The sequence below is a fragment of the Cricetulus griseus genome, chromosome 4 (genome assembly GCF_003668045.3).
Source record: "Cricetulus griseus strain 17A/GY chromosome 4, alternate assembly CriGri-PICRH-1.0, whole genome shotgun sequence".
NCBI lineage: Eukaryota > Metazoa > Chordata > Mammalia > Rodentia > Cricetidae > Cricetulus > Cricetulus griseus.
In genome coordinates, this window is record NC_048597.1 from 128,020,958 (window position 1) to 128,151,382 (window position 130,425).

General features: G+C 46.0%; 1 protein-coding gene across 2 annotated transcripts; it reads right to left on the reverse strand.

The window, feature by feature from the left end:
* Nucleotides 1-19,257: 19,257 nt before the first annotated feature.
* On the reverse strand, nucleotides 19,258-97,670 carry Amotl1 (angiomotin like 1). 2 transcript variants are annotated; one of them, XM_027410822.2, is made up of 13 exons: nucleotides 97,536-97,670; nucleotides 74,636-74,785; nucleotides 70,505-71,435; nucleotides 56,505-56,793; nucleotides 54,490-54,634; nucleotides 53,669-53,758; nucleotides 40,549-40,694; nucleotides 37,452-37,601; nucleotides 33,736-33,926; nucleotides 29,264-29,389; nucleotides 28,159-28,385; nucleotides 25,423-25,698; nucleotides 19,258-24,756 (listed from the first exon to the last, which is right to left on the reverse strand). In XM_027410822.2, exons 3-13 carry the CDS (start codon nucleotides 71,386-71,388, stop codon nucleotides 24,650-24,652), a joined length of 2,631 nt encoding a protein of 876 aa, XP_027266623.1. In that variant the 5' UTR covers nucleotides 71,389-71,435; nucleotides 74,636-74,785; nucleotides 97,536-97,670; the 3' UTR covers nucleotides 19,258-24,649. The 2 variants fall into 2 exon arrangements, with proteins under 2 accessions (XP_027266623.1, XP_027266622.1); XM_027410821.2 differs by lacking the exon at nucleotides 97,536-97,670 and adding an exon at nucleotides 97,072-97,258.
* Between the last annotated feature and the right edge of the window lie 32,755 nt (nucleotides 97,671-130,425).

Below are 130,425 nucleotides of genomic sequence, written 5' to 3' on the forward strand. Positions count from 1 at the left end.
TGCCATTACTTTCCAGCAGCGAGACTTACCAAAGTTCTGTAGGTAAAATGTAATACTGAAGACAATGGGCATTTCCTGAGTCCTCAGCCAGACCCGGCCCTGTCCTGAGAATTCAGGAGCTGTGTGAACAACCCCAGAATCAACTGTCTCCAATCTGACATGAAAGCCGACACACGGCACTAAGTCGTGCAAAAGTTACAGGAGTATCAGTTTCAGGCTCCCTCTGTCCCAGAGTCACAGGTTAAGACCCCAGGGAATATCATAGTTATTCCCCTTGTTGGCCACTAAGGAGTGCCACCTTCAAACCAGCAAGAGCTCTGACAGGCACTCATTTTCAGGTGTTAAGACGTCCTAACACTGTCAAAATATCAAAGGGTGGAGCCGATAGCTAATGTTGTCCCCCTCAGCTGAAGGAATGTTATTAAACACACACATGCTTCTCAAAGTTCATAGTAAAAGTAGCACTTTTGCCGGGCGGTGGTGGTGCATGCCTTTAGTTCCAGTACTCGGGAGGCATGGGTCAGCCTGATCTACAAAGTGAATTCCACAACAGCTAGGGTTGTTATACAGAGAAATCCGTCTCAGAAAATAAAAAAGTAATGCTTTTGACCTAATAATGACTTTATCCACTCTTTTACATTTGGCTCACCATGAGAAGGAAGTTACAAGCATGAAAAATACTCTAACAGCACATATTTATTTGGGTAAGAAATTAACACAAAGAAGCCTGTCAACCTGTGTCATGCGCCACTCATTTTGAGACCAACCACGAGGGTGGGATGGCTTTGCTCTAGCCTCCGGGCACTCAGGAGACACACCTATGAGAATGGCCACTTCTCTCCACAGTGCAGCTGTGGCTGTCTCAGGAAGTGATGCTGACACCTGAACTTGGGGACACCTGTGTCAGCCTTGCCTTTCTTACCTTGTCCTAGTGCAATACCCTGGTACGCCAGTCTCTCCTTTTTGTTTGTTTGCTTGCTTGCTTGCTTTTTAAGATAGGTCTCACTCTGTAGCTCTGACTGTCCTAGACAGGCTGCCCTCGAACTCACAGAGATCCACCTGCTCTGAGATTAAAGGTACGAGCCACCACGCCCAGCACTAGCTTCTCTTGAAGCAGTCTCTCATGACTAGAGCTTCTTGAGGAACTCGGTGTGGTGCTCTCACTTCTGGCTGAGACTGAACATCTGGATCTCATCAGATCACTTATATACTATGTAATGCATCCATGAGCTTCTTTCTGGAAAGCCTATTTTGATTTTTCTTTTTTAAAATTTATTTTATTATTATTATATGTCTATAAGTGTTTTTCTTGCATGTGTGTTTGTGTATCACAGGCACGTACTGCCTGAGGAGGCCAGAAGAGGGCATTGTATCACTTCGAGCTGGAGTTACAGGCTGTTGTGAGCTGCCACATGGACCCTGGGAATTCAACCTAGGTCCTCTGGAAGAGCAACTGTTGCTCTTTCCTGCTGAGCCATCTCTCCAGCCCCCAGATGGTTTGTTTTTAATATTCAGCATATGGGTGTTTGGCCTGAATGCATCTCTGTGCACTTCATGTGCTCAGTGCCCACAGAGGCTGAAACAGGGAGTCAGGTCCCTTAGAACTAGAGGTACAGAGAGTTGTGAACCACCATGTAGGTGCCCAGAATCCAAACAGCATCCTCTGCAAGAACAGCAAGTGCTCTTGAGTCATCTCTTACACCTTACTTTGATTTTTCAAAAACAGCTTGAATTAATAGTGGCTATTAATTTTTGAGTCTGCCTCCACTGAGTTTTAACATCATATTAAGAAAGAGACCTACCAGGTAGAGGCTGATGCCTCTCCTATGTAGAAAATGTCCACGGTCATCCCCAATCTTTCTCATCCTTCTCTCTTTACGGGAGGACAGAAAGAAACTGATGGGAGACTCATGATGAGTTCACTGTTCCTTGTCCTTTAAGCAAGGATTGACATCTTTCTAATCAGAATCAAGCACAACCTGGGAGTTCTTGACCAACAGAGCCCAGTGTGGCCTGGCATGCAGCCCCAATGGGGGAGATTGAGTTTACGTTTATGTCAAGGACTAGGCAGAGACTTTATGTTCATGGCGAGTAGAAACAGGACTTAGGTGGGGAGATAAGAGGTACTTGAAGTAAAAGCTCCCTGAAATAAAGTTATCATCCCAAATCCTATTTCCTTCCAGGCTAGGGTGATGGACAAAGTGCATGATCAGACCCCAAGGAGCGAGCACCCCACTCTTTCTGCTGAGATTGATTTTGATCCTGCACTACACAGGCTGGCATTTAGATCAGAGGGCAAACAGCTGTGCAGACACCTCCAGGACAGCCGGGGTGCAGCCTGAGGTGTGAGGGGCGCTGCTCATGCGGAGTCTCTTTCTCACTTGGTGAGTTTTCTGTTGGTCTGCCGCTGAGTTGTGTATCCTATAACTGAGGAGTTCACCAACAGGGCAGCTCTGCCCCTGCTCTCTCTCTGTCCTTGTGAACTCCACAGAGGAGCTACCGGAATTCTCCTGACAAATTCCTCAATTTATTCATGGTGTGACCCAGAAGTGAAAGCAGAACTGTGAAAAACTTCACAATATAGACATTGTAGACCTAACTCTAAATCCTGAAAAGAACCTAGAATCCTCTATTGACAGGGCGTCAAGAAAATCCTTATGGGATGAAGGCGCTTCTAGGATTCCTTGGATTTCAAAGTCAGCCTTTCAACTTCTTGAAAATGAAGGCTGTTCCTAAAAGTCATGCAAAGCAATGGATCTGCAGGGAAGACCACACAAGCTGCATGCAGAGTAACCGATCTCCAGAGGGAAGACTATATGTACTGAGGTGGGCTTGCAGGCCAATTTGGGGTTCAGATGCTGAGGAAACATTCTTGAGGAAACAAGAACACAGGTTTATCCTAGCACTCAACAGAGCCTGCTTAGTGCTGGTGCCTTGAATATAAATAAACTTGCTCATGTTTCAGGCCTCACTCAAGGATTTTCCATATCTTTTCCTCACACACTTCTCAAGTTCAGTGAGTTGGCTTCATTCTTAGCCTGGTGAGTTGGCCAAATCCCTGTAGCCATAAGGGCTTCTTAACAGGTCAGTAGGAAAGATTTCAATGTCACTTCAGTCTCCATACCCAAACAAGACTATTAGAAACTCCAATTCCGTGGATAGAGCACCTGGGTCCAGGTGGAGGGGATGCAGTGGGAAGAAGCAAAGGCCACATTTGCTAGCCTGGCCCAGTACAGGAGGTCAGCTCTCACAGTGGGGAGGACTGTTGCTCATTTCAGAAGCTTCCAGAAGGCAGACTCCTGCTGGCGGGCTTCTAGATTGCAGTTCTCTGTTTGCAAGCCTTAGCACCAAGGAGTCTTTCCCCAAGGCTAGCACTCGCCGATTAGATTTAGTCCAACCCTAAAACTGTTCAGATGCACATTTCCAAGGAATCAGGAGGCCTAGTCTGTCTGTCATTTTCTGAGAGCAGGTGAGATGAAGAGGAAGGAGGTAGAATAGAAAGAGAACTGAGGCTTATGGAAAGAAGGACTGGGTCTCTGAAGCCAGGCAAGCTCCTCTTCCATTGTGAAAAGAGAAACATGGGAGAATGTAGTGGGTCTCCCTTATCTCTCGTGAAGCTGGTGGCATTGGGAAGGCCGCCTGTCCCACTGGGTCCCCTGTCTCTGGTGTTAAATTTTTTCTTTTTTTCTTTTTTAGTTTTTTATTTTTTATATATTTGAATTACAAACAAGATTGAATTAAATGACTATCCCAGTTCCCTTCTCCCTCCCTTCTTCCTCTACCACTCCCCCAACTAAAATCCTACCTGTCATGTGTCCTTTCTTCTAATCTACACCTGACTCAAAATTTCTGCTTCCTCATGACCTTCCTTTTCTTCCCTTCTCATTCTCATTGCTTCCTCTCCCCTCTTCCCATGTTCTCAATTTGCTCAGGGGATGGTGACCCTTTCCCCTTCTCCAGGGGACAATGTTTGTCTCTTTTAGGGTCCTCCTTGTTTACTAGTATCTCTGGCAGTGTGGATTGTAGGCTGGTAATCCCTTACTCTATGTCTAAAATCCACATATGAGTGAGTACATATCATATTTGTCTTTTTGTGATTGGGTTACCTCGCTCAGAATGGTTTCTTCGAGTTCCATCCATTTTCCTGCAAATTTCAAGATTCCATTGTTTTTTTTTTTTCTTCTGCTGTAAATGTACCACATTTTCTCCATCCATTCTTCGGTTGAGGGGCATCTAGGCTGCTTCCAGTTTCTGGCTATTACAGATAGTGCTGCTATGAACATCGTTGAACAGATGTCTTTGTTGTATGAATGTGCTTCTTTTGAGTATATGCCTAGGGGTGGAATTGCTGGATCTTGTGGTAGACTCATTCCCATTTTCTTGAGGAGTCGCCATACTGATTTCCCAAGTGGCCGTACAAGTTGGCACTCCCACCAGCAGTGAAGGAGTGTTCCTCTTTCTCCACATCCTATCCAGCATAAACTGTCATTGGTGTTTTTGATTTTAGCCATTCTGACAGGAGTAAGATGGTATCTCAGAGTTGTTTTGATTTGCATTTCCCTGATGGCTAAGGATGTTGAACACTTTCTTATGTGTCTTTCAGCCATTTTAGATTCCTCTATTGAGAATTGTCAATTTAGTTCTGTACCCCATTTTTTTAATTGGATTGTTTGGTGTTTTGGAGAATAGCTTCTTGAGTTGTTTGTATAATTTGGAGATCAGCCCTCTGTCAGATGTGGGGTTGATAAATATCTTTTCCCAGTCTGTGGGCTGTCGTTTTGTCTGGCTGACTGTGTCCTTTGCCTTACAGAAGCTGCTCAGTTTCAGGAGGTCCCATTTATTAATTGTTGATCTCAGTGTCTGTGCTACTGGTGTTATGTTCAGGAAGCGGTCTCCTATACCGATTAATTCAAGGGTATTTCCCATTTTATCTTCTAATAGGTTCAGTGTGGCTGGGTTTATGTTGAGGTCTTTGATCCATTTTGACTTAAATTTTTGGATGGTGATAGACTTGTATCTATCTGCAGTCCTCTACATGCCTATATCCAGTTATGCCAGCAACATTTATTGAAGATGTTCTCTTTGTTCCAGCATATAAATTTGGATTGTTTGTCAAAAATCAAGTATTCGTAGGTGTGTGGCTTAATATCATGGTTTTCAACTCTATTCCATTGGTCTACCTGTCTATTTTTGTGCCAATACCAAGCTGTTTTCAGGACTATAACTCTGTAATAGAGCTTGAAGTCAGGGATAGTGATGCCTCCAGAAGTTCCTTTATTGCACAAGATTGTTTTGATTATTCTGGGTGTTTTGTTTCTCCATATAAAGTTGAGAATTTTTCTTTCAAGTTCTGTGAAGAATTGTGTTGGGATTTTGATGGGGATTGCATTGAATCTGTAGATTGCTTTTGGCAAGACTGCCATTTTTACTATGTTGCTCCTACCTATCAAAGAGCATAGGAGATCTTTCCATTTTCTGGTATCTTCTTTAATTTTTTTCTTATGGTGCAGGTCTTTCACTTTTTTGGTTAGTGTTACCCCAAGGTATTTTATGTTGTTTGTGGCAATTTTAAGAGTGATGTTTCTCTGATTTCTTTCTCCACCAATGTGTCATCCATATATAGTAAGGCTATAGACTTTTTTGAGTTAATCTTGTATCCTGCCACTTTGCTGAAGGTGTTTATCAGCTGTAGGAGTTCCCTGGTAGAGTTTTTCGGGTCACTTATGTAGACTATCACATCATCTGCAAGTAGTGAGAGTTTGACTTCTTCCTTTCGGATTTGTATTCCCTCGATCTCCTTTTGTTGTCTTATTGCTCTAGCTAGAACTTCAAGGACAATATTGAAGAGGTATGGAGAGAGTGGACAGCCTTGTCTTGTTGGTGATTTTAGAGGAATTGCATTGAGTTTCTCTCCATTTAATTTGATGTTGGCTGTCTGCTTGCTGTATATTGCTTTTATTATGTTGAGGTATGTTCCTGTTATCCCTGATTTCTCCAGGACCTTTATCATGAAGGGGTGTTGAATTTTGTCAAAGGCTTTTTCGGCATCTAGTGAGATGATCATGTGATTTTTTTGTCCTCAGTCTGTTTATATGGTGGGATGACATTGATGGATTTTCATATGTTAAACTATCCTTGCATCCCTGGAATGAAGTCTACTTGATCGGAATGGGTGATTTCTCTGATGTGTTCTTGGATTCGATTTGCCAATATTTTATTGAGAATTTTTGCATCAATGTTCATGATGGATATTGGTCTGTAGTTCTCTTTCTTAGTTTTGTCATTGTGTGGCTTGGATATCAAGGTTATTGAAGATTCATAAAAAGAGTTTGGTAATGACCCTTCTGCTTCTATTGTGTGGAATACTTTGAGGAGAATTGGTATTATCTGTACTTTGAATTTCTGGTAGAATTCTGCACTGAAGCCATCTGGCCCTGGGCTTTTTTTGGTTGGGAGACTTCTGATGACTGCTTCAATTTCATTAGAGGTTATTGGTCTATGTAAGTTGCTTATCTGTTCTTGATTTAATTTTGGTAAGTGAAATCTGTCCAGAAAATTGTCCATTTCCTTTAGATTTTCAAATTTTGAGGAAAATAGGTTTTCAAAGTATGACCTGATGATTCTCTGGATTTCCTCTGTGTCTGTTGTTATGTCCACCCTTTCATTCCTGATTTTATTAATTTCTATGTTCACTCTTTGTTGTTTGGTAAGTTTGGATAAAGGTTTGTCTATCTGGTTGATTTTCTCCAAGAACCAACTTTTTCTTATATTGATTCTTTGTATTGTTCTCCTAGTTTCCATTTTATTGATTTCAGCCCTCAATTTGATTTTTACCTGGCATCTGCTCCTCTGGGGTGTATTGGCTTCTTTGTGTTCTAAAGCTTTCAGTTGTGCTGTTAATTCTCTAGTGTGATTATTCTCCTGTTTCTTCATGTGGGCATTTAGCACTATGAACTTTCCTCTTAACACTGCTTTCAAAGTATTCCATAGTTTTGGATATGTTGTGTCCACATTCTCATTGAATTCTAGGAAATCTTTAATTTCTTTTTTTATTTCTTCCTGGACCATGAATTGTGCAATTGGGAGTTACTTAATTTCCATGAGTTTGTAGGTTTTCTGTAGTTCCGTGTTGTTGTTGAATTCTAATTTTGAGGCATGGTGGTCTGATAAGACCCAGGGGGGTTATTTCAAATTTTTGTACCTGCTGAGATTTGGTATGTTGCCAAGTATGTGGTCAATTTTAGAGGTTTCATGTAGCGCTGAGAAGAAGGTAAATTGTTTTGTATTTGGGTGGAATGTTCTATAGATATCTGTTAAATCCAATTGTGCCATAACTTCTATTAGTTCTTATGTTTCTTTGTTAAGTTTCTGTCTGGTGTTCCTGTCCAGTGGTGAGAGTGGGGTGTTGAAATCTCCCACTATAAGTGTGTGCGGTTTTATGTGTGATTTGAGTTTTAGTAACGTTTCTTTAACAAACATAGATGCCTTTGCATTTGGGGCATAAATGTTCAGAATTGAGACTTCATCCTGATGGATTTCTCCTGTGATGAGTAGGAAATGACCTTCTTCATCTCTTTTGACTGATTTTAGTTTAAAGTCCAATTTGTTGGATATTAGGATTGCTACCCCCGCTTGTTTCTTGGGTTCATTGATTGGAAAATCTTTTCCCAACCTTTAATTCTTAGGTACTGTCTGTCTTTGAAGTTGAGGTGTGTTTCTTTTATGCAGTAAAAGGATGGATTCCGTCTTCTTATCATTCTGTTAATCTGTGTCTTTTTATAGGCGAGTTAAGACCATTAATGTTGATGGATATTAATGACCATTGATTATTGTTCATTCTTGATTTGGTGATGGTGGTGAGATTATGTGTGGGATTCTGTCCCTTTTTCCTTTTGGCTGTTGGTAAATTGGGATTATCTATTGCCTATGTTTTTCTGGTTGTAGTTAACTTCCTTAGGTTGCAGTTTTCCTTCCAGTACTTTCTGTAGGGCTGGTTTGGTGGATATGTAATGTTTGAATCTGGTTTTGTCATGGGATATCTTGTTTTCCCCATCTATAATAATTGAAAGCTTTGCTGGGTTTAGTAGTCTAGGCTGGCATCCATGGTCTCTTAGTAGGTAGAATAGCTGTCCAGGACCTTCTGGCTTTCAGAGTTTCCATGGAAAAGTCAGGTGTGATTCTGATAGGTTGGCCTTTATAGGTTACTTGACCTTTTTCCTTAGCTGCTCTTAATATTTTCTCTTTGTGGTGTATGTTTGGTGTTTTGATTATTATGTGGCGAGGAGACCTTTTTTAGTTTCAGTCTATTTGGTTTTCTGTAGGCTTCTTGTATTTTCATTGTCATGTCTCTCTTTAGGTTGGGAAAGTTTTCTTCTATGATTTTGTTGAATATGCTTTCTGCACCTTTGAGTTGGATTTCTTCACCTTCTTCTATACCTATTTTTCTTAGGTTTGATCTTTTCACGGTATCCCATATTTCCTGGATATTTTGTGATAGGGATTTGTTGGACTTAAGATTTTCTTTGGTTGATGAATCTATTTCTGCTAGTGTGTCTTCAACTCCTGAGATTCTCTCTTCCATCTCTTGTATTCTGTTGGTTATGCTTACATCTGTAGTTCCTGGTTGTTTACTCAGCGTTTCTATTTCCAGCATTCCCTCAGATTGTGCTTTCTTTATTGTCTCTATTTCAGTTTTTAGGTTTTGAACTGTTTCCTTGAGAGATTTGTTGATATCTTGTATTTTTTGGTTAGTTTTTTCTTCCATTTCTTTAAGGGATTTTCTCATGTCCTCTTTGAGGTCCTCTATCATTTTCATGAAGATGCTTTTAAGGTCTTCTTTAAGGGATTTTCTCATGTCCTCTTTGAGGTCCTCTATCATTTTCATGAAGATGCTTTTAAGGTCATTCTCTTCTGGTTCATCTGCATCTTGATGTTCAGGTCTTGCTGGTGTATGGTTCCTAGTCTCTGGTGGTGTCATATTGGGTTTTCTGTTGTTGGATGTGCTTTTACCTTGTCCTCTTCTCATCCTTTCTTCTGGTGGGTATAGCAAAAGTTTCTTGCTCTCCTGGTGGGTGTGGGACCAAGGTTCTCTTTGGTAGATGCAAACAGATCCAATATTCTGATGTCGGTCCTTTTCTTGTGGATGGAGGTGTCACTGTTTCCCGAGTGTTCGGGTGTGCCGGGTCCCATCAGCCGGCAGTTAGAGGCAGAGTTGTCACCAGGCCTCAGTGTGTTGGCTCCTGCCACCGAACTCAGACAGGCATGCAGGTTGCTTGTGTCAGATGACTGTGAGCAGCGAAGAAGAACAGCTGGTGTTAACATTTTCATTGTTTCTCTCTCAGCAGGAGTAGCTCTTCTCCTGGAACTTGAGTACCATTTCTTTCCTAATTTCTGGTCCAAACCTTGTAAGTAATTGGCTCTGGAGTATGAGGTGGGAGTCATGTGGCGCAGGAGGAAGGCATAAAAGGAAAGAGACGTTGTCTCCATTCTAATGGTACTGTCTCAGAAAGCCCAGTGACTTGCCCAAGATCATGCAGCCGGTAAACAGTCTGGGTGGCGCAGTATGTCATGCGTGGTGGAGCAGGTTACACACTACCCAACTGCAAGTGGTGACATGAACATACCATTTCCCTGGGTGTGTATATGGAAGTTTGCCAATAATGGCAGTCAAGTGTCTTGAAGGAAGAGGGCCCTTGTCTAATTTACAGTAGCTATCAGTAGCTTTGTATTGTTCCAGATGTCCATTGTGTTTAGAAGCAACCTCTACAACACATTTGTACAGGCTAATTCAGAGTCCCCTAAGAACCTCTGACTGAGTCAGGTAGGGAACAGAGGCCAGAGGTCAAAGGACAATAAAGACGAATTCATCTTGGCAAAGAAAATTTTGCCAGAACGAAACTAGACCAGCCAGTCTATAGACCAGAAAGAGTCTTGGCTCCAAGGTCACTGCTGGATGCCAGCCATGAGTTCTCTTGCTTTTCTGACTTCTGTCTCACTTGCAAATGGAAGAGGGTGCAATGTTGGAAATGAAATAACATATTGGCAGAATCTCAGGACGCTTACCCACCATATTTCTCTTGGCTGTCAGAGACTGCATGCAGAGAACTGAGCTGGAGCTTTCTGAGGGAGTGACAGAGCTGCAACAGGGCAGCTTAGTAGCCCAAGACAACCCAGGATCAGTCTAGACACTGCCCCTGCACTCTTACCCGAATGGGTATTGAGTACCTCTGCAGGTTTCCACTGGACACTTCAAGAATGCAAGCTCCCAACCACCCTTTCCTGGGCCATTTCTCAAGGCTGTGTTTGCAACTAGTAACCTTGAGGGATGAGGTAATGTCTCCCTGGGAACAAAAGTCAACTTGTCCCTTCTTACTATAGAGGTAGTGGATTCTGGGCTTGGAGCACTTCATCTGGGACACAAAGTCACCAATTCTGCCTAATCTCTTCATTTCTCTGTGACTTGCAGGGATGGAAAACACTCCTTGTCTTTGGCCCAGGGATGTTGTATCCCTCCCAGCATCCACACAGCCGTAACAGATTAAGCAACTTCCTTACAAGTGAGATTAAAATGTGGACTTTGACACAAGGCTTTTGGGACCTGTTAGTTGAGAGGAGAACCTGTGGGGGTTTGTCCTTTGAAAGATTTTTATTTTGAAGATGTGTCTATCAACACCTTAGGAGAGAAGTAAGAAAAATGAATCCACTGAAATCAGTCAACTGTCCATGCCCAATCTTGTCTGAAATCTTCCAGCTCCTACCAGTGCACTCAAGTCCTTTCAGCATCAATATAGACCAGGTATTGCCATCTTTGCCATACAGGGTCCCACTGGCCTTGGGGAGAGGGAAGGTAGGAGCAATTGCATAGCCAGGCAGATAGCCTGAAGTGTCCCCAGTGGCTCAAATTTCAGGGAATTTCAATTTTGGATTAGTTGTTTTATGTCAGTGGTCAATGTGCTCAGAATCAAATGTCAAAGGTCTTCAGTTTCTGTGTGATTTGTTGTTAGCCACCTCCAACCCTTTCAGAAAAGACCTAAGATTAAAAACAAGCAAACAGTGCCAGGAAGGTAAGAGGCTCATGTTGAAAACCTCTGGGATCAAAGGAGAAGGAAAACAGGTTTTCACAGACTGAAATGATATGCTTCTTGGAAGATCTGTGTCAACATCTTCCAGAAATGCACTGTGGGAAGAAGGGGCCTTCCTGTCACCCAGATCTTGGAGCAAGCATGGCCTTGGGTAGAAGGGCTGGGTTTAAAGTCAGTGCTTTGTTTCGGGTCTACACAGAGTACAGATCCAAAACACCCTTCTGCTGGGAACTTCCATGAGAAGGGGACTGACATTCTCACTTGATAGGTTAGACACTGATACCCTGAAGGGGGAGTGACAGGCCCAAGGTCACACACTCTATCATTGAGGCTGGGGATGCTCCAATCAACAAGAAACAGTTTCTATTCTTGTCTCATGACTTCAGACTTAAAAGCTACAATGGCAGCGCTGGCGTTGGGAATCACCCAAGCCTCCTCTCAGATGATACCCTGTCACATCTGTCCCTTGGTAATCTGCTGAGCCTCTGATTCCCACTGTATTTGTTGTGAGGATTAATATGTTTCAGACAGAGAGACCAGTTCACCCATGACCCTCTGCTTCCTTCAAGATTGCCAAGGTGGTCCGAGTTATCTGCATCCACCCGGGACATGAAACATGCTAGACACAGGATCAATTTCCAGTTTCCTCATGAATGATTCTTGAATTGGCCATTTTACAAGTGACTCCTAAAGATAAATATTTGTAAAACAAAACAACAAAAACTCTAAGAGGCCCTTGTAAAGTGAAAGTAGATACAAGGGAGTGGTCGCTGTGAACCTCTTCTCTGAATGCAACTGGGCTGTCTGAGGGCTGAGTTGAATTATGTTCTGCAGACCAAAGAGTAGGAAATGACATGGAAAATCAGACCTTGAGAGAGCTGTGAGAGGCTTTCTGGGTAGGAATGGCGCTGAACAGGCCATGTTGCAACAGGGAAATCGGGGCTCTGTGGAGTTTGGGGGGTTGCAATGTCAGCAGCATTGGTAGTTGCTCAACAGTTCGTGGATAAGAAAACAACAGTGTTAATATAAGATGGAGGAACCCAGGGGTACCAGCTCTTCAGGCCTGGCTTGCTATTTATTTATTATTAATAAACACTTAGACTATATTTCTAAATAGCTTGGTCAGAGTAACAGCTGGTGTCACGAGGACACCAGTGTTAATGTTCCCCAAGATCAGGGTGAAAAGATATGCAGCTAATTTCTAAAGCAAAGCTACAATTTCTGCAGTTTAAAACATTTCACTGCATATACAGACACAGTGTAAATCATACATTATTTACAAAGAAACTATTTATCCAAGCATTGTGGCATGTGCCTGTGATCCCAGTACTGTGGAGGCAGAGGTAGAAAGATCTCAAGTGAGAACAAGGCCAGCCCAGCCAGGGATACAAAGAGAGACCTTCTCTCAACACTCCCTCCTCCATTGAATAAAAGTTAGGCATTAGGGGCCAGAGAGATAGCTCAGAGATTAAGAGTACTGGCTGCTCTTCCAGAGGTCCCTAGTTCAATTCCCAGCAACCCACATGGTGGCTCACAACCATTTACAATGAGATCTGGTGCCCTCTTCTGGTGGGCAGGAATACATGCAAGCAGAAGATTATACATAATAAATAAATCTTAAAAAAATAAAGCTAGGCATTAAATTGTAAATTTGAAATTTCGAATCTAAGTGTGAAGGAGGACAGTTCACCTCAAAACAAAAGGAAAAGACTCCCATCACCCATCTCAGTAGGTTCTGGGTGTGGATAACCTTCACTTTAGCTGGAGAGTAAGGACCCCTTGATCTCAATGGAGCAGTCAGATTCATCACCTCCTTTGGGATAAACTCCTTAGGAAGCTTCACCCTGTGGGTGTAGGATAGCTATCAGCCAGTGTCTGCAGCAATTACAAGCTCTGTCTTCCTTGCCGAGATTTTGACCTTGTTCTGTCCTCTGCATATTACATAACAGATGCCCAGTGGCCCAGCTTCGGCCACACAGTCTTTCAGGTCCTATCAGCTGTCTCATGGGGCAAAGCAGATCATCTTGCAGGAGACTCTCCCTTACACGGTAAGGAGCCCACCCAACTCCTAAGCCCTGGGAAACTCCACAGAGCTGACACTGGCCATCTTCAACAGCATTCCTTATGCAAACTGCATCCTCTGCCCTTTGGTCCCTCCAGGTAAGCATGCAACCTGTGGGTTCTTGTGCCGTCTCACGGATGCAGCTGTGCTTGCAAAACAAGTCTTCTTCCCCCATCCATCTCCATGCAGATGCACTCTGTCACCCACCATGTTGTCTTAACAGCCCAACAAAAAGGACAGATCTGCATATGCAGTCTGGGAAAGCTGTGATGGGTATTTAATGAAAACCACCTTGTTTGACTAGCATGTTCTACTGTTTCGGGTTACTGTGTGTTCAAACAGAGCCCTACATATGACTACTTGTTTGTTTATATCTTCAGAGAAGTCTAGAAGGAAATCCTCCAAACTGTTAATAATTGCTGCTTACAGGAAGGAATGCGTTTTCTACATTTCTATACTGTTTGTTGTCTTCATAAAAAATATGCACTACTCACATAAACATTCTAAATAAAAAGTCCTCCAGAATGTCCTCTTCCAGTTTCCATGACACAGGTACTGAATACATGGAGTGAGAAGTTTAGGGAACTTTACAGTTAGGCTTAAAACAGCATCTATTTTCTCTGGATCCAACCTAGCATCCCCAGCCCAGAAGAATCAGCTGGCAGATGCTCTGGTAAACAGTTCACAAGAGGCCAGCTGGGGCCAGGGCTGAGCAGCTGCTGTGAAGCAGCACTGGCATCTATGATGGACAGGCAGACTTCTGCACCCTACAACTCATGCCTCATTAGATCCCAGGGGCTGACTCAGGCAGCAGAGCTGCTGCCCTGTGTCAGATCTGCACTGGATACTAGGGCCACAAGAGTGTGAAAATAGACACGGTGTCTGCTCCCTGTCATGCAACCACTTTCTCAAGGTGAGTCAGCTCATGATGCAAGACCAGCAATTGTCTTTGTCCTTGGCAACATGCACACTACAGAATAAGTTAGATGTGGGAAGATGATCAGAGAGCTTTTCAGACAGTGGACCCTGTGGACACAGGCAGAAAAAGGGCACAGTGATATTTCAGGGTGTATTGAGTGCTGGGGGGCTGAGGGTGGGGGCAGCCTGGGTCACACTGTCAGGAATAAGCCTTACCTGGATACAATGTGAGATATTGGCCTGCTGGAATATAGGAACACACACACACACACACACACACACACACACACACACACACACACACACACACCTACCTATAACATCTTTTGGTGACAGAAAGCTCTTTTCATAGCTCCTTATCTATCATGCAAGCTAACTTCTGAGCACAGGCAGTTTAAAAGGCATTGCTATCTCCATAGTGTCCAGCAGGGGTCTTAGCACAGAGACCATGTTTCCTTCAGGGTGCACCACGTACTGCTTGGAAAAGAACTTCTGGAATGAGGACTTTCACCTACACAGTACAAAGGATGGAGAGAAGGGTGAGCATCCCAGGGCTGCCTCATGTGAGCTGCAAGCACTGTGTCAGGAGTCAGGGGAATATAGACATGACTCAGAAGGTGCTCATCCAATTCCACACATGTTCAGGCAGCAATCCTCCTGGACTAGTCCTGAGAGACCTGAGGGGTCTGTCAAGAGCCACCCTTTATGCAGCCATAGACACATGCAGAAATGGAGTTCCCCCTTGCTCTTCTGCTTCCTGGCTGTTGTGAAGCCATTAGTATCCTCGGCCACATGTTCCCACTGCCCTAGCATTTGGCTTTCTTTCAGGTCCACAGTAATGGAGCCTAGTGACCAAGCATAAGCATCCCTGAGGCTGTGAGCAAAGTAAATCTTTCCTCCATTCCATTTTTTGCCTTGGATTATTTTCTTTTCTTCTTTTTTTAAAGATTATTTATTTATTTATTATGTATACAACATTCTGCTTCCATGTATATCTGCACACCAGAAGACAGGCACCAGATCTCATAACGGATGGTTGTGAGCCACCATGTGGTTGCTGGGAATTGAACTCAGGACCTTTGGAAGAGCAGTCAGTGCTCTTAACCTCTGAGCTATCTCTCCAGCCTGGATTATTTTCTTATAGCCATGGAAGGCTAACAGGAAATGGGTTTTAAAAGGCGTGGCCATCACGAGGGCTCCACTGGGAATTGTTCTAGAGGTCATTCATATTACCTTGTGATGAAGAACTCATTGATCTGGTGGAGCAGTCATTCCAATCATTCATGATGTTGTATGGGCATTCTTAGCTACTAGAACACTGGCCAGGTTTATAATGAAAATGGAAAGCAAAGTGCAGAGAGGAAAGATTTGATTTTACAGCTTAGACAGAAAATTGGGGCCAAGGAAGGTGGTGTTGCTGAAGAGATTAGCATAAGTGAAAAGAAACCAGGAACTTTGGGCTAGGACAATGGGGAGCATGCTCTGAGGCCCCTCTGGAATTGGCCAGATGCCACCTGTCAGTCTCAAGGCTTGTGAAAGCACACATTTGTTTGGAAAGGCTTTGCTTTGAGGGGTGAATTCTGAGAACCCAGCTCACGTGGGACTGACCAGGGTTGGCACTGAGTCACTTCAGTCTCAGACACACAGGAACTGAGTGGGCACACTGACTGCTTGAGCTGCTGGCAGACTTTGGTATCACTCAGGACACTAGTTTTATGGATATGCAAAATCCAAGAGCTGATCATAAAAACTTTCACCCAGATGTCACAGGAAGGCTTGGAGGCCATGTGTTGTACGGCAAAGGAGCCTCTGAGAGGACAACAATGGAGCTCTGAGAGAGAAACTGGGGTACAGTGGAGACCCCGGGGAGTTAAGAGATGTGGGAACATGCTGAGGGAAGGTACCAGCCATGAGCAGAGTGAACCTAGGGGTAGCCTGGTGGGTTGAAGCTCCAGGGACATAGTGACAACACCCCCACATTCCTGTGGAGGTACCATCTACCAGCACATGCCTCAGATGCTAGGCCTGGATATTTGTCTTGCTGGGTTTGGTTTTGCTTTGTTCTTCTTCCCTTTGATACACCCCCACTGCCAATGCCCTCCTTTGGAATGGAAACCTTTATTCTATGCCAATTTGTGCTGAAAGTATGCAAATGGATTTTTTGTTGTTGTTTTTGTTTTTCGAGACGGGGTTTCTCTGTGTAGCCCTGGTTATCCTCGCACTTGCTCGGTAGATCATCCTGGCCTCGGACTCACAGAGATCCGCCTGCCTCTGCCTTCCGAGTGCTGGGATCAAAGGTGTGAGTCACCATTGCCTGGATGCAAATGGATTTTTATTTGTATGGACTCAAAGCTGGGAGTCTTGTTTTAGACTCTGGACTTTCCACAGTAACGGAACTGTTAACATGAAGCTTCCTGGACACAGATTATATTATGCCTGAGCCTCTCAGAGCAGGAGTGAGTGAGATGCTATAGTTTGGATATGAAATGTCACCCAAGGCTGTGCTGAAGGCTTGGGTATTTTTGGAGGTGGGGCACCTGTCATGATGTGGGTGGAGCTGGAAGCAGGTCACTGGGAACATGGTTTTGAATGGCGTGTTTTGTTCTTGCCCCTTCCTTCTGTTCTCTTTTGCTGTGCCTGCCTACCAGGAGTTGCCAGCTTTTGTTCCCTGTTTTGCCATAGGCCCGTAGTGATGGTGCCAAGCAATTATACAGCAAAGCCTCCAAAATGATAAATCAAAAGAAATGTTTCCTTCTTTAAGTTGAATTCCTTGGACACTTTAATACAGAAAACTGATTGAGACATTGAATGAGGAAGATGCATGTTACAATCTTCTAACACCAAGGATGCCTACTGTGGTCTGGGAACAGCTGTGTGGAATTCTAGTGGCATTTGCTCAATGTTATAAAGACATTCAGTGTTTACTGTGTTCTTCCTCTGTGCCATTTAATGATCAACTGGGCCATTGAAATGGAAATTGAAACATTTTTAATGGTAGTCAGAAACAGGAGTGAAAAACCACTTTCCTATGAAATAGCCATTTCCCAAACATCTAGCCAGGAGTAATTGTTCTGAATCTGACTGGAAGATTCCATTCCACCACTGATGGACCAATCTTTCTCATCCACTTAGCATCCTTACTTGCCTGCCAGTTTTAGTCCACTCTGGCCCACACCCAGAAGTTCATTTCTTGCTCTCCTTAGTTTGGTTTTGTTTGTATGGAAGGTACTGAGGTGTTCATGGCTCCAGCTAGGGAGCCATTATTTACCCATAGGCTGTGATAGTCCCTTTTGTTTCTGGTCCTTCCTACCTAGGTCCTAAGCACCCTCATGGTTCACTAGCTCCAGAAGCATCCCTTGGAAGAGACATGATATGTCCCAAACCTCTATTCCCTGGAGCCAGAGTTAAAGGACATTGTGAGCCCCCACTATGGGTGCTGGGAACTGAACTCAGGTCCTCTGGAAAAGCGGCACACACTTTAATCACCGAGTAGTCTCTCCACTCTCCATGTTTTCTTTACACATAAAAAGCACTTGTTTCTTCATGTAAATGGGTCCATAAAGAGTAATTGCTGAAGGGCCTAGTTTCATAGTAACACAGACAAAGAGACAATGTGTCAGAAGTAAGGATATTGTTCTGGATTGACCTTTTCCATGACCTTGTCTACACCCACCTAGTCACAAGTGTAATGCCCATAGAGAAGCTATCTAGAGGGTCTGGTGGGTTCATGCTGGGCTTCAGCTCTGGCTTGAGGAATGTACCTGTTGGACCCTCTGTCCCAGCACTGGGCTTCCAACTCCAGAGTCCTGGAGAGATTGAACCCAGCAGTCTCAGAGATGCCCTAACCCAGTTCCCACATGCAGCGTCCGTGTGCCAGCACAGCAGTGCCTGGCCTTCTGGTTCCCAGATTGTGGCTAACCTTAGAACCCTTTCCTGGTGCACCTGCACTAGAGACACTGGATACTGTCTGTTGTTGAATGTGCCAGACTTTTAATTGTATTCTTAATGTGCTCTGTCCAAAATTCTATTTTTAGAATTGCTACACTCTCTTTGCTATCATTTAACAACTTATAAAATCGAACACCTAACCCAACAGGTGCAATTCTCTTAAATAATTGTTTGTCCCATTTATGTGACTAAATTCCTAATAAGTATGTGAAGATTACCCCTGAAAAGAAACAGTTTCTCACAGCATATATCTGGGTAGAAGATGGGATATACAAGAAGCAAGGCAGACAGTTATAGTGGGAAATTACCAATACGGAGTTGCCATGGGGCGGGGCTAGGGTGTCTCCCTACAGACAGTGGCTTGAGCTCTGTGCCTTTAGGGGTACACATGTGGTTTGTAAGCAAGTTTGCCACCTGTGTCAGAAGACCAGAGTGGAAATCTCTGCCCTGTTACCTTTTGCTTTTGTTTGAGCCTTAGTTTCCTGGTCTTTACAGACAGACAATGACTACTGTCTGTGAGAATTGAAGGGGACCACACATGTTTGTAGGGGTTGGGAACTGCCTCCTATATCCCCTCCCATGCTGGGACCTGGGATGGAGACAGAACTCTACTCCAGGAGACATGGCCAGAGATAAACAGAGGGCATGGCCCTTTCTCAGTTCATGGCTTTCTGGGCATCAATCCCACCAGAAGAGCCTTTGCCTGCCGTGTAGCCTCTTGTGGGATTTATTCTGTTCAGAGTTAGGCACTGAGGCTCCTTGTCAGAATTCTAGTTTATCACGTGACTCACTGCTCTCAGCCCCCCCACCCCCACCCCACCAATTCTCTTGTGTCAAAGCAGCTACCATCTTCTTTGTGCATCTTGAGGCACAGAGCATGTCTAACTGTGGTCTGCTCTCTGGCATCCAGGCTTCTTGGGTGAATCCCCGATGCTGAGCTGTTTCCCACAGTCACAGGCCAGCATCCATGAGTTCTAAAGAGGATGTCTGTATGTGCGCAGAGAGGACACCCCCACCCCCAGCCTAGCCTCCCATACTTCTTCCCTGTGAACTCCAGCCGTGGTGCCATGATTCAATGCCTCCTTCAAGAGCCTGTGTCTGTGTGGGCTGAGGGCCCCTGAGGCAGCCGTAAGGCTTTGGGGTTAGCACCAAGAGGTGTTCCCATGTGCACGGTGTCAGCATGAGACATCTGTGCTTCATTTACATCCTCTGGAGAAAAGCAGTACAAGGAGGGGAAAGAAGAGCCACTTTGCTGTTGACCCATTTATTATTTACAATATTAAGGCACAAAGTTTAAGCAGCAAAGGACAGGAAAATCTTTGGCTGACCAACTGTATTCACATTCACTGTGCAGGACTCCCCCTCCCCGCACACTCATCTGTACAGATCTGTACACCACCTCTCAATACAGCGCAGTGACACCAAGATGCCAAAGATTACACATGGATGCCAGAGCATGCTGGGCAGTGCAGCACATACCCCCAGCAAAGGGACACACACACACACAACCACAACCACACACACACAAGGCAAGTGGAAAGGGCAGTGGCCCCAGGGCACTCAGTCAGGCTGAAGCTGGGCCAGTGCTGGCCCTGTTTCACAGAATTTGACAGAGTCTGTCAGTGCCTCACTGAGGAGAAGGCACCACCGTCCCTCCTAGAAAACATTCAAATACCAGTACTGTGGCTAAGCCTGTCTCTGTCCTGCTTTGCAATAAATACTCACAGGTATGTACGTGAGAGCAGACTCCCAGGCAAAGTCACGAGCAAACACAACACAGGCAGTAAAACTGGAGAAGCTGAGTCTAGAAACTGCTGTATACGCACTACCTTGGAGGGAGGGCAGAGGACACACCTCAGTCACTACATACAGGGCAACAACATGCACGTAAGTATAGTTCCGTTTTACAGAGTACCTACTGGGTGTTCACACAATGAATATGTACTTAGGTCTATAGCATATGCAGAGGGTGAAAGCATATGAGGCCTGGCAAGAGAAATGGGCTTGAAAATGAGGCCCCAGAGGTCACATGTACTAATAACTTTTCCAACATGTCTTAGATACTCTTCTAAAAAGAATGTGTGCATGTGTGTATGTGTCTGGGCGCGTGCGTGCGTGCATGCGTGTGTGTGTGTGTGTGTGTGTGTGTGTGTGTGTGTGTGTGTGTAGGTCAAAGGACCATTTGCAGGAGCTGGATCCCTCCTCCTACCATGTGAGTCCTGAGGATCAAACTCAGGTCTTGGCTTTGGTGGCAATGCCTTTTCCACTGAGGCATCTTAATGGTCCTGGGACTCTTATTCTGATTAATTACCTTCTGTGTTCATCCACTTTCGATGTGAACAATTTGGGATTATTCCCCAACTTAAATCCATCTTCAATAGACAAGGACCTCTCACCTCCCGGGGAATCAGAGGAATGTGCCAGACCCTGGAGGCCATTCTGCTGCAGGAGTCAACAACAGATTTAGCTGGGGACCTCTGTGGTCCTCCCAAGCAGAAAGCTCATGGCAAACAGTAGGATCTTCTGGATAGTAAGAAATTCCACTCATCTATGCACTTACATATACACATTGTAATATACCATTAAATTATTAAACAAGAAAGGGCTATACTACTGAAAAGAGGAAAACTATTACTGGCTGATTGGTTGGCTTCTGAGGTTATTATTACACAGACCATCTCCCAGGGAGCCACCCAACAAGCAAATGCCTTAAACAATCCTCATATCAACTAGAGACATTTGGAACACGTTAATTAATTAGAAAGAGTAGAAGAAAGCCAACATTTATACTTAGAGACTGGCTGACTCAGCTTTTAGGGAAGTTACTGGTTTTTTTTTTTTTTTTCTGGCTTCACCATTTAAGAACATTTGTCAGATCTTGCTTCCAATATCCACAAGACTCCTTTGCTTAAAGGGGCATGTGATCACGGGAGAACGCAGAGAAACGCAGCACTCACTGCAGTGCCACAGGAAGAGGCCCTGCACTTGGAGCACACACCCTCCCACACAGCACAGCTCTGCAGCCTACACGAGTGGCCTGCCCAGAAACCCCTTATGTATCACTATCATCTTCTTTGTCTCTGGGACTTAGCCTTATCTGACTGCTCACATAAGTCTCTGGGACTCGCAGGTTACAAGGAGGGGAGGACTCAGCTCACCAGCTTGTGGGAGGAGGGGTTTCAGCCACTATGTTTAGTATGTGCAGGTGGCTGACACCCAGCATGAGAGAGCCAACAGGACACACATCTTGCCTCTCTGCAGGGGACACCAGAGCTTCTTTTCTAGGTGTAGAACCACTGCATTCTCTGTTCTGAGGCCAGAACTCACTTGGAGCAACTTTCTTGAAATCCACTCAAAGCAAAGGTCCAAAGAGAGACCTTTGCAGGACTGAACAAGACCTGTCCCACCAATCCTTGTCCCCACCCTCAAGGAAAGCTGGGGGTAGATCAGGGAAGCCCCACTCTGGAGGCACAGCAGGGACATGCTGGACACTCTACAGTTGTTGGCCACCAGCTTCTGGGACACAGAAAGAACAATGTCACATGTTCAGCACACACACTTAATTCTTTGGAAATTAATGTGTTTTTCCTGGCAGCTTTGAGCTATGAACCTCCAGACAGGAAGAGTTCTTACACAGAGACTCTACTTAATGAAACCACAGTGGCAGAGACCTGACCAACACCTCTCATGTGATACCTGGAGGCACACAGACATCACTGCACGGCCCACTCAAGGACAAAGTGGGATGCTGGTGAAGTCATCACTGAAAGCCACTGCCTTTACCCTATACCCTGACACAAGAGCCTCAGGTTCTATGAGCAAATGCCCTGGGAGTCCTGAAGACTAGACCTCTGCTCTGTGAGGAAGTTTGTTTTTGTTTTGTTTTGTTTTTTAAAATCTGCTTTGTAGTTGTGCCTTTAACAGAACATGAAGACTTCCATCCCCAACTGAGGATGTAGTAGTGGTTTGGTAGTGACAGGTTTGGGTTTAGTCCTGTTCTCAGGCCCCAAGAGGTGTGACAGCTTCCCTGTATGCACACAAGTATCACAAATGGGGCCATAGAGCACCAGACACAGCTCTGCACATCATGTTCAAGGCTGTGTAGCCTGTGGCTGAGACACCTCTTCTGAGTCTGTGAGTTCTAGCATTAGCTTTGGGTTCAGTGTCTGCATCTGTGTGTGCAACTTTAGTTCTTGCACGCCGTCAATACTAAAATACTCTTGTAGTGCTCTTGTTCTCCTTGTCAGTCAAGAGCAGATCCTGTGAGCTCACAGAGCTCAGAATGGCTGCTGACTGCTATAGCCCCTTTGCCCTGTATGTTTCAAGAGAATTACATGAGGGAAGATTGAGGGCCTTAGCCTTAAAGCCATAGCCTTGTTCTCAACATGGAGTCTTGGACAGAAGCCACAGTACACATTTAGTTAAAGCTGCGTAACTGTCCACGTCCCCTTTGTGTTTTGACAACTGAAATGCTGGCAGTGCAGGAGGGCTGGAGCAGGGGACCTTCCACCCAAGTGTTCAATGTGTCTGGGACATGCAGACTAGACTTTGAGTAAACTGGGCAGTGCTTTACCCCTATGTTGGAAGACAGCCTAAGTTTGGGGGTGGGGGGGAGGACTCAAACATGGCACAGGGCTGGAAGACCTCACTAATTTCCCACCTCTATACACTTTCCTCTCTGGTTTGTCCCCAACATTAATTGAAGACAATATGCTCTTAAGAGAGTTAGTTGCCATCAACTGAACTCCATGATCTATCAAAAATGGTCCCCACCCCTCCTGCATCCATCCTCCAGCCCTTCTCAGCTGGCAAGATCTCCTATGCTGTCTTCTCACCCCTCCCCCACAGGACACAGGGCAAGCTCAGTACTCAGGCTGCCAGATGTGAGAAAAGGTAAGGAGCCTGTGGGATCTCCAAGCCCAGTGCCCACTGCCAAGTGGAGCTTGGGGAGGCCAGTCCCATCACCCTGTCAGATGGCCCTCTCCTCTCCGCTCCTCCTCTCCTCTCCTCTCCTCTTCTCTCTTTTCTCTTCTGTTCTGGTCTCCAGGCTACCCCTCTTACAATCCATGGACCACCTCAACTTGGGAGGCTGAAATTTCACCCAGGATTTACCTTGGGGACAAGTCCTAGAACAAGTGACTCTAGTAGAGGTCCCCAAGCAGCGCCATCTTCAGTGTTATATTTAAGAGGGACTCTAAAAAGTTGCAGACTTACTCCTTTTCTTTTTTCCCTTGAGGGACAGGTGGTAATGTGGAAAGGGACTTGGAAAACAAATCCTACTGAGCTGGGGATAGTTCAGGAGCCTGAAGGGCCTGGACAGCTTCTCCTGTGCTCTGTAGGAAGCCAGTGTCCACAGCAAGGTACATGAGACCTTGCTGTGGCAGCAGCCTCACAGCCCTGCCCCTTGCTCAAGGTAGTTCACTGCCAGGACATTGCTGCCTCACTTTGGGTAAGCTATATGCCTTGTGAGACACTGGTCACACTGTGTATCTACCAATCTTGGGTTACAAAGCAAGTTCACAGGAAAGAAAAAGTGATCGGGGAAGCTTTCCTGCTTACCAACAGCAACCAGGGTAGGATGGGACAGGGAAGAACAATGAAAAAACCCAAAAGCCTCAAATATGGAAGTGGCCCAGGAGGCCTGGTGAGATCTTGGATGCTACCTGGAGAGCTGTGTGTAAACCACCATTGATTACCTGCAGCACCTGTTTATACTGAAGTCTTCCTAACAGGGCAATGGGGGTGTAATTGTTAAGTTCCTCGTGAGAGAGTGGATGGGAGTGAAAATCAAATCAGTGACTCACAGACTCCTGCTCCTCATCCAGATTTCTCTGGCTCACAGTGAAATTGACAGCTGCAGTTCAGCTAAGCAAGGGGTGGGTGCAGCCAGGGTGCCAGCATGAGGCTCTCCTCTCACTGGACACACAGCAAAGATGGCAGCTCCTAAGTTCCTATGTCTCAGTAAACAGAAAAAAAAAATACAACAACAAAATAAAGTAACTAGAGCAGAGACAGCTCCAGGAGCTTAGGGTGGGTAAAGAATACACTCACCACACTCCCATTCTGTCAGAAAATACCACTCAATCCAGACAAGCAAAGCTTCACACTGAGACAAACCAAACAGCCAAGTAGGTGACAAAGCTTGCCTGTGGAATTCCCCATTACCCTGGATGTATCTTGGAAGGGCAGGTGTGTGGGTACACACACAGACACACACACACACACACACCAGTTCATGCACAACCCCACGATGGCACAGAAATACTATATTATGCCAAGATAGGTTTTGAGGATTTCTAGCAGATTCTTCTTAAACCAAACCTGCTAAGAGGCAAAGGGAATGGGGTGATTCCAAGGAAGGCCCAGCTCTTCTTCATCTGTTTATAAACCAAGAATAGGGGAAGTATGGGGCCTCCCCAGACATACTATTTCTCTACAATGGACAATCCCTCCTATTCTCAACTCTGCTTCCAAGTCTGTATACATCTTCTCTCCCTCCCTCTGCAGTCCTGTGAGCCGGCTGTTTTGGTAACATTATGAAGCGTCCACACCTGCTCTGGCTTTGTAGTTGCTACCATCTAGACCTTCTTCCAACCCCTTTTCTTGTCAGCATGTTGGTGTGAAAATCCACAGGACGAGGCTAGATGAGCACTTCCATCATCTCCCCATCCGGGAACTCGGGCTTGTGCAACAAGCTGCTCACGCGGCTTCTGTGGTCTGCCGACTTCCCATGACCAGGAGAGTTCTCTGCCAAACAGAGGGCAAACATCAGCAACCTTGTGCCTGGGTTTTCCATGCACTCTCTATCATAGAAGCATTTTTAATGTCCTGGCCTGCCCAAGAGTCTCATGCATCTTGGTGTGCTCATGGGAGCCTGAGAATATCGCAGTGGGAGATGTAGAGGGACTGGTGGGTGGCTCTCAGAGAAGACAGTGTCTTAGGGTTCTAGACTGAGTAAAAATTAAAAAAGGAGAAAGCTGACAAAGACCCAAATTCCTGTCTCCTGTCTGCCTAGATGTGAATGAGCAGGCTCACACTTCACAGTCCTACCATGCTGTATCTACCATGATGGACTGTCCCCTCAAACCATGAGCCCACAGTAAATCCCTCCTCAGTTACTTCTACCAAGTGTTTGTTCTACCTCCCCCTAGGGAAGGGTAGAACACACATGTCACCAAGTCACTCGGGCTGGGTGCTCCCCTTCTTCAATAATGAATTAAGCTTATCTGGCCACACTTTAGTCCCATGGCAACAAAGAGCACCCCCAGTCTGAAAGTAACTGTGATGATCACTACTGAAACACAGGAACAGACTGGGCTTCCTGATCTCTCTACAGCTCTGCACTAGATTCCCCGCCTCAAGTCACACAGTCTCATGGGGTCTCCAAGCATGGTAGACGTAGGGGCCACATACCCAGTTTCTCCATGGTCCCTTTGGCAGCTGGATGTTTCAGAATGGGGCTGTTGGATGGGGCAGTGCTCAGCCTGCCTCTGCTGGAGAGGGAAGCCATGCTGGGCCAGAAGAGCTCAGTGCTCTTGTCCGTCTGTGTGCTGCTGTCCTTGCTGCCTGTCTTGGCATGGGTGCTGCTGGCCAACGTGGTGGAAGCAGGAGGGGACAGTGCAGAGGCAGGTGTGGTTGGCAGCAGAGGGGCAGATGCCTGTCCCTGATGCTCCTTCCCCAGCAGGAACCCTGAAGGGAAAAAGAAGTGGCTTTTCAAGGAAACTTATCTTTTTCTTTCTGGACTGGAGATGACTTCATTTATTCGATGATTTATTCACTAAACCCTAAATAAGCACTTGGGTGCATGCCTGATGAAGTGAGAAACAGTCCTACATTATGTCCTGAGTCCCATGCAATTAAATTCTTTACAGACTTGGTATTTGTATTCTAAATTCAAACAACTGAAAACCACAGTTGGACTGTTGGGGTAGTTCAGAAGGTAAAAAGACCCTTGCCAACCCGAATGCCATCTCATCACTGCCCAGACTCAGACACAGTGATCTGCAGTTGAGATGAATAAATCTCTCTCCTGGGAGCTGCTCAACATTAGGAAGGTGGATACTGCTATCTCCATCACCTCTTCAAGTCCGTCATGCACAAGATGGAAAAACCTGAGGTCCTGTGTAGGAGCCTGTGAAGTTAAACTCCACCCAAACCTCGGAGCTTCCCCCCAACCCCTGTTTCTGTGACTGACATGTGGGCACTAATTACACTGACAAGGAGGTACACTGGTGCACACAACATGGCCAGTCTTCCTTAGGCCAGGGTGTCCAACTCTCAGGCCTTATGCTGACCTGGTAACATTGAGACATAAGCCCAGGCACCGACAATGTGTACCTGGGTGAATGCCACACAGATTTCTCTTAGGGACGTCTCCATAAGAACTGAACAATTTCAGACTCCTGAGACAGACCCACTTCTTTTTTTTTTTTTTTTTTTTTTTTTATTAGTTCTAGTTAGGGAACAAGCTTATTTCAAGTCCCTTCTCCCTCTCCCTCCCCTCACCCCCAAACTTTCTCCCCCACCCCCAGCCCATCCCCCCAACCCCATCCACCCACTACTCCCCAGGCAGGGTAGGGCCCTCAACGGGAGCTCAGCAAAGTCCACCAAGTCTTCCTATGCTGATCCTGGGCCCTTCCCCATGTGTCCAGGGCCAGAGTGTAACCCTTCATATGGGATGGGCTCTCAAAGTCCCTTCTTGCACCAGGGAAAAATACTAATCCACTACCAGAGGCTCCCTGGAGTGCAGAGGCCTCCTTATTGACATCCATGTTCTGGGGGACAGACCCACTTCTTACTGGGTTAGGAGCTAAGTGTCCCTGGGATGGCCTTTATCATAATTGCTGTCCCCATGAATCCTCTAGGATGAGCTGAGGTTATAGAGGCCACCTGTAGAGGAACTTCAAACAGACGTGCTGTTTGAGGCTTTGACCCCCCCCCCCCGCCGCCCCAGCCCTGTGGATTCATATGGAAGCTCTCATACACTGCAGGACAAATCAGCACATGAGAAAACTGACTCTTGGCAGAGCAGAGAAATGATGTGCCGAGCCAGAGACAGATGTCAAAGAAAGGCCAGCCTCCTGGAGTCACAGCAAGCAGAGGAAGGGAGAGAAGACTTGGAAGCTTCCTCTCCAAGCTCACTGGCCCAGCCTGTCTACCCTAGGGTACCACTCAGCTAAGACGCACTCCTGGATAATTCTCAACATCCTGCCTATAAAATACAGGAAGGCTCCTGTCCCTGATGGAGATTCTCTGGGCACACTTTCCCCATTATTTGCTTGAGCTTTTTAACGTCCCACAGGTGTAGACACACTGTGGAGCAGTTGCAGACATGGCCCACAATGGAGTGGTATTCTGAGGGTGTGGTAGTTTGAATGTATTTGGTCCTCATAATCTCAGGGAATGGCACTATTAGGAGATGTGGCTTTGTTGGAATGGGTGTGGCCTTGTTGAAGGAAGTGTGTCCCTGTGGGGTGGGCTTTGAGATTTCTTATACTCAGGAATCTGCTCAGTGCCTCAGTCAACTTCCTATTGCCTGCAAGATGTAGCCCTCTCAGGTCCAGCCCATCTGCCTGCATGCCACCATGCATGCTGATAATGGACTGAACCTGAAACTGTAAGTGAGCCACCCTTATAAGAACTGCCTTGGTCAGTCATGCTGTCTCTTCACAGCAATAGAAACCTAACTAAGACAGAGGGGCTCTAGGTTTGTCCTCCTAAGACATTTCATGTTCTTCCTGTCAATAATACTAACAAGAATCAACACAAGCCCAAGAGCTCACAAACCTTTAGAATCTACAGTCCTTTCATAGATCTCATCTAACTCTCACAATCCAACATGATTGGCTATCCTCTCCATTGAAGAACATTTAAATTGAGATGAGGTGGGGGACTGGAGAGATGGCTCAGAGGTTAAGAGCACTGGCTGCCCTTCCAGAGGTCCTGAGTTCAATTCCCAGCAACCACATGGTAACTCACAACTATCTGTAATGAGATCTGGTGCCCTCTTCTGGCATGCAGACCGAACACTGTATACATAATAAGTATTTTTTTAAAACTTCAGATGAGGCTATATCCTGAGTCCCAACAGGGATAGGAAGGCCACTGGCCAGGGCTTCTGTAGCCCTGCTCTCTGGATCCTCATCTCACCTATACTCCCCTTCCACGTCTTCTCTTCCTTCTTCTCTTCCATCAGCTGGCTGCTGGTAAGTGAAGTCTGGCGGGAATGTGTCCCCGTGGCTGCAGCAATGGAAGGGACAGAGCGGGCGGGCCGCAGGCTGGAAGAGTCCGTCTTCCCAGCATCCTTACGGGATCGTTGCTGAAGGACCTTTATCATGGCATCCTTCTCTATGATTTTAGCATGGAGGTTTTTAATACTGTAAAACCAAACCAAAGAAGAAATAAGTATCATTAAAAATGCCATTTAGCTAGAAAACTCTGGAGCACTTGTCTCAGGGACTTTCACAATAATTGTGGTATTCAGGGTCGGGTGGAGCAGAAGCTGTGCCCTCCACAGGAGATCAAAACAGTGGGAGACTGGGGGACTCCAAGGGGCACTGTGAGAATGCCTGTAGCCATCTGCTAGGGACTCCGAGGCTAAGCTCTTGTGGATGGCATTTAGGGGGAAAGAATGGGACACCAGGGGAGCACAGAAGCTCTGGCCTGAGACAAGGCAGGCTGTAACTGCCAGGACATTTGTACAGGGCTAGGTTCTTGGAGGAAAGACAGCTTTCCCCACTAATGACTGACGATGATAAGCAGTAAACTTTGAGCCTATTTCTGCCTCCATTAGGAAGCCCTGTTTTCACATCAGCACATGGAGACTCAGGACTGGGATCCACAGGGGCCTTGGTGACATCACAACTCCTGCTGGAAACTGTGTGACCACCAGAGGAGCGCACACTGGCTGCTTAAAGTTTTAGTGGGAATAGGTCATTCTGGCTCCAAATCTCTGGACCTTGGGGTGGAATTTCTTTCTCATTCTCAGCTCACAGTGTTGTGGAGATTATAGAAACAAATGACTAGAACTAACAGGGACATCAAAAGTCTTCTGGCATTAGAGAGCCCTCGTCTTCACTTGTCTCCCTAAAGAATTGTTGTGTGGAGCCACTTGCTTAAGCGTGAGACACCTCCTCCTCTCCAGGACAAGAGTCTCTGGGGTCCTTCGGCTCATGCCAGTTAGAACAGAGAACAGTGTGTCTGGGTGGAAGTCCCACAGTAGCTGCTGTCTCCACCTGAATCTGGCTGTCCTTACGTGTATTCCATGTCCTGACACTTCCTGTTAGCCTGTACCACCTCCTCTTCTTCCGGCCAGATGTGGGCCTCCAGTGAGCTCTCACCATAGCTGCCATTTCTCGAGTGGTTGATGATGGTGGTGTCCCTAGGAACACAAGACATGCTTTGACTCTCAAGCCTTTTTCCTTGGTCTTCTACACAAACACACTCAGAATAGAGAAAGATTTACTTCGTAACAGATGTGTGCTTCACCTTCTAGAGTGCACCAAAGGCCCTCTACCTCCACTATCCCACCCTGGGGGTCAGTCTCCATAGAGGCCAGAATGGGGCATGCTGCAAACACTTCAAGAGAAGGGAGTAAAGGGACAGTGTCCTGGAAAAGCCCTCTGCCAGACTGTCCTAAAGAATTAAGACATGATCTAAGGGTTGTGCTCACGGACCTTGACTACTGCACTTTTAGCCCTCATCAAAAACCCTGCTGTCGACAGCAGGAAGATTATTACAGAGTCCCCAATGGGCCAAAGTAAGGCAAACAAGTGACTGACCGCAGAGAGCTCATCTCTGAATGGGATACGCCCTACTCCCAGGGATCAAGGAAAGAGGCAGGAAGACAGAAAGAGCTAAAGGACTTGGAGTACTGCTCTGAAATAGAGACTTCTGGATGTCAGGGAAGTGACACCCATGAACTCTCAATAGCTATGGCTGCCTGCACAAGTCCAGCCAGTCAACATTATTTCAGCATGGATGGGGACGAGTCAATGGCTGTGAGAGTCCATTTTCTTTAGGGAAAAACTTCCTGCTGGGCTGTCTATGTCCTAGTGGCCATCCCTATACTATATGTGCATACAGGAAATACTAATTGGTCCTGTGTGTGTGTGTGTGTGTGTGTGTGTGTGTGTGTGTGTGTGTGTGTGTGTGTGTGTACACAAAGAAGAAGAGGACTTGAATTCAAGAGAGGCATATGGAGAGGGTCCTGGGAGGAGGTGGGGAGGCTGAGGGATGGATAAAATTAAAATGCATTATACTTAAGCCAGACAGTGGTGGTGTATGCCTTTAATTCTAGCACTTGGAAGGCAGAGGTAAGAGTTATACAAAGAAACCCTATCTTGAAAAAAATAAAGCATTCTACTCACATGAAATCATGTTATATAAACAAACAAAAGAGACAATATCTCAGGAAAGCAATATTCAGTAATAAAAATCGCCTGCTTCTTCTATTATCAAGGCTGCTTGCTAAGCTAAGTTGATGTTAGGGGTATGTGGAAAGGTGTCTATAGATTTGGTCTGCTGACACATGGAGGCTATCACTACTACATTTGCTGCTGGCCTTGAACTCACTCTTCACTTTCATCTTAGCTCACTCTGCTAATCACAGCTAAAGTTCTGCCTCTATGTATCATCACCCATGTGTTTTGCATGGGGGTTCGGTGGTTACTCAATACGTAGGCCTTTTACCCTTCCTAATGACAGCTGCCAGTGAGCGAGCAATTGCCTCATGAGGGGAACAGCAGAGAAAAGTACACGTGGTGTCCATTCTTAGTGTGCTCAAAGGTGGTGAAACTAGGATTGGGTGACTGCAGAGCCCTTAACCATGCCCAGTATGCTTCCAAGTTTCTTTTGTCTTTGGGAAGAAGGTCCCAGCAAAGATGCACCGTGATAAAACAAACACACTGAAGGGCTGGGGTGAGAACATGGCCCAGAAAAGTAAACAAGGATAGCTGTGAATGGATCAGAAAAGCAAACCATGAAGAAAGCAGGCAGAACGCTTTGTACCACTACACAGAATTCTAAATACCCCAGGGTTCACACAAACAGCTGCACAGGGCCTAGTAGCTAGAACGATTCCCGTCAAGTTACTTTGAAAAACATTCTTGTGGCACCAGAGGCAAATTTAAAAATTCATGTTTATGTTGCAGAGCAAGCCAGCAGGCATGGTGGTCAAAAAAACAACACCGATAACAAGTGTTCATAAACTCTGAAGGAATACTACTTTGCTTTGAAATTTCTGAAGTTTTAAAACCTTGATCACATGTTAAAACAAAGCAAAACCAAAAGACATCATCTCCAAAATTCTAGCCAATGCTATCAAGATGAATAAAGACCTGTGTAGAGCAACGGCCATTTTCACAAGGCCAGCTGTGTCTACTTGTAAAAGCTCACCCACCTCCCATGTCAGCTAGGCTTGTTGATAGTTCCTGATAGAAAAAGGGGGTGGGGAAGGTCATGAGATTTGCACCCAAATGCCACTCTTCCTAAACCATTGTCTGCAATTCTGCCCTGACCACACATGGCCCAGGGCCTTGGGAAGGGCTGGAGGATATAAGATGAGGCAAACCAGGGGAGGGGGGATTTTTCTGTGCACCCTCTGGGGAAGCCATCATCCAGACTGGGTGAAGATTTTCCAGTGTGGCTGCTTTGGGGTCCCCTAAGCCCTTGCCAGTAATGCCCCTACCTCAGTGTAAGTGAGCCCAATAAACTCATAGGCTCTCCAGGGTACCCTTGGTGGGTGAAAGGTTCAGGCATTATGCTGGCCTGCCCCTGTCACCTGGTGGAACAGGCAGTGCCCTGGTCAGCCCAAGGTTCCATGGGAACTAAGTCTGCACGCAGGTGCAAAGGACCCCTTTAAAAGATAGGCCCCTGCCCATTTACTCTCTCTGTGCGCTTAAAAGATAAGTCTCTGCCCCTTTACGCTCTCTGTTCCTCTGTTCCCGCTCTCTGTCCCCTCTCTCTGTTTCCCCGCTCTGTCACTCTATGGCGACCGGCCGTGGCGGTCAGCCATTTACCCTGTTCCTCTTCTTAGTCTCCCCATTCTTCTGGGCCTTATAATAAACTTATAGTCTTATGTCTCATGTCTCAGCATTTCTCTTTTCTTCTTTTTAAACAAAAGAATAACAGTGGGGTGCTCTGGTTTGCCCATGGAACCTTCTGAGGAGGGGTAGATGCTGCTCACACTTCCCCCAGGGAAAGAATTTGAGTTCCAGACAGTAAAACCAGTTGGTGTATAAAGACCATATTGTTTGTCTAAAAATCGGTACTTACCAATGTAACACACACACCTGACTGAAAAGTCAGGACTTAATGGCTGTAAACAGTCACTTTTGCCCATTATCTGCAGCCAGTCAGCATGTAGATGGGCACTCAAGATTTCAATCTTTCTCAAAGTAGGTTGTGTTGTCCTTTCCCCTTGTATCATCAGGAAAGCCATGGTGGAATGACCAAATCAGTTTTTTGTTTGTTTTTTGTCTTGCTTTTACGGGATTTATTTTGTTTCCATTTGTGTGTGTGTGTGCTCCCTTGCATGTGTGCGCACACACAGACATATGATCATAGGTATCCACAGATGCCAAAAGAGGGCGTAGGTTGCCCTGGAGCTGAAGTTTTGGGCAGGTGGAGTGGAACTCAGTTTCTATCTACCAGAACTTTTGTGTCTTCAAGTAGTATCGCAGCTTTAAAATTTACTATGGGTTGGGCAGATGCCTAAGTGATTGCCATGCAAGCATGACCTGAATTGAAATCCCTAGAACCCATGCTAGTCTCAGGCTTGTAGCACATGTCTGTGATCCCAGCAGGTCCCCACTGGGAGGTAAGAGGCAGAGATGGGAGACTTCCAGAAAGCTCCCAGGCCAGCTACACCAGTGTATTTCATGGAAAAGTGTGGAGAGAGCCGGGCGTTGGTAGCACACACCTTTAATCCCAGTACTTGGGAAGCAGAGGCAGGCAGATCTCTGTGAGTTGGAGGCCAGCCTGGTCTACAGAGCAAGTTCCAGTATAGGCTCCAAAGCTACACAGAGAAACCCTGTCTCGGAAAAAAAAAAAAAAAAAAAAAAAAAAAAAAGAGAGAGAGAGAGAAGAAAAGTGTGCAGAGACCCTGTGTCAATCAAGGCAGAAGGTGAACACCAATGCTGTTCTCTGACAGCCCCTCCTACGTGTTCCATGCCATATGTGTGAGCACACTTACATACACACACATACAAGTGTTTAAGAAAAATGGACATGAATTGGGAAAGAGGATATAAGCTAAGAGCTTTTCTATCTTTAATTCTGTCATGGAATTTTTTTGGTTTGGGTGGTGGATATGTATATAAAATATATTTGATACTGAAAGTGTAAAATCTAGTATCAAGCTCCACAGCTGTCCATCCTGAAAACCAATTCTAATTGTACAAAAGTTCACTGAGTTGGATGGAATTTGTGTCTGGTTAATTGTTCTGTGTGATATTTTTATTTGCAAGTATTTTTTTAAATAATAAAGTTTATAAAATTTTTTAAAATGGCAGATCTTGCTCTCTGCAAGGCCTCTCTGGACCTCCTTGGGATCCCTGAAGTTTTTATTTGCTTTTGAGACCAAGTTTAACTTTAGCCCAGGCTGTCCTAGAATTCCTCATCCTTCAGGCCCAGCCTTCTGAATGCTGGGATTCATTGTCAGCTCTGTTCCCAGGCCATTGTGTCTGCAGTCCTGAATGGCGGGGGGCGGGGGGGGGGGGCTCTCACCTCTCAGCCGTGGCGGCAGCAGCAGCACTCATGGCAAAGTGCCGGATGGTGCTTTCTTCCAGGTACTTCTGCTCCCACTTGGTCATGTCTGCCTCCAAGGCTAGGATCCGCTCCTCCTTCTCCCGTACGAGTTCCATGAGGGCAGGGGCGTTATATTCTGGTAGACTGGCTGGCTGGCCATTTCCATGTTTCTGCAGAAGTAAAACAACATCATGATGCTCCAAATGGGCCATAAGATGCGTCACACCAACCTGGCCTGTCACTATCTGAAGAGAGATACTGGGTTATCCAATCCTGCATTGTCTACACAACAACATCAGCCATGCCCATGTGCCGTCTCTCCAACATGAACCACCTCAGTTCAGTGGGTCCTAGCCCCATGCCTCCTCTATTTTACCTAATGTCCACCTAATAGATCAGGTACTACTCCAGTTTCACATGCAAGGACTAAGTCCCTGAGAGAACATATTCGTGACTTGATGTCTCTAGCTAATGCATAGCAGACTCGGGTTTCAAATCCAGGTCTAGCTCCATGTCTCCATGTAAACCATGAAGTTAATACATACAAATTCTAGAACAAGGTGTAGCCCTATACTCATGCCTCTTCTTTCAGAATTCCAAGGAGTGACTCCAGACTGCCTCCTCAGACATTAGAAGAGAAAAACAGAAAGGCACAGGGAGTAGAGTGATAGAGGCAGAATCAACTCCTCAACAGAGAGAGACGCCCAAACATTTAAGGTTCTAGCTGCCAGACTGTCACCTGGGAATAAGGCATCAGGACTGGAGGCCTGCGACACGGGGTGACACATGAGAAGGTGGGTGATCTTTAGGGTGGGGCATACCCATTCCCCTCTCAGTAACAGGAAATAAGGTGCATGCTATCTGGACATCTCTGGGACTGAGAAGGGTCACATTTAGGCTTCCTTCTTAACTAATTTTGTGAACCTAGCCCATCTTTCCCTCTTCCTCTCCTCATTCCAGGACGCTGTGATCTGTTTGGGGTAAATGAACTTGAGCGAGAGTAGCAGGAATGTCTTGTGAGCTCACCTGCCCTAGGTAAGTGTTCAACCACTGAGCTACAGCCTGAGCCCTGTGCAGTTTTTCCCAATTGCAGTTGTTAAGGACAGGACAAGCCCAATTGTCTGATGGGAGAGGAGACAAGAGTTCTATCCTGTGGATCTAACGCTGGAGCCCGTGCCCCAAACCAACAAATGATCCTTGGCACCCTGGCCATCTCCTGCCCCCATGCTTCTGGAATCTTCCAGGACACCCCAAAGGAACAAGTGAACTGTGTGGAGGGGTGGAGACTCCACTGTACCCAACATCACTGCTTACGGTGGAACTTCTTTCCATGTGGCAGATTGACACTAAGCCACTCCAAAGTCAGGTGGCCTGTCTTGTCCTTCACTAGGGTGTTGTTGGCTCTGAACTTTGTCACACTATGACCTCAACATGAATCCTAAAGACACCAGACACGAGTCTTGTTGCCACAAAGCATAAAAAGCAAGGTGTTGTATGGGCTGCTTTGGAAGTTGTCCCTAGGCTGTCCATGTGTGTATGAGGTTGAGTATGTGCAGGGATGTGTGTAGGGTGAGCATACGTATGATCACAGCATGTCTGTATGATTCCAGACTCACATTTCTTCGTTATTTTCAATTGAGTGTTGTGGAATATACCTCTACACTGTGTGAATATATGTCACTGTGATTGGTTTAATAAAAAGCTAAATGGCCAATAGCTAGGCATGATTTTCAGGGCAGAGAGAATGCTGGGAAGAAGAAGGGCAGAGCTTCTAGGAGTTGCCAGCAGATGCAGAGGAAGCAGGACATGCAGGAGAGGCAACAAACCATGAGCCACATGGCACCATGTAAATTAATAGACATGGCTGATTTAAGTTACAGAAGCTAGTTAGAAACAAGCCTAAGCTATTGAACCAGTTTTCACAATTAATAAGTTTCCATGGTTTTTTTTTTTTTTGTGAGCTGGTGGCCCAAAGAAAAATCTGTCTACAGTTGAGTCTGGTCTCACAGCACCTAGAGTACAAGATCCACAGATAGGCCATCTACCACCTAGGGGTGGACAACACATTGACTGGAAAAGAACATTCTTTCTGGCTCTAGTTGAGTTCGCTTTGTCTGCCAGAGATCTTAAGGTACCAGCTTTGCCCTCAGTGTGAAGATGGAGGTCTCAGCAGCTAGCAACAGAGAATGGCTGACAGAGAACAGCCCTGTCCTGTGCCACAGTGAGTCCCCAGTATAAGCACTTGGAGCCCAGAGGAAGACAGGCTTTTCCTTACAAACCAAGCCTGCTATGGAGACAAGATGGGCAGGCCAGGGAGGAATTCCTCACCTTCTAGAACGTTGGCAGCACTGTCCTCTTCAGCCAAGGTCACACTTCCAGAGGGAACTGCATGGACCTGCCACACACTGTCACTAAGCAGACCCAAGGAAATGCTTTCAAGTGTAGCCACAACCACTTGGCCCTATCCAGTAAATAATTCTACAGAGCCTGCCTTGTTTATATCCCAGGAAGCTGCAGAGAGAGTGTCCCCACATTCCTAGAAAGCCAGGTGTCTTAGTTAGGGTTTCAGTTGCTGCACTGAAACACCAGACAAAAAAGCAAGTTGGAGAGGAAAGGGTTTATTTGCCTTACACTTCCACATTGCTCTTCATCATCAAAGGAACCCGGAGGCAAGAGCTGGTACAGAGGCCACGGGTGGGTTCTGTTTAATGGCTTGCTTTCCAAGGCTTGCCCAGTCTGCTTTCTTATAGAACCCAGGAACACCAGCTCAGGGATGGCACCACCCACTATGGGCTGGGTCCTCCCCCATCAAACACTAATTGAGAAAATGCCTTACAGCTGCATCTTGTGGGGGCATTTTCTCAACTGAGGATCCTTTCTCTCTGATGACTCTAGCTTGTGTCAAGTTGACACAAACCAGCCAGTATACCAGGCAAGCTCCAGCACATCTGAGGCAGGAGCTTCCGGCTTGCCTCAATTGGCATTTCCTGCAGGAATTCTCTTTGCTGAGACATGTGTGAACCCTGGGCTGGCATGTTCCTCTCTGTTTCCTCACAGCTGAGCTTCATGACCGCCTTTTAGCAGCAGGGCAGATGCAGGAAGAACTGTAGTTTATGGCCAGTCTCACGACAGGGAGTCCTGAGCTCCTTTCTCTACTGAACTCAGTGATAATGTGACTTCCACTCACCTTTACCTGCAGCTCCTCCAGAGTCACCACTCAGACTTCAGGGAAGCCCCTGACTTTTACCACTAGCCCCATTAGGGGCTCTTCTCTGACCACCGCAGGTGCCCCTAACATGAACTTCTCCCAAGTGTTGGCTCTCCACTGGCTACAGGAAAAAGCCACTCTTCCCATCTGGACAATCGCCTTCCACAGTTGGACATCACCTCATCAGAAGTCACCTCACAGATACTCCCTCCAGAGCTACATCCACTGTCCTGGCCTTGCAACACTTTCAAGGCCCTGTCCTTTACATGCCCACCTCCTCTGCCTCTGCATCTTGTCCTGCACGCCCATCAAATCAACATCCCTATGTAAGGTCACCTAAAGTGCAGTCCCCTCTTTCTAGGCTCAGTTCACAGAGCCCAGTCTCTCTGGAGGCTGTGGAGGTGCACGGAGTCCACAAGGGGCTACTAGGTGAATCTGAAAGCAATTCTGTCTGTTTCGCCAGCCCCTCAGCCAGCCTGTCACTCACCTGCTGTGTCCTCAGAGCATCCAGCTCCCTCTCCAGCCAGGTCCGTAACCTGCGTTCCATCTGCTCTCGCTTCTCACATGCAGACTGCAGCTGGGTCAGGGCCTGCTGCAGCTTCTCAACCTTCTCCACGTAGGCTTGCTTCTCTCGTAACTGAGGGAGACAGTAAAACAGTGCAGGATGGACACCAGTGAGTACTGCAGCTGGGCTGGAAGACAGCTGGAGACCCCAGCTAAACTGCAGGTGCGTGCACTGCCCCACTCTGTCCCTCAGGAGCTTGTGGCAGGTACAGCAAGGTGGCCAGGAGGTGCCTGCTGTGGGCCTTTGGACAGCTCTATACTGTGTCTCATTACTGTTTTTTTTTTTTTTTAAGTTTATTTATTCATTATGTATACAGTGTTCTGCCTGCATATATGCCTGCACACCAGAAGAGGGCACAAGATCTCATTATAGATGGTTGTCAGCCATCTTATGGTTGCTGGGAAATGAACTCAGAACCTCTGGAAGAGCAGTCAGTGCTCTTATTTAACCTCTGAGTCAAGTCTCCAGCCCACCATTACTGGTTTTTAATCATAGCATTGGCAGCCATTGGAAATGAGATCAATAAAAAGGTTTTAGTGTATAGGAATGCTTAGTCTCTAAAGTTAAATGAAAAATCATACCAGAAGTTATTTACATTATCACAACTGTTTCTGTCTACCTATATATAGATCCGTGCAATAAAGCCCAGGAAAGAACCTTGAAATATTTGTTGTATTTATCTGTACGGCGGAAAGGCCATTTCTGCAAGAACAATAAGAAACTTATTACTTTCTAATTTTTCTCTAATAAAAAATTACTTCTAAAATACATAAATATATTAATAAAACAATACAATATGCAATAAACATGATATTATTATTTCTATAATGGAGGAATCATGTATATACGTATGATCTGTATGTATAAACATGCTACGATTATTTCTATAATAGAGGAATTATATATACACACGTATGATCTGTATGTATGCATACACACAATGTGCCCATTAGTATGTTTGCTAGTGAATAGATAAATGTCTCACTTGGGCAGTTTATGGAGTAACTTTCTCCTGTGCAGCTGAATAGCTTCCTACAGGGACAGGAAGGACACGGTGAACACCTGAGCCAGTGACTGAGGAAGTAGAAAGAAATGTCAAATGATTACATAAACATACCATCAGGTATGGATTTAGTGTCATGACCCACAGTGCCAAACCCTAATCCTCAGTACTTGGCGCTCTGTCTGCTCTGGGAGTCTGGCTCACATTCATAAATCCAGATGTTTTCTATCTTCCTAGGAATCAGCTTGGGCCAAGAAATCATGCCAAAACGTTTCCTGGATCCGAAGCTCTGCAAGAAGACAGCAGTGCTGTTTTCCTGTCTCTTTATGAGTGACTCAGCCCTGCACCGAAGCACAATCACACAGGCAGGCTGCAACGGGCCAGGTCTGGCAGCCTGTTGCTGAGGGAGGCCTCTTGCTGTGCCGCAGCTTTGCCATGAGCCATGCCTCTTCTGCTCAACCCTATCAGAGCCACTGGAGTGATACACAGCCCTTCCGATTGTGCCAGGAGGGAACAGCTACAACTGACTTCAGGATAATTTTTTCATGGTGCTTTTGGTTGTTCACATTAGCAGGCTTCCGAGAGTCTGCTAGGCAGGTTTCTGGGCTTCGTGGTCTCGCTGGAGCAAATGCTTTGGCTGTACCACCATACATACTTACTGAGTATGCAGCCAGGGTGAGGTTTGTTTGTCTAGGTGTCTGTTGAGCAGTCTGTCTCCAATGCCTGGGACAGGCCAGCACCCAGGAAGCACTCAATGTGTAATGTTAAGTGAAAGAGTATCATCCCTGAGCATCTGCAAGATCCTTGAACGTGTGGATCCGTCCCTGTATCTGTTTCATCATGAAGGGTGGCAAGGGGTATTTCCCAATGAGGATGATTTATGACAGCCATTCTGCTAGCTGCAATTTTCTGAGCACTACTGCACCAGGCAACGTGCTTTGTAAGCTATATCTCATTTAATCCTCCGGGGACAATAAGAAGCAACATTCTATGCTACCTCCACTTGGGGGATGAGAAAGTTGAAGGCAAACAGGCCAAATGACTTGATTGTAGTCACACAGCTGATATGGTCCATTTTCAGCAGCCTGGCTCTACAGCCCTCTTGTAACAGCCATGGTTAAGCAGTACAGAGTAACTAGTAGGTATAAGACACTGGGATGAATCAAAATCTTTCTAGAGAAACCTGCTGAAGAACAGGCAGTGGGAATGAAAACCAAGACCTAAGCCACTTTAGAGGGGCTTCCTGACCAATTTTAGAGGGGTTTCACTCAGCTGAAAACAAACATATAAAAGTAAGGCCAAGAAAAGATCATGACAGTGCTTAGGAATTAGTGATAGGAGCCATGACAGTGACCAGTCACATCTTCAATGGCCCAAAGATGACTTTCACTTCTATAAGGAATATAAAACCTAAATGAAAGGGCTGACAAGATGACTCAGTAGGTGCTTGCTGTACAAGTATGCCAGGTTGTTACAGGTTGGCTTTCTGTGCCAAGTACCAGGCTAAGCATTGGTGTGCTCTCTGGCTGTCCTCCAGACTTCCTGGCATCTACTTGCCAAGATGATATCTGCTTAGGATGCTCCATCACGGAAGTGCTAGCCACCTGGCTAAGCTAAAGAGTTGGTTTCATCACAATTGCTAAACCAGCATTTCCTGGGTTCAGGGAGTGGGGTCCAGCAGGGCCAACCTAGAAACGGAAGTGGGTCAGCCCAACCCCACCCAACCAATCCTTTGCCTTAGAATTGGGAGCACAAAGACACAACCACAGCAACCCCTTTTGCAGAAGTCCCTTTCTTCTTTCAGGCACCAGTGGCTTCTGCTCCTGCCAATCATTTGCAGCCCTGGACACCTGCCTACCGACAGGGCAGGCTGGGGGCTCTTGAACCATCTTACTACCACCTATCTCTCAGATTCTGCCTGGTTTCATGATGGATAAACCTTTTATTCACTTACATCTGGGTGGTTTATCACAACTCTCCTGTCTCTCCTCTGTCCCCTCCCCATGATGCTCTCACCTCTTCCTCCAGCTTGATCACTCTGGCCTGGGCATTGCTCAAAGCCTGGTCTAGGATCTCAATGTGCCTCCGATGCTCCTCGCTTGCATTCCGCACTGCTGCCAACTCCATTTCCAACTTTTCCTTTTCCTTCAAGAATTCTTTGTCTGGAAGGGAGAGAAAACCAGAACAAGCTCCATCAGAAAGCACTCGGCCTCAGGCTCATTGCCAGGCTACATCTGGCAAGGATTGCAAATAAAAACATGCAAATGGCAGTGAGTTACCATTGCTGCTGCTTGGCAGGAATGGAGGGTGAATGAAATGAGGACTTCCTTAAAGCCACCCTTAACTCTACTTGGGATGTGCTTCCAGTGTTGAGGTACTGGACCACATCTCAGTGGGATGGTACATCCCAAGCATGCACAAGGTCCTAGGTTTGATCCTAGCATAGCAAGAAGGAAGAGGAAAGTACGCAAGAACCACCAGCCCCAAATTCTCCTGGACTCACTTCTCTACAACACCGACTGTAATACTCCCATCCTGCACCTGTGACTTCACCGCATGCTTCCAACCTCCCTTGCTTGCACCTTTCAAGCCTCAGGTCAAAGGGCATGTTTGCAATATTGCAAACCACTTGCAATAATATTAAAATCCCCATTCACAGAACAATAAACCAAGGTCTCTAGAGAGGGGCTGTTTCATTGCAACAGGACAATGAGGGAGCTCTTGCCTCCAGTCTGACCCCCTTCTCCTATGAAGGACCCCAAACAACCCCCTAGATAGACCTGTCAAAAGGGTATAGGAATTTCATATTTGGGAAAACCATTCTTCAGTTCAACAAAAGATGATGACCATATGCCTTTGCAAGCAGGAGCTGTGACCTAGTCACCTTTCTGGATCAACCTTCCAATGAACAGGAAAGACCACAGTCATGGAAAATATGTTTCTTGCTACAAAGCAGTGGGTTTTGTTTTTTGTTTTTTCATTTTAAAATACATTATGTAGTATGCTTCCTACAGTATGAAAATGCTTGAAAGAACTTAACATGTGATCAAGGAGCCAGGCTGGGTGGTGCAGGCCTGTAATCCCAGATACTCAGGAAGCTGAGGCAGGAGGATGACAAGTTCAAGGCCTGACTGGGTAACAGTGACTTCAACTGTAACCTGGGCAACTTAGTGAAACACTGCCTCAAAAGAAAAATTTAAAGAAGTAAAGCCAAGCTCAATTGTAGGGAGTAATCCTGTTTAGAGGTACTTAACATGCTTGGGCGTGGTCAGCAGGTCCTCTAAACAGGATTACTCCCTACAAAGGAGGGCTGGAGGCATGGCTCAAAGGGCTGGAGGTTTGGCTCAGGGGTGGAATACTTGCCTAGAATAGTCATGCCTATTCCATCTCCATTATAAGCGGAAAAAAAAAAAAGAATAAGGGTTGGTTAAAATATTAAATTCCCCAAGAGAACCCCATGCAGCCATTTGTACTAGAAAAACCATCATGACTGATGTGCTTGCTGCTTAGTGTTTCATCAACTTTACACAAAGCTAGGCTCATCTGGGAAGGCGGAATTCATTTGAGAAAATGCCTCCATTAGATTGGCCAGTAAGCAAGTTTGTGGGACATTTGCTTAATTAATGATTGATGTGGGAGGGCCCAGCCCATTGTAGGTAGTGCCATCCCTGAGCAGGTCCCATGTTGTATAAGAAAGCAAACTGAACAATCCAGGGGGAGCAAGGCAGTAAGCAGCACTCCTCCACCGTCTCTGCTTCAGTTCCTGCCTCCATGCTCCTGCCTAGAGTTACAGTCCTGGCTTCCCTGATGATTGTAACCAGTAAGCTAAATAGAACCTTTCTTTCCCTGAGGTACTGTTGGTCATGGTGTTTATTACAGCAACAGAAAGCAAACCATAACTATTGATAAAAGGTAATTAACAAAACAATACACACGATATTCACATTTATAGAACAGAGACATCTAACCCCAACAGCAGCTACAGTTGTTGATTTTCTATATCACACCACCTGAACACTCTTATCAACCTTCCCAGCCACACACCGGAAGCTGCACCAGCGTGCTGCAGTGGGTGCATTCATTCATTGAACATTTCCTCCCATGGGCAATTCCTCATGGATGTAAACGAGCAACTCTGAGCACTGAGAACCAGCACCTGGAGCTGAGAAAGCAACCAAAAGAGTGTTCCTCCAAAGTTACAGAAAGGGTGGGTTTGGATATGGGGCATGATGACAAAAAAAGGCCAAGGATGTACTTATTAGTCCACAAAAAAAAAGTCACCAGGGAAAGTCAGCAGGGCACAGGAGAACCTAGAACACCTAGTGCTGTGGGTAAGGAGAGGCAAGGCCAGGAGCAAAGGCCTGTGTCCGAGGCCCATTGCCAGCTGAGGCAGAGTGGGAACCTGGGATGCCTGGCACCCACGGGGTGTCCTTCTCACTTAAATGAGCTACACTTGCAATAGCAAGTTATGTCAGTGGGGCCAGAGGGCAAATGCTTCAGGGAGACAGGCGGTGCAGCTGGGGACACGGTGTGCTTGCTTCCTAGAAACGAACAGGACCCAGGTTACCAAACCTGCTCCCAGAGCAGAACTAGACTTTGGGGTTTCTTCTGTCCCACTGCAGTGAACAACTACTGTCCTTCCTTCGCTTTCTGTGAGGTTTCCATCTGTATGCACAGAAAACAGGCACAAAAGCCTTAAGCAAGTAGGTCATTGTCCACACTTGCAGAGTCAGCCCAGGTGCCCATCAAAAGTAAATGAACTTTTTTCTTTCTTTCTTTCTTTCTTTCTTTCTTTCTTTCTTTCTTTCTTTCTTTCTTTCTTTTCTTCCTTCCTTTCTTTCTTTCTTCCTTTCTTTCTATCACTATCTATATCTGTATACACATCTATCTCTATATCTCTATATATCTATCTCTCCCTATCACTATCTCTATATTTGTATCTATTGCTCTATCATCTATCTGTCTATCTATCTATTTATCTACCCATCTGTTCATGGAGTCCACTGTCAAGTACCAAGCATTTTGTTGGTTTTTGTGCTTTGGGTTCTTTGCAGGAAGATGGAGCTGGAGACATGACCACCAAGATAAGCCAATCCCACAAAGATACACTTTGTATGTTTTCTCTCATCTATGGACTTGAGATCAAAGGGGAGCCTGAGAACAGACAGAAGGGACTAGTAGATGAGCAGGAGGTGTGAACAAGGGCAAGAGAGTAACAGAGGGCTTGTGTGTCAATATATATACATAAGAAAATGCATGATGAAACCCATTATTTTACACAATTAGTGCATGCTAATAAAAGTAAATTTCAAAATATCAGGGCTGGAAAGATGGCTCCAAAGGTAAGGAAGCCTGCCACCAAGTTCGATGACCTGAGTTGATTCCTAAGACCCTTACAATGGAATGAGAGAACCAACTCCTACAAGGTGTCCTCTGACCGCTACAAGTGCATGATGCCACACAGCACTGCCACACACAATAAAAATATTGCAAAATGAAAAAAAAATTAAGGGATAAAGTAAAAAGGGAGCTTTGTGTGATGCCTCAAACTGAGAAACTGAGGCAAGAAAATCACCATGAATTCACATGCTGTTACCTCTCTGATACTCCATTCCACCCAGGAAACTAACAAGATGTATTTTTCAGGACCATTTTGAAGACTAAAACAACCATTAAAGATGCTCGTTTGGGGATGTGATGCTTACTAGACTTTTGACTAATTATAACAAAGCTAATAAGTATTCCTGGCAGCTTACCACATCCCAGGCACCAAGCCAGGAGCTTCACAACATAGGCTCCTTATCTTCCCATCAGCATACTGAGAAATGAGAAAACTGCAGCAAATAGCTTAACTATGGGGAATGGTCCAAAGTCTCTACCAGCGCCACAGACACTCTTGCCCCAGGAAAGAGAATTGTATGGAAACTAGAACTTACTTACTTACTTATTTATTTATTTCTTACTACTTATCTCTTAATTTTTTGTTTTTTGAGACAGGGTTTCTCTGTGTATTCCTGGCTGTCCTGGAACCCACTTTATAGACCAGGCTGGCCTTGAATCCAAAGATCTGCCTGCCTCTGCCTCTTAAGTGCTGGGACTAAAGGTGTGTGCCACCACACCTGACTTATGGTCATGTTTTAAAAAGTCCCCCTTGAGGGGAAGAGGGTGAACCAGAGCCAGGCATGAAGATTAGAAGGTGCAGCTTGGGAGAGCCTTAATTTGGGGGAGAAAGCACCCCACGCTGGGGCTGATTAGGGAGAAAGAATGATGTGCTCTCTCCTTATAATTTCTGGAACTCTCCCAGTCATCTATGTAGCTTCCTTTGAACAGGTCCTTTAATTGTTGTCTTTTCCTTTGTAAGTAAGAACACCACCAGTGGCAGATGCATATTTGTTTTTAATGGAAAACACAGGTTTTCCGAACTTAAAATCTTTTGCCTCTCCAGAGTTCTCTGGTTCCACTGAGATATAACTGCGGCTCTCACTGTAATTCATGAACTAAAAATATTTCCAAAAGCCAACTGGAAGGAATGAGATATGAAGTTTCTCTTCCCATATTGTATCTGATTTCTGTTATTGGGCGGCAGGGGTAGGGGGGCAATTTGCTTTCACAAACATTTTGAGAAAACATTTTTTTTAAAGCATCTGAACTCTATTCTGGTATTTTTTACTAGGAATATCTGAAGAGGATGTGTTGTTGTCACTGAATCTGAATGGAAAAATCAATGAATTGAGAGCACAGCATGTGGATTCCACCAGAAGTCACTTAGGGTGATCCGAGTCTCTCACTGTTCGTTCACCACAGTGGGACAAATCACTTCCATCACATCAAGACTTCCAATGCAAGGACTTTGTGTTCACTCCCCAGGATGCATCTCGGGGTAAAATGTGGAAGTGTCAGGGCCCCAGTACTAAGAGTTGACCTTTGGGAAAGGTGGAAGACAAGGAAAAGCAAATCCCAATCCTAGCCTTAACATTGGCAGGGATTCAGCAAAGTACTCAAGTTGCTGTGCATTACAGGCTTTCTCTCTCTCACACCCTTCCTCCCTCCCTTCTTCCCTCCCTCCTTCCTTCCTTCCCTTCCTTCTTTCTTTCCTTCCCTCCTCTCTACTTCCTCTCCTCCCTCCTTTCTTCCTTCTCTCTTTCCTTCCCTCCTCTCTTTCCTTCCTTCTCTTCTTCCTTCCTTTCCTCCTTCTCTTTCCTTCCTTCCTTTCCTTCCCTCCTCTCTTTCCTTCCTCCTTCCCTTCCTTCCTTCCTTCTTTCCTTCCTTCCTTCTCTCTTTCCTTCATTCCCTCCTCTCTACTTCCTTCCCTCCCTCCTTTCTTCCTTCTCTCCTTCCTTCCTTTCCTCCTTCTCTTCTTCCTTCTTCCTTTCTTTTTCTTTTCACATGTGTATGACAGTATCTCATGTACTCCAGGCTAGCCTTGAACATGAGATGTAGCTGAAGACCACCCTGAACTTTGGATCCTCCTGTTTATACATCATGGATGCTGGGATTTCACATGTGTACTACCACACCTGAGTTATGTGGCGCTAGGAATGGAACCAGGCCTCTGTGCACACTGTGCTTTACCAACTTAACTGCACCCCAGCCCCTGCAATTGCTGCTGATGTTTCTAACACTACCTCCTACCTCCCTTCTCCCCTGCTTCCTCTTTCACTACCAGCCGTGGGCAGTGGGGCCAGTAAACTTTGGTCTACAGGTCAAGTGCAGTCCATGGCCTGTTTTTTGGAAAACAAGCTTTTCTGGAATGTGGCTCTACCCATGTTTAGGACTCACCTATGGGTGCTCCGGGCTATAGCCGCAGAGCTGAGTGCTTGATGCTTCAAAAAGCCCAAGCTTCAAACCATCCATCCCTCAACAGAAGGAGTGTGCTTGTTATGGCCCAGAACAAGAGAGTTCATTACTAGTTTAAATAAAAGATCACGGTGGCCATTCCATTAGACACTGAGTAAATATTTACCAAATGCCTCTAAGTTCCTGGAAACACAACCAAGCAGGAGTATAATGGTAGGGATGGCAGGTCAGATGCCCATTGTTACAGAGTGGACAGGGCAGAGGGGGAGACTGAAATGATTATCTAAGCCATTATTGATCCGTAGTTGTGGTGAGTGTGCGCAGAGGGAAGGATGCAGGACATACATGGAGTGTGTAGGTAGAATATCTCACACCCCTCAGAAGGCTTCCCTAAGCAGCTGCCATTTGCCTGGCTTATTGAACAGCTTCCTGTTTCTGTGACGGTTCCCTGAGGCCAGATGAAGCCCAAACAGTGATGTGCTTCCTCCATCCATCTAGCTCATTACATAGAGGAAGGAATATGGCCCATAAAAGTAGCCCAATTTTTAACTCTGTCACTACAATGCAAGCAAAACAACTACCAATGTGAAAAGCATGACGCGCTTCTTGGAGGCAGCCAGACGGTAACACATGACTAGCAGCCTTCTTTAATCAACTCTGTCCATTAGATGTGGACAATCAGAGCCTAAATTGACCACCATTCATCTTTACACCAGGGAGAAGATTCCCTTGAATATAAAATAACCACCCCACAGACCGCTCTTCTAGTTCCTATAAAGGCCTGAGTTTCTCAGGGGCGCCTGCCAGAGTTAAACCAAATGGATGAAGCACTGGAATGTTCTGCCTTTACACAACATTGCCAAGCAAGCCTTTAAAGCATTCCTGGGGAGTTCCCCCCCCCCCGAAAGTTGACAAGGTGTGGAGACCAGACCCTTATTTAGGCCTCACATCACTATTACATCTTGGAATAGCACACATGCTCAGCAAGGCAGGTCTGCCTCATCCAAACATGTCACAACGTTTGACATAAGCATTTAAAAACTCCATAAAATGAAGCTTCTATCTCCAAACCTAGCTTCCCCATGTCTAATATATTTTTTTTTACCTCCCTAGCCTGAAACAGATAGAAATCTGCAGTCACTAATTTTCATAAAGAAATGGCAACGGGGGTGGGGGTGGGCAATGACTGAGAAGTTACAGCTAAGCTTGATAGATATTCCCAGGGGTTTGCTTTTGTGGTAATCTGCCTAGGGGGAGGAGGGAAGGACAGAGGAAGGAAGAAAGGGATGGAGGGAGGGAGGTATGGAAAGGAAGAAGGAGAAGAAGAGGAGGAGGAGGAGGAGGAAGAAAGGGAAAATAGGAAAGTGGGGACCTCAGTTAAGCTAAAGCCCCAAAGAAGCCAGACCAAACAGGCGATGCTCTACAGTCTTATTCTTCAGTAATGATTTAGCTTTGGCATCATCATCCTACAATCTGTAAAACTTTGGAAAAATACACAGGTAACCATAAAAGCTTTTAATTCCTCTGGTGACAATGTTCCATCATCATGAGGGAACAGGAAGGGGACTTCATCAAGACCCTCAAACTCTCATGCACTGAACATGGAAGATTGTTCGCACTGGCAAGCCTCATGATTGAGTGGAGCCCAGAAGACCTGCATAGTCACCACCTTGGCCTTTAGAACTCAGTGGCAACTGTGCAGAATAGAATTCAGTTTTTATTACTATCTGTAAGTGTGTGTGTGTGTGTGTGTGTGTGTGTGTGTGTGTGTGTGTGTGTGTATGTCTATATGTTCCTTTGAACTTACATGTTTACATCAGGGTGAACATCAAGCAAAAAAGGAAAACTACTTACCATATACCTTCTCTTTGCCTCTCTTTTGCATCAGCCAAGGTGGTTGTCAACCCCATACCCCAACTCTTATCTTCAGCACATGTGTCCATGTGTCATTACTAATGTTAAGCTGTCTTGCCCTTCTCTGAACAAACTGCTACAGTCCCAAAGAACTGGCTTGAAAAGGATGCTGTACCCTGAATGAGTGATATTGAAATTATGACAACCTTTGTTCTCCTTTGTTCTAATATTAGGGTTTCTAGAAGAATATCATGTAACAGAACGTATTAATGAGTAGGCAGAGATGTGGTAATTCATGCCTGTAGTTCTTTTTTTTTTTTTTTTTTTTTTTTTTGTTTTTCAAGACAGGGTTTCTCTGTGTAGCTTTGGAGCCTATCCTGGCACTCTCTCTGGAGACCAGGCTGGCCTCGAACTCACAGAGATCCACCTGCCTCTGCCTCCCAAGTGCTGGGATTAAAGGCGTGTGCCACCAACGCCCCATGCCTGTAGTTCTGTATCCACATGCTGAAGGAAAGCCTGGAGGAGTGCACCTCCCATCCAGCCTTCTGCACATCTCTGCATCTTTACACCACAGCAGTTCACGAGACTACAGATGGAAGGGAAGACTCCACAGCTCAACTTTAACTCATAATCTGACCCAAACTCCTACTTCCTACATCTTATTAGTAGGGTGACCATCCATTGTGGTTTGAGCAGGAATTGAACACTGGACACTTGGTTGTGTTATTTGAGGACACTGTAGAACCTTCAGGAGACAGGACCTCACTGGAGAAAGTAAAGACACTCAGGGGTGGGCCTTGAAGTTTATATCCACTTCCTGCCCTTTCCCTGTTTCCTGACTGCCTCCTTGATGCAAGCAGCCACTGCATGTTCTTGCCACCACGGCTTACTGGCCATAAAGTACTTTACTCTCTCAAACCTGAGCCAAAAATAAACCTTTGTCAGGTATTTGGCCACATCAATGAGGAAAGTAACTAATACATCATCCATCTAGTTGCTTTGGTCATATCTACTCCATTCTGCCATTACCTGATTGGCTACCAATCCCTACTCACATGTCATTTGCTTCTCTGCCCCAGTCTTAATTACTCACTCTGCTGTCTCAGTAGAAGACATTAAAGTGCCCCCATGTTAAAGTGTCTATTCTCCCTGGTCAAGGTTAGCCCCTTCTCAGTTTGTTATCTACTCTGCCCACCTAGCTGGCCTTCAAAACATTACACATGAACGGAGGAATCACACTCATCTTTTAAGAATACACTGTTGAATAGTATTTTGAACTTAGACTTATGTCTAATATGGCAGAAAACTAAAAACAAGTCTAACCACGACACAAAACCTACAAGGTCTTAAGTGCAGTTACTTGAAAAATCTGTAAGATAACAGATGTCATAATCAATCACCACCTACTGTAAGGAGACGCTTCTCTGATGAGGGATGGGTGATACACTGATCTATGGGTACAATAAGATGACATTAGGAACCATTTTATTGCATTGTTCTTCTAGCATGCCCTCTGCTAGATTCTGTTACCTGTCTCACCATATGTTCTTGGCCTCGTTAACAGTGTCAGGTATGGATTAATCTTGTGGGGTGGGCCCTAAATCTAAAGTTTTAAGAGTGGTTGGTTGCTCCCACAACATTTATGCCACTATTGCACTTGTGGGCATATTTTGACAGGCAGGTTGTTACTGTAGCTTGCAGGTTCACAGCTGGGTGAGACAGATTACTTTTACTCCAGTAATATGCTGTGTTAGTTACTTTGATGTTGCTGTGATAAACACTAACAAGGCAACTTATAGGAGAGTCTACTATGGTTCCAAAGGGTTACAAATCCATCGTAGCAGGAATTGTGGCAGCAGGAGGGAGGCATGGCATCAGGAACAGTTGAGAGCTCACATCTCAAACAACAAGCAGGAAGTTGAGAAAGCTAATTCAAAATGATGAAAGTCTTTAAACTCTCAAAACCTTCTTCTAGTGACATACTTCCTCCAAAAGGCCACACACCTCCTAAGTCTCCCAAACAGTTGGGGACCAAGTACTCAAATTCCTGAGACTGGGGGACATCTCATTCAAGCCACCATGTATGCATGGTACTCTCCAGCACTATGAATGCTTGCAAGTACAAACCCTAGGGAATATCTGTACTGTAACTGGGGGATGTGTGCTAATTTTCTCAGTATTCAAAAGGTCCTCAGGGTTCACTAAGGAAAAAGTCCTACGTAAATATGGAATAACATCCTGGGTCCATTCCTTAGCCACACCAGAAGAACAAAACCTTTTAAATCCTGATAACACTGAAGGAAGGGGAAAGGTGTGCTGTGAACATTACATGTGGGTAGACTGGTTATGGAGCACCATTACCAAGCCTGTCTGAAATGCCCTGCCCACAAAATTATCTAACACATCAACCTTGGAATACCTCTAAGCAGTTGGAAAATGCCTATGTTGTCTATTCTATGCCTTTGAAGGCCAGCAAAGCATGTTTGTGCAGAACAAGTCATCCCCTGTAAGTTCATAAGGGTCTCTATGCCTGATTGCTAATGTTTGAGCTTTGAGCCAGAGGTGAAGGTCTTCAGAAAGTAAGCTCACACCAGAATGTGAGCACCAGCCTTGGCTGGGACACCAAACAGACACTCATTACATAATACAAACTACGTGATGGACTTACACCCTGGCAGCACAGCCGGCATGCCTCCCTCTGTCAAGGCACACGGTCACCCAAAAGGAAGGTACTAACACTGTCCATGCAAATAAGAGGCCCTGGCTTTGGTCTTAGTTAGGGTTTCTATTGCTGAGATGAAACACCATTACCAAAAGCAAACTGTGGAGGAAAGGGCTTATCTGGCTTACATTTCCACTTTGTAGTCCATCACTGAAGGAAGTCAGGACAAGAACTTAAATAGAGCAGAAACCTGGAGGCAGAGCTGATGCAGAGAAAGGGTGTTTCTTACTGGCTTGCTCCCTCTGGCTCGTTCAGCCTGCTCGCTCTTTCTTTCTTTCTTTCTTTCTTTCTTTCTTTCTTTCTTTCTTTCTTTCTGTCTGTCTTTCTTTTTCTTTTTCCTTTTTTTTTTTGAGACAGGGTTTCTCTGTAGTTTTGGAGCCTGTCCTGGAACTCACTTTGTAGACCAGGCTGGCCTCAAACTCACAGAGATCTGCCTTCCTCTGACTCCCAGGTGCTGGAATTAAAGGTGTGCAGTACCACCACCCAGCTAGCCTGCTTTCTTACAGCACCCAGTAAGCCGGCCCAGGAGTATCAAAACATACAATGAGCTAAGCCCTTCCACATCCATCACTGATTAAGAAAATGTCCTACAGGCTAGTCTACAGATCTTATGGAGGCATTTTCTCAGTTGAGGCTCCTGCCTCTCCAATGATACTTGTGTCAAGTTGACATAAAGCCAGTCAGCACAACTTTCCTACGTAAGCTCAGATGAGACAGCAAATACGAGTCATCAGTATGAACAGACACACTCTTTGTAAAGCAAGAGTTACAGGGTCAAAGAGTCACAGCTATTTCTGTGACTCTGAAGTGCACGGCAATCATCTCCTGCAAGACTGCAAAGCAATGTGAGGCAAAAGCCTGGCTAGCATTAGTGATCCTTGCCAAGATGGGATTTAAACAAGGGTGGGGCTTGAAGCTGGATCCAATCATGAGTCAGTTTGGGAGCTGGAAAGGAAATTAAGCCAAACTACCAAAAATTACAAAATTATTTCTCAGTCTTAAGACTTGAGGGCTTTGACAAACCCATATATCAGGGTACTATTATGAGAAGACAAATGGCTACTTCTTGAAGATGCTAATTTTTGTTGTTTTGCATTGTCTTTAAGCTTCGAGTGCTTACTCATGATGTTGCTAAGAATTATGACATACATGGTCCACCGGAGAAGGGGAAAGGAACAAGATCTCCTAAGCTAATGGGGAGCATAAGGGAGAGGAGTTAGAAGAAAAAGAAGAGGAGAAGGTAGAGGAGGACATGAGGGAACAGGAAGATAGTCAGGGGAAGAATAGAGGAGAGCAAGAAAAGAGATATCATCATAGAGGGAGCCATTATAGGTTTAAAGAGAATTCTGGCACTAGGGAAATGTCCAGAGATCTACAAGGTTGACCCCAACTAACAATCTAAGCAATAGTTGAGAGGCTACCTTAAATGCCCTTCCCTGATAATGAGATTGATGACTACCTTATATGACATCCTAGTGCCTTCATCCAGTAGCTGATGGAAGCAGAAGCAGACACCCACAGCTAAACACTGAGCTGAACTCTGGAATCCAGTTGCAGAGAGGGAGGAGTGATGAGCAAAGTGGTTAAGACCAGACTGGAGAATCCCATAGAAACAGCTGACCTGAACAAGGGGTTGCTCATGGACCCCAGACTGATAGCTAGGAAACCAGCATAGGATTGTTCCAGACCCCCTGAAGGAGGAAGTCAGTTTGGAGGTCTGGACAATCTATGAGGCCACTGGCAGTAGATCAGTATTTACCCCTAGTACACAAATAAATTTTGGGAGTCCTCTCCACATAGAGGGATACTCTCTTAGCCTAGACACATCGGGGAGGGCCTAGGCCCTGCTCCAAATGATATGACAGACTTTGAAGGTCCCCTCCCCATGGAAGGCCTCACCCTCTCTAGGGAGCAGAAATGGGATAGGGGGTCAGTGGGGGGCAGGGGAGGAGGAAAGGGAGAGGGAACTGGGATGACATGTAAATGAAGCTTGTTTGTAATTTAAATTAAAAAGGGGGGAACAGTAAACAGCTGAATCCACAGTCACAGACTCCTGACCTGTCCAGAACACCACCTGAGAGGTGATACTGAGAGGGCCACCACCAAGTAGCCTGTCCTTTCTTGGAGAAAAGGGTTATGACTTATTTGAAATAGTGAGTCCAGGAAGCACCATGCTTCCTGGGAGTGTGTGGTGGGGGGTGGGGGGAGGACACAGGTGATAGACAAGCAGGAAGCTGGAGGTCAGCGCCAAAGAATTAAGAAACACTTTGGGCACTTCCAGAGAGAAAAAACTGAGGAGGGTAGCCCCCTGTGAATGTGTACTGGGGTGCTAAGTTGAATGAAAAGACAAAAAGGAGGAGGCCAGCTGAGTACCAGAGTTCTCTTCTCTGCTTCCTGATCTACCCTATTATGAACTCGCAGCCTCACACACCCACGGCCATGCCTTTCCCAACATAATAGGCTGTATTCTCAAACCATGAGCCAAAAAGAACCTTTCCTCCAATGCGGTGCTTTTGGTCAAGTCGTGGTCACAGCCACAAGAAGACTAGCTAACACACAGACAGGCTCAACATTACTGAGCTGAGGTCTGTCAGCCTTGGCTTTGCCCCTGACTGACTGAGGAGACTCTCATCTGAAGACTGTCAGTCACAGGTTAAATTAACTCACAGAAAGGACACACCACAAAACCTAACAGGAGCCAGTACGACCCTTGCCTCAGTATCCTGTATATCAAAGATAAAATCTTTAGACACACAGACTCACTCTGGGACATGTAATGGCCCTCTGCAGCTTTGTCTTCATGACCATCGTAGTCCCTGCTGGATAGCTGCCTGTTGGCTGTCTCCAGTCGGTCTACAAACAAAGAATAAATGAGCCTGAGTCATCACACAACAATCACACAACAGAGAAATACGGTCAGTGCTAAGAGCTGCATCTGGAGAGAGAGACAATCAGGCAAGGGCCCAGACTGAGCAGTTTGGAGGTATGCTCCAAGCTATCATCAGAAAACCCTTGTGGGTCTGGGAATGGGCTCAGTCAGTAAAGTTCATTCTGCACAACATAATGACTGATGAGTCTGATGCTAGCACTCATGTAAAAGCTGCATCCGGTAGCATTCATCTGTCATCCAGCTCTGGGGAATGGAGACAGGAGGGTCCCTAGGGCTTGATGGTCAGCCAGCCTAGTTATAGCAGCCAGCTCCCCATTCAGGGAGACACACAGTCTCAAAAAGAAAAAAAAAAAAGGCAGGGTGAGGCTCAGTAGGTAAACAGGCTAACCATGGAGGCCAGACTACCTGAACTCAATTCCCAGACCCACAAAAAAGCCAGATGCAGTGATTTGCATCTACAACCCCAGTCCTCTTATAGAAAGACAGGAGAACCCGTAAGTTCATCAGCCTGCTACCCCGGAGCATGAAGCGAGAGAGACCATGCCTCAACAATGTAGAAAAAAACAACTCTCAAACGTTCTCTCAAGTACACACACACACACACACACACACACACACACACACACACACACACACACGTGGAGAATGACCATGAAAGATATCTGACATTGACAGCATAGAGACCAGGTCGCACCTCGGAGATCTCTGTTGAAGTCGTGAAGTCTCCGGATCTCGCCTTCCAGCTTGTTTCTCATTGCTTTGTCTAGAGACTCACGCTTGGTGGTGGACTTAACCAGGCTCTCATAGGCTTCTGAAATCCTCTGCAACTCTTTTTCAAACTGTAAGAAAGACCTAGAATTAAAGTGCGTTTGTGACAGGGCCTCTGTGACACTGGCTGTGGCCGAATCTTCACGGACACCTCTCTGTGCCTCGTTTCACGTCTGCTCCATTTTGCTCCTACTCCTGACCTGTAAGAGCTACAGTAATCCTGTAGAGACAGTCTCTCAAATCTGGTCACATGGTCTAACATCACCCAGTAAAGTCTCGGTACTGACAGGAGTCAGGGGTGAATAACCAAAACATCCCCTTTAAAAGATTTAGTTTATTTGATTATGATTTATTATTATTATTATTATTATTATTATTATTATTATTATTGTTGTGTGTGTGTTTGTGTGTGTGTCCAAGGGGTCCAGAAGAGGGTGTTGGATCATCTGGAGCTCAAGTCCCAGGCAGATGTGAACCACGCAATATGGGTACTGGGAACTCAGATCCTCTGCAAGAGCAGCAAGCACTCTTAACCACTGAGCCATCTCTCCAGCCCCCTAAGTATCTTATTTTTGTATTATCATTTATAATGATTAATGAAGTTCCAATTTCACATAAGGAAGATATTAGATTGGGGGAAAACTCAAGTATTGTGACCAAACTCAGACTTGCAGACATTGTTCCTTTCAGAGACCCCACTCCTGTTTCTACGCTAAGCTGGGCTTCAAACTGAGTGTTGTCTGTGAAACAGCTCATGGAGAAGGATTGTACTTGAGCCTAAGTATGAACAGCTGTGAGTAGAAATCTCTTCATATGGAAGGGTGGGATTGAAACTGCAGGCGTGAGTTTATTTGTTCATATTTTACCAGGTCAAGAATGCTATCCACCGAGCCTTTAACCTACTGTGAAGACAGATCCAACAAGGAACTGTCACTGTCACAATGGCAGCCTAGTGTTTCCAAGTGGAATCCAACAGCTTCCAGCACATTGTTGTGTAGCATGAAGCAAACTAGATGAGATGACAGCCAAGACATGGGCCCAGCCTAGATGCCTATCCAACAGACAAATGGATAAAGAAAATGGGATTTAATACACAGTACAGCTTTATTCAGCTATAAAGGAAAATGAAATTATGTCATTTGCAGGGAAATGGTGTAAGTGAAGTAAGCCATACTCAGAACCACACATAATGTGTTTTATTCTCATAACTTATTTTAGTCTTGTTTTGTTTTTTTAAATATATGTGTACAGAGAATGAAATTTGAAGGGGCTGTTTGGGGTAAGAAAGAAACTCATAGGAGGTAGACAAGAATGTGAGACAGGGTAAAAGCACTATATAAAGCATGTCAAGGCACAGTGTGTAAAAATGGTAGGGTGGAACCCACTACTTTGTAAGCTAAACACACGCACAAAAAGGACTGTCTAAGAGACCCGCACACATGATACATGGAAACTCAGGTAAGCACTGAAGGCAGAACCTTAAGCCATGGGGTAGAAAAGTGCTTGTGCCATCACCCTTGTCACCAGAAGACCAGAGCCATGTTTTCAGTCCCTCCATGGAACAGACATGTTATCTAAGGAGGGTGGAGCTAAGAGAGCAAGGTTCCTTTGATACCATGAGATTCTCCATTAGGCCTCCTTATATAGGAGTTGGCTGTTTGTCTCACTCTTCAACAATGACTTTTTGCTTCTTCCAGAGCTACCATGAGTGGCTGATGTGTCCTGAACTGTGTTCACAGTATGGCTGCCAAGGATACTCCTTCCTTTGAATTTCATTCAAAACAGGATGTGCCAAGACAGGTCCTCAGACTCCTAAGATCTCTACGAACATCCTTGTTCTCAGAATGAAACCCAGGCATCCCAGGGTGTCCTGCCAATGACAGCCCATTATTTACCCGCTCCTTCCCACGGCCCCTCAAATTACTTCAGCATGTCACAAACCTTGTGAAGCTTGTCGGCGTTGTCATAGCAGCCCTGAAGCTCCTGGTGAAGCACACGGTTCTCCTCTGTGAGGATCTCCACCATTTGCTGGGCTCGCTCCACGATCGCAAAGGCGTCTGGTCCAAGCTGCTGGCTGGGGGAGGCTGGTGGAAGCTGTGGAGCCGCCAGGCTCATGGGAAGTGGAAGAGGCAGGGAGACGGAGTGCAGAGGCCCACTGATGGAGGAAGTCTGAGAGGACATGGGGCTATGCTGCTGCACCGTGGATGGAAAAGGAAGCTGGCATGGCCGGCTGTGAGGAAAGAGAGGACCAGTCATCAGACTCCAGAGGAAGTATGGGAGAGGAAGGAAGGTCACTAGCACAGGCATCAACAGTGGCTTCCTCGGGCAGGGGTCACCCATGCACTTTCCCACACTCAGCTAAGCAGTAGGTTCAGGCTCAGAGGCATTTATCATATTCTTCTCTCTAGCATTGGCTACTGGGAAGAGAGTGGACAAGCCAGCACAGGTCTCTGCTCTCTAGGAGAGACAGCCAAGCCATGCTAGAATTAGACAAAGCTGAGAGTAGAGTCCTAGCCTCCAAAGAATGGAATTCTGGAGAAGCCATTTCTATGTGCGAGGTCAGGGAGAGAGTCTGATAGGCAGAAGTTTGGGATGAAGTCTGTAAGGCAGCCAGGAGGGAGCAGTGGCTTGGATGGGAGGGTGAAGCTTTCACTATTCTGTTACCCTGCTTCATGAAAATCATGGAGCTTTCTCTCAAGCAAGCCAACAGTTTATCACAGCAAACTCACAGGTACACAACAAATGGCACAAAAGTCTTGTTCAGTTCTCCCATCCCTGTTGTCTCTCTCCTGCAGGGACAGGAGTTTAACCTTCTTGTTAGTCTCTACTTCCAGGTCTTGGCACTGAGGAGAGGTGACGAGACTTGACAGAGAGCCAGCTCTGTGTACTGGCACAGGCCTGTAATCTCAGCACATGGGAGGCAGAGGCAGGAAGATGACCACAAGTTCAAGGATAGCCTGGGCTACAGAGTAAGACCCTATCTCACAAAACATAAATAAATAAATCTGAAAGAGTCCAAAAATACCTAGCATTGCTGCCAAAGGGTGAGCCTCCAGAGAGTGCCACTTAATGTGCCACTCACAGCCAAAGATCACAGTACTTATTATTCCAATTTTACCCTAAGAGGTTACTCTCACTCACATATTTTCCCTTTAAGTACATTTTCTAGAGTATCTTAGAGCCTGCCAACTGTCATGGTCCCCATTCACAAGCGTGTCTCCCAGCTCTGATGCCTCAGAATGCCAGCGACTTGCAGGTATGTCAAATACTAGAAGTGTAAGGATCACAACAGCTATGCACCCTTCCTGACCATGGATGGACCCAGGCATATCACACCAGAGTGAATAACCTTGGGTCTTAACATCAGACCTTTCCGCACAGCCTCAGGAGATGCTCCAAACTAAATCTCCTTCCATGTTAAATTTAGGACTTCCTTCTCCAGTCATGCTAATCTAGCAGGGTCTAACTTTCCTGACAAAGGTCAAAAGTCATGGAGCACAACCCAGCCGTTTACTCCATAGGTTAGAATCCCCTTCCTCCTGTCTTCCATTCAGAAAAAAAAAAAAAAGTCACTGGGAGCTGTGCAGCATCTTCTCCTCTCTACAAACACTGCAGAGCTACACAGCTTTCCCTTTAGGCTGAGAGGTTTGAGGCATCTGTGCCCATTCCACATGTTGTCCTGCACAGAAGGTACAAACCCACCACAAACTAGACAGACTCTAAGTCCTGTTCACACTGTCTAGTGTTTCTGCAGGCCACAGGAACTCCTGTCAGGAGTGGAGCCCAGGAAGTCACAGCTGCACTGCTGACTTCAAATACTGATGGTCCTTCTCACCTCTGATGCAGCCCCTCACAAGACAAGAGGTAATGAAACTGTTGTCCTTGAAGCCAGGGGTGGTCAGCTCTGCTCTTGGACGGACTGGAGATGGAAGTGGAGGTGTTACCTCTGAGATTTACTTAAATTTGGGTTTGAATCCACTTAGTTAATGCACACCACCTCCTCCTTTCTCCTTAAGGTGAAAGACAGAATCTGATGACCATATCCTGATGCCTGCTGAATTCCTTCGAGAGGGTGTGAGGCTTCAGGGGGAAAAACATGCTTGCCAAGCTTAAAACAAGAGGTGAGATGATTCCAGACCAGGGGTCTTCTACCAAGCAGCAAGCACTGTCCCTATCGATCACCCAGGAGCACTTTTCAGAGAATAATGCCTGTAGTAGGATGGATGATGGTCAGGCAGGAGAGGAAACCTCTGCTTCTCAGGTCCACTGCTCAGGCAGCCAGAGAGGGAAAGAGGGCATGGAAGACAACATTTATTGAGAAACATAGTGAATATGTTTCTATGCTGTAACTGACAACTTGTGAGTCACTTTCCCCTATTGGATAGTGGTAGAGCATCCAACCTGACACACGGCTCTGGAGAGTGCCAGCTGTGTTCCATCACTGTAACCTCATACAGAGCTCGGCATGGACCACTCATGAGCACGTTTCAAAGCTTTACTATGACTATGGCTACATCTACTGAGCACTTCTTACGTCCAGCCACTGTGGTTAGCCTACACTGCAGTCATCATCTCATTTTGACTTTATAAAATATGTATCAGGCTGTTGGGGTGGCTCAGTGGGTACAGGTGCCTGCCACCAAGGCTGATGACCTGAGTTCGTACCCAGGTCCCATATGGCGGAAGGAGAGAAGCAACTCCCACAAGTTGTCTTCTGTCCCTCATACATTTACACCGTGGCATGTGTGCCCTTGCACACACATGTATGCATAACACACACACACACACACACACACACACACAGGATATCACTATTTGTCTATTTAGAAAAAAAAAAAAAAAACAGAGCACAGAAGGTACCCTGCAAAATACAAGAGATAGAACAGAGGCAAGAGAGTCTAATGTGGTTTTTGTTGTCTGTAGAAAGTGCACACACCACATCCACAAAGGGGCCACCCTATCTGCCAGGTAGACACTTCACTGCCTTACTAAGCTCTCACAAGAATAAAGGAAGGCTCCACTGGCCTGTTCCTATAAGACATCGGTTTAGGAGGTCAGCTGGTCAAATGACCAAATGAGCCTGGAAACACCAAAGGTGTGAACTGTTCCCATCTAGAGAACTGGTTTTTCTTAATATAGCTGCATAAGAATTAGAATTAAAAGCCCTCTCCTCCCCAAGGCCAAGGTCAGGTAAGACAAACAGGAACAGCATGATCTGGAGAATAGTGTCCTGAGAGACACAGAGGTACAGAGCTGGCTCTGTCAGAGATGGCCTGGGCCATTCTTTTGGAGACTGGCTTCCAGGATGTGTAGTTAATTCTCCCTCTCAACTTCCACCATTGTCTTCGTCCCTCTCCCCCTCCACACACACACAACCTGCTACTGCCTGCCTTCTGCTATTTCTATTCTCAAATTTATACTTTAACAGTACTTAATATTCCATGTGCACGCCTTTTCTTCTACCAAATTATTAGTGTACAGTTTTTCCAAGGATAGAAGCTTATGACTCATAGTGATTTGACACAAAGTCACATCTGTTAATTGATTTAATCCCCAACTCTGAGACCAAGTTGGTTCCTATTTGCTTGATTGCTTTTCAAAGAAGAAACAAACCTTCAACACTGTGATGAAGGGGCTAGGCCCTGCCAATCACAATTACTTAGACTGTGGAATCATGAAGATCCCCACACTCTGTCCTTCTCTAATAGTGTTTACTCCGCCTGGAGAAATGGGCTGTAGTAACATGTTCTTCCTCTCCCCACAGAACAGTCTTCATAAGCATATTAAACAAGGTTTTAAATTCTACCAGCAAACAGCTGTCATGAATAGCACTAACTTAATCTGCTCCTCACCAACCTGGGCATCCACTGTTCCCACACCAGGTGCAGCATCATTCTATTTCATAAGTATGCAAATTAAGGCTCCCAGGATTTACAGAACCACAAGAGCTGACATTCTGTCTAAAGTGAAAAACACTTCCCAAAGCATACACTCCCACCACACCAGGCCCCTCTGTCAGCACCACGGAACGGAGGCAAAGAACCAGAGCAGCTTCAGGGCACTGCCAGACACATCAGGACATGTCACCCAGCCTCAGCTCTCACTCCAGCTTGTCCAAAACAGAAACAGAGGCAGCTGAACACTTACTCTTGCTCTGGGTGAAGGACTCAGAATGTAAAGACTTGAAATTAGAAGGAAAACATCTCAATGGTTTTTATACTAATTACTTCCTGAAAGACAATATTTTAGATACCTGGATTAACTGCGTGTGGGAACTCTTGATTGGACTTTGTTACGTCTATGTGCTGTGTACATATGTAGGGGAAGCTGTAGCCACGCCTTCTTAGGGGCTGGCTACAGGTGTGCCTGACCACGCCCTCACAAGCGTGGTCAGGCACACCTGTAGCCAGCCCCTAAGAAGGCGTGGCTACAGCTTTCCCTACACACATATTTGTTTGTGTGGATGTGTGCAGGAAGATTTAGGCACACATGTATCTGGAGGCCAGAGGTCAATGTCTGGTGTCTCTCCTAAATCACTCTCTGCCTTCATTTTTTTGAGACAGGGTCTCTCACTGAACCTGAAATACATTGATTCAGCTGGGCAGGCTGGCTGCTTGAAGAATCCTCCATGGTTGGGGTTACAGGCAGGCATCAGCATGCCAGGTTCTAGGGATAGAACTCAACTTTTCAAGTTGCAAGTTGTGTAGCAGTCATTTGATTGGTTCATCCCCTTAGCACAAAAATGTCTTTTAAATCTTTTAAGTGAATCAACAAATAGACTCTTGAATAAATCTCATCTGTATTTAATATTTTAAAAGGGGCAGGAGAGATGGTTCATGGTTAAGAGCACTGTCTGTTCTTGTAGAGGTCCAGAGTTCCTAGCACCCATACTGGGTGGCTCACAACTGCATGTAACTCCAGCTCCAGGGGATCTGGTGCCATCTTCTAGTCTCTGTGGGCAACCGCCACATGTCACACACACACACACACACACACACACACATACACACACGCACATGCACGCACGCACGCACACACGCACAATTTAAAAACTAGAAAGGTGTTGAAATAATTGTCCAAAGCAGAATTATGAGACTTCCAACTGAAGAGATGACCAATTTCCAAATTACAAATACTAGTTTCTCAAGATTGATTAGCTCCATTAAATAGTACCTCTTAATCATGAGAAGAAATTGGATGAGTTCTCTCAAGTTGTAGATATTCAGTATGTCATATCACAAACTAGTATAAGTTCAAATTAGTAGAGTTTTAAAATAAAAAAGTCTATTATGAAAGAGTTGCCAGAAAGTTTTACATTACATACATGCCCATACAGCATTTCTATCACATTTTTATTATGGGCACATGCATATGTATAGGTTTGCGTGTACATGCATGTATGTGTTATACATGTGTATAAATATACGTGTGTATGTACATTTGTGGGCATACAAATGCATGTATGTGTATGCCCATCAGAGCATGTATGTATATACCCATCAAATCACATGTGCAGAAGTCGGGAGGATAACTTGAAGATACAGCTCTGAACTTCCTTCAAGTGGTTCCTTGGGATCAAATTCAGGTTAGTAGGCTTGGTGGCTAGTACCTGTCCCTGCCAAGCTATTTCACTGGTCTTGCCCAGTACTTTACAGGACCAAACTGCACATGTACCAATCAGTCTCTCCTTGGAAGCCAATTCCAGAATTCACTGATATCCGAGAACTTAGGTAAATGCCCTGCTGTCCCCATGTGGTCACAGACCATGAACGGGCAGAAAGGGAAGTGCATGCTATATTCTACACACTAAACTCCATAAGTATCTACATACAGGTCAGTGGTTGCAAAAAGTGGTTTGTCTGACTGACAAACTTTGTGAACTACAACAGGAAATAAAAATTAGTGGGTAAACAGATGAAGAATATGGTTAAATAATTTACAAAAGAGAAACATCCAAATATGTAATTTCTAACATAAACATTAACAGAAATAAACTAAAACAAGTTTTGAATGTATCTATTAAGTCTGTGCAAGCTTTTATGCAACTTTTAAAAAAATTTTCAAGAGTACTCTTGGGACTCTTATTCGGTTTTGTTTGTTACAAGACAGAATCTTACTGCATAGCCCAACAGACAATAAAAGTGATTGTCTAGCTTGACCCCAACTAACAATGTAAGCAATAGTCGAGAGGCTACCTTAAACGCCCTTCTCTGATAATGAGATTGATGACTACCTTATATGACATCCTAGAGCCTTCATCTAGTAGCTGATGGAAACAGATGCAGACACCCACAGCTAAACACTGAGCTGAACTCTGGAATCCAGTTGCAGAGAGGGAGGAGTGATGAGCAAAGGGGTTAAGACCAGGCTGGAGAAACCCACAGAAACAGCTGACCTGAACAAGGGGTTGCTCATGGACCCCAGACTGATAGCTGGGAAACCAGCATAGGATTGTTCCAGACCCCCTGAAGGAGGAAGTCAGTTTGGAGGTCTGGACAATCTATGAGGCCACTGGTAGTAGATCAGTATTTACCCAAGTACACAAATAAACTTTGGGAGTCCTCTCCACATAGAGGGATACTCTCTTAGCCTAGACACACTGGGGAGGGTCTAGGCCCTGCTCCAAATATGACAGACTTTGAAGGTCCCCTATGGAAGGCCTCATCCTCCCTGAGGAGCAGAAAGGGGTTGGGTTAGGGGATCAGTGGAGGGCAAGGGAGGAGGGAAGGGAGAGAGAACTAGGATTGACATGTAAAAGAAACTTGTTTCTAATTTAAATTACAAAAAAAGTGATTGTCTCCAGTTAGTGGAACTATGGCTCTTTGTTTCTTTCTTTTATTTTTTTCTATTCTTTTTCATTGGATATATGTAGCTAGTTTTTAAATTTTTCATATTATAGTCCATCTTCACTATCAACCTGACTGGATTTAGAGTCACCTATGAGACACACCTTTGCATGTGTCTATGAGGATGTTCCCATAGTAGTCTAACTAAGAAGAGATCCACTGTGCACATGGGCAGCACTGAGGACAGACTAAGGGCCCAGACCTGTGGTTCTCTGCTCTCTGCTTCCTGACTGCAGACACCAAGTTACCACCCACACATTCTGGAAGCCACGCCTCCCCCACCATGTAGACCTTCCTAAACCAGGAGCCAAAAATAAACCCCTCCTTCCCTTGGTCTCTTTTTTCTCAGCTTCTGGTCAGCGAGGAGAAAATAACTGATTCAGTTATTACCTAAGCAATACATGTGTATGATATAAAAATTAATATAAACAAAATTACCAGTGTTGTTATTTTAGTAATTAAGAAAAACAATGATATAAAATAATAAAAAGCCACAAAAAAGGAAAAAATTCACACTTTGAAAGAGTCTTGCAGCTCACAGTATTTTCTCAAAACTTAAACTTTCTGACCCTTAAAGCAACATAGTGAATAATGTTTAACATAGGCTGTATTTGAATAGGAAAATATAGAAGATCAGTATTTTCTTTCTTTGGGGGATAAACTAGCAGGAAAGACATATATACATGTATATATAATTTCTACAATAAAAATTATGCTTATGTAAGGAAGCAACTCAGTTGTAAGAAAATTCTTCATAACATTATCCAGATGAGGACGACAGGCATGACTTACACCCCTTAACCAGCTTATTGGGGCATGACTGGTTGAGCCTAGGAGTTCAAGGCCAAGCTGGGCAATAATGACAAGACTCTCAAAAACACAAACAAGTAAGGAGGAAGCTGAGACTCTGCAAGGTGAAGGAGCAAAAGTCCCTCACCTGTAGCTGCTGGTCCTGCAGACAACCATGGGTCTCCTAAGTGCTCAGTTTAAGGCTTGACTCTCTTCGTTTAACTAAACTCAGAATCCCTGCTATGTGGGTGGGTTCAACAGCCCTTCTGTTTAAAGATGGTGCCCCTGTTATGCATTACAGCTGGGGTTGTGTCAGGTTTCCTGGGAAAGTGACCTGAAATTGACCCTGGCTTCTTTAAATTCCCACACCACAGAGTTATTTCTCAGGATGCATGAGGCACTCACTATACTTGGCTTATCCAGCTAGAATTCAGCCTAAACGCTGTAGGCATTACTGAATTCTTTTTTTTTTTTTTTTAAAGACAGGGTCTAATGTAACCCTGGCTAACCTCAAACTTGCAAGTAGCCAAGAATGACCTTGGCTTAATTACTGACCTTCCTGCCTCCACCTCGTAAGTGCTAGAATTACAGATGTGCACCACCAAGTCTGGCTGACACTCCTGACAGTAAATTTGACCTACAATTTAAATGAAGGTACATGGCCTCATTTTCACTGAGGGAAATGTAAAGTTTTCACTGAGCAGCCAAGGGGTCTGGTTTACCTGTAGATGCTAGGCATTGGCCAACACAATGACCCTGTACATTACACCAGGACATCTCTAGGGAAGAAATGCTCAGTGCATCTTGATAGAGAATATAGCTGGTATACGATTTGGTCAAACGACAGCTTTCCCCAGCTGCAGCACAGGACATTCACCTCCCATTCGCTGAACTGAATGAGGAGGAAGGTGATGACAATGCCATGTTTCTGACAAGAAGTAAGAAGCCAGCCCTATGCAAGGAAAGTCACAGCCCCGCCCCGACTTCTTGGAGCTTTCCACAGCCTAGGAAAGAGGGCTGGAGTCAAGCCCCACCATTCCCTGCCTTATAGCTATCTACCTGCCAAAAATCAAGTCACTGCATTCACAGATGAGCAGAAGATGAGCTAGCACTCAAAGCCCCTCTGTTGAACAGACATGACAGAACCATGCCAACAAAGGGCAGAGACACGCCCAGGCTCAGCAGGCAGGAAGAAAGGTTTCAGGGACACCTGCCAACAGCTGCTCACCTCTTCCTAAGTGGTCCTTACTAAAACAGACTTTAGTCTAAAGTCAGTGCTGACCATATTCCACAACATATCTGCCTCAAATGGGAGCAAGCCACAGCCACTGCTACAGGTGTTCACTCAACCTGGGTCCAATGGGCAGACCAACACAAAATTATAAGCTTATTCAGAGCACTGAGACTTTTGCTTTCTTCTCTTTCTTTCTTTTCCCCATAATGTGACTGTATAGTTCCTGAGTGTAAATTTTGTAGTCAACGCCACAGCCCGAAGCTCTCAGCAAGGTTAAGTTTGCACCTATTATATTCCAGGATATCTGGAGAGGGAGAGTTTGGTGAGATTCAATAAACTAATTACAAATTCTCCTGGTATGTCAGCTCAAGTGGCAGTTCAGTGTGGTTCCATTGCATGTACAGTCACTGAGTGTTTGCTCGGGGGAACTGCGGTAAGGGGCACTGGGCTTGATATGGCTCCTGCACCACGGGGCTGCTGGCCATGACCTGATACCAGAACCTCTGACTCCAAGTCAGGTTTTACTTACCTAAGAATGGGCTTTTTAATCGTACCTCTCTTTTCATAAGATTTAATTATTATTTATGTGTTTTGCCTTCAAGTGAGTCTGTGGACCATGTGCATACAGTGCCCATGAGGCCAAAAAAGGTGCTAGGTCCCCTGGGACTGGAGTTACAGACAGTTGTGAGCCACCAGGAGGGTGCTGGTAATTGAATCGGGGTCCTCTAAGAGCTGCCAGTGCTCTTGAGCACTGAGCCATCTCCCCCACTGTTTCCTATTTCTTAAAATTGCTGTAAAGGTTAAGGAATATAAGCCATACTAAGTGCACACAGTAAGCCCTTGGGAAAAGTCGCCTTCCTGCCATAGTGCTCCATGGTCCACTGAGCGCTTCACAGACGTGACAGAGTGCCACATATTTGTAGTGGAAAATTGAAACAGATATTAGAGAAAACAGGTTTTGTCTTATTTCATGCATGATCGTGACTAAAGTATATAAATCATAGGAGCAAAAAACATTCAAGATTGATCACATCTAGTTTGTAAATCCTGTGTTTTACAATGTTAGTGGTTTGTTGGGAAATTCAAGATTAATAGGTAATTTTTTAGCAGTTCTAGTTTTCTGTTCTTTCTTTTCTTTTTTGCATAGACAGCTTTCTTAGATACATCCTGACTAATACACTTCAAACTGCTCTGGCAGAGAAATCCAACCATGCCTGGAATTCATTCATGCCTTCATTTCCATTAACAGCACACACTATGTAAGCCAAGTCTCCACGAGTGAGTCAGAATTAATAGCCAATGTTTGCTTTGGGGGTGGAGGCCATCACCATCCTCACAAGAACAGCCCTAGTCTCAGCTTGTCCTCATGGTGACCCACTTTCATTTCCAGGTGAAGGAAAGCAAACTGGAGCCTGAGGAAGAACAGAGCAGCATCTTTGGAGCGGCCCCTGGTCCTAGCACTCCTGTTCTTAGCTCTTTCTTCCCCACAGCCACTTGAGCTCATTCACAGAAGGGGCCACGACGATGCAGGTCCACTATGTTTGGGCCGTGTAGCAGTTTTCGAGGGACTTGAAGGGGATGACATCAACCACCAGGAGAGCTCCGCCTTTAGTGTACCCGAGCAGGCAAAAGCTCTATGAGTGACTGGGAGTCACACTCTTCTCCCAAGTTCTAGCATGCACTCTTTAGATCTGTCTGGAGGCAAGAAAGAGCCAAGTCTTAAAACATAATGGGTTGGGCCAAATTGCTGGGTATCCATTAGGGCCTCTTGCAACATCAGGCAGGAAGATGGCCCAAGAATCTGTCAGGTTCCATTCTGGTCCAGAAGTCTATGCTGCCATGTACCATATATACATGTATATATGTACCTAAGTCATCACCATTAGTGACAAACATACAGCCCCCTTAAGCACCAGAAAAGGGAATGGCCCTGTGAGATTCCTAGGAGCAGAGTGTTGCTTGTTTCTTGGGTCATTCATAATGCCACACACCAGGTTCAAACCCTAGAGTTCAGGCTCTGCTGAACAAGTCTGGAGCAGGCTGTGTGAAGACAAGTTTGTTTACCTAGCTTGCCAAAGGCTGCCCTGCTGGAACCAGGCTGGCTCACTGTGGCTGTGCTCACAGAGTGGCCTTTATAGCCTTGGGGCCCATCTCAATGGCCAGTCTATTACATCTCCTCAGAATTCTGATGTGACATATGATGAGGCATATGAATTCCAGTGCCAAACTTAGCAGGGAACTCTAATCCCTCAGATGTTCCTTGTTTCTGACCTCAGAACTTCAAGACACATGGTGATCTCCACAAGTCAGGGGCGCCTCCAGGAAGCACCTCGCTCCCCACTGACCCACCTTGCAATATGGTTTATTGACAAGAAACAAAGAGGGTCCAGGTTATGTGCTGCCAGAGATGGCTCTGCTAGAGCACTAGCTGCTCTTGTAGAGGACCAGGGTTCAATTCCAGCCACCCACATGGTGGCTCACAACTGTCCGTAACTCCTATTCCAGATAATCAGACACTCTCTCTGGCCCCCAGGAGCATCAGACACTCAAGCAGTGCTCAAACAAAACAACATACAGATAAACAAAACAAAAGCATAAAAACTGTAGGCCAGCAAGGAAGAAGGAAACTTCATTTGGAAAGATTTCACATCATTATCAAGACCTTCCAGAGGCTGAGAGAAATGTTTGAGGTGATCTATGAAATGACAATGTGACACAAACAGCAGAGAAGTGACAGCTTTTGAGGGAAAGTTATCCTTTTAGTATAAAGAGGAGAGAACTCATGGGCTCCATTACAGTCAGGCTAAGCCCATGCTAGGATGAATACAATGTGCTCTGCTGCTCATGAGGGCTCAGGGCTGGCTGGGCCACTTCACACTGTGATGGCTCATTTTCATTTAGACTGGATTTAGACTCACCTAAGAGACACACAGCCCTGGGCATGTCTGTGTGGATGTTTCCAGAGATGCTTAACTCAAGTGGGAAGACACACCGAATATGAGTGGCACCACATTCCAGACGGAATTAAAAAAGGGATTTAAGTTCTGGCATCCCTCCCCCAGGGTCTCTGCACCCTGGTAACACAGAAATATAAGGAGTTACAGGTCAAGTCATGCCCCACCCCAACTCCATTACACTTTCCGGGCCATGACAGATACCACGCTCTCAAACCATTGGCCAAAATAAATTGTTCCTCCTACATGTTGCTGTTTGCCAGGTTACAGCAACAGAAAGATGACAATCAAATTCACCTAGAGTCAAATGTGTCAGAGCTGGGGGGTAGGTAGCCAGCACCCAGCTCCCTCCCAGAAAATGTACAGCCAGGTGGACCTGTACCCAGCTCTGGGGTCACATCAAGAGCTTCAGCTTATTCAATTTAGACCCAGACAAACCCTCTATGATGATGACACATCCAATTATAGCAGGTGACACCTGTCTTCTCAGGGGCTGTGCTCTTCTCCCACCAGCCCAGCTCCCTCCAAGGATGGCCACTCCCACTCTCTCCCCAGAGGCTCATGGCCAACTGCCTCAAACACATGCCCTGCTCCTCTGAGGTCCCACCAATCACAGTCCTTTCAGTTCTAATTCCCTGACTCACTTGGCAGATGCTGCTCCTCTACCTCTGGTGTCTCTGTTCCTCTACTCCTGTCTCCTCTCTTCCTGCTGTCTCCTCTCCTCTCTTCCTGCTGTCTCCTCTCTTCCTGCTGTCTCCTCTCCTCTCCTCCTGCTGTCTCCTCTCCTCTCCTCCTGCTGTCTCCTCTCCTCTCCTCCTGCTGTCTCCTCTCCTCTCCTCCTGCTGTCTCCTCTCCTCTCCTCCTGCTGTCTCCTCTCCTCTACCCCTGCTGTCTCCTCTCCTCTACCCCTGCTGTCTCCTCTCCTCTACTCCTGCTGTCCCTCCCCAGTTCTCTGAACTCTGACTTTCCCGAAAAGGCCCTGTCTCTCACTGTAACCATCCTGCACCACCACTGAAGCTAGTCACTAAACACTAACACACAATCTCTGCTTGAAAACACCACACTTCTCACTGCTTACAGACTAACACTAAACTCCTTAGCATAACGTCCAGAGATCTATAGCATTGTCCACAACTTCCCTGTCCAAACACCCTCTGTCACATCTTCCTACCCCTATCTGCCAGGCTCCACACCACTCCTGGGGCTTTCCTGCATCTGGAGATGGCCTCTCTACCTCTACCTACAACTTGTATTGACCCTGTGAGTCCCCAGTCAATGGCACCTTCTATGGGAAGCTCCCTTAACCCTCAGGCCTCGAGCCTATCTATCCCATCCCATCGCCTGTGCTTTCTGCGTATTTCCCCACCAAACATCACACTGAATGGCAGTGGTGGTTCCGATACTGGTTTCCCCAAAGACAATGCTTCAAGGACCTTTGGGGAAGAGGCCATGTTTGTATCTGAGGACCAAGGCTGCACAGAGGGTCACACAAGGAAGAAATGCTGAACCTGACCATCAATCTGAAGGCAAGAAGCTGGATACTGGATAAAAGCACTTTGTGGCTGGAAAGATGGCTTCATCTGTGAAGTACTTGCCTTACACGCACAGGGACACCAGTCCCTGTGCCCAGAACCCACATCAAGAGAGCTACACGTGATGGCACGAGGCAGAGGCAGGTAGATCCCCGGATGCCTCAGCCAGCCAGCCTAGCCTAATTGCTTAATTTTGGATAGATGGATAGACCGTCTTTAAAAAAAAAAAAAAAAGTGGATGGAACCAGAACAACACTCAACACTCAGGACAGCCAACCTTTTCCTGTGGTCTCCACATGCACCTATATGTACATGTATAACTACACACACACACACACACACACAGAGAGAGAGAGAGAGAGAGAGAGAGAGAGAGAGAGAGAGAGAGAGAGAGAGAGAAAGTCAACACTCTCACTCATCCTCAGCTGCCCTCTGCTAAGAAAGGAAGAAGTCTATAGCCTCCACCTTCCATGTATCTGAACCCCCAATTGGACAAGACAAAAGTTCTAATAAAAAGCTAAGATACCTCACAAGGACTACACTACAAACACATGGCTGAGATTTACAAAGCTGAGCTGACAGTTACCTGGTGACCCCGTACTCTGGGGGTGGCTGATACCTCAGGACGGCCACTTCTGTTCTCACGGGCTGAGGTGCAGGGTAAGGTTTGACCATCTCATGGAGTACTCCAGGGTGCTGGTCACTGTAGTAAAGTCCGTGATCTTGGTTCTTGCTGACCGGGGACATCATTGGCTTGGTCTTGAAGGGGTATTCAGGTGGAGGGCCACGAGGGTCCAGTGCTTTACAGGCAGGCTGGGCAGGGGATGGCCCTCCTCCAGCTTTGACACCCTTCCCGTTTCCTGAGCTGGGGAGGTGTTGCTTAGCCCCGTTCCTCTCCAGCGACAGCTGCATGATCCTCTCACTGAGGGATCGGACGTGGCCCTGCTTTAGCTCTTTCAGGGCCTCATCCTTGTGTGCCTGCCCGCTGTTGGCCCGGTTCACTGTGGGCCTCCCCTCCGTGCGGGACTTCTGACTGGTCCCTCCGGCCATGTAGTAAGTGTGGCCCAGGGGCCCCTGTCCCTGCTGCTGCTGTTGCTGTTGCTGCTGCTGCTGCTGCTGTCCCCTGAAGAACTGAGACTGGGCCTTGGCCTCCTCATATGTGGGCAGCTCCTCGTTGTTTTGTTGAGGCTGAGTGGCGCGAACCTGCTTCTCCATCACCGTATTGTCCCCCTGGTGCTCTTGACCTTGCGGCTCCTGGCGGGCTGACTGGAAGACCATTTGTGGGTCTTCTTGAGTAAGGGTCTCCGTGGAAGAAAAGTTGGTGGTGGTGTGGACTGGCCCTGCACTCCCTGTGGCCTGGTGCTGAATGGCCAGCAGGTTCATGTTCTCAGTCGGGGTGCCATAGCGCAGCTGTTCCTGGATCAGCCGCTGCAACACTGTTCCAGCAGCCGCGTCCTCAGAACCTCTCATTTCCACCTCCGGGGTCCTCAGGAAGCTTGGGGAGAGAGGGTCCTCCACTGAAACACAAACAGGAGTCAAGCTAACAGGCTGTCCCCAGGAGACACCAACTGACACTCTAGTCGGTGTCATTTAAAAACAGTACCCTGCGATGCCTCAAAGGAGTGTTTCTCAGATTTCCTGAGACTCCGCTGCCCCCACCCCCATCCCTTTTCTGTCTCCTTTGTGATGGGATCTCCCTTTCCACATCTCTCTTTCCTAACTGTGGCAGAAACTGACTTAAGTCTTCCCATTATAAATATAACGAACAATCACAAAGATACTGCCCACAGCCCTCTGCCAGGTCTCTAGTGATGGTCTTCCATCACTGCTTTCTTTCTCTCAGGGCTGTCCTCAGAAGGCAACCACATTGGCTGTCCCCGTGCTCCAAACACTGCACACACTCTGCTCTGATTAGTAACCAAATCCAACCTCAGTTTTGGGACTCTGGTGTTACTCACGTAACCTTTCTAGAACATTTAACCTGGTTGTTAACCCTGTTTAAAATGTTCTTCTGATTTAGCATCCAAGCCACCATCTCCTTCCTGGTTCCATTTACACTATCTGCCTCTTCTAGTCTGTGTTTTCCCCAAGCTCTTTCTAAGTCCCATTTTTGCCTCCACTGAACAAAATGTACACTCCTGTCTTTGACTCCTGAGTCACACCCTGCCTCTGCAATGGTAGCTGATGTCGCTTAACAGCAAAATACTTCCAACACATCCTCCTTCCTCCCCATCTCCTGTAGCCTGTGTCTTATTCATATCTTGATTATTAAGAAATTTCATACCGAGTGACAGGAAGAAAGCAGAAGCAAACCCTAGTTTCTGTCCCAATCTGCTCTCTGTCCAACTCTATTCCCTCACCAGGTGTAGGCTCTGCTAACCAGTTGTGGGGAGATTCCAAACAGCCCCTAAAGCCTCTTGCTTCTGACCTCCTCTGCCTCTGATCCACAAAATCTTCATTGTTTCCCTCCCTGTACCAGAGACCACTATGGTCTATACAGTCATTTCCAAGCTAACCAGGGCTACACAGAGAGACCTGCAAAGAAACCAAACTAATAATTGTAACAAACAATGAACATCCCAAAGAAAGACAGCCGTGTGGTTTTACTTGCCCCCCATTCACCTAACAAGCATGTGCTGTGACCCTTCTCCTGTCGAGGACACTATTAAGTGTTGGAGTTAGGGGTCTAAAGGGAACAAAGCGTTTATGCCCAAAGTCACAGATCCAGAAGACTTAAGGGAACAAGTATCTTTAAATAAGAATTTAAAAGTTTAGATAAAACAAATAAAAAACAGAATTGCAATAGGAAAATGATTCATGTAGATGGATAATAAAAGGAATGGGTCTCAACAGGCAGGAAAACTAACTTCTTCTTACTCTGGAAGGGGAGCACATTTGTCAAGAGCCCTGGGATCCTTCCAGAAACGACTTCACCGCTCTCCACCCCCTGAGACATCGCTGCTAAAAAGATGTTTGAAAGGAGGAGGTTGCTGGGCAGTGGTGGCGCACGCCTTTAATCCCAGCACTCGGGAGGCAGAGGCAGGCGGATCTCTGTGAGTTCAAAACGAGCCTGGTCTACAAAAGCTAGTTCCAGGACAGCCTCGAAAGCCACAGAGAAACCCTGTCTCAAAAAAACCAAAAAGAAAAGAGAAGAAAGGAGGAGGACCCTTATCTACTAAGGTTTTGAATTTATTTTGAAGTACTGACTTATTTGCAAAAACAAAAAATGAAAGCAGAGGACGAAAAGAGGCAAAGGATTCGAGAACAGGCAGGAGAAAGTATGTAGACTCTGAGCAGACAATAACGGGGTCTGGATGATGTTATTCTGAAGTCCAATGTATGAAGGCATTAAGAATCCCTTGGAGGGTGTCACATAGAAAACCATCTTTATGGTGTGTGTGTGGGTAAATATGCATGTTTGTTTGGGTGCACCTGTGTGTGGAGTCACAATGTCACGTGTTGTTCCTCAGGAGCCATCTACCTTATTTTTCTTAATTGGATACCCTTTATTTGTTCTTTGACAATTCCATATGTGTAAATGATGAATCTCAATCCTACCCACTACCCACCCCAGGCACCACCCCTTCACACCCACCCTGGGCACCACCCCTTCACACCCACCCTGGGCACCATCCCTTCACATCCACCCCAGGCACCACCCCTTCACACCCACCCCAGGCACCACCCCTTCACACCCACCCTGGGCACCCAGGCACCACCCCTTCACACCGTCCTCACCATTGTCTCCTTTTCTTTTTTTCTTTTAACTTTTTGTAGCCCACTGAACTCAGCTCTGCCAGCTAGGATATTTGTGATCTAGTTGGGTTGGCCTTGTGCAGGTCCCACAGCTGCTGTGAGTTCAAGTTATGCCACAGCCGTGTCATGAAACAGCACTTCACAGCACTCCTCCCATTCTCCAGCTCTTACGTTATTTCTGTCCTCTCTTCCACAATATTCTCTGAGCCTTGGGGGTAGGGGAGGAGTTCACTGGTCTTTGGGATAGTCTCTCACTGGAGGATCAATAACTAAACCAGTGAGTCTATGGAGCGGTCTCTCTCCACCTCACCAGAGCTGACAAGCATGTCCTATCACGACCAGCTTCTTTACATTCTGGGATCTAACTCAGGTCCCAGTGCTTGGATGACATGCACTTACCAACTGAACTAATTATCCCAACCCCAAATGGTCTTGTTAACATCATGGTACAACATGAATTAAATAAACCTCCTAGCCTGAGACAACTCTTAATTCAGGATGGCAACTTGAGGCTAGAGAATAAAGAAATGTCTGAAAGACATGTCTTTCACCCTCAAGAATACATTCCAAGACCCTCAGGAGAATCCTGAAACCAAGGACAGTGTCAAATCCAGGAAATGTCACATCCCCTGTGTGTGTGTGTGTGTGTGTGTGTGTGTGTGTGTGTGTGTGTGTGTGTGTACATGAATTTAACACAAATTACAAATAACAAGAGATTATCAGTAATAGCCAATAGGAAATAGATGTTATGACAATGTTCTGCCAAAAGAGTATTTAAGACTTACGAACTATTTACTTCTAGCATTTTTTCAGTTATTATTTTCAGACTGTCATTGACCTTGGGTAAACAAAGTCGTGGAAAGGGAAGCCACAGGCACAGGGTTTACTTATTGCAGAAGAGCTAAGAATGAGAAAGTCTGATCCTCCGAGCTCTCAACACACCGACAGCAAGAAGACTTACCGCCTTTCCCCCTCAGGCCTCCACTTGCCTCCACTGTCAAAGTAGATGCCTCATGCCTTCCAGAATAGAGCTGCAAGTCTGGGTAGAAGTAGGCAGGCTCTTCTAGAATCTGCACAGGACTGCTGGGGCTGTAGCAGACACGGGGAGGAGCTGGGAAAAAGAAAATGATGTGTGTGTTACTGCCAATCACGTGCCCCTCCTTCCTGTGTGACTCATGTCCCCCCACATGGCAACTTGCAGTGAGTCTGCCTGTTTCATTCATAAAATTCCAAAGCTACTTCTCACAACTGTCACAAATTCAGCCACCCACCAGGCTGAGCCACAGTCCTCAAGACCTGGTGAGTACAGGCGCAAAACTGTCACCCGGTAGCAGTGCCCACCATCCTCTGTGCAACTACAAGAGGCATGGGCTTTGAAATGGTCAAGGTAGAAGACAGAAAGGAGTGAGTGGAGCCGACCAGAAAAAGAAAGGTGAGGAGAGCAGCTGTCTCTCCAAAAATATGACAAAAGAAGAGGTGGCCACTCTGCCAGGCCATGTGTCAGCAAGAGAATGTCCCAGGCTGAGGCACAGTGTGCCCTGACTCCCTGTGAAGTTTCTGAGTCTCACGTTGCAGAAGAACCAAGGGCTTGGGCCTCTGCCAAGCAATGGCCGTTCAGCTAGCTCCTTTATCTGACACACACACACACACACCCCACATACACACGTTCAGTTAAACTCAATGCTGCACTTGGGCCCACGAGCTACTAAACATGAGCCCCCACTTCAGGGTTACTGACAGCACAGTTGCCAACTGTGGGACTCTGGCAATTGGGCCACTTTCCCTTCCTGCTCTGCTATGTCTACATGGACACCAAGACTAAAGCTCTGCAATTTTTTTCCACTTTACTATGGAGACTCGTTATTATTTATCAAAATTAAAATTGCTGCCTGCTTACCTGAAAGATAACTCCATTTTGGAAAAAAAAATGCTTTCAGCAATGGTTTTAAACTAGGTATCTGAAATTTACCCTGTGTTTTGCACAAGATGGGAGCTACTAGTGACTCATGACACCAAGGACCAAAGACAGGAATACAGCTCCCTGTCACTGAGTCATCATACTTTACAGGTAAAATAGCATTTGTAAGTGTGCTCACCATATCATAGGCACTTCTGGACCAGAAAGATAAAATTATGATTTCCATAGCTGAAATACTTATCTTGTAAATTTAAAATAAATCTATCAGGGTGGTGGTGGCAAATACCTTTAATCCCAGCACTTGAGAGGCAGAGGCAGATAGATCTCTGTGAGTTCCAGACCAGCCTGGTCTATAAGAGCTAGTTCCAGGACAGCCTTCAAAGCTACACAGAGAAACCATATTTCAAAAAACAAAATCAATCATTCTAGTTGGGGCTCTCACCTCAGAGATGATCATACACTAAGCATGAAAGACATATTGTACCAAGATCAGTCTAAAATTGCAGTCCTAATGCCTGAGGCATCTCCTGCTGGCAGCACACAGTGACTGCCCTGAAAAGAAGAAGTGAGGCCCCTTCCTGGGCCTCATCTGTTATACTTATAAATCTGAAAGCCTAGGACTAAAATTGGAGTTCTATATGGCTTTGCTCTAAAGTCCAACCCTGACCTAGTTCCTACCTGCAGATGAGGGGAACAAGGCACAGGCTTGGCTGCATATTGGAAGCCTAAGGTAGTTTTCAAATCCCAGTACAGGGTAGAGTGTCAAGCCCAGGCAAGTGTGTGTGTGTGTGTGTGTGTGTGTGTGTGTGTGTGTGTGTGTAGGATTGAATCCAGTGTCTTGAGCATACCAGGAAGCATTCTACCACTGACTGAGATATATTTCTTGCTTCTCACAATATTTTTTTATTTTGATAGAGGATACTAAGTTGCCTGGGCTGGTCTTAACATCAACTCAACTGTGTAGTTTAGAAAACCCTTAACATGCAATGCCCCTGCCTCTGCCTCCAGAGTACCTGGGGTTGCAGGCATGTATCACTAGGCTGAGCCAGGCTGTCTTTTAAAAAACTGTCAAAAAGACTCCAATTTTCAATGAATGTTGGGGGCCCCAAAGCTAGAGGAAAGTGGGGCACATCAAGGAAAAAATAAACTACAAAACACCACTGCCCACCCCTATCCTGCAAGCTCACCCTGTGTAGGGGTTAGGGTCAAGAGCTCATGTGCTCCAATCAAAGGATGGTGTTTCTTAAAATCATGCTGGGTCAGGAGTGGTGTGGGGCAGCATGCCATGTGGCAACTTTACAAGCTATTGTTTATATTGTCTAGTCATGTGACTAAAAGACTGAGCTTTGAATACAATGAAAGCAAGAGTGTATATACAAATGCATGTAAGGGTAGAGAAAGAATGTGTGTGCTTTTAATATAGCGCTCACAATGGACCCTGTACTTAGCCATATGGCCACAAGAGTGTTCATATCAATCAAGTTTCTCCATTTTTTCCATGGCTAGCCAAGTAGAAGGGTATGCCAAACTACGGAACAACAGTCTTTAAAGGAACCTGTGCTTGGAGGACCCCAAAGACACACTGCATTTTACTACATGGTCTTCAATGAAAGAACCAGTGCACATGCACGAGCGCATACACACACACACACACACACACACACACACACACACACACTTAGGACACTGTGTCCAGCTATGACCAGATGGCTATGGTCACTCAAGACATCTTTCACATACACTTGGGGCTCATACATTCACAGACACACATTCTTGCAGCCACCAGGGTTCTGGGTACTGACAAAGGGCAAGGGGGTCCACAGATGAGAGAACAGGCCCCGGTAGTTCTATTCCACTCAAGCAATAGACAGTGGGGCTATCCCAGCACTGATCCTGCCCAAGAAATCAGAGTCAACATAGCACCAGGAAAATTGGCAGTGGTGTGTGTCTCAAAGTCTGGATGGGATTCCAGGGTCAGACAGCAAATGTCTACAAGCTCTTGGGATTCTATCACATGTGTTCCTAGTCCTTCTTGCCCATTTTAGTTCATTGTCTTGCACAAGGAACTTCTCTAGCAAAAACCCATTCTATTTTCTTAAGCAAATGCCAGACCAGGGATATTTGAAATGAGAACTTGGAAGCAGATGCATGGCCTGAGCAGAATGCTGTTTGCTTTGCTGGAACTTCCTTAGAGGGAGCAGGAGCTGCAAGAAGCCACAAAAGCCTTCCAGATGCCACTACCACCCAGAAGGCCCCAGTAAGGCCTGGCTCAGACCCAGGGACCCACAACCCTGCCAGAGTAGGGAGATCAAGGTCCTCTCATGGTTTGCTAGCTCAGCAGTATATCTGCACAGCATGGCTGTGTGGAGGAGCATGCTAAGGACTTCTACACAAGGCCCCCTTGGGCTAAGAGGGTGACTTACAGTCACCTAACCTCTTGTAAACCAGACCCTTTGCTGAAGGTTTTGGAGATGGGGCCAAAACACTGGACAGGAAGCCAAAGTCAGCATAGGGCACCAGGTATCTGGGTAGGTGGTCTAGGGAGGCCCATGAAACTCCCTGTGCCCCTGACTGGGAGGAAGGCAATGGTCTTCTCTATTGTGTTCAATAAAGGCTGATGCTCTGAAATCCTATGGAGTTGAATGTTTCCCCACACCCTCAAGACCCATTTCATGAAGAGCCATTCCACAAGCCACAGAATCCTGCACCGCCCCTCCCCCCCCACACACACACACATACACTGCAGAGCTCCCAGTGCTTCTGGCTTGCTTTGGAGGCACTGGAAACATATGTTCCTCCACAGTTCTACACTGTCTCTTTCTTTGAGACTGTCTTCCAGGCCTGCTGGTGGTGTGACCTTTCTCTCACTAACAGTAGGATAAAGAGTCTCGGTGTTGAAGAAAAATGAATTAGGGTTAAAATAAAACCAGTTTTCTAGGGGAGGAAAGAGGCAGGGCAAGGGGCTGTAAGCAGCATCACAACTCTGTTCCCATGGAAACTGGTAGCCTCCTGAAAGGCAGATTCAGCATCTATCACCATGCCAACTGAGCAGGCTCAGAAGTCCCCTTGAGGTTTAAACTCTAGGTATCAGCCATGCTGTCACCCAAAACACACACACACACAGAGGGAGAGGGAGAGAGGGAGAGGGGAGAGGGGGAGAGAGGGAGAGGAGGAGGGGAGAGAGGGGAGAGATGGGAGAGAGGGGAGAGGGGGAGAGAGGGAGAGGAGGAGGAGGGGAGAGAGGGGAGAGAGGGAGAGAGGGAGAGGGGAGAGAGGGGAGAGGGGGGAAAAGGGGGGAGAGAGGGAAAGAGAGGGGAAAGGGGAGAGAGAGGAGAGGGGGAGAGGGGGGAAGAGGGGGAGAGACGGGAGAGGACAGGGGGAGACGGGGGAGACAGGGGGGAGAGGGGGGAGAGATGGGGGAGATGGGGGGAGAGGGGGAGGAGGGAGGGCAGGGGAGAGGGAGGCAGGGGAGAGGGGAGGGCAGGGGAGAGGGGAGGGAGAGGGAGAGGGAGGAGAGGGGAGAGGGGAGGAGAGGGAGAAGAGGAGAGGGGAGAGGAGAGGAGAGGGGAGAGGGGGAGAGGGGAGGAGAGGGGAGAAGGGGAGAGGGGAGAGGGGAGAGGGAAGAGAGAGGGAGAGGGAGGAGAGGGAGAGGGGGAGAGGGGAGGAGAGGGGGAGAGGGGAGGAGAGGGGGAGAAGGGAGGAGAGGGGGAGAGGGAGAGGGGGAAGAGAGGGGAGGAGAGGGGGAGGGGAGGAGAGGGGGAGAGGCAGGAGGGGGAGAGGGGGAGGAGGAGAGGAGGGGGGAAGAGAGGGAGGAGAGGGGGGAGAGGGAGGAGAGGGGGGAGAGGGGAGGAGAGAGGGGAGGAGGAGAGGGAGGAGGAGAGGGGAGGAGGAGAGGGAGAGGAGAGAAAGGAGAGGGGAGGGAGGGAGGAGAGGGAGGGAGGGAGGGAGGGGAGAGAGGGAGGGAGGGAGGGAGGAGGCGGGGCGCTGGGAAACCCCTCTCCTTCGGTTCCTTTTCATATGCCACTCTCTTATATATAACCTTCTGGTCTATCACTCTGAGGTTAGACTTGGTTTGGTTTCCAAGGCTGTCTATCATTAGGCTCCTCCTCTGGCTGTCAGTAGTCTTATTGTTTCCTTCAGCATCCCTGCATTCTGTGAACATGTCACCTTCATCCTCCCTGTACTACCCCCTAGATCACACACACCTCCAACTGCTTTAAGTTCTCAGTAAACTCACTTCTACTTAGGCTTACCTCCTCTGTAGTGCCTCCCCTCCCCTGCACACAGCCTTCCATCAGCCACCATAGCAGTCTTTGCTTGGAGGACACAAAACTTAGCACTTAACTTCACAGTCCAGGACTCAGAGACAGCCGTCGCTTAAGGTGGGACACTGCTACCACCCTCATTAGATGGCCAAGCTTTGAAATCAGGCTGTGGACTTGTGGATTTCTGCTATCTGCTCACAGTTAAGCATATTCTCTAACTACACAGAGAATACAGCAGGGTTCTCTGGGACACTCTCGGCACCACACAGTTGAAAGAAAAATGTTAATTCCTTGCACCCTTGGACTCCCTAAAATACAGGGATGCTTTCTGTCCCCTCTGCAGCTAATGGTGGAGCTTTGGGGTCTGCAGGCCACAGGCCCATTCCTCAAAGATGTGACAGCAAGACAATTCCCAGATATCACCAACATGTCAAACTTCCAGTTACATATCATCTAAAGTTTCCCATGCACCTAAAAACTGCTTCACCACCATTGTATCCTAACTCCTCTAACTTTGTAAGAGACACTTCAACCACCACAACCAACTCCGTAGCTTCTATCTCACCTTCTGAAGGGCTAAGGAATTTGCTGAGTGTGTCAAATGCTCACAGCTGAACCTAGTGACCTGTCACCTGGTTCATGCAGGAATGGAGGTTTCCTGAGGTGTGGAATACACTAGTCAAGGAGATGCATGCCTAGAAACACTGGCTGAAAGAGAACTGGAAAGGCTAAGAACGCAGTCAGAAAATAAGGGATGAGCCAAGTCATATGGCAGGCACCTGAGACACGGTGAGACATGCAAAGGCAGCCTCCTCATTCTTACACATGTGACACAACACACACCTGGATGCCAACACACACTTGTCCAAGCAACCTGCTCACAACACAGACCTATGCACAGCACACCTGCAAACAATACACACCTGTGCACAGCACACATCTGTGCACAACATACACCTGCACACAACACACCTGCTCAAATCACAGACCTATGCATAGCACACCTGCAAACAATACACACCTGTGCACACCACACACCTACAGACAACACACCTGCTCAAATCACAGACCTATGCACAGCACACCTGCAAACAATACACACCTGTGCACAACACACATCTGTGCACAACATACACCTGCACACAACATACCTGTTCAAATCACTGACCTATGCACAGCACACCTGCAAACAATACACACCTGTGCACAACATACACCAGCACACAACACACACCTGTATACAACACATACCTGTGCACAACACACACCTGCACACAACACACCTGCATGCAACACACCTGCTCAAACATACATCTGTGCACACACACCTGTGAACAACACACCTGTAGATAATATACAACCTTCTCACAATATACTGTAGGGGGCCGTTTCCTGCATGCTCCATTACAATAATGGTGCCTAAAGACACCAAGATGTAAATTACTTCACAGGCGCTGGGTAATCTCCATTCCTTTGATCTCTGCCTATCCCGTGGCTCATTTGGCCTGAGGAGCTGAAGCCATTCATAGGGTAACACGTCCCAGGCGGCTGGCCAGCCTTTATTAGGGATGGTTTTCTTGGTTCAGAGTCTCCGCTCTGGTAAGCTTATGCATTAAAGCTTGTCTGCAGAAGGATCCGAGTGTCCTGCGTGTATTTCTTGCCGGCCGAGAAAATACAGCGCGCGCGGGACATATGGTGCCGAAACCCGGGAACATATGAACATCACTGGCACCGCGGAGACCCCTCTAACGGGGCGGATTCAGAACTGCAGGGTGGTAAATTCGGAGAGGTATGTTTTTTCTGGACTTTGGCTTGGGAATGTTGCTATTTTGGGAGGTTAATATAGAGGCTTCTGTGCTTTTACTAGGAGCTATTTTGACTTTTCTCACTGTTGTAACAATCTTAAAGAAGTCCAGAATTACATATCAGAAACCGAATGTAGTGAGAGATGGGGCGCGCCTAACAATAAAATATAAGAAAAAAGGACCTCCCGGGATGTCTACTGACAAGGGAGTGTATAAGGAAAAAGGACCTCCCGGGATGTCTAGTGACAAGGGAGTGAATAATTTGTTAAGAACAACAACAAATAAGAAAAAAGGACCTCCCGGGATGTCTACTGACAAGGGAGTGAATAATTTGTTAGATAATTCTGTAAATAAGTTTAAAGCTTTAAATCTTGATAGCTCTGATGACTCTGAAAGCTCAAGAGATAAAGTTTTAGAGGAAACAGCTCAGCTAGGTGAAAAAGAAACAAAAAAGGAGGGAGAGAAAATAGGAGATAACCGGTCACACCCCGGTAAATTTAAGAGAAATAAAGACTCAAAACCTAGCCTCTGCCCTACAATGAAACTAGAGGCCTTGGAGCTGAGCAGCTCAGACTCTGAGATTTTAGACTCTAGCAAGGAAGCAGAGCTAGAGGAGGAGGCAGCACGATACCACCCCAATAGATATCGGCTGCCAAAAGTGCCAGCGGGTGTACTTCCATCATCACATCCATTATTTGGTACCGACTCCTTTTTACCATCAGAGGAGCGGAGAAAATTACAGATGGCTTTCCCAGTCTTTGATAGGGGAAAAGGCCGTGCCTGCTATTCAACACTTCTTAAAGGCCTGGAATGCCTGGGGCTTTAAAGCCTCATAAACATTGACGCTCGGGCCAAGCGTCTCACCTCAAAACCTAAAAGGCCAAAAGGAAATGGTAAAATGGAAAGATATCTTAACTGATCTTTGGAGAGGCCCGGATCCTATTCTCATAAGATCCAGGGGAGCTATGTGTTTTTCCACAGGATGAAGAAAATCCTCTGTGGATCCCAAAAAGACTCACCCGAAGAGCCCCTTCGGACCTTCAAAAGTTGAAACTCCACCCTCTCCCCGGGAGTTGAGAGCCGCTATTGTTATCCAGATTAACTCCTGTCCTTGGCGGAGAGATTGTATCGCTAAAGGGGTGGGGGTGGGATTGTTTGATGCAGCCGTTTGCGGATTGCTGTTTACTTCTGGCTGGTCTATGAGAAAGGGATGGGGGTGGGATTGTTTGATGCAGCCGTTTGCGGATTGGTGTTACTCCTCTGGCTGGTCTGTAAGCTCGAGGGCTCAAACAAAGAGAGATCGCCCAAGCGCTTATATTTTGGCTAACAATGCTTAAGCAATAGGCCGCCGACCAGACAGCTCTTGCACACCGGAGCCTAGGCTCATTGCACAGGGTAGAGTGTCTGGTTTGAGCAGCCCCAATGAGGGATGCTGAGCAAAGGCATCGCACAGAGTTGCCTAATATGCAGGCTTCTCTGAGAGGTACGTTGACCTGCATAAGGGTTACCTGCCCGAGCCTCCCTTTCCCAGAAAAACGGCAGAGGACAGGTCGAGAGTACTTCGGGTCAAGCTAACAGCCTGATGGCGACTCTCGTACACAGTCTTAATGTTTGATTTTGGGAAGGTACAACCTCTACCTCTATCCCTCAACATATGGGTGACCTATTTGCTTGTAAAAATATAAAGCCTTTTCATTAATTAATAAAGAAGGGGGGATATGTAGGGGGCCGTTTCCTGCATGCTCCATTACAATAATGGTGCCTAAAGACACCAAGATGTAAATTACTTCACAGGCGCTGGGTAATCTCCATTCCTTTGATCTCTGCCTATCCCGTGGCTCATTTGGCCTGAGGAGCTGAAGCCATTCATAGGGTAACACGTCCCAGGCGGCTGGCCAGCCTTTATTAGGGATGGTTTTCTTGGTTCAGAGTCTCCGCTCTGGTAAGCTTATGCATTAAAGCTTGTCTGCAGAAGGATCCGAGTGTCCTGCGTGTATTTCTTGCCGGCCGAGAAAATACAGCGCGCGCGCGGGACAATATACACTTTTCTAAGAGGAATTACATGGTGGAATAAATAGGCCTTTTCACTCTGTCCCTGAAAAACATGACTTAAAACACAGATTTTGTATGGGAAGTAATGAAGGAAGCTTCCAAGACTCTCAGCCCCATACATGATGATCTTCCAAAACCCACATCAAATTTGATGGACCAAGCCACCTACTCCAGACCAGAAAACATGTGAAACCAGTATACTGATGCCTATTTAATTTAGACTCCCTCAAAGTGAAATGTGTGATAAACAACTTTAAACTTGTCTAAAGTTTAACTTAGCTGTGCTTACTTAGAAATGTCTCTGAGCTTTTATCAGTGTGAACCAAACTGCTGAACATGCTCGAGAACAGTGTGACAGACCCTTTAAATACAAAGAAATAAGCAAGCCTGTCCTTGCCCTTAAGATACCAGGGTTCGCTTCTAGAGAACACCCCCAACAGTTGCCCAGATTCTGCGGAGAGCCAGGGCTCTGATAAAAAAGTGGAAGGCTTTGGAGGTCCAGGAGTAATCAGTGTGTACAGTCAGATGGCTGCCATATGGAGCCCCAGGGATCAATGGAATAGAGGAAACTGGTGGGAGATCTGTTTAGCATGGGAAATGCAGAGCGTGGGACTGGGTCATGCCGGTGTTTCTTCTTATGTCAACAACAGATAATCCAGGGTAGCTTGTCTTGGGGTCAGGCAGAAGGGGAAACCACAGCAGCAAACCTTACACTGAGCATCTATGGGCGTGTTTTTAAAGTACTAGGACATTATTTTCACAACATAACAGAACTGGGAGACTACTACTGCAGCCTGCATCTGTGAGAAGCTTTCAGAGCTGGAGGGATGGCTCAGTAGTTAAGAGCACCTCGCTCTTGAGAGGACCTGGGTTTAATTCTCAGCACCCACATGGCAATCCACAAGAGTCTGCAACTCCAGCTCCAGAGGATTAGACTCCCTCTTCTGGCATTTGTGGGTACTGCACACACACGGTATACTTAACATATATGCAGACAAACACTCATGGGCATACAATAAATGCATATTGGATTTTAAGAACTTTCCCTTTGAAAGCAGCTCATCAAATGTCCTTCATCTCAGGTGCATAAGTACTTTCTTCCACCTCCCACAGAGGCAGTTCCACCTGGACATGGGACACTAAATGGTACTCAAATTTGACATCTGACTGTGTTAATCATCTGCACAGCTTCACCTAGAGTGTTTGTAAGTGAAATAGGCCTTTAAATTTCATTTTCTGTTGTGTGCAAAGAATAAACTGACCCCTGGCACAGTCAAGTGCAGCATTCTGACTTCTGCAGTACCACTGCGGTATTGCTTCTGCACCCAGGACAAATGTCAACATGCAGTAAAAAGTGCATGTGCATTGTATTACTAGGACAGAGGCTTTTAGGATGCAGGAATCTCCTGGGATTCCATGGAGAACTCTTGTAGAAACACTGTTCTGTATCACACACTTTACCCATCCTTCTATGTGGTACATCTGCAAGATGTGAAATGTAAGAGGATTTTACGACAAAAATGCTAAAACTAGGTTCTAATTATAAAACAAGTTACCTCCCAGCCCAGGCAAAGGGGGAGGCCTAGCACCTCCAGATTAACACTAAGGAAGGCAGGCTGAGAACTGCTTAACTCTGTCGGATGAGTGGAACCCTGTGGATTCAGGGCAGTCCAGCCCAAGACAGACAGCCTTCCAGCTGACCCTGTGGGAAGGCTTGTGAGCAGGAATGTAAGCCAACAAAGATTACTTCACAGGGTGAAGGAGGGGCTCCATGACACACTCCGCTCTTAGGAAGTGGGAAAGACACTGTGGTGACTCATCCAACAGGAAGCCAGGACAGTCTCCGACAAAAGGAAGGACACTAGAACAGAGTGACTGAAGAGGTAACAGAATGACCCTGCCACACAAAACACCAGTATTAGAAAGATGAAGACAGAGGCGAAAACAGTCAAGGGGTATGCATGCTTTGGGTTTTGTTTTAGCAAGTTTGTTTAGTGTCAGAATCCAGGCCTACACTTCATTGGCAATGACTACTGGAATCACATCAGACTGAAGCAAATGCAAATAGTCACAACTACTAAATGAGACAAGGGCTATGCAGTGCTCCTGTACAGAGTAAGTGCTCAGTGAAACGTTACATCTATTTCATGAAAATAGGGAAATTTAACAATGAAATTCATGTTTACAAGTGGATCACAGGGAGCTGGGGAGAAGGTTCAGCTAGGTGAATGCCTACCACACAAGTGTGAGGACCTTAGTTAGGATAGCAGCTCCCAGGGGAAGAACCAGATGTGGTTCTAAAACCCCAGCACTGACTGGGGAACAGAGGTAGGTAAATCCCTGGAGCTCTTGATGGATAGGCAGCCTGACAAATTCATGACCCCCAGGTTCAGTGAGAAACCCTGTCTCAAAAAATACAATGGAGAGTTATTAACATAAATTCTATGTCAACCTATGGTCTGTATATGCACAACCACACATGCATGCATGCACACCTGCACACCACACACACACACACACACACACACACACACACACAGAGAGAGAGAGAGAGAGAGAGAGAGAGAGAGAGATGAGTAATCAGTTAGGTCTGTAAGAACCGTGGAAAGCAGCTCAGCATATCAAGGCTTTCAGGGTTGCACTGAGGTCACAGTTTTCAACTAGCTGACAATTCACACTGAAACTGGATTCACTCCTCCGCTTAGGACTAGGGAAGGCTACGCTGACAATTTCCCTGGAACCACGTTGCTGTAGCCCTGTTGGTAAAGACCAAAATAAAGGAATATCTGATTCTCCAAAGACTCTTCCAAGCCCCCAAATTATTCGGCTGCTGTGTCATGCAAGTCCAGAGCAGAGGGTTCTGCAGGGGTATTTAGAAGTCCCTCAAGCTTGGCAAAAACAGGATGCTAGATGGGGTGGGACAGATCTGCCTCTTGCATTGAAAACAAACAAACAACCCCCCACCCTGAACCTTTGCTCCATAGTTTTTCAGTTCACAAGCGGTCTACTGTGGTAAAGGTCAAGGTCAAATCTGTCCTCTGCACCCCCTAAAAGAGGGGACTCGGTACTTCTCACTGACAAGGTAGAGGAAACTAAGTGTGTAATGTTGATAATGGGTTTTCCAGAATCGTTAACACTTATGGCGATTAATGTTCAGCCCCCCACCCCAAACAGTGAGTTTTATAATGGTCTATCCAAGATGACAAATAAGACCCAAAAATTGCTCTTACTTTGAGTTGGGGACACAGCTCAGTCTACTTTCCCAGGCAGCCATGTGCAAACTAGGTGTAGTGGTGCACACATATACTGGAGAAGCAACCAGAAGCCTCCAGGGGCTCCTGGCCAGGGAGTTCAGCCTAACACTACTCTGATAGGTCCAGGTTTAGTGAGAGACCTTGTCTCAAAACATACACAGAGAAAATGGGGTGCTATAGCTCAGTGGCAGAACACTTGGCCAGCATGCTTGGTTCAATCCCTGGTGGCAGAAAAACATAAATAAATAATGAGGTGGAGAACAATTAAGGATGGCATCTGACAGTTTGCTTTTAGCCTCCACATGCACATGTATACATAAGAGTGAATGTCATCATACATGCAAGCACACAAATGCACACAAAAACATATAAACATAAAAAATAATTTAAAAATGTAGGTTCCACTGGGGTGGAGGACATATAGTTGGTACTTATCCAGTATTTGGTTCAGGGAGACCCCAAATATGGAAAAGATACTCTGTTTCTGCAGTACCTGTTCTTGTTTCATTTCTGTTGTTACCATAACAATATCCCTACAACAAACACCTTGGAGGAGGAAGGGATTTATTGGATTACAATTCTAGGTTATAGTCTGTAATTGGAGGGAAGTCACAGTGGCAGGACCCTGAGTCCACTGGTCACACCGTATCTGTAGTCAAGAGCATGGGACAACAAAACAAATACACCAAGGCTGGCTGCTAACTTTGCTTTCTTGACTCACTCTTATACAAGGCAGGACTCGGACTAGAGGATGGGGCTGCCCACAGTGGACTGGGTCAGTCAGCAATAAGAACAGTGTCCCAGAGGCAACCTGGTCCAGATAATTCTTTATTGTGAGTCTAGGTTGTGTCACACTGATAGCTCACAGTGATCATCACAGTGCCCTCCTCAGCAAGTTGTCCACTTGAGTCTCTATCTACTTCATGTTTGGTGTGGTAACAGTCTGTTCACTCATCCAGCACATACCATTAGAGTGAATGCTTCTTAAATTAGTTATGTTTTTATTGTCATAACAAAATATCTGACAAAAAAAAAAGAATGTAAGGAAGGAAGGGCTTATTCTAGCTTACAGTTTGGAGGCCTAACCTCTATTATGGTGGGGAATGGTTGATGGCAGAAGCATGGAGGCACTAACAATGTGTCCACAATTAGGAAGTGCACAAAGCAGGCTGAGCTATGACACCCAAGGCCCACCCACTTCCAGTGACTCACTTTCTCTAGTGAGGCTCCACCTCCTAAACATTCCTGGCCTTTGAAAACATCACCACCATGTGGGAACCAAGTGTTCACACACCTATGGGGACATTTCACATTCAAACTTCTGTATCCTTTTTGCTTAGTCTAAAAACAAGAAATATCACCTCAGTAACGCTCAGCAGATAGCTTCCTTCATAAAACAAAGTGAAAATACTCCAAGTAAATCCCAGGAACATATTTGTAATTATCAACTTAGGGGTGGAGAGATGGCTCAGTCAGTAAGGTTTGTCATATATAGGGACCAGAATTTAGATCCGTACCATCCACATAAAAACCTGACCCAGGGGAGAGGGCCTGCAATCCCTGTTCCAGAAGAAGCAGAACCAGGCAGATCTCTGGAGCTCATTGGCCAGCCATCCCAGCCAATCCACATTCAGTGGGAGACTGAAAACAGGGTGAGGGCACCCACATCCAGCACTCACGTCCACGAGGGGCTGTGCACACATGTAAACCACCTCAATACTGCAAACCCTGGTCCTTTTATAAGCAGCCTTCCTTAAAATTCCTGTTTTGTGCTCCTAAACTAATAAAATGATCTAAGTCACTGTGTAAATGTCACTAGAATATAAATATGTGTATTCGTTTCATTTTTTTCACCTCCAAACTCCTGGAATTTACTTTGGAGAAAATGCAAAATAAAAAGTCACAATTTTGGAAAATCTCTTTTTTAAAAACTCAAAACTAAGAAAATATGTATTTCAGGGTAGATCATTCAGACCTGCTTTTACTCTCCAGCTCTATACTTCCCAGAACCACTTGTAAATCTACTTATGTAACTCTGAAACAGCACAGCCCCCGAAATGCCTACCCTTATTTCTCCAGTGCCCATAATTCCCCATAGTAATACAAAAGTACATTCTGTCTGTCGTTAAATCTTTCAACTTTCCCCTACATCTCCAGAATGTGCAATGAAAACATTATCAGAGGGACTGAGGAGGGGGGCGGGGGAAACACAGGGAAACAGACCTAATCAGAGAAGTACTCTTCCCACAAGGCCAGACAGAGGAGACTGACTAACAAGAAACATGGCTCTAAAGCCCTTCAGGAAGGAAGAGGCTTGCCTCTCACCTGAATTCCTGCACCCATTCCTGAGCCATAGTACCCAAGGCTGCCCTGACTGTAGAGGAGCAGCAGCAGCCGGGTGGGAGATGCCTCCTTCCTCACTGGCTCCTGGCAAAGCAAGCCTATAAAACAAACTTTCTACCATCCTTGTTTTGCTGGGCTAGTTCCGCAGAGAAGATGGAGGAAAAGAGGGGGGAGAAAAACAGAGAAAGGACAACACAGCCCTCGAAGACCTGGGAGACAAGAGCAGAATCCTGTCATGTGGTGCCTGTGGTAAACGAGCCAGGAAGACTAGTGAGGAAAGGAAAGGAAGAGAAAGTATTTTAAAAGTACTTGGTTTCAGAGGTCATCTGCAAAGAACTGGGGATCCGAGGCTGGTTAGAACAGGAACTCAACAGTTTACAGAACACTTTCAAATGACATAACACTTAGGATGACACAATGTGGGAGGGATGGGAGCAAGCCCAAACATTGCAGGGAGGAACTGGACTAGCCCCCAACTCTTGATGACCAAAGCTGGTTTGACAATGAGGCTGACCAAGGTGGGGTGGCCAAACTGGCTTTGTCAACCTTGCTAAGAAGGGCCTCTATACTGATTCTACCCAGCCCTTCTGTGTATCTGTCTTGAGGAGCAGCCGCTAGGATAATCCATGAGCTGGGCATCCCTAGAAATAGATGGGACCTTTTGACCACAGCCTGGGAGCTATACTCTGGCTTATCACAGATGTTATGAAGATCTGCCTTCCAGACAGAGAGGAGCAGCCTGGGCAGCATCTACCCGCAGAGCACTCACCCTGGGGGACGTCTCTCCATCTGAGTACAGCTGACTTCCAAGGGGGTGCTCACCCTTTCCTCCATGAATGTGCCCCTGTCTGTCAACTGACAGCTAACCCCACTGTGAACCAGCACTAGACAGACATTCCTGTAACAGTGGAAATAATTACTAAAGTCTGTATTGTGGCCAGCAGAGCTGACGACCTGGACTTTCAGCTTTTCATTGATTTAAGTAGCCATTGATTTAAGGGTGGTGTCTATGAACACTGGAGGTCTACATCTTTAAAAAAGAAAAAGATTAACAGATATGGTACAGATCTCATTTGTCCTAAACTAACAGGGAGGGGGCGGTGACGAGAAGAGGAAAACACGGAATCCTGTTTCTATCCTGCAAGGAAACCGGAATGTCTCACTACTTGAGCCTCCATGCCCATCTCTGGTTGCTGCTGTAGCCATCTGTCAATGTGTCTCCACAAATCTTGGTTTAGAAGCTCCAAAACACCCAAGCCAACTGCTCATTTCCTGCTGGAACCTTCTCCATATGTCTATGCAACAGTCCTTAGCATGTTCAGAGGCTGTTGGTGGCCTTCTTAGCATCTGGAGAGATGACCCACCCCAAGTCCAAAGATACTGCTCCAAAGACATATTAAGGATGCATGAGACCATTTTTAAAAGGGTCTGCAGAGATGAGCAAACAGTTAGGAGCACTCATTGCTCTTCTAGAGAACCCAAGTTCAGTTCTCAGCACCCACACATCAGGATGTTCACAACCCCTATAACTCGAGCCCCAGAAGATGCAGGGGCAATGGCCTCCATGGACATCTGTCTTCACATGCACAGTCTCTCACAGACACACGAGTGTACACGTAATTAAAAATAAAATGGATTTTAAACCTGGTTCATGGTACCTTCATCTCCTCTGTACAGCTTTTATACTCATTGCCCCACTTAAACTCCATGTTAACTTTAGAATATAAATATTTAGCAAATCCACTTATTTTACAAAGGTCAATTGACTTTTGTCAGGCAATATGACCTGTCTACAGTGGCACACACCCAGATCTAGCATGTCTTCTGAGTGACAAGAGACAGGAGGGGAAGAGGGTATGGGACAGAGTATGACCTGAGAGAGCTGAGGAGAAAGTACAGTGACATCCACCACTCACCTCAGAAACCAACCCATTCTGAATGTAACCTTTCAGACAGAGACAAACTCCGTTCCAAAGGTTCCAAAGCAGGCTGCTTCAGGCCAGGCCCAACCTAAAGGGCCTGCTCTGTGGCAGGCTTCTCCATGTGTGGTCCTAGAGCACAGCTCATGCGTGTTAGAAACTCAAAGTCCTAGACCTCTCTCTGTGACCTACTGAGACAGAACAACTCCTGGAGCTGCCTCAGGACCCTGTGTTGTGACAAGCCTTCCAATGGATTCTTGTGAACCTGCAGGGTGAGAACTATTGTCTTCCCCCCTCTGGAAACAAAATTATGAGGTCACTGAGGAAAAGGAAGCACAGCTAGGGGTCAGGAGGTTCAGATGACATCCTGGTGGACTCCAGCCTTGGGGAGCAGCCATACATCCTGCCACCTGCTGAGGTCAGCACAGAAAGGATATCTTTCTCTACTTCCTCATTGTTTTAAAAAAGGAAAAGGCCTGTTCTACAGTTGGAGCTAGTCTGTGAATACAGCATCCTTGCTTCCAATACTACAATCTTGTGAAGCTTGAAGGAGGGACCCAAGATGAAGAAGGGTGAGTTTCTGTAAGGTACATATGAGAACATACTTAATGTTATGAAGCAGTTTGCTCACTTACTGTTTCTGTACATTTTTTATTATATTTTTTATTTTTTTTATTTATTTATTTTATTTGGGGGGTGGGGGTGAGGCACATGCCGCCACATCCGTGTGGAGGTCAAAGGACACCTTTAGGGAACTTGTTCCTTCCTCCCACCCTGTGTGTCCCCAGGATTGAACTTGGGTCATCAGGCATGGTGGTAGTGTGCTTACCCAGTGAGCTACCTCATCAGCACTTCCGGCTGTTTTAAGAAAAATAGTAGCACACACTTATCACAGGCCTCCCATGTGTCTGCACTGTGCTGAGAAGGACCTACGTCTTATTTCGTTTTGCCTTCATGCAACTCTGAGTTAAGGGAGCTGTCTTTATCCCTCTCTACCTCTCAGAGGCTTCAGCAGGCCCAATTCCATGTGGACACACATTAAGGGGGCAGCAGAGGTTAAGATGGTTCTTAAGCAATCTCTTCTTGTTTTAAATATTCCTAACTCATCCTATTTAGTGTTTTCACATTCTTCGTGCTTCAGAATTATAAGCTTTCCACCTGTGTTTTAAAGCCATCGTTTCATGTGCTGTCCAGAAAGCCCTCAGCCAGCTGGCCCTGGGGCATGTGACCGAGTACTTGGGACTAGACTTGGAGATTGCTGTGAGTCAGAGGCCAGATCCCACACTTCAGCCTTTACATATGGGAGGTTCTGGTCATGAAACCAGAAAAGGGACCACCAAGTTCGGAAAGAGGTCTTAAGGAAGGGAGAAGAAACATTATAATGGGATATGTGTGGAGCTTTTCTGGGGAGGGAGTGGACGGGAGGCAAGAGTGTGGGACAGGAGGGCCAGCAAAACAAAGTGTGTGAAAGCCAGAACAAAATCACATTTTCATGTTAGTTTACTTAAAAATGGGGCTCAGTGGGCTAACAGTGCCTGCTGCCAATGTGACAAACTGAATTTGATTCCCCAGAACTCACATAGTAAAGGAGTGGACCAACTCCTGTAAATTGTCCTCTGACCTCCACATGCACTCGAGCGCACGCGCACACACACACATACACACATATACACATACCCAATAAATTAATAATTTTTTTCTACAAATGTAAGAATGAGCAAAGTCAACACTAAGACTCAATTCTAAAGACATGATTTACAATTCAAACATAAATGTAAACATTTTAGAAAACAGCATAGGCAGTCTGTGGGACACAAGCCTAGGCAAGACATCTTTAAGAGGGATGGTCACCAAGAGCTCAATGCATAAAGAGAAAAAAATCAGTTGATTGGACTTTACCAAAATTACAGACTTAGTTCTTCAAAATGTTTCCAGAAAGAGAAGGAAAGGACAAAACCCCATTGTGGGAAGATGCATGCCACAGCCATGCACACTAAGGATGCTCAGAGCCCAGTGTGTGTGATTGGGGGTGGGGGGAAGGATATAACCTACCCAGTTAAGAAAGAAGCAGAAGAAAGTGAAGCAATGGACTTTTCCTCAAAGAGGGTAGGCAGACAGTGCATATGCAGAGAGGATGTGCAAGCCTGCGGGTCTTAGAGGAGTACAAACTAAAATCACAATGAGCTTGCAGCACCTGGTAAAACACCTATTGGAACAGCTAACAGGAAAATCAGTGCTATGGGATGCTGGTGAGGATGCAGAAAAGCCAAGTGCTCACACTGCAGGGAGGAATTTACAATGAAATGGCTACTCTGGAGAAGAGTGTAGCAATTATTTTAACAACACCCATAGAATCTAGTCTCCTGGGTACTTATCTGAAATACTGAAGAAATATATCCACACAAAACTGTTTGTGAACATCCATAGGAACCTTATTGGTACTAGACAAACACTGAAAGCAACCCGGGGGCACTTTAACAGTTATGTGGCCAAACCACAGTGCATCTAGACCTTGGAATACACTCGGTGATGAAAATGAACAAACCACTGGTACAAGCAAAACTTTTTGTGGATCTCATGGAAACAGCACAGAGTAAAGAGCCAATTTTAAAGGTTCCACGTTTCAAGGATTTGTTTACTTAAAACATGACAGAATTATGGAGAATTATGAGTACGGGGGTATCAGAGACAGAGGAATAGGAGGACAGAGTAGGTGCCACCATAACCAGGGAACAAGGAAGAACCTCAAGAATCAGAATAGCTCTGCATCTTGACTGTGGAACTAGATTCACAGTGCATGGGAGGTGCACACATAGCACACACATGTCACACATGTGCATGCAATCTGAAGACCCCTGTCTATGTTCTGAGGATTACACTCATGTCACCTCTGTCCTGCTTAGGGTTCCATGACAATGTAATGGTCACCAGCAGAGGAGAAAGAGCACCCTACATCTCACTATTATTCTTGTGGCATCCTCTGAAGCTATGATAATTTCAAATGGAAAGTGCATGCTGAGTAAACTACAGACACACTAAAAAGATAACAAACAGAATCGGAGACAACAAAGCTGCAGCACTGTCCAGTGAGACCCCAAACACACAGTCAAACATGCTCAACAGTGGAACATTTAAAAAGCTGCACCCAGAAACCTAACAGAGTCATGTACCTAACACTTACTTCTCTCCTTCCTCCTAAAAAGAAAGGAGAAAAATAAAACAAAACAAACAAAAAAAATCCTGCTGTTGAGCCCCTTGGGGAAGCGGGAGTTCTGCCCAGAGCCTGGGGTGAAATCACCCTAGGGTTTCACAAGTGACAGCACAACATCCAAGAGCACCAAAGACTTCCTTCCAGAAAAAGTAGTGCACTGACCTGCCCACCATGGCAGCTGTACACAGAACCACTCCTCCAAGACAAAGCAAAGTCAAACCAACAGGACTTTAAAAAAATCTCTAGGCAAACAAACATAAAAACCTCAATAACCTCAGACGATTCCTAGCAAACTTTGTAATCAAATACATCCTCTGGCCTGACCTCCTCCCTCACCTCTTGCTTTTCAAGGATTCTCTCCCCTACAGAATTCTGGGTGATGAGAACCCTCCGATGGTAACAAAAAACATTCAAATTACTACAAAATTACTGGACTGCGTTTCCATATGCACAGGCATACACAGAACCCAGTCAAGGAGTGTTACTTGAGAAAACTTTGGTAAATGTTAGAAATGTTAACAGTTCTTATAAAGTTCACCTAATTGGTGTGAAAAGCAAAACTTCACAGTGTCCCTAGCATTTCCGCTGATCTGTGGCTGGGTCTTTTAAGTCCTGTGTGCTGTAGTGCTTTACCATCTCCAAAGCACTTCCAGAGCACCCAGAAGACACAGCACACCTGGAGGATGCGCTCTGTTCCCTCAGCAGAGCCCCTGCCTCACATCTGGGTGGGGTTGGACATCAGAAAGAACATAGTGCCACCCAGTGAAGCTCCAGATAGACAAGCTGGTTGGAAGCAGGCCTTCTCCGCTCTCATCAGCAGAGTGCCTTCCCAGAAAACCGTTCACATCTGCACTCATGTGCTGCTGTTGACGAAAGATGTGCTCTTAAATGCTGCAATCTCCACATGTCCTCAGAACACTCTGGCCCACACCTTCTGAACAGAACCTGAAACACCTAGACATGAGTGCACTTTCAAAAGGGGAAGAGGAGGGGAGCTGCAGGGACAGCACCTTCTTACTTGCCTGTCACCTCTAAATGGACCAAAGTTCTCCTCATCAGGAAAAAATGCGGCATGCAAGACCAAACAAAAACCAGCTCACCTAAAATCTAATCACCTCCCCCCACACACACACACACACCACGAATCCCACTGAGTAAAAAGAGGTTTTTAGAACATTCTATTCTATACCCTGCTCTCTTTCTTTCTGCATTCTGGTCCTTTGCTTTCCTTCCACGCAGTTCAACTTAAGTACTGTTCCCTCGTTATTTTCATAAAAAGCCATCTTAGAGGAAAAACCATGTAATGTTGAGAGCATTACTAGCAAGCGCTTTTTCTGCTCCCCTGACATCATCAAGATCTTGAACCTCAGAGATCATCCTTAAGCACCAATGTTGGACTGGGCAATGCCAACCTGGGCCCCATATGGTCGGCTGCCAGGGAGAGAATCTTATGCAGTCTGGCAGGATCCACTGCCTAGTTTTGGAAGCAGGAAGCCAGGAGTGTTCCATCTTTAAACCCTGATTTTTCATTCCTTGAAAAGGAGTCTTCTGGAATTGTAGCTGTTTAATATTCCCCTAGTCTGCTTGTGTTCTCTTCTAGTGAACAAGTTGGCACTGTTTTGAGACATCACACTCTCTACCACCACCAAGGACTTTTATAAGCAAAACCCGCCAAACTTTTAATAGTCTTCAGAGGAGAGAGATAGAACCATGTGGACAGAAACAGGAAGCAGAGGGCCTCAAATTCCATCCAAAATGTAAGCATCAAGGCACTTGGGATCAAGACCTGTGTCCTGAAGCTGCAGTCCAGATTATAGAGACAATACTCCCACGACAAAGGCAGAAAGGCAAACATTACCCAAAAACAAAAAGGATGGCGGGGGGGGGGAGGGGGCAGGCCTAGGATTCGCGACCAGGGTACCTCATCCCCCTGCATGGATCCCTAGGAGGCAGTACCAGCGGGTCCTTTGGGCTGTCAAGGGCCCTCGTGGGCCGACATGCCACTCTCTAGCCTGCCACAAATGTCACGTTCCAAGAAAGTTCAACCAACTCCCCCTTGGAAAGTTTACGTTTCCTCCCGGAAACCAGATTCTTTTCAAGGCAGTGCCAACAGGCCAGGGAAAGCCGGATCCACACACCCCCTCCCATTTGTGCAAGAAACTTGTTTGGGGAGAACAAAGAAGGCGCAGGGGCGGAGGGGCCCGAGCCTACTGGCCAGGGCGCGTCCTGGGGTTCGGGCTGGGCGCCCCATGTGCCTTTGTCTGTGCCGGAGCAGCAACACCCGCCAACCCTCCCGCCCCTCCGGCAACTGGGACCCGCCAGCCACACGGGAAGGGCCAATCCCGGGCCAGGGGCCCGCGCGCGTGGATGCCAGTCCCCGGACTCCCATGGGGATCCGCCCCGTAGGTACTGGGCACTCGGATGGTGGCACGGCACCGGATTCGACTTTTTGTCTTATTGAACATTCTGGATCCCTGACGGGACACTCAGGCCCCAGCGCCGACCTGGCTGCCTAAGTCCTCACATCTGGAGCTGAACCGATGTCAGCCTGGGCTCCCGGGAAGAACCATGGAGACCTCTCGGCCCAGTCCCGGGAAGCCCTCCCTGAGCCCCGGGCTTGATCTGGTTACCTCTCAGCACAGGCTCGCAAGGTCCCCGGCGCGACTTTGCCCTCCGCATGGGGCGATCATGGGGCGATCCTGGCTTGGGCAGCGCGGCGGCAGGGGAATGGCGGCAGGGGGGTGGCGGCTGGGCGGCGCGGCGAGGGGCGCCCCTAAGCTCAGGAAGTAGAGAGATGCCCAGTTCCCCCTCCAGTCCCACCCTCCCCACCCCGCTGCCGGGTCCCTGAGCGCCCTGCGCTCCCGGCCGCCCGCCCGAGCTGCCCCGGAGGGTCGCTAGTCCGGTCCCTGTAACCTTACACTCCACCCCGCCCCGGCCCCGGCCGCGGGGCCCTAGAGCCCGTCCCCAGTTCCCGTCGCCCCTCCCGGGACCTCAGAAACTGCCGGGGCTCAGGCTGACGTGTCTCCCTTAGACTAAAGAGGGAGACGGCTTCTCTTGTTTTGTCCCCTGCCGCGTTTGAATTCCTGGCACTCACCATTTCTGTCTGAATGCCTTAGACTCCTTTGCTGGGATCTGCCTCCGAACTCCTGGCTACGTAACGTTTAGGGTCAACTTTTCTCCTACGTGGAATTTTCAGATGAAAGCGGTCATGTTTCTCTCAGAGTTCCCTAGGCCCAAGTGCTTCCATCAGGTTAGGAGGGACTATGATATGCTCGAATGAGGAGCAGAAGGGCCTAAACACACACAGCCTTAAATGACCAATAGGTTCCTAGGACCGTATATCCTGCGGGCCACAACCCCAAGGCCCTTATCTATTCAAGCAGAAGCAAAGAATTTTAAGTGTTAGGACATTGTTTCTGACTCTGTCCCACCTCTGAAATTAGGCTCTCGTACCTAAGCAATGTCCCTTACCCAGTCTGCTCTGTCTTTTGAAGGCATGTTCTGGTACCTTTCTGGTCTTTGGAGAGGAGAAACTGCAACCTACGCCCTTAGTCGGGAAGATTAGGGAGTATCAGGGCTTCTAGCCTCTCTCCCTTCTTACAGGCCAACTCCCTAACTCCGCTGCTCATGGCTTTACCCTCTTACTTCATCAGAGCCCATGACAGCCTTCTGACTTGGTGACCTCAGCTCACCAGACAGAGGGCCCAGATGTAACTGCTGAAGTTGTTTCTGAAGCAGAGGCTCCACTCAAAGTCACCTGCCCTTGTACGACACACAAAGCCAATATATGTGCACAGAAAAGACAGGGCAGTGGGTCCTCACTTGTTAGAGGGCTGGACAGGTGACAGGAAACCAGTCTTGTGCAGAAAGAGCGCAGGGGGTAGGAGTGGAGATCAGATGAGCAGGAAAAGGAGGCACTGGCAGGGCAGTGGAGCCCAGAGGAAGTTGGCAAGGTTTGGGAGCTTGACGAGAGAGAAAATGGGGGAAAGAGTTTTTACCACAAAGGAAGAGACAACATAGCTAAGGAAGACAAACAAAGTCACAAAAGTGTAGGCCTGGGAAGAAATGAAGAGACAGTACCACACCTTTCCTTGGCTGGTGAGGAAACTTCTGTCAGGCTGTGGAATGACTTCTCTAATGTCACAGAACAAGTTCAGTAGCAAAGCCGGGGGTGGAACCCCACGTGTGCTTCCTACCACACGGTGCCAATGCTGAGTGGCAGCTTAGGAGCTGAGACTGTGTCCTGTAGTCAGTGAGGGAACAAGTGCACCAGTGATTTTTCTGGGCCTTGACACGCTTAGTATAGACATGGAGAAGAGTCAGTGAACAGAAATGGAGGGGTAACAGGCTGGTCTACATATTCTAATTCCCCTATTGGGTTCCATCCTGTTCCATCCTAGGAGGGTGCAAAATTGACCAGTTCTAAGACCCAGCTTTAGAATACAAACAAGCATGAGTGACATCACAGCCCTGCTGTGTGGTGTCCTAAAAACCTTGGACAAGTCACCTAATGTCTGCCTCTTTTTTAATATGTAATTAATTTTTATTTTGTGTTCATTGGTGTTTTGTCTGCATGTATGTCTGTGTGAGGATGTCAAGATCCCTGGAACTGGAGTTACAGACAGTTGTGAGCTGCCTGTGGGTACTGGGAATTGAACCAGATCAGTGCTCTTAACTGCTGAGTCGTCACCTCAATACCCTCCTAGGCAAAGGGACCAAACTAGCACCAAGTCATGCAACAAAGCTGTAACTGACAGCTTGATGCAGCCTAGAGTCACCTGAGTGTCTCAGCAGAGGGTTGGCCGGATCAGACTGGCCTGTGGGCATGTCTGTGGGGACTGTCTTTGTAAGAGGGATCTTGGCCCACTGTGGGCAGCACCATTCCCTGGGCAAGTAGTTCCCATCTGTGTTGTAAAGTTAGCTAAGCATGGCCTGTGGGCCAGCTAGCAGGCAGCATCCTCCATGGTTCCTGCCATTCTTCTCTGACTGTGAAGTGAGTTCCTTGGCAGGGATAAATGCTGTTTGGAACAGCAAGCAGCCTGACTTCAGGTTCCTGCTTGAGTTCCTGCCTTGATGTCCCTCACTGGCTGTTATCTGTAAGATGAAATAAACCCTTTTCTCATCTATGCTGCTTTTGGTCATGCTATTTGACACAGCAACAGAAAAGAAACTGAAGCATATGTATTAAGTAAATTTATATTACAAATATAAAGTAGACTGCATCTAAGTATGTATTTGCTGATGCTTCAGCTAGCCTTCCAAAAGCCCTGTGAGATGGGGATGATTTTGGATAACTGAAGGAAGCAATGAGGTGTGAGTCTGCAGTGAGGGCAGGGTATATCGAATAAGGAAGATCTCAAAGCTTTGAAGTGAGATTCTACTCTTTTCACAGATGAGATGGCTATCGTGGGGGACAGCCTAAACACTTAACAGATTTGGAGCCCTAGGCACAGGAAAGCACAGTGGAAAGGCTGGCCTGAGGACAACATTAAGTGACTTACTGCCTTCTGGGGGAAACTCTGGCATCAGGAGTGTGAAGAAAAGAGAAGATGGAAGCATGTACACCAGTTCACACGAAAGGCACGCTTCCAAATGAAACAGGCGGAGGAAGAGGCTGAAGAAAGGGCTGGGAAGTTCTAAGGCTGCTCCTTCAGCCCAGTGCTACAGCTCTCTAGGGCACAGCTTCCAAGATGGAGTTCATCAGGTCTTACCCTAAGTCTGTAGTGGCATCAACTCAGCCTCCCACCCCTGCCAGTATCCTATTGACAATATTTAATATCCATCCTGTTTGGTCCCAAAGGGCACTCAAATGGCCCCATCACCTTCCCTAGCAATTAGCACTCTGCATGCCTTGACTGACTCCAAGTAGCCGAATACATGGCAACCTAGACAGAAAGTCCTGCTAGAGACCACCTCCCTAACTCCATGTCTTAGCCCTCTCAACTGCTAGTGAACTTGTACCTTGAATGTAGAAAATGGGTGACCTTCTACACACAATGTATCAGAATCTATTATGGGCTGAAAGGAAAAGCTCCAGCTCCAGAGAGGCTTTCTCTGTGACGTTTCAAAGAAAATTTATTTGCAGATTCCAGTGCCTCACTTGAGCCAAATAGAAACAAGATACGATAATAATGATAATGATAATAATAATAATAATAATAATAATAATAATAATAAATGGTGGTGCACGCCAATAATTCCAGTTTTACAGTGGCATTGCAAGAGGATCGCAGCGAGTTCTGGTCGGACATAGAGAATGCCAGGCCAGCCATGATGACTAGTAAGACTTTGCCTAGAATAATTGACTTAACTAACAAGCGAAGTAATGGTTCATACCTGTGCTTCTGGAGGGAATCTATATACTCACACTAAATGTCAACATCCATTCTTGAGTGACTCAATCTTTCACTTACTAATTGCTAGGGAAGGTGATGGGGCCACTTGAGTGCCCTTTGAGACCAAACAGGATAGCTATTACATATTGCCAGTAGGATACTGGCAGGGGTGGGAGGGTGAGTTGATGCCACTACAGACTTAGGGTAAGACCTGAGCAGTAGACTGTTCTACCTCCTTCCAGATTGGGAGGGTAACACCACAAACCACAGTTCCCTCTGCAACATGGCCTCCTAGGCTTGCTTTGAGGGCAGAGATAACATATCAATGTCCTTTTTCCTCCACAATTTCAAAATAACAAGGATGTCCAATACTTTATTAGCATGCAAAAGTCATCCATGGACACGCACTCAACTCCCATCTGAACACACACTCTAAGTCTTTATTGGCCTGTGCCTTGCTAAATGGATACCAAGTAGCTAAAAAGGAAGGCCAAACTTGCTGGGAAAGAGAAAAATGATGGCAAAAAGAGGTGGCCACAGACATGACCATAAAGGGAATCACAGAGCCTCCTCTAAGATGGTCACTACTACCTGTAGGTCACAATTAACAACTATTCAAAGAACAAACCATTGGAAGGTTTCAATTAGGCAGCCTTGATTAAAATGACTTGTTTTGCTTCTAGAAAGATCATTTTACAGTTCTACGGTACTTTCAAAATGTGATTTCTGAACCACGGCATGTAGGAATTTGAATTCCCCACATCCTATCTCCAAATTCAGAACATCTCAACCTAGATGTTGGAGCTCGCTGTGAGTTCCTCAGATGTTTACTGGGGTGGTGAGACTCTCAAAAGTCTTTCAGAAGTAATGGCCACACCAGAACTCAGTTAGCTAAATGTAGAGGATGGTGCCTGACACGGAAGTCACAAACAAGGTTGAGGCACAGAGTGGAAGTGAACAAAGGACTGAAAGGGACTCAAGGACTGATCAGGGGGTTTCTGTTGTTGCTGTTGTTTGAGGGTAGGTTTGGTTTGGTTTTAGGCAGGGTCCTTGCTGGTCAGCTCTGGACATCCTGGTGTTCAGTACTTAGCATAGGCTAATGCTGAACTAATTCATAGTAGTACTGCCCTAGCCTGTCAAGTGTTGGGATTACAGGCCTGCCCCCTCACCGAGACTGAAAAGAGAGTATTCCAGACAAAGCAAAACACACACCAACCTGCCCCTCAGTGTTACCCCTTTTCTTCTTTTCATAATCATGCAATGGCCACATGAACATTGGATTTGATGAACCCATGCACAACAGCAGTTTCCTATTTGCTCTTTGTTGTTGTTTTTGTTTTTCAAGACAGGGTTTCTCTTTGTAGCCCTGGTTGTCTCATCACTCACTCTGTAGACCAGTCTGCCTGGAACTCACAGAGATCTGACTGCCTCTGTCTTCCAAGTGCTAGGATCGAAGGTCACCGCTTCCTGGCTACATTCTGTTACCTGTAATGTCATTTTCTGTAGTTTCAGTTTACTGAGTCAACTTCAATACAAAACTATTACATGGCAAATTCCAGAAAAAATTTTCATAAGCTTTGAGCACCCTTGTGAGTACTATGATGTGTCACTGTCCTCCGCTGTCCAGAGTATACATACAGCATGCATTACCCTCCCAATAATACTTACAGTATAATGTGAACAATATATTATATATATTCAGTTATTGTTAATTTCTTAATGGGCTTATTATATAATTTAAATTTATCATATGTATATATGTATAGAAGAAAACATAGGAAGTATAGACATGAATTACTTTTCTCATTTTTATAACCAAAGATCTGACAAGACACAATTAAAAATAGAAAGTATTTAATTTAGGTCACACCATTGCTCGTGGGGAAGGTATGGTGGCAGGATTGTAGGGCTGCTTGGTCGCATCTGGGTAGATCAGGAAGGAAAGAAGGGGGGAGGGGAATTCCAGCTTTTACCTGGTTTTGTCTTTTCCTGTTTTAATTAATGAGAAGGCTAGTCCATGGGATGGCGTCGCCCACATTCCAGTGGGTCCTCCACCTTCAGTTGCTGGGGGTGAGGAGGAATCCCTGATAAACAAAGGTACGCTTCATTGATGACATGCATGTTTCTTAAACCAATCAAGTTGACAATGTAAATTAAATGTTACACTAGGGGGTGGGCACCCACAGGCTTGGCGCATGCCTTCTTTTTTTCAAGCTTCTCATTTATTTGTGCATTTTATAAAGACAGTAGTGTGCCTACCCCTCCCCAGCTTGTTTACAAATATAAAATCACTCTTGAGTAAGTCTTACATCATGCATGCCTCCTCTCAAGAAAGAGCCAGGCATATGCCCTGCCCCCTACAGGGTACTGGGTGCTGAGAGGGGAAGAAGAGGGAAGAGAAGGTCCCTTGCCAGGGCCAGATTCATTACTGTGGAAGAGTGAAAAGCAGTAGGGGAAGGAGCATGGTGAGGAAAAGTGGACAGATATCCAGAGTGAGATACCTCAGGAGCTCTGGAAACTGTGCCCAAGGATGAGGAAGCTGCTCCTAAAAAACTGTTACATAACATAACCTAGAATCTAGTCCTAGTTTGCTTTCTATTGCTGTAGTGAACACAATGAGAAAAAGAAGCCTAGAGAAAGAAGAAAGGGTTGATTTCACCTTGTAGCTTACAGTCCATCATGAATGGAAGTCAGGAAAGGAACTCAGGGCGGGAACCTGGAGTCAGGAACTGACTGATGCAGAGGCCATGGAGGTTGCTGTTTACTGACTTGCCCCCCAAGGCTTGTTCAGCCTACTTTCTTATAGAACCAAGAATCACCTGCCTAGGGGTGACACCACCCACAGTGGGCTCAGCCTCCTACATCAATCTTTATCAAGAAAATATTCCACAGACATGCTCACAGGCCCCTTTGATGCAGACAAGCTCCTGAGGATCCTACTTCCCAGATGACTGGAATGCCAATGCCAAGTTGACAGAAAATCAAGCATCACAGAACCATCAGCTGGAAGTCTGCTCCATTTAAAATCCACTGAAAGATGTTAGGACAGATGAAAGGCCAGGATCTGAGCTACTACCACCACAAGGGAGCTTGATTGGCTCAGTGACTAAGTTATGGGTCTGAGGCCTGTTCGTCTGGATGCTTTCAGATTCACACCCTCAGTGACACACTGAGGTCTCTTGCCTCATCAGTTCCTCCTGGGGGTGTTATTATCTAATATGCACTAAGCCTGTAATTGGATCCATTAAAATGTGAGAAACAGAAAAGATAAGACCATGACCAGAAAAAAAATCTATCTACAACAAAAAAGTTGTGTGAAGGAGTAGAGGGTGTTTCATTCTGAAAACTGGCTACAAACCAACCATGGGGGATGCTGAACAGCACAGGTGGCTGTGAGTATGAGCTTGGCACATAGTAACTATTTAGATGATCAGCACTGGAATTACAAACTATTCTGGTTGTTATTGAGACTATCACTACAGAAACCTCAGGACTAATGGGAACTCATGATAGTTCTCTCTGATTTATGGCTTAATTTCTCTGATTCAGGGTTTCTCAGCTTAGGCACTTGACTGACACTAGACTGATAGTTTTCATTGTGAGATACTGCTTTGCATATTGTAGTTAGTGTCAGTAGCAACCACCTCTTGACGCCTGGTTAAGAAAACAGGACTGGAGAGATGAGTAGCATTTAAGAGTACTGGCTGCTCTTGCAGAGACCAAGGTTCAGTTCCCAGCACTCACATAGTGGCTTACAACCATCTGTAACTCCAGATCCAGGAGATCTACCCTCTTCTGGCTTCTGCAGGCCCTGAACACCCATGGTGCACATACATACATGCAAGCAAAACCCTCACACAATACAGTAAAATCTTTAAAAATAAAAAAGAGCTGGGCGGAAGCTGCACAACTTTAATCCTAGCACTCGGGAGTCAGAAGCAGGAGGATTTCTGTGAATTTGAGACCAGCCTGATTTACAAGAGCTAGTTCTAGGACAGCCTCCAAAGCCACAGAGAAACCTTGCCTCAAAAAAACAAAATAAATAAATAAATAAAAATAAAAAAAGAAAGAAGGGAGGAAAGGAGAAAAGAAGGAAAGGAAGAAGAGAGGGAGAGAGAGAAAAGAAAGAACAAAAAAAGGAAAAGAAAACAGCTCTCTAGACACTGCTACTGTACCTTAGGCCACTAAATTGCCATTGGCTGAGAATTACTGAGTTGGTTAACTAATTAAAATTTCTTAATAGAGAATGAGGCCCCTGGCCTTCAATCTATATTGATCCTTCCTTTATGGAAAAGCAACCTCAGTTGTGTTCACCCTAAGATTATATCACATGTGAAACAGTTTATTTTGTATTCCTAGTGACACTGCACATTTTTGTGTATAAAATAGAAAACACACCGAGTTTCTAAAAACATTAAGCCACTGTTAAAAGCAAGGAGTTGAACCTTCCATGGGGATACACATCTCTAATCCCAGGAATGAAAATTCTAGGCCAAGGCTATCCAAACACAAGCAACAAGAGTTTTCACAATGAGAGACAACTTGGATCACAATGTTCATGCTGAGGGCTTACAAGGGATTAGGCTCCATTTGGGTGTTTCATTCTGAAAACCTAGCTTTTTAACCTAGAGCTAAGGAACAATGGAATAAACCAGCCTCTCCATGACCTGTACAATTTATCTTCCTCTTTGAGGAATACTGGAGGCCATCAATTCTTTAAAAACCAACAGGAAAGTAGGGAACGAAAGTCCTATTGTTCCTAATGGCTCCAGACACTAGGAATAGTTCAGTTTAGAAGGAGGCAGCTCACTTTAAGCATAAATCTGGAGGAAGTGTTAAAGTTGATGTGATAAATGTTCTAAATTACCTATCCAGAAATCAGCAAGTATGTGTGTCTGAGATGGAGCCAGCGTCATTCTAAGAGCAAGAGGCTCTAGAACACACACGGTAGAGAGAGGAGCAACTAGACATAGCTCAAGAAAATGAATCGCTGCTCAGAGAAAGTCACAAAATGGGCAAGGAAGTCTGGAAGACAGCTAGGTGAGAACAAGCAGATTCTGTTGAAAGATCAGTGATGCTGTGGGCTGGGAAGTGCCTAGTGGACTTCAGTGACCTGGGAACCATCTATAAGGTTTGCATATGCAGATTGCTGGGGCTGCCCCAGCTTTGACTCTGTAGGGCTGTGCAGGGCCTCAAATTTGCATTTCTGACAAATTTCTCAATGGTATTGAGGCTACTGTCAAGATATCACACAAGCTGAGAACACTGGCTCAGGACACTGGGGACCCCTCCTGTCACACTCTCAGAATCCCAGTCTAAATGAGGATTCAGACAAGCAATGTTGCAGGAACAAAATGATCAAATCCAAATTTCTTCCTTGGGCTAGCATACACACTACACTGTCTCCTCCGTGCTGTGTGATTTCACACATGGTGGTTTTATCAATGCAAGGCTGGTTATCTGTGAGGACTACCCAGACAGAAAAGAGGCGGGAAAACTCTCCTGGTTAGCATGGGACAGAGCAGGTTTCCTCAGGATTACATGCCTTCCCAGATCACCTCTCCAAGACAGTCTCCAGGACTCCAGATCTCAATACCTAGGGCAAAGCCCTCTGTAACAGCTCCCCAGAGAGTAAGTGAAGAGTCCCAGTGATCATCACAGCCTCTTGCTCTTTGTTCCAGGAAGGAGCAAGATCTTTGGAGACCTCTTGTTCTCAGGACACTACCATGTCACACACGCTATACCTCCAAAACACCAGAGATGTTCTCCTCTGCTGGAAGCAGTTGCATATCTTTTGTTTATTTTGGTTTTTCGAGACAGGGTCTCTCTGTGCAGCTTTGAAGCCTGTCCTGGAACTCACTCTATAGACCAGGCTAGCCTCGAACTCACATAGATCCTCTGCCTCTGTCTCGGGAGTGCTGGGATTAAAGGTGACACAGTTGCATATTCTGAAACACAGACTTCACACTCAGATGGTCCTGAAATAGACTCCTTCATCCCTCACTTATTAGTTACTTGATGAAGCCCTTTAGTTACATAAAATTCAGGTTTTCTATCTATATTGATCCTTCCCTGATGGGAAAGCAACCTCAGTTGTGTTCACCCCATGATTGTATTACACGTGAAGAAAACAGTTTATGATTTTATTCCTAGTTTTCCTTTTTCTTTCTTTCTCTCTCTCTCTTTTTTTTAAAGTAGTGATGGCCTGCGTATCTGCCTGGAGGGGCTTTGAGAGATTCTGCTATCACACATACAAAGCTGTTCACACAGATGGTTCACAGCTTGTGCTCCACAGTTACTGACTGTTGCTATTAACCTGTTCTTTATCAAGTAGTGTCATTTTACAGGTGTTTTAATTGTTGCCAGGGCAGACTGTGGTAGAAACAGCTTTCTTTTTATACTTCTTCAATTTGGGGTATTTGTAAGAAATATGAAGATGGCCATGTTGATTTGAGATATTCACTGCCCCATCCCCATAAGTAAGGAAAACACCCTAAGATATGCTAAAAGACAAACCTGGGGACTGATGGGCTAGGTTAGCTATTTTACGTGAACTAATAAATCAGAATTAATTTGTGGGCTAATAGCAACCCACACAGGAGGTTGAGACAAAAGGGTTTGATGACCCATTAACTGTGCTACAATAAGTCTAACTATGCATGAGGCCGTGTAGTCAGTGTAGAGGTCAGGTTTTCAGTGGAACATTCCTAAGTACAAGACACAGAAGACGCTGAGCAGGATGGGAGTGGACAGAACACTCCTAGCTTGAAGAAGAGAGATTGGGACATGCTATGGTGCCTGTGTGGGGCCAAATGGAAAATGTATCCTTATGCTAGGATACAAACATCTCTCTCTCTCTCTCTCTCTCTCTCTCTCTCTCTCTCTCACACACACACACACACACATACACACACACACACACACACACACACACACACACATATATGAAATAGGTGGACAACTGGGATAAGGAGACAGGAAATCAAGTTTTAACCCTGTAAGACATTGTTACTAACCATCACCATACAACAGCAGACCAGGTTTTCTCTGGAGGCAGAAACCCATTCCCTGTTCACATGACATCCTGTCAGATGTTCTGATGATGCTGAGTGTGAAGTAAGGAGGATGTCCTGGGGCTCACTCCCATGGGGACACTAAGATGCTCCAACTTCTCCAAAATGGAGCAGCTCAGCCTTGGGTTTTGTTAAAAGAATAGGGAAAAATTAAAATCTTAATATCTAAGAAGACATATAACTAGTTCAGAGAATTTGTTCATCTTTCCTGTCAACTTGACCAGATTGAGAACCACTTAGAAGGCACTTCTGGGATGATGTGGGAGGTGCTCCCAGAGAGGATTAACTGAGGAGCTCCATCCCACAGGGGTCTCAAACTGGATAAAGGGGGAAAGAGGAAGCTGTCTGTCTGAGCATCACATTCACCATTCTGCCCCGACTGTAGACATAACATGTATGTATGTATGTATGTATGTATGTATGTATGTATGTATGTATGTATTTGTTTTAGGTATGGTAAGCCCCCCGAATATTTGGGACATGCTGTGTGAACACTTCCGTTGCTTTTCTGGAATTCAAGCCCCAATGGTCACCTCCCACATCATCCCAGAAGTGCCTTCTAAGCGGTTCTCAATCTGGTCAAGTTGACAGGAAAGATGAACAAATTCTCTGAACTAGTTATATGTCTTCTTAGATATTAAGATTTTAATTTTTCCCTATTCTTTTAACAAACCCCAAGGCTGAGCTGCTTCATTTTGGAGAAGTTGGAGCATCTTAGTGTCCCCATGGGAGTGAGCCCCAGGACATCCTCCTTACTTCACACTCAGCATACATACATACATACATACATACATACACATTCCCCTGTCACCTTGCCTGGTCACCATGATGGCCAGCTGCCTCATTCTCTGTCGCTGTGGCTCCCACCATGATGGACTGTACCTAGAACTATAAGCCAAAATAGGCTCTTCCCTCAATCGCTTTGCCAGGTATTTCATCACAGCAGTTGGAAAAGTCCCTATTACAGAATTCTCCTGTATTTACACAAAATGTGGCCCATGTCAACCCCTGGACTAGTCCACGGTTTCTACAGGAAGAGTTGATTTCTAGCTTCAATTTTCTTATTGAGGTAACAAATACCCCATTGAAAGTCAAATTTGATTACTGTAGGCCCCTAAACTGAGTCAGCTGGCCATCTAATCCTGAGACAAGGCACTGAATAGTCATTTCTGCCATATCTACTAACAAAAAGAAAATCCAATTCAAGGAGTAGAGCAGCCCCAGAGGGGTTCCCATAGCCAAGGCTGCTGGGTAAAGGTGAAGACTACTGGGGCTTGAATTCCAGAAAAGCAACACAAGTGTTTACACAGCATGCCCCAAATATTCAGGGGGCTTACATACACGCTGTCCTTTTATTCTCAAGTCTATCCTCAAACCTTACAAAGGGTCAGGATAAAGAGTTGTTGGCAGCCTACTCATAGGCTATGAACTCAAGTTAACATAACCAGCATTATAAATAAATGAACAAAGACATCATAGAAAAGACAAGTAGAGGATTACCTCTTAGTAAGCAGTAGACTGTCAGCCACAAGAAGCTGGAAACTGGAAACCAGTAGTAATGTTTGGAACAAGGGAAAAGAGTGAACCAATCAGTTGTAAACATGATGATGGCTTTGTCCCACAGAACCTAGCTGAGCAAACTTGAGTGCCTTTTGAGAGGGTGGCAAACAGACTCTGTCAGGCATCAAGACACAGCAGCATTTAGGGAGGCACACAATGGGGTCACTATTTAGTTCCCTGCTGATCTGGGTTTGTATGTGGAAAAAAATTCAACCATATTGATCCCACCTTCATGACTCTGAATTCATTCCTTGGACTATGGTGAGAAAGCTCAAAGAGGGTGTATTAGCGGCTCTAAGACAGACATGCTTTTCACATCCTCTGCCTCACTTCACACCACTCACACTTAAAGGAGGGTCTCATCTGAGAAACCTAGTGTCCCCTTCACCTCCGGGACTGAGTTTGGTTCCTCTTTCCCAGAGTTCTGAGAGCCATTATGCACCTTGCAGAATAAAAAGAGCAACCATACTCACTAAGAAGTGCAAACTGTACAGTAATCACTCAGCACTCATCGCCCTGATTAATCCCTCCCAGCAGTCCTATGGAGTCGGCACAGTCATGCATCTCAGAAAAGTGGCATTCACTCCCAGAAGTATCTTGTTGAATAGTTTCAACATTCCATCAGCATGTGACAGACACCAGAGGCAGCTGCACAGACACACACCCAGACTACCTGGCAAGGCCTACTGTTTACAGATTAGACCCCTCTACAGTTACCATACAGAACACTCTTGGCAAGTATAAACACCCTTTTCAGTATTGGGGGATGTAAATGTAACACAGGAACATCACTTATGCTCTCATTCTGCATGGAATGGAGGCCTCTTTCTTTTGCTACATGGTCTGTGTTTGGGTGCGGTGGTTGTGTTTCCCCTGCTTCCTGTCCATTTCTCTCCATCTGGTATCACTGGGTGAATAGAATAGGAGAAAGGAAACAGCATGGACTCCAAAGAAGGAAGAGATGGGAAAGTGGAAAAAAATAAATAAATAAAAGGCAATGGTGGGACAGGCCTGACGACTCAGCACTCAGAGGCAGAGGCCTCCGTAAGTTCAAAGCCAGCCTTATCTACATAGCAAGTTCTAGGCCAGCCAGAACTATGCAGACTTTGTCTCAAAAATAGATTCATACATAGATAGATAGATGATAAAATATTTAAATTGATCAAACTGTTTAATTTAATCCAAAAGCAGTGGACTGAGAAGATGAGAACAGTGCTTATCAAATGTGGGCTATGCTGTATATGTGCTCATTCATCCAAACTTACTGATGCTCCTGGGCTGGGGAAAACACAGAGAAACCCTCCCTCAGCTTGGGCACCTGTGGTTAACCCACACAAGGGTCTGTCTGACAAGGACCTGGAGCTGCCTGCCTCCTTCTGTCTCTATCAGTTAGCAGCCTCCTTTTGTGTTTGGGCAGGGGTGGGGTGGATGGGAGGGCAGCTTGCAGAGTTCAAGGGGTGGGAGGGACTTGTGTTTAAGAAGAAAGGTTGGCTGGGGATGTCACTTAGTTGGAAGAGTGCTCCCTGAGCATGCAAGAACATGTGTGTTGGGTCTGCAACACCAAATAAAAGCAGCATGGTCGCACACACCTGCAATCCCAGAACCCAGAAGAAAAGAGGCACAAGGTGGGGATTTCAGAGTCACCCTCAGTGTCCCCTCCATGGTCTCTGCTTCAGCTCCTACCTTGAGTTTCTGCCCTCATCTCCCTCAGTGATTGAGTGTGACCTGAGAGTTGTGAGCTGAAATAAGCCCTTGTCTCCCCAAAGTTGCTTTCTGTCATGGTATTTTCTCACAGCAGTAGAAACTCTAACTAAAAAACTTAGTTTTCATAGTTAGTTTGAAGCCAGACTTGGCTACATGAGATCCTATTTCAGAAAAAGAGCATAAGTAAGCTGACCAGCTAATAGTAGACCTTTCTCATTTCCTGAGTCTTGAAGACAAGACCAGAGCAATCCTGGCAGATACGTGTGTGTGTGTGTGTGTGTGTGTGTGTGTGTGTGTGTGTGTGTGTGTGTGTGTGTACAGGCACAGTAGTGCACACTTGAAATCTCAGCACTTGGAGGCCGACACAGGAAGATCAATGTCATGCTTAACTACATAGCTGATTTGAGACTAGACTCTCTTGTCTCAAACAAATACCAGTTCTCAGCAGCAGAACATATGAAAGCCTCCACTAGCCCCAAACCAAACCAGTATTTCTCCTCAGTTCCCCACAGCAGCCCGGGTTCTACTCCAGATCCTTCCTCTGCTGTACCAAGAACCAGAAGCTACCATAAATTATTTCCCTTTAAGGAGCAGCTTGGGGCCACTCTGTCCAGCATTAAAATGCTTTAAAAGAAATAGAAACTGTATTTCTGTCAGGTGGCCAGTAATCCTGGCCTCAGTAGATTGAGGGCTCAAAGGTTACAGGGAGAAGGAAATTAAGAAGAAATAAATATTCAGATACATTTGGTGTTGAAATAAACACATGTCTGTGCTCTGGGGATGGATGCTCACCTCCAGAAATCCTGGAAGGGGTGTGTTGCAGCAGACTGTGAGAGACAGCATGCCAACCCTGAACATCTGCTTCCTCCATTTGCCAAGGAACCTTTTTTTTTTATCCCCTTTTATAATTTGACCTGCTCTACTTTCTGGCACAGGGCCCTAGGAAGGCATCCAACTTAGGATGGAAAAGGGAAAGGAGTAAGAGGAAGGGAGAGGACACTGGCCTGAGCAGACAGAGGCTAAGCACAGCCACTTAGGGGAAGGGGAATGAGGGAAGGAAAGAGATAGAGGAAAAGGGGGCTGAAGGGGGAGGGAGAGAGGGAGGGAGGGGAAGGGAAGGGAAGGGAAGGGAAGGGAAGGGAAGGGAAGGGAAGGGAATGTGGGGGAGGGAGGGAAAGGGAAAGCACGTGACCGCAAGTCAGCTTAATATGTCTACCTGGTAACACAGGGCTAGGGATGAGAGAGACACAAACAGGGAACTACCTGGAAAGAGCCCCCGCAAGAGTGTGCCCAGAAACTGCGATCTTAGCACCCTAGAAAAGACCAGGCCAGTTACTCACACTCCTCAGGCCCACAGAGTACCAGAGTACTTAACACAATTGCAGCAATGGAGGCACACTCCTGTTTAACACCGGGAAGGACTTGCCATGCTGGTATGCATTCCTACTAGAAACATCCACCTGGCAGAAGAAAGGCTCATCCCTTTCCTCTGTAGGCTTATCCTGTAATCCCATATTCTCCCCTTGCTCTTTTTTCTCTCTTTTTTTCCAAAGTAGGCACCCACTCATCTTCTAGAATGCATATGCAGCCATAGTCCCACTTCTCAGCACATTGGTTCTCCTAACTGGAACTGTCGTCTTCTAGGCAAACCATAACATCACTTTGTGAACAAATCTGGGGGGGGGGGCAGGGATTCCTCTTAGCTCTGTTGAGCCCTACTCCACCACCTTCCCAGTGTCAGCCCCACCCGTCCCTGCTCTTCAAAGGTTTGGCTTCCCTTACACCTTTTTTCGTCAGCATCACCAGGAATGACAAAGGATTTCCAGTTCCAGGGCCTTATGCTTCTGAAACACACGAATCTTAGAGAAGTTTCTGTAGCCGCTGCTTTCCATCTTGTCATAGAAATCCCTTTGGAACATACTGATTATTACTGGATGGTCTAAAACATATGGCCCTGAACTTTGCCATCTATTCAACAAATGTGTCCTAAACAGCCACATATGACCAGTCCCCTTGATAGATACATTTGCCCCCATACTGGAGAAGTAGTTTCAGGACCACCCCAAATCCATGATCTCAAGTCCCAAGCCCCTCAAGCACAGTGGTGTGGTTTTTTATATAGCCCCACATGTGCTCCCTGGTAAACTTTAAATCATGGCTAGGTTGCTCACAACATCCAAGCAGGCAAACACTGTTAAACAGTGTTACATTGTGTTGTTTCAGGGATAATGAAAAGAAGTGCATATGTTCAGTAAAGTCACAGAAAAAAAAAAAATCTCTCCACAGGTGGTTGAGTCCACAGATGTGAAATTGATGAGTAGAGAGGCTCTGTGCCTGCGTGCGTGCCTGTGCGTGCATGTGTGCGTGCATGTGTGTGTGTTGTTGCTGCTGCTGCTGCTGCTGCTGCTGCTGTTTTATCCAACTCTCAACTGAATCTCCCCAGAAGAATAAGGTGTATTCTCCCCAGGAAACAGATTGGCTGCAGAACCAGGGATTATAAGTCTAATCCTCTAATAGCTCAGTAGCCTCTGGCAGATAAGTCCATCTCTCTGGGCCTCTGTTTTTTTCTCCATACAATGCAAGCATCTTTATGGGCTTTCCTGAGTCAGTCTGAGGGTGAAACAGGCTACTGTGCCCAGAAAGATAAGTCAGCAGAGACTTCTGCTTGGTGTGGGCGACAGAAATCATGTGAAGTCCCCTGTGATTGTTCTATTGGAGCCAGAAGGCTGGGCCACACCCTGTGGTAGGGCGAGGTTTCCTGTGAAGGGAACTGAATTTTCCACTGTCAATCATTTGGAGAAAAAATTCATCTGGAGTAACCCCCCGCCAAGCTCCATCTGATGCCTCCAAGGAGGACAGCTATACCAATAGGCTTCCAAGGAGTGGAGATAGCTGGGCAGGATCCAGGGGTGGAGTTGGAGTAGAGCTCAGGCTAGGCAGATAGCCAAGTAGATCTCAAACCCCAGGATGAGTTGGGTTTCTGCAGTTATCAGAAGGGCTAGGCCATTTCTGAAACTGCAAGTGGATACAGCTTACCAAATCTTCATGCCTACAACCAGCAGAACACAGGACAGTGGGAACCAGCCAGGCACTAAGCAAACCAAGACCAAGGCTCTCAGTTTGGATGTAAGCAGGGGTACCAAAGGCCATGGCCAGCATTGAGCGCCACCAGTTTTTGTAGAAGAGAGGGCTGTTTACCATGGTGTTTACTGGATCCAATGAGGCACATTGCTTCCTGAACTCTGGGCATGGTGATTCTTTTTAATTTGTTCATCTCACGTTAATGGGAGAGATTAAACCAGATCTGCATTTCTCTCAGAGCAGATCTGAGCAAGATTTCTTGAGTCTTAACACAGAATGGGGAAGATGTGGCAAGTGGCAATATTATTTAATGCATACATAAAAAAATGAATGTTTGCACATTTTAGATCATGCTGGAAGATGCCGGAGTACCTGCCTAGGGCCAGGAAGATGGCTAATGTGTGCTGCTGCTGTCAGCCACTGAGTTTGGATGTTGCTCACCACCATGGCCTGACGTCAGCACCATTATTATCCTACTGCATCAGTCAAGGCTTAAGAGGAGTGACTGATGGGAGTTTGAAGAAGGGACTGCTTATCAAACTGCAATGCTCAAGGCTAAGGAAAAGCAAAGAGTTAGAATGACTCACCCAGTGCTGGTCACAGTAGGAGATGCTACTGTCCCTATAATAGCTAATTTGAAGTGCTATCTCGATTGAATTAAGAGACACTCCCTAATGTCCCTGGCCCTATCCCATATACATCCAGAACCTCCCATTAGCCCAGTCCAGGTGGAAACCTAGAAATACATTGCAAAGAGACATTCTCCAAGGCACAGAACAGAGTGCAAAAGGCTGATGAATAGGTCTGGAAACATGTCTGAAAATAGCTGGCACGTTATCTTACTGATTATGAAATGTGGATCCTGATGAACCTGTCCAAGACCAGAAGGCAAGTAAGACGTAAGCTAATGACCAAGCCTACCCAGTGTATGTCTGGTCTGTACTCTTAGCCTCTAAGACACACTGCCCATAATTTGTTAGGACTACCATCACCTATTACACCTCTTTCTCTACTCTACGCAACCATGCTGATAGACTCTTTCCCTCCTCCTCTAGTCAGTTTCCAGCCTGCTTGGAACTAGGGATGCCAATAGGACTGAGATTCAGGTTGTAGAGTAGAGGAAGGCTGTGTTTGCTTTGGGGCTGTGCCTAGTCCTCTCCCTCTTTCTCCCTGTGGAATGTGGATGTGCTGTGGGATCAAGCTCCTCCTGACCACTGGGTAGATCTGGCCTGAAGGACCCTGAGTGTGGAGAAACTGCCCCACCAGTTATGGACTGCCAATGCTTGTTGGAAAAGGGAAATTAGCCTGCACCCTGTTTAAGCATTTGCAAGTAACAGAACCCAAGCTCGTATGGCCAAAGTGAGACTCGGGTCACAGTCTGAGCAATAAGAGAACTAGGATGCTAGAGAGGATTGTCTGGGTACGAGTTTCCCTGTCCTTCCTGCACCCTAGTAGACTATGCTGTCAAGCCCTTCCTTCCAGTGAGATAACAGAGCTGGTTCTCAGCTGGAATATAAGGGAAAGAGTGCCTCTATCTTCAGGCAGGATTGTCCTGGATAAGTATTCTCTTTTCCTAGCATACCTGACTCACTTCTTTGTTAAATAGACACAGAGATTCCAGTGGAGTTTATAAAACCCAAGCCCTGGGTATCCCATGGTGATACCAAGGGAGGAAAGCAGCCTGGATTCTCAACGGCTGTGCAGATTCTCAATGCTGGGCTCAAACACAAGCCAGAAACAGGACTCTACTGTATTACACCACTGGCATTCAGGGTTAGTCCATCTGAAGTCAAACATACAGATTCTCATACAGAGCTCCAAACTCCTCCCTCATTTGGGAACGATGCTGTGGTGGGCAAACATTTAAGTTACTATTTAAGGAAGTTACACAAATGCTATCTTTTCCCCACTTAACTGGTCCCACACATCCTGCCCGGATAAGACAGGCAAGAATAGCATGAGAAAACCCTTTCTCATGATACATTGGCCCACAGGGGAGTTAATGCTAATGGCTCCCAAGAAGGCTATTCTCAGGAACCTTATCTTCCAAACTCCCAGGGTGGTTCATGGGGTCTGAGTAGACAACAGCAAAGAGGCTCACTCAGTGTGCCAGAGCAAGAAGCCACAATACAGGACAAGCAATCAGAGAACGGGGACAGTTTGCTTTGGGTGCCAGTGGATTTCCTCCCAATGTCCAATTTGTCTAAAATAAGTATTCCTACATACTAAGGCATTACAGTTCTAAAATGTCAGGGTTTTTGTTTGTGTTTTGGTTCATTTGTTTTGTTTTGTTCCAAGGCAGGGTTTCTCCATGTAGCCCTAGTTGTCCTGGAACTCACTATAGATCAGAATGGCCTCAAACTCAGAAATCTGCCTGCTTCTGCCTCCCCAAGTGCTGGGACTAAAGCCATACACTGTCATGCCCACCTGGCTAAAATGTCAGTTTTAAAGATACAGAATAAACTGAATAATCACAAGAAACAAATAAAAAAGATAGTAGATCACAGATCAAGAACCTAATCCCCTCTGTAACTATATAGTTTCAGGATGAGGGTATAGTCCACCATGATGGGAAGACATGTCAGCCAGAGCTGTTTGTGCACCTCTCAGATGGGGGGAAGCAGAAAATGGCTCATCTGGTTTTCTCCTTTCTCCCTTTTGATTTAGTCAGGGACCCATCGACAGGGTGGTACCATCATCTTCAGAGTAAATCTTCTCCCTAAGCTAATCATCCCTGAAGATGCTAACATGCTCTCACAGACATGCCCAAGGTTATGCCTCAGTAATGCCCTAAGCATCCCTTAACCTAATCAAGTAGACAATAAAAATTAAGAATCACATGACACAGTCACCATACTCAGTGGTATCTCATGACACTTTTGCATCCAGGAGAAATTAATCTTAGAGATGTAGAACTACCAGAAAAGGAACCCCCACCAGGATGACTCGTCCTCACCATACCTACTCAAAGAGCAGTTATTAAAGATTTACCTACATCTAGCACTGTTGTAAAGACGAAGGGACAACCACAGTCTGTGTAGTGATGGCAGCTTTGCCTGAACACTGGACTATATGATTCAACAAAACAAGAACAACAAAACAAAACAACATTGATTCTTGGGTCTCCCCTCCAAGGATTGTGTTGCAGAAATTCAAGATTATGAACTGGTCTCAGGATTTAAAAAGATTTTGGTGTTAGTGTTCAGCCAAGGCTGAGAACTGTTATGTGGTGATTTGAATAAGAATGGCTCCCATAGGCTCATATATTGGAATGGTTAGTCCCCAGTCGGTGGAACTGTTTGGGAAGGATTAGGAGGTGTGGCCTTGTTGGAGGAGGTATGTTACTGGTTTCAAAAGCCCATACCATTCTCAGTCTCAGTCTAGGAGTCTCTTCTGTCGGTCTCTCCTCTGTCTCTATCTCTCTCCTCCCTCCCCCCACCCTTTGCCTCTTGATGGTGGGTCAGATATAAGTCCTCAGCTACTGCTTCAGCACCACATCTATCTACCTGCTTGCCAGTGCCTCAGACATCATGGTTATGAACTCACCATCTGAAACTGTAAGCCCCAATAAACTTTCTTCTATCAGTTGTCTCTGTCATGTCTCTTCACAGCAATAGAAAAGTAACTTAGACATCCTAGAAGGGCATGCATGGCACATGGAAACAGAGTTGCTGGATGGATCCAAGTTACAGGGGCGGGGCAGGGGGAGAGAATGTGCAGGCAGAGAGAACAAAGGGATTCAGAGAACTGGCCAATACAACTAGAATGTTGTAGTGGATGGGAGAATGTGTATGAGCGAACTTACTGTGTCAGACCAAGGGCCTAGTTTACAGGAAAGCCAATTATGGGTAATTAAGCAGAGTACTGTGGTTTAAATGTGCAAAGTCCCTACAGGTTCATATGTGAACAGGTGGTCCCCACTGATGCTGCTCTTTGCAATGGTATGGAAGTGGAGCCTCACTGGAGGAATTGGGTGCCTTGAAGTCTGAAAACTTGGGACCATTTCCTATCTCCTCTCAGCTTCCTCACTATGGGTCAATATAACCAGTTGCTTCATATTCCCAACACCAAAACTGCCCTCAACCCCATCAACTGTAGCCTTCACAAACCCTGAGTCACATCAAACTGTTCTTCTACTAAGTTGCTTTTAGTCACAATACTAAGTTGTATTAGTCTTGTCATAGCAAGAAGAAATGTAACCATTATACAAGAGTAGACACGGTGAAGCCTAGGTTCATTCCAAGTCTTACACTCTCTTTCTATCCTCTCCTACAGAAAACAATCCAATTTACCTGGATGCAAGACTACAGAAAGGCCATTTCCTTCCATAGAAACAGTACTCCAACAGGGGAAGGGTGTGATGTCTGGACCCCTCATCATCACAGCCTTCCACATAACATTCATCAGCAGATACATTCCTTTTTCTGCTGCCTTTTCAAAAACTCATTTGTGTGACTTAACTTCATTATACATTAAGAGAAACCTGCCATTTGCAACAGTGAGAAGAATTCTTAATTTGTTAGCAGATTGATATAAAAATTCAGAGGTAGAATTGACTACCAATCATATACCAAGAAAGTAGTGGGGTTTGCCACCAAAGACCTCAGGTGCAAAACTATTCTATACACTGTTCTAGGGCCAAATCACTATATAAATTCATTGACTTCATCGTCATCCTTAACTGACAGATTTGGATGTTAGATAGGGTACAGAGACACTTCCAGAAATTAAGAAAATTTCAAGAAAATAAGAGTCTTTGAAATGGACAACAAAAGTAAAAAAAAAAAATCCTAACCAAGTGTTTAAGGACTTCTGAGATGTGGAATGTACATTTGATCTTCATTCCATTTGCATGTTGTCTTAGTTAGGGTTTTTATTGCTGTGAAGAGACACCATGACCATGGTAGTACTTATAAGGAAAACGTTTAATTGGGGTGGCTTGCTTACAGTTTCAGAGATTTAGTCCATTATCATCATGACGGGAGCATAGTGGCAGATGTGCAGGGGCTGAGAGTGCTACATCTTGCAGGCAACAGAAGGTCAACTGACTGTCACACTGAGGAAAGCTTGAGCAAAAGAGACCTCAAAACCTGCCCCTACAGTGACAAACTTCCTCCAACAAGGCCACACCTCCTAATCGTGCCACTCCCTTTGGGGGGGCATTTTTTTTTCAAACCACCACACAAGTACAGAGTTCTTAGAACTCTTGAAATTTTCTGAGGTGACGAAATCCTTTTCTAAGTCTATTCTAATCAGGTGACTAGACGCTGAAACACTCTACATGGCTACCATAGCTGACTGTCAACAGAACAGCCATATCTTCAGAAGTTGGGAACACTGGGTTGGATGCAGCTCTTTTCAGTTCCTGGTATCCAACCTGACCTCTGGGAAGGGGGAGAGACGAAGATTGAGTCAGTCACTAAAGAGGTTGAATGAAAAAATGTTCCCCACAGGCTCATGTACTTGCACACTTGGTCCCCAGTTAACTGTCCTGTTGAGGGAGGTCATGGAACCTTTAATCACGTAGAGCCTTGCTGAAGTAAATACGTCACTGGGGGTGGGCTTTGAGAATTTACAGATTTGCCCTACTTCTAGCTTGCTCTTTGTTTCCTACATATGGATGGAAATGTGACCTCTGAGATTCCTACTCCAGCAGCCCCCTGCCATGACTCCCCCAGCATTTTAGATTCCTCCTCTAGAATCATAAGCTCCAATGAACCCTTCCCTCTATAAGTTTCCTTGGTCATGGTTTTTTTATCACAGCACTCAAAAGAAAAATGAATATAGTCACCAATGGCTGAAGATTATACCTATCATGCCTACATAAAATAGAACCTCCCAACACTAAATGGAATTTGGAAAGAGTTTGAGTTGGCCATCACACCCCATGTTAGGAAGCAGTATATCCCAATTCTGTAAGACAGATGGCCCTATGCATAGGATGGCTCTTTATCTTGCCCTATGTGGCTCTTCATCTGGCTCTTCACTCGTACCCTTTATAATATCCTAGCAAATAAAACCAAAGCATTTCCTAGAGTTCCATTGACTATTATTGAACTGGAGTGTACCAGGCTTTCTTTGGGCCACCAACCAGCTCCCAAATCATGATACAGAGACTTATTAGTTACGAGTGCTCCACCTTATCTTATCCCACTAGTTCTTATAAATTAACCTGTTTCTCATCATCTATGTTTTGCCTCAGGGCTTTTTACCTTTCTTTCTGTATGACCTACTCCATAGTGTCTGCTGGCTGGCCCCAGACATCTCCCTCTCTTTCTTGTCCTCTCTTCTCCCAAGCCTAGATTCCTCCTCCTACTTATTCTCTCTACCCACCAGCCCTGCCTACCCTCTATTGCCCAGCTATTGGATTTTCAGCTTTTTATTAGATCAATCAGGTGCCTTAGGCAGGCAAAGCAACACGTCTTTACATCATTAAACAAATGCAGCATAAACAAATGAAACACATCTTTGCCTAGCTAAAGTAATATTCCACAACACTGGAGGAAAAACGTTGTGGGAACCTTCAATTTGTAGTCAAGTGATTCCACTTGGAAGTGTGGAGCCATTGCCTGCAATTGGCATCTGATGAGGAAACAGCCTTGTGCGACTGAACCCCTACTCAGTCTAGTGAACTCAGTCTAGTAAGATTTAATTAGATGGTAGGGCAACCATGTAAGGGCTGCATTGGTTAGGACAATTGCTTGATGTAGGAAGCCTACCTAGGGGGTGTCAACAGGGTGGTGGGTGGAGAACTCATTTCCTCCAGCCTTCCTCTGACTCTTGATATAATCTAGCCAGGGCTGAACCTCTGCACCCCAGCTCCAGAAAGCACAACTGCTTGGTGAGCTCACTGCTGCAGGAGGAGCATTTTTCCTGCTGTGCCTAAGGCAAGTGCCAGAAATTGTCATGCCCCTTCCTTCCCAAAGGAGAAACAGGAACTCCCTCTGACCTGAATTGTGTGGAAAGAACTCATCCAGACAGCACCTCTGTCAGGAAGAACTAACCCTGGGAGATGTCAGGGAAGCAATTAGCCTGAAGCGTGGTGAGCACATCCAACAGACACCCTTAGCTTCCGGCCCCTCACAGCCCCTCAGGAAACCGGAAGCAGAGACTCCAGAGGGCAGAATCAGAACCAATATATCTCTGTGCACAAACTGCCCAGCCTACAAATGGCTTTTGTCACAGTCACTATTATTGTTTGCCATCCCCCCCCCAAAAAAAAAGCCGCCCTCACCTCCACCTGAGAAAACTGGCTTGTCTCAGGAGAGCTGAAGAAGAACAAAGGTTATTTTTTTTACTCTAAAGAGAAAAGAAAGCCCATTTTCTCATTTACTGCCTATTTGGATGGTGCCCCTGTTTATTAGTGCCTCAGCAGGCAGTCCAGGCTGTTAATCCCAGAGGGAGATTGGAGATGTGAGAGGACACAACACCTGGGCCTTCAGAGAGAGACATTAAACCATCAGTCAGCACAGACCACTAGCAGCTAGACAGCTTCCTCTGAACAAGCATCACCCAGCTTGTCATCCATAGCTCTTGCCCAGCTCCAACAAAGGTCTGAACTGCATCTGCCATACTATGTGGTCTGGCATGAGGGATATCCCTGTGAAACGATACAAGTGGAAAACAAGACCCAGTCCCTTCCCTCTAATAAACCACGTCTGAAAAGTGACTTGCATGACATTTACATTTACAAAGAGGATTCTCCACTGTGCCTAGAAAACCAGCTCTGCTCAAGTATTGGATAGGAGATTCCATTCACAGAGATGGAGCAGCCTCAGGAGCTGTGGGAAGCAGGTTTCTGCATAAAGAAAGCACTCTCCTCTCCTCTCTCTCTCTCTCCTCACTCTCTTCTCTCCTCCTCCCTCTCTCTCTCTCTCTCTCTCTCTCTCTCTCTCTCTCTCTCTCTCTCTCTCGATGCAGCCCTGCGAGCCAGACCTTCTGTTTGTTTGGCTGGTTGCTTTAGTTTTTTATTTTTTTCTTATTCTGCAGACAGAGTCTCATTCTGTAGCACAGATTAGCCCCATATTCACAGTGATCCCCCTGTCTCACCCTCCCAAGTGCTGGGGTTAAAGGCATGAGTCATCACGTCTACCTTCTGACCTATTTTGAGTGCTTGGCTCCAAGAAGGGAATGCAAGTTGCCGTTGGGTTGGAATTTCACTTCCAGTGCTATGGTGCATCATAGAGACACGTATCTCAGGACAAGGCAGGCAACAACAGCAACAGGTCTCAGCTCTGAGGACAAACACTGCTGTGGGCAATACCTCTTCTCCATTGTTGGGACCTTACATCATCCCCTCAAATCTTATTTTAAGGCAAGTCTCTGTAGCTGGTAAAAGCACAGCCAGAAGAGCCTTGGCAAACCGGGCTGCTGGCACCTGAACAAAGCAAGGGAAAAGAGACCACTACAGGCCACCACGAAAGGCTTAGCACAGGGATGCAAGGCTGCCTTCCCTTCAAGCAGGGGAGTCTGTCTGCCCCTATCCCACAGGTATCTTTAAGGGCTCCAGGCATGGGAGGATGAAATGTTCAATTCCCAATGCCTACAGACTAAATAAGTGAACACAGGGAGGGATGGGGCTCCCAGGACCTATAATTTACCGACTATACAGCTACTTCCAGAGAAAGAATACTCTTCCAGGGTCCTTCTACTGGTACTTGGCAAGAAAGAAGCAGGCACCAGCAATGTGGGGCGGGAGTTCAGGATTCTCACAGAAGCCAGGTTTGGAAGTTTGTGGTGCTGCAAGTGGCAATTGATCTGGGGGCCAGACAGACAGACAGACAGACAGACAGACACACACACACACACACACACACACACACACACACACACACACACACACACACAGATCTGGGGGCCAGACAGACAGACAGACAGACAGACAGACAGACACACACACACACACACACACACACCCCGAAAATGCTCACACACACACACACACACACACACACACACACACACACCGAAAATGCTCCAACCAAGCAAAGGCCAACATTCAATCCCAGAGAACGGAGCCTGCACCCAGGCATGTCTCCTGGACTTTTCCATCCACCTTCCACTTGATTCTCTCTGGAACCTCGCGGTTCTAGGGCGGAATTCCAGCAGTGGGGAGAAAAAAGACTTACCTAACTCTTCCGGGCTCCAAGGGGTGGGAGTGGCGTCCACAAAATCACTGTCTGGGGGCGGTAAAGAAAGCAGAAAACAAAAATTGAGTCGCTGCAACCATGCAGTGCCAATAAATAGGGCATTCTGGAGATCTCAGGTCCCTTAGAAAAGCTGGGCTCTCTCTCCAGCGATTAGACTCGGTGAACCTGCTTGCTCCCGGGATTCGGTCGGACTCATCCACTGAGTGTGAGGACTCACCGAAGAAGCCTGGGGAGCGGTTCAGCCTAGGAGTACTCATCCAGAAGCCCGCGGCTGCGCACCAACTTTCCTGCTTGGAATACCGCGGTTCCTGGGGAGCCGGGTTGAGACCCCATCATCTACCCTCAGCCCCTGGGGCGCATTGCTGGGTCTGCCCGACCCAGAGCTGACATCTCAACTCACAGAAACCCCAAAGTTTTCCGGGATCGCGGAAGCTCGTGGACGCGCAGCGCGGCTGCGACTGCGACGAGAGCCCCATGCGCCCACCCAGCCCCATGGCCTACGTGCATCCCCGCCGGTTGCTAGGCTACCTTGGCCATTGCAAGGCGCGCTCTGACTCCCCACTTCCTGTTAGAGGATATCTTCCCGCACCCTAACCCTTTTGCCTATTTCTTAAAAATTAGAGCTTTGCCAGTTCTAATGGACCCCCTGCTCCTCTGCATTGGATCTGCCCTCCTCCAAGTGCCTAGGGCTCCTGAGAGGATTTTCAGAGCTGAACCCTGTCTTGGCAGCAAGTAGAACAGGCTTCCACACACCCTTCCTTTTTACCTGAATTCCAGCTGTAGCCTGAGCATCAGTCTCTCCTCTGAAGAGACAAATGGGCTAAGTAATTTGGTCCCCATTTCACAGGCAGGGAAGCAGGTGCTGAGTAACTTGGGACACATAGCAAAGAGAGAAGTCGGCCTCTTTGTCTAGTGTACCTTGACGGGTTTCAAGTACAGAATGGAGACATGGAAGTTTCCATCTGAGTGTTGTAACTAGTGTCTAGATAGCTGCCGGTTATGGGACTCGCCTTGTCTGGATCGATGAGTAGTGCGGGTAGACACACTGTGTATTTCCTCCAGGAGTGACTGATGGCTCCACCAGGATGGGTCTAGTGTTTGCAGTCTGAGGGGTGAAAGGGAAGGGAAGGGAGAGAGAGCCTGCCTGACTCTCTCTTCTTCTCTAAAGGACTGGCAGTTGGCCGTTCAGAGCTTCTGGGGCTCAATGTGACCCAGGGAAGTAGCTACAGTAGCCTGTGGCCCTATGTCTTGGTCAAAGTGTTACCCTGTGAACAGTCAGCTTTCGGTTTCCAGGCTCAGCATTTGGTTAGGTAACACTTTGGAGGACCAAAGAGAGGCACCAGTCTGCATTTCTCATGGGGCCCTGAGAAGACTTTGTCCTTCCCCACCCAGGCAGCCATTCTTGAACCACCTCTCCATCCTCTTAAGATTGTTGCCCTGTTATAGGAGATGGGCGTTCCAAACCCAAGAACTGAATATGTATGAGCACATGTTCACACACCACTCCAGCCCTTCCAGACACACCCCAAGACCCTTACACATACCGCAGACCCTTATACACACACACACACACACACACACAGAGAGAGAGAGAGAGAGAGAGAGAGAGAGAGAGAGAGAGAGAGAGAGAGAGAGAGAGTCCCCCTTCCATTTACTCTCAGCAGCAGCAAGATTGCTTCTGTTATCATCTTTAGCCTCCTCTCCGAAGGTGTCTTAATTCTTGCTATCTGACCCTGGCTCTTTTTGACAATCACAGGCCCTATTCCTGTTGCTCCTACTCCCATTGCACAGACCCTCGAGTTATTCTGACTCCTTTTGAGGGTATTTCCATCTGGCTTGCTGTTACTTTCCTCACTGGTGCTCCCATGATTAGTCTAGACTTTTCCATTTGTACATAGTGGATTCTTCTCACCTTCTGTCTGCTCAGCTCTTTAATATTCTCTCTCATCCATGACCTGCTCCCCAGCCAGCCCACACTGTCACAGTAACACCATCCCTGGTAACAAGGCCAGTGCTCTGCTCTTCAGCAACTACCTTTCCAGTCCATCCCTTTGTTTAGTCTGAAGTCTACTTGACTCTACCAGAATTTAAATGAACCATCCTAGGATCTTTCTGTGTCCCCTACTCTCCTCATGGATTCCTTCCCATCTTGACCTCCTAACTTAGTTTCAGGTCCATTGCTATCATTTCTCATTTATTTGTTCCCTTGTAACAAATAAAGTCTGATGGTTCATTTTCAAAGGTGCCTCCAGCCAGCTTATGTCCAGTTACAAATGAACAGATGATACTGGAGCCCTGCAATGTGTACCACTTTAGCTATTCCTACACACACACAATTCTGCGAAGCTATTCTCCCCCACCAATGCCAAACTGTAAGTTTAGAATAGAAAGTGGATAGTCAAGCTAGCCTAATAACCTGAAAGTGTGTTGAGGTCCAGGAAGCTTTGAAATGAACAGGGTGTAAAATGTTTAGATGATCCTACAGATGACTCTGTTGAGAAACAGATAAACATAAGGGACACAGGGAAAGACACCTGGATGGTGTATGATTGTCCCCTCCTGATTACAAACCCAAGGGGAGAAGAGGAAGCCGCATGTTGCACTGGGGTTTAAATCTGTTTTCTCCGCTCAATCAGCACATCTGCCATGTGGGGATGGTGCAGGACTCTAAAATGTAGTAAACTGCCTCACTCCGGTGCTCTTATAATGAAGTAGGGATCCCATTTCTCATTCCCTTAAGTCCACACTTCCTCTGCTCTCCAACCTAGCAACCACTCCACATTTTCCTGCTGTTTCCCCCTGCCCTTCTAGTCTACCAAGGAACCACATGTTCTGATCAAGGCCAGTTCCGTTGTGAACCATGGCTTCCCTCTCCCACTGAGCTGATGATTTCCTTTGTCCTTGGCCTTTCCATCGAGCATATAGACATGCCAATTCCTATCTTAACTCCTACCTTCTTTGGCTTCTCTCTCTATGTGCCATTTTATATCTCATTTGTCCTTCGAAATGGAATTCATCAAAGAATGGTCTGTATCTGTCCGGCTCTTTCTTCCTTTTGCTCTCAGAAGCATGAGGAACAGCTTTTGTCTGACTACTTTGCTGAAATGTCCTCTCTAGCCAAGGTAAAGAATAGTCTCGTCAATGTCATGGCAAGTTCCTCCTAATGAGGGCTTGCAGGTCACTCAGACCCCAAGTCTAACACCAACTGCACCATTTGCTGGCAATTTCAGCCAGTCTTTATTTTCTATAAAAATGGAGATTATATTGTCAACTAATAACTGCTTGTTGTCAGAGCACAAGTTAATTCAGTAAATCCCAAGAAGAGAGATGGCCTGTTGTAAAGATTGAAAAGTTGTTGGTTATTGTTGGATATGATGTGCCTTCATAGCTCATGCAATGCTCTTTTTGTTTACTTAAGACGCTTAGTTATGGAAAGAAAACTGCTCACCACAAAATATATTCAAATTAAGGGGGAGTGGTGTTCATTGTTTCTAGCACTTCACTTGTGTTCTACTATTTGGGCTGAAAGCTGGTTGCATAGCAACAATCTTTCCCTCTATGAAGAGTGCTGTGGTTTAAACATGATACCCCAAACCCATGTATTGGAAGTGTGATCCGCAAGTTCTTGTGTTCACACAGAAGGCCTTTACAAGGTGATTAGGATTTGATGACCTTGTAAGTGGGGCTCCCATAGTGGCATTAGCGGCTTCCTAAGAGGAGGAAGTAAATCTGAGATGGCACTCATGCTATGTCCCTATGTGATACCCTCCATCAGGTTAGGATGCAGCAAGAAGATCCTCATCAGATGCTAAGCACATGCCAGTAACATATGCTTGGGCCAGCCTCCAGAAGCATGAGACCAGTACATTTTTATTATGTATTACCAGTCTCCAGTGCTTTGTTATAGCACCAGGAAACCGATGAAGACAGAGTGTAACAAATGTTCCACGGGGCAATCAGGATCCAGAGCCTGCCAAGCTGTTCCGCCAAACAGCTCTAATCCACAGTGGATGTGTCATAAAAATGGATGAATTGTAAACCAAGGACTTTCCTCCCAGCAATTCAGTTACTTGCAATTCCCAGTCAACTGGAAGCTAACAAGAACATATTTTTCTAGTTTCAATATTTGGTACAAAAAACTCCAACTTTTCATTTTATGAAGTAAATCAAACAATGTATTTTTTGGTAACTGAAATGATGTTTCTTTCCTTCTCTCTCTCTCTCTCTCTCTCTTTCTCTCTCTCTCTCTCTTTCTGTGTGTGTGTGTGTGTGTGTGACTGTGAATGTTTGACTATGTGTATGTGACTATGTGTGTGTCTATGTGTGTGTGTGTCTATGTGTGTGTGTCCATATGAGCGTATGTCTATGTGTGTCTATGTGTGTGTGTGTCTGTGTGTGTGACTGTGTTTGTTTGACTATGTGTGTGTGACTGTGTGTGACTGTGACTGTGTGTGACTGTGTGTGTGTGACTGTGTATGTGTATGTGACTGTGTGTGTGTCTATGTGTGTGTGTCTATGTGTGTGTGTCTATATGAGTGTATGTCTATGTGTGTCTGTGTGTCTATATGTGTGTGTTTGTGTGTGTGTGTCTGTGTGTGTAGGCCCAAGGCTGATGTCAGTAATCCTCCTCCATCACTCTTCCAAACCTAATTCAATGAGGCAAGGTCTCTTAGTCGAACCCAAGGCTCACTGATAATGATTAGTCTCACTATCGTCTGGAATCACTGGCAGGTTGCCAGTGAGCTCCTACCCTCGACCCTCGCAGTTTAATCAGCAAGCACCTAACACTTAACCATCCCTTTAGCCCTTTCTCACCACGTTCTAATAAGGGTTTCCACAGCAGAGGACCTTGTTGGCTCCTGGGGTCACATGCCAAGTAATAATTCTATAAAACCATGGTTTGGGAGCCTGATTGAGTTATAATGGACACTGCATATCCAATAACTTTACACTTGAGCTGTCAGTTATGAAGAGGACACTGTTTCAGGAATGACAACTCTCTTGCAAAGGCGCAGCTTCCTAAAGATAATACATTCTCACTAGATTGTTGGGAGAAGCAGAGCAAGCATGGTGTCTGGCAGCCATACTCCTAAACCTCCATTCTCCTGCACAGTGGTTCCTAGCACTCCAGAGTGCTACCTTTTTGTGTCCTAGTTGGAGAGTAACTGTCTTGCTGTATTGGCCCCTGTGGACAGCAAGAGGGAGTCCCTGCTCCTGTCTCAAGGGTAGCAATTGTAAAAAGCTAGACGCATAAGGAGAAAACAGCAAAGAGAAAAATCTTTCTGTGGCATAGGTAGGGTTTTCCATAAAAGTAGAATAAACAGAAGGCTTTTAGAAGGTGGCTTTGAACCCCACTTCCTAGCTTCATATTATTTATTTTCCTAAGCTTTAAAAATAATTTGTATTGGACAAGACTATACCATTTGATTCACGTAAAGGAAAGAGACATTTGGTACATAGAGGTACAAACAATAGAAGCCCACTTTCTATTTATCCTAACCTCTAGTCTCAACCTGAAATGCAACCCCAGCTTTTTATTCATCCATCCAAGGAATTATCTTTTGAACATATTTAAAAGTGTGTGTGAATTCTGTGTGGTGGCTTGAGCTTGTAATTCACGCCTGGCTCAGATCGGAGGATCTCAAACTGAAGGCCTACCTGAGCTATACACCAAGTCAGAGGTCAGCCTGACATATATAAAAGGCCCAGTTTCAAAGAACAAACACACAATGTGTATGTAAACTGCCAAAAAGAATCTAGGTATAATTAACACAAAAGGCTAAGTTATGCTTCTATATATAAAATAAAGAATACTTTTTTAATTAAAGGCAACATCTTTCTAAATTAAATTTTGCATCATTCTCAATTGTAGGCCGAAGTGTGGCTGTTTTCTGTTTAGAGAGCAAGCAAATGTATTGAAAACTCACAGAAAAGAAAGTACGTCCACTTTTCAAATGATGTACAGTTAGTTCTAAATGAAATGTAGACATTTAAAGGATTGTATCTCAGAAATCTAGAACATTCCATCAGAGCCTTACTTCTCACTATTGATGTATGCTTACACAGCTATACTGGGTCTCCCTCCATTTCTAGAGCTAAGAACACATTCCAAAAGCTTTCTAGAATGGCTAGAATTTTTTTTTTAGCAAAATGCCCATTACCACTGTCCCCAGGGACCCCGGCAAGAGTGTGTCATAAGCAGTGTGGGACGGTTACTAACCCTTGCCGACCTGTGCTGCTGAGGGGAGCTCTGCATGAAGGAAGTTGCCCAAACAGTTTGTATGAGCAATTTTGAGTCTGAGGACTCACCAAGAGCTACCACCATTTACATAGAGAAAACAAGGTGCTACTTCCACTAAGATTGGTGTCGCTGCTCAATGCCACATGGAAGACATCTTTTGTCAGTTTGACACAAGGTAGTGTCATATGGGAAGAGATAACCTCAACTGGGAAAAACCTGCCTCCATCAGATTGGCATGTAGGCATGTCTGTGGGGGCTTCTTCTTGATTGACAACTGAGGTGTGAGGGCTCAGCCCACTATGGATGGTGCCACCCCTGGGTTCTATAAAAAGCAGGCTGAGCAAGCAGAGGAGAGCAAGCTAGAAGCAGTGCTCCTCTGTGGTCTCTGCTTCAGTTCCTGCCTCCAGGTTCCTGTCTTGAGTTCATACCTTGGCTTCCTCTCAATGATGAACTATAGATTGTGGGCTGAAACCCCACCCCACGAACAACTTGCTTTTGGTCATGGTCTTTATCACAGCAATAAAAAGCACTAGGGCACAAGATATGTTACAAATTATATTGGCAAAAAAAAAAAAAAGCTACAAGCTGGGTGTGGTAGCTCCTGCTCGTAATCCCAATCTTCCTGCTTGTGACTAAGGCAGGAAGATTGCCATGAGTTTGATAACAGACTGGAAAGCAGCCTGGTCTACAGAGGGAGACAGTGTCTCAAAAGAAAAAAAAAAGGAGCTACGAAAATGTCATCATAACAAGTTAGAGTGGACAGTGGGAAGAGCTCACTAGCATCTGAACAGCCTTCCCAGCCTCATGCCTGGGGAGATCACCACTGAAGGACACAGTCAAG

Coding starts and splice junctions, on each gene's coding strand:
- Amotl1 (XM_027410821.2), bottom strand. CDS start 97,120: ATGCGGAGGGCAAAGTCGCGCCGGGGACCTTGCGAGCCTGTGCTGAGA. Junction 71,436..74,635: donor AGGCCTGAGGGGGAAAGGCG/GTAAGTCTTCTT, acceptor TTTGTGTTTCAG/TGGAGGACCCTCTCTCCCCA. Junction 54,635..56,504: donor ACGCCGACAAGCTTCACAAG/GTTTGTGACATG, acceptor TCTTTCTTACAG/TTTGAAAAAGAGTTGCAGAG.